We start from the raw sequence: 133,346 nt of genomic DNA, 5'->3' as shown, positions 1-133,346 counted from the left end.
CCAGGTCTTCTATGTGTGGAAGACAGTTCCCAAAACCAGCCTTTCCCAATAAGAAATCTCCAGACACCCAGCCCTCATTTACTCATGTCCTGTTTACATCCACGCAGCATCCTCTCCCATGATGCGCACCATGCCAGAGGTGACTGTGGATGGCCAGCGCTCATTGTGCAGCTTTCCAGATGCAATCACAGCAACACCTGCTGTGGGTAGCATTAATCTTTCCCCATCTGTACTGCTGCTGTTTCCTCTGACCTACCTTAAATGTATACTTGCCGTTACATAGCGATGCCACACGGATGGCTCACAGTTGCCTGGAAATTATCTGGCCTGTTTTTGCTTTCCTCCTCTTTTATTAGTTTGAGTTGATGGTTTGCAGCAGAAATCCCTGTTGTTTGTTACAAGAGGTAAATTTCAGCCCGCCTCCAACAGGTTTTCTCTATTGCTGGCTTAATGCTAAGCTTTGTGACTTAGCACAAACTATTATGTATGCCCCATCCTCATTCTCTCTTCTTTAATATTTACCCTGTACTGTGCTATATGAAAACTAAAATGTTAATATTTTTTCATGTTATTCCATTTTGAATGTATCTTAATTATTCTCCAAAATCTGCTGAAGAACAGACTGCAGAGGGCAGAGGAACAAATCTCCTCAAGCTCTGCTGACTTTTGCTTGGAATATACTTTTTATAATTCCTCAGCCATCCAAGGCTAAATCCAGTCTGAGAAACTACTATAAAAAGTTCCCACTGGATTACACTTGCCAGTTCTTCCAGTATTCACTATTCTAACTAGTTCCTTGCCTGGAGCGCATTAAAATCTTTGAGGTTTGGGGTTGCTTTTTTTCAGTTTTTGTTGGTTTTATTTGTTTGCTTGTTTGTTTATTTGCTTGCTATTTGGAGAAAATAAAATCCAGCAATTTACCTTTTCCATATATTTAACACACATCTACATTGTGAGTTTTCTCAGTGCGGAAGAAGAAACTTATTATGTATCTTGACTCCTTTGGAAAACTCAGCTTGGCTGGGTTTGAGGGTTTCTGAATTTATCCCTACATTTTTCAAACTCCAAGCCACTCCATGACCTCAGTGTGTTTGCTGTATGGGAACTGGAAGGGCTTGAAGGAAGACAAGCCACTTAATTATGGGGTTGCCTTCCTGATATAGTTGCCCACACAGGATGAAGCTATAATGGAAGACCAGAAAATCTGCTTGAAAAGAGGTCAAAGCAGTTAGGAGCCCTAAGGCTTCTATATTTTCTGGGCAAACAAACCATGTGACGTAGAGTCCCATGCAGCTATGTCAGATCAATCAAGCACTTTAAATAATGTAATGCCAGAAGTGAGAGACCCGAGGGGGAACCACCCAGGGGTTCCAAGAGCACTGTGCTCCCCATCTGTGACCAAACCGGACTGATACCCAACTGCTGAGCAGCTGACTGAAACAGCAGGGTGGAAAAAGGCCACAAGAACAGAGATATAAACACAGCTGGGGATGTAGGCAAACTGCAGGTTAATCAAGGTCAAGGCCAGATGACTCCACCGTAGTCATAAACCATTAAATGAAGCAGCCTGATGGAGAAGCAGACCTCAGGTTCACTGGAAAAAGCCCCTGAACTCAGCCTCAAAGAGATCATGCTGTGAGCAGCTCTAAAGCAGCCAATGACCTTTGGCAATGGGAGCAAGGAATGGGAAAGGCAATCTCCAGAAGAAGCAGCCAGTCATGATAACTGTTGACAGGCTGCAGTCCTGCGAGCACTAGACCAGCGTAGCATGAAAACTGCAGTGCAGCCAGATGTATGAGGAAATGGGCGCTCTCTCTCCAGTAGGGTAGAATGGATGAGATCTGAACTCCACACTTTCTGTGGAAAGCAATAATTAGCAGTGTGTGTGTTGTTCCTTTTCCAGTTCTCAGATCGCCAACCAAAATGTGGCATCAGCTAAGGAAAATCCCATCCCTTTCCATAGGGTTGTGTCTTCATATGCACGGAAGACAAAGGGCTCCCTAAGATAAGAGTGCTTCTGAAGAGCTTAAATTCCAAAAAAAAGCGCAGAGGATCTGTCAGTGTCACCAAATGAAAGCAATTTTGCACTTAAAATACAAAAACATACCCAAATTGAGCAGCACTGATGACACGGCTCTGTGCCCATGCAGAGATGTGATGCCAACTGGCAGAGGGCTTCTAGATGCTGCCATCTCACCCAGCAGCTGCAGAGACACAGCTTTGCTTTGGAAGCACAAACACAAGCTCGGGAGCCAGTCAAGCTCACTGCTCCCATCTTGATAAGCATACCTGTTGCTTTGTGACTGTGGGCAACAACTTAGTGCATTAACTTTCTCAGTTGCATTTCAGATATAGCTTGGTTAGAAATTTGAAATTAGAAATTTCTGTGCTAACACAGAAAATCCATAGGACATTAAGAAAAAGGAAATCATGTGGGTCAGTTCCTCGGCACTGATTTGACTACAGTGTAACTAACCAAAAAAACAAAAAAAAAGTTAGTGAATGGAAATATAACATGAATTAACCACCCACAGCATCATCATACTTGAACTTACAGAGAAACAATGCTAGAAAGATAAAGGACAAGAAAAGAGGTAGCAGTTTGATGTTGTTATAAAAGCATTTGGAGCGGGCATAGTTGCAACTTTATTTATTTATTTATGCTCCCTATTTAAACACAAAAATAGACAAGGGGCATCACAGCATTTATGAAGGGTGAAAATGGTGCCTTTGTTGCTGTGGAAACTCTTGGCCCAGAGTTCTGGAGTATGAAGTGGAGCCGTTCTCAGGGAAGGAAATCTGAGGAAAATCTTTGAGGGAGAAAAAATGCTATTTTCAGCCCCCAGAATGGGGCTGCACTTAATTAATCACAGTTTCTAGCTCCCTTGTCCAGTTGGTCTCTGACTCACCATGAAACCATCCGAGCAATGATGTTCACATACCTTGACTTGGCTGCATAGGCATTAAGCATCCGAGTCATCTGGTCTTACTTTATTTCTGAGGGCAGTAAATGCTTTGCACAGAGGTTCTGAAAGAAGCTCAGCTTCACGTGCAATCATATAAATAATTATGTTTTCAGCATAGAGCAGCATTTGGAAATTTCCTCTGTGATTCTGTGAGCAGATTTTCAAATAAGCAGTACAGCTCAGCCCGGGGACACAAGTGAGCCTTAATATCCCTTAATAGCTCAAAAACAAAGAAAGGAAAGGCCTCTCATAGAACAGTTCAGTATGGATAAGATTTTTCCCTATCTTAACAGGTGCATAGGAAAAAATCCTTTGAAACACATCAAAACTACACAAATGATTGATTTAATGCAGTGTTTCCAGAGGGATAAGAGTGACAGGAGCGTGTTAGGAATCGTTGTAGGGGGTAACTGTCTTCACTATGAATTCGTGACATAGCATTCCCTTTGCAGAATGGAAACTGCCATCATATATCAGTCTTTATTTAAGCATTCTTGGAATTAACACTTGGTATTCTCGAATTTTGTACATCTGAAGGATTTCCCATCTCTAACGAAAAAGCTCTGTGAGTATTCTTTTTCTTACACGGTTAAGCTCGTGAGCACGCCACCATAATATGCAAAGTCATTTGCCTACTAAAATCAATTACAGATCGTTAGAGTGAGTAACTATGTAGAAGACAGAATTTGTCTATTTTTTTTTTCCTGGTGTTTTGCAAAATATCTACAACAGGCAACAAAATCCCCTACAATAGTATTTTCTGAAAATTGCACTGTAGGTGGTGTCATGTTGATTTTGTCATAAAAGACAACATGCTGGAAATGACTGGTGCTTAGATATGTCAAATATAAACTGAAGAAATAACTTGAAAACATGAGGAAGCATTTGTGCTTTTCTCCCTCTGGACCTCTTTTTAAACTGAAGTCCAAATTAGCTCTCTGCACTGGTCTTGAAATGCTTACTTGCCAATTTAACCCAGCTTTGTTGGAAAGCTCCTCGGAATCATTTTTGAGGGACTGTTTGCATCTAAAAGAGCTGTACCAGACAACACACTTGTATTTGTTCCATTGACTTTGATTATCACTGTGTTACACAGTAGAGTGCATTTCTTTTTAATAGCTAGCTATTTGCCACACTTTCTCATGCAAACATTCATGTTTTCTGTGCTTAAGTCAAGCCCTTTGTAAAACATCTCTGTTCTTCGATGCATAGGCACCGAAATGCCTGTGCAATTGCTAAGTTTGTTTATCTGCTTAATGTGCTACTGGGAGATCATTTTCTGAGTCACCATAGGACTGTTTGCCCTTCAGATCCTCAGTGTAGCTTCAAGAATCATAGAACCAATAAGGTTGGAAAAGACCACTGAGATCATCTAGTTCAACTATCAACCTGTCACCCACGTCCACCAAAGCACGACCCTACAGATATGGTTCAATATAATAGAGACTGATAGGAAGGATACTGGTATAAAATAATCTTGGGTGTGAAAACATTTTACATGAAAACAGTTTTACATATGAGTCTAGAAAATGACCATATTCCACGTGGAATTGAAACATACTGTGAGGTATGGCATTCACTTGAATATCGCTGATCTCTGAACAGACAGAAGTTTAACATAGTGCATGAATGCAAGATTTGTCTTCCTGGTGTATTGTTTGGCATTTACCTGTAAGCAATAGGGATATCAAGAGCTGCAGGAGCAGTGCAAAGCCCATATGAGCAGGCTATGAACAGCACAAAAAACCCAGGGAAGTACAAGCACTGCAACTGAGATGTAGATGCAGCAGAAGTGCAACCAGAATAACCAGGTGTGTTACTTCTCAAGTGAGGTTAATTTGCTGACAGGTAACATACTTGTTGCTAGTTTTTAAGAGATCACAAATCCTATCCCTTATCAGGCGAGTCTCTGTGAAACCCACAGAATGAAATCCTTGCTGTCAACAAATTCTACAACATACCCTTGAGGGTTTCCATTATGCTTGGTGAGGACTAACCTTTCACCAAAGAGGCTCAAGCCAAAACCTCCATCAGAGCCACCGAGAAACACGGTGATTACCATGTGCAGCATCACGGCGAGATGGCCATGGCACAGCACTGTGGTTTAACAGAGCCCCCAGAACTCTACAACACTTCCTTATCCCCACACTTCTCTTTCCCCTTTCTCTATCAGCTTTAAAGGCTGTGCCTGCACTGTTCGAGCCTCTATCTAGCCTGGCTAGCACCAGAAGCAGCGCAGCCAGCAGGAGGTGATCCATCCCTCTGTACTCAGCCCTGGTGAGGTCGCCCCTCAGTGCTGCATTCAGTGCTGGGCCCTACTATAAGAAGGACGCAGAGGACTGGAGCCTGTCCAGAGAAGGGCAGCGGAGTTGGGAGGGGTATGGAGCACAAGTCTTATGGGGAACGGCTGAGGAGCTGAGGTGGTTCAGTCTGGAGCAGTTCGGGAGCAGAAGAGGCTCAGGGGAACTTTGCTCATGTGGTTTGCCTTTGCTCAAGCTGCTTCGCACCCGCTGTGTCAGCTAGGCAGCCTTTCCCACGGGACGCCTCTTTTCGTCCTTTTCCATGCTTTTCTGGGCACATCGTGACCACAGCACCGGCCCCTCACCAGCCGCCCCTCCCGCTCACACCCCCAGAGGACACAGCTCCGCCCGGAGGGCGGCGAGCCCCGCCCCGGTCTGCCCGTCAGCTCGCGGGCGGGCGGCGAGGCGCTGGGGCGCGGCTGCCGAGGCGAAGGGAGGCGAGAGGAGCTTGGGGTCGGCTAGCCGCTCCTCCTCTTCCTGCATCCGCCGCCATGGCGCCGCACCGCGCCGCCTGCTTGCTGCCGCTTCTGATTGCGGTGGCGAGCGCGGGGCTGGGCGGCTATTTCGGCACCAAGTCCCGCTACGAGGAGGTGAACCCGCACCTGGCGGAGGACCCGCTGTCGCTCGGGCCCCACGCCGCCGCCGCCCGGCTGCCCGCCGCCTGCGCCCCGCTGCAGCTCCGCGCCGTGCTCCGCCACGGCACCCGCTACCCCACGGCCGGGCAGATTCGCCGCCTGGCCGAGCTGCACGGCCGCCTCCGCCGCGCCGCCGCCCCGTCCTGCCCCGCCGCCGCCGCGCTGGCCGCCTGGCCGATGTGGTACGAGGAGAGCCTCGACGGGCGGCTGGCGCCGCGGGGCCGCCGCGACATGGAGCACCTGGCGCGCCGCCTGGCTGCCCGCTTCCCTGCGCTCTTCGCCGCCCGCCGCCGCCTGGCGCTGGCCAGCAGCTCCAAGCACCGCTGCCTGCAGAGTGGCGCGGCCTTCCGGCGCGGCCTCGGGCCCTCGCTCAGCCTCGGCGCCGACGGTGAGCGCGGGATGCGGCGGCTGCCCTCGTCCCGGTGTGCCCAGCCGGCCCTCCAGCGCCGAGCCGTTCCCGGGGCTGCCCCGCGAGCGGCCCTCGTCCGGCCCGTCCCGTCCTCCTCCGCCTCCCGCAGGGAACGAGTCCCGCGCTGAGCGCTGCTTTCCCTTTCAGAGACGGAGATCGAAGTGAACGACGCCCTGATGAGGTTTTTTGATCACTGCGACAAGTTCGTGGCTTTGGTGGAGGACAATGACACGGCCATGTACCAAGTGAACGCCTTCAAGGAGGGCCCGGAGATGAGGAAGGTGTTGGAGAAAGTGGCGAGTGCCCTGTGTCTGCCGGCCGGAGAGCTGAACGCAGGTATGGGAGCCGCCTCGGGTGCGCTGTGCTCGGTCTGCAGTTATGCAGAGTTCTTGTTTAAAATGCAAGCTAAACCAGATGCAGCCATGCAGCTTTCGGTGTGTGGGGCTGCAATAGTGTGTGCTTGTTAGCCAACAGAAAGAAAATGCCTTTGGAGGTATCTTTCTTAGAGATGAGTGGAAGGTAGCAGCTTTGCCTTTGTTTTGGGGGCTCAACTTTACCTTTGCTTTGAGTTATGAGTGTGCTACCATTTAATTCTTTTGTGAAATGTTGCCATTCAGGCACAGAGATAGTTGGGAAAGATGGATGTGTCTGTGTTTTATCTTTGCTGGTCCAGAAGGAGCACATTTCCTGTGCTCTGGAAGCCCCCAGCCGTAGGCACTGCTGTCGTTTCCAGCATTCCCCCAAAGATGCAGTCCTAAAACCACGTCACACTGCAGCTTAAACCCAGCCAGCAGCATGCAGGTTGAGCGTGGCAGCCAGAGGCTGCTCCACAGTGAGCAGGCACACCTCCACCTGCCCCTCTTCTGCCTTCTGTGGTAGTAAGGATATCCTAGCAGTGGGCACCTATCATATGTGCATTGGCGTTCAGTGTGGAATGTGTTATTTCTCCATCATACCAACTGTAATGTGAAGAGCCTACAGTCTGAAATTTGCATTCTGCACAATAACTCTATTGGAAACTTTGTTGCTTGGCATTTGGACTGGTGATTGTTCTCAACACTGAATTGTAGTTACTTGTTTTAGGGGAAAGTTGGGAGAAAGTTGCTAGTCCTGTGGTGGTGATTTTGTCTTTCACTGGTTTCTTGGATTTATTGCAGATCTTGTTCAAGTGGCTTTCCTCACTTGCTCATATGAGTTGGCTATAAAAAATGTGACGTCCCCGTGGTGTTCGCTTTTCAGTGAAGAGGATGCTAAGGTAGGTGCTAAATGCAGAGGGCAGAGAGGTTTGCGAAGCCTTCAGAAGATGCTTCAGTGTTTGGATGTTGTTCTGTGGGCAGTCAGAAGTTGTAAGTTCTGTCCCCCTTGTTCTTCAACCTTCATGAGGTTCAATGCTTCATTAGTGCTGCATTGGTCTCCAAAGAGCTGTGGGTTAATCAAACGGTAGGACTGAAATACCATCTGCATTCAGAAACTTAAATACTGGCAGAGCCTTAATTTGTCCTGATTAAAATAATCTTTTCCTATTGCGCGCTTAATTCATGAAATGCTTTTTCTTACTGTAACACCTGAAATGCTCTGGACAACTTTGTTTTGTGTACATTATTTTTATATGATAAAATGTCTTGACTCTAGAAGACAGCTAATAAGGTCTTCTAGGTCCTCTGTGACTTCTTTTTTGAAGCCCATCAGATCTCTAAATCTAATTCCTGTTAATAAATCTAGTAGAACCTGGATAAATATGCCTTGCTTTGGATTCCCCTTTATTCAAAAAGCACCTGATTACCCTTTGGAGAGATTTGGGGATTAAGGGTGATGTCATTTACTTTGCACTGCAAAATATGTTCAGCAGGGCCCCTGCAGAGGCTCCTAAAGGAAGCTGAGCAGACCTGTCTAAGACAGGAAGCCCCTACACAGGGACATGGTTGGCCAAAGGGTGGACAGTGATGTCAGGAAGAAGTGGTCTCCTCTCAAAGAGGAGGAGGGTCAGCAGGAATTTGTGCAGTTCCCTTCTAGTAACTTAGTGAGGGGGGGAAAGCTCGTTCATTAAGTGGTTATTAGACACGTGAAGAATATGGGGTGTTTGAGCAGCTCTGCTCGATCTCAAAGGAAGACCTACAAGTGAGTTGCCCAGCAGTGCAGCAGCAATTGGTGTTCAGTGTGAAATTACACGCATGGAGTAAGAAATTAAAGCTCCATTAATGAGGTGGTGGGCTTTTTTTTTTCCTCCTCACTGTATGCAATAATAAAAACTTGTAAACTGTGTAACTTTAGGTACTGGAGTACCTGAATGACCTGAAGCAATATTGGAAGAGAGGATATGGTTATGACATCAATAGTCGCTCCAGCTGCATTTTATTCCAGGATATCTTCCAGCAGTTGGACAAAGCAGTGGATGAGAGCAGAAGGTAAATTTAAAAAAAAAAAAAAAAAAGTTTTTGTGTTGACTGCAAGCCTTTCTGTGGTTAATCCTGAGTTGGATTTAATATGAACAAGAGTTAAACACTTCAGACACAAGAATGCTGGAAGAGTTTGGTTAGGAGAATTCGTAACAGAATAAAACCCTTAATAGAGCATTGTTATCATAGACTGTTAATAGGTTTTTTGTTTTGTTTTTTTCCCATTGATGCTCTTGTGCTCAGTGGATTTATTTCCATCGTTTAACTTATTGATCTGCACAGGCCTCCAAGGGACAGCCAGTTACTGTGTCTGATAGTGGTAGTTTTTTTCCTGCTAAACAATGAACTTTTTGTTTAAAATGTCTTTGTTAAAAAGCATTTGTGGTGAAAGTGTGGGTTTAAAAAAAGCAGCATGATATATTGTGCTTTCTGGTTACTTGAACACTTCAGCATGAAAGTCTTGTTTTCTTTCCTGACGTGTTTGATATCTCTTGTGCTATTAAAGCTTTCTGTTCAGGCTGAAGGTGCTGAAATGCAATTACAAAAGAGCAATTATTCCAAGTGAACCCAAACACTCAGTAACCCTAGATGAGAACTGTCTGCTGCAAAATCCACCAAGCCTGAACTGCAACAGCAAACCAGCCTTGTCATGCCTGCTTCTTTATAACTGCAGAAAGGCGAACTTAGGCAGTATGCTCAGTGTCCTGTACAGGCATTTGAGCCCTGAAGTTGTTGTAAAAGCCTTGGTTTGTTGTACGAACATGAGAGCACCATGACTAATTTAGCCACCAGCCCAGGAGCTCTCTTGGATATTTAGCTTCACATCCTTACTCATCTGCAGCAAAACTGCCCATTGGGAACAATGCTGTAGGTGTAGGAAGTTGTTAGGCCCCACAAGTATCTGTTAACAGACTCAAAGACAGCACAAGCAAGAATCTTCAGAGGAGGCTGGTCTGGTGAAGTGGTTTGTGTTCAGCTAGTTCCATGGTTTGACAAGTCATTTTGTGTCAGAGAACGAAGAACAGCAGTGGTACTGCTTCCAAGAACTCTTACAGCCCTCAAAATTGCCTTTAATGCGCCCTTGGAGGTTTAAAGTTATAGACAAGATGCCTGTGTTATTGTGTGTATTGTTTACTCCTATCAGCTGGTTTCGGTCAGTAGCAATGATCTGTTGTAGCGTAGAGAGAACAGCATAGAAAACAAAGGCTTTAGTTACAGGTTTGAGTGTTTATGTCACAAAATTACCTGTATTTGCTTTCAAGTGCCAGTAATAAAATTTTTGAGAGCTGCGTTAGGCTTAGAAACAGTGCATATGAGTATAATTTTAAACCTATATTAATGTTGTTCAAACAGAGGAATTTCAAATTCATAACTTAGTGATCAACCATGTGAATCAATACCTGAGCAGGTAAGTGTACAAATGTTTACAAAAGTACACAAAATCAAGGAGGTGATATCAAGATTGAATAAGGATTGTACCTTTAAATTGATTATTGGAATCAGTGTACGAGTAGCTTGAGGTGAGCAAATTCAGCTTTGATGTTGATACAGAAAGAGTAGTTGTATGTGGTGGATGTACTTGCATTCCTAGCATCCTTGGGCCTTTAGTTCTAAATTTAGGGTACTGAAGTAGGTCAAAAATATGTAAATTATTTTGTATTTCAGGAACAAAAGCTTAAGTCACTGATACTTGAAGCTATATCTATGTGTTTTTTTACTTGATAATGTGTAAGAAAGCACTTTATTTTCCCCAGTCATTTGACAGATTGAAAGTAGAGGTAGCCTTGCAGTTTTGGATTAGAGGAAAAAAGAAATTGTGAAGTCTTCCTCCTTGGAGATCTTCAAAAGCTGCCTTGACACTGCCCTGGGATACGGCCTCCAGAGATCCCTTGCCACCTCAACCATTCTGTAACGCCAATAATTTCTTAGCAGAGAGGACTGTGAAGAAGTTGTTCATTTAGATTTTTGCCTGTTGAAGATCTAAGTTAAACATCAACAGTGATAGAACTGACTGTTAAGTCAATTGTACCAGAATTCTCGAATTGTTAGTTGGCATTTTTGTTGTGCTTCAACACACAAAACTGCTGGGTGCAGAGATGCTCTGCGTTAAGCCCTCTTCATTTTGCTATGAACAGGCTAGAACTTGTCAGTTGTAAGCATGAAACCAACATAGCACTGAGGACTAATTGTGAAGGAAGAGTGGGCAGAAGAAGGTGGCTGTTGATACCCACCTCTCTGCAGCCAGCCTGGACACTGTGCTGTCAAATCATTCTGGTTTTTGGAAATCTAAGGCTGTCAGAGCTGCTGATCCCTCTCATTTTGAGGGTGGTGGAGTCAAAGCTGTGGTTATGCTAGATTGCCCTTTAAATAAACCTCTCCTGTATCCTTTCTTCAGCCTACTGGGAAGCTAAGTAAAAAATGCATGAGACCACAGGTCATTAACATCCAACTGTGAACAGATTGACAAGCACACTGCTGTGAAGTCTTCTGTATATGCTGTGTCTGCCTCTATGAAGACAGAAAATAAAAACAGTGAGGAGATGAAGAGCAGGTTAAAAGTGAGCAGACAAGCAGAGCAAAACCCCTGTGCCCTTCTGAAACATAAAAAATAACTTCTTAATGTAGCTTGCCTCATATAAGGAGAATGATCTGTTCTATTTGCTTTTAGTGTATTTATTCTATGACCAGTGAAGGCCTTTGAAATCCTTTAGTGCTACTTAGTAGCTTTAATTCTTAACTGTGTATCAACTCTGTAATAAATAGACAAAATTCACATCTGCACTTCTAGTTTATTGACAGCTTATTCAGCAGCCCCCAAATTTCTTGGGAAGAGCGGGTGTGGGAGGCAGAGTAGTGAAGGATTGAGATAATCTTATCCTGTTTTAGAGCTTAGGCCGTGGAATCAGAATCACAGAATATCCCAGGTTTGGAGGGATCTATAAGGATCATCGAGTTCAATTGTAATACTTAAAACATGTCATTTAGCGATGAGTTGTTGAGGAGAAGCAGTGAAGGCCAGCAGATGGATGTCCATCAGGATGGTCCTTATAAGAACGGTCACTTCCAGTCCCTTCTTGTATGAAAAGAAACACCTAAAAACTTGTCACTAGAACCCATCTAGAAGAGTCCTGAGCTTTTGATTATAAACTGTAAAATCAATTGTAATCAGACATAATCACAAGTGAGACAATTCTAGGGATGCCTGGAAGGAAATAACCCACGGGCCAAAATGCAGGTGTACAACTGTTTTGTTTGTTTTTTTTTTAATCTAAACTGAGGTGCTGAGAGGCACCCTATCCTATATCACCCTGTTGCTCACCATAGGTGGTATTGCAATCCCTTGTGAATCAAGCATGTGGCTCCATGACACTGGCACCAATAAGCCTGGACCTCCGAACGACAGAGCACAACTGATGGAATCACTGAGGTCGGAAGACACCTCTAAGACCACTGAGCCCAACCAGCTAATCCTTGAGCTCCCTTGGCTGCCCTTGGAGCTGCTACACCCTCATCTCTGTTTGTTACCGTAAACAGAGAGTCATGACTGTCATGATTATGTGGGAGGAAGCTTGCCTCCTCCTCCCAGCCAGGACAGCCCTCTCAGAGCATGGAAGAGAGGAACATTTTCAGTCGATCCAATATATGCTGGCACTCTGCAAATAGCTAACTGAACAACTAGCCAGCCTACTGCAAGTGCCATTCCTAGGGACTGCTGATCTCCCAGGGATAACTTCAGGAAAGTTGTTTTATTTGGGAAAGTTGTTCCATGGCATATGCTGCAGGACATGTAGCTGAGAGGGAGAGTCCTTCCTAAGTACAGGAGAGCATCTCCCATTCTATGGAAGAAAGGGAGAATTGTGCAGGAGATAACCGACTGGAAAACACAAACTTACATCCTAACCCAGGGGATCATCTCTAGTAGTCCAATTTCTGATAGACAAATGTAAATACAAATTTATGTCTGCTAAAGGCCAAGAAAATGTATCAAGCAAAATTTACCCAAAGCACGTTGTCTGAAGAATGATGGGATGTATTCAGTGAAACCTATGTTAAGAAATTGACAGAAGTTTAAAATAATAGCAAATTACTTCAAAATTTTCAGTGATTTCTGGAATATATTATAAAAGCAAGAATACTTGCACAGATCTGTGATATTTAAAGATAGTGTAAAAATTTAATTGGGACGAATCACTTTCAGCTCATTGTGTTGTTGTTACTCTGGATGGAGGCAGTGAGTTTGTGCACATGTGTGAAGAATGGCAACCCTGGCAAAAATGGAGATCTGGCAAAATTCAAAGCTGGGTGAGCAGTCTGCTTACCCTGTGTCTTCCAAAGTGGGGGCTGAAGACATCTCAAGCTTATTGCCTTCTGCAAAAGGAGCATGTAACCCCATCCCACGACGTCAGGTGGCAGTATTAAAGCACTGAAGGCTTAAGTACAGCCTCTGTTAGGCAACCTGGTGCGCTTAAAAATAGGTGGAAATCTGCCACCACCAGCGTTGGAGAGGGAGACTTATTTGGGGAGCTGTAGCGGTTTGAGAGTGCAACTGAGAACAAGAGATCATATGAAAGGAAAACATGCACATGTTTTAACCGTAGAAAATATTTGGTTGTGTATGCGTGTGTTGTTATTACTATATGGTGTTATAAGTATAACTTTAATGGTATACTACAACTTTGGGGCAACAGATTAAGTACATCTGCAGCTGTTCATTGCTCAGACAATGAGCCGCTGTGGTGGCAAAATGTTGTCTTATTTAGCTGTGTGTAACACTGATATATCTCTGATTTATTCCAATACTACAGGAAGAATGATTTTATTTCTAGAATCTTTCAGTTGCTCCAAGTTCTTTTTTGTTTGTTTGTTTGTTTTTTTAAGGAAAGTTTAGTTTGGGCTATCCAGTAGCAGCAGTTAGAGCATTTCTGCTCAAGCAAGGAGTTGTGGTGTCTGGATTTGTGTTTCTGTTCTAGGCTTGTTGGTAGAGAGTGGCGCTAACAGCTCTACATTTTATAGCATATTTCAAATATTTGTATGTAGCATTTTGTCTCGTTTTCATTCCTTGTTACAGCTCAACTAAAATGAGAGCTTTTACTTGTAACCCTGTTCCTTCCATGAAGATTTATTGACCCAGCAATCTGATTGCTCATCAGATTTCTGGTTATTTGCCTAATTAGTTGCCTTATTAAAGCTCACTCTTCTTTCTTCTGGGAAAACTATCTTGTGGTGATTAGCCGGCCCTTAAGCAAATGATGAAAGTTATTCAAATTCTCCAGATTTTAACTATAAGACCATTAGAGAGTTGGTATTGGAGTTACAACTTCAATGTCTTGGACATGAATGTTTAGTATCTCAATTCTTCTGCACCTTCAGTAGCAATAAAACACTAATGTCCAGTAAAGGTTAACTTCTTTTCCTTGGGACCTTACCACTGTCAAATAGGTTCTTCCAAGACCACATTCCTCTATGCCTTCTTGCCTCTCTTTAAGGCAATACAGTGATAACATGTCTAGGGAGAGTTTGAGTGCCACAACTCTCCCATAAAAAGTTTCTTATTTAGAAGAAAAAAAACAAAACAAAATGATAGGAGTGGAGTAAAGTTAAACCAGGTGAATTGTGCTAAAATGGCGTATTTGGGATGTTATCCGAGTCCATAAAGAGCTTTGTTTTTGTGAAAAGGAAAGGATTAAATTCTTCTCACATCTGTTATGGATAGCAAACAATCAGACCATGCAACAATATGGCAGAGAAGCCAACGTGGTAATACTCTTCCCTGAACTGTTGGTTTCTTTTTCTATACTGGAACTGTGAGTTTTTGGATTGATGTGTTTTCAATTCAGTATGAGTTGTGTATGTTGTACACAGTTAGTGAGTGAAACCTACTACAATTTATTTTCCTTCTAACATATTGCTAAATAACCAAAGATGAATCTGCCTTTCTGAATTGCACAAGCAACTTCTGAATCCATTGGCCAAGCTTTGTGATAGGCTAAAAGTATGGGAGAGAGGGCCTGCAAATCTTGGAACCACCAACAGGAGCTGTGAGTGTCAATGAGAGATCCCTGTGTTTTGATGGTTTATGCAATATGAAGCTGCTAATCTTTCAGAAATGCACCAACCATAACAGCTCCATAACTGAGTAAAGGTGAGTTTAAAAAAAAGAAACAAAAAAAAAAAACCCGAAGAAATGATTGTGGCACCCTTCAAAGATATCAACTATTCTAAAAACTAAAGCTATTTTACCCTTTTCCTTCTAGCTTCAGATGCTTATCAAACCTACCTTTCTTGTTCCTGAGAACATAATATATCTGTCTGTACTGTCCAGATGGATTGCTAGAAGGCTCTTGCATGGCTGGTGGTTCAAAATTCTAACCTAAGTGCATATACAAAGAACAGAATATTTAATGATTTCCTCCAGTACAGAGATTTTAAGTTGTTTTTTTTATTAAATAAAAATAAAGAAGACATATTTGAACTTTGGGATTGATCTTCGTAACTGTACAAGTCTGAGCCATAATGTAAACAGATTAGTTTGTCAATTTATTGATAGCTTTTATTGTTCTCTGTAAATTCCCTCCCTCTCTGCAGGCCCATTCCTGACACAATTGATAACCTTATGTAATCATTTAGCAGTAAATAATGTTGCTTCATAAGAGACTGCTTCGGGGGTGTCCTCTTTGTATGGGACTCTTTTGGGGCAGTCTAGGAGAGCTTGTGATGAGCTTCAGGACTAATTTCATCTGCTAATTACATGGTGAATAGTAACATGCCAAAGAGTTGCTTGATCCATTCAGAGAGAATAGTGCTAGGTGAAATTTCTTTAATAAGGTGTTTGTTTCACACAACAGCATATCAGCTCTACAGGTGAGCAGACTGTATTGCTTACAGTGAGACACCTGAAAAATATTCAAGCCTTGTTTTGATTTCAGAAAACGAGAGGAATTGGTTACTTCCACTAATACAGTAAACAGCTCAAACAGTTTGGCCCTGGCACTTTGTACTGTATGGTACGTTTGAGTTTGATAGCTTCATCATTCAAAGATGGGGCTGAAGGGGTGTTTTTGGAGAAACCAGGTAGAGACAGGATTCTCTAGGGGTGCTTGCAGTGTGTACAGCAGCATCCCTGTGCCTGTGTTTCTGAAATGTGTGTGTGGTCACTGACTTTTCTCTGACAGGATGGGGGGCCTTCTCTGGGAAAGCGTGGCTGTTCCTGGACCTAGGCATTTAAAGTATTGTTTATGACTTTGAAACTTCCCAGAATGTACTTAACTTCAGATTAATTGCCTAATATTTCCTTTCTCAGAATTTCTCTGAAAAGATATCTCAGCATTTTTATAGGGTCATAGCCTTTTATTGAAGGAATTCAAAAACAAGGAGAAAAGCTAACCAGCGCTTGGCAGCTAATATACAAATATTTAGTATCAGTATGCTGCTGCTGCCATGGTGCAATTGATCTCAGAGTTCCTGAGGAACGTAAGAGATAGGTTCATTAGGAAAGGGGCATTTGAAACTACAAAATCTCTGAAGTTAACTTCTATAAGACTAGATATTAGGTATTGCTAATACCTAACTAGGTATTGCTGTTTAATTTGAATTTTAGATGAGTGCTCTTTCTCAGCTTTTCAAGCTCGCTTTTTCCTTGAAGGACCTCATGGATACCCTTGCTAGACCGGAAGGAAGTGTCCATCTCAACAGTGTTTGTGGTGGCCCGTTGTGTTGGTACTGCTTCTGAGAATGAACCAGCACAGCAGTCTGTTCTGCTGTTACAAGTGAAACTTTCACACGCAAGGACTTGATATCATTTCAGAGAATTTTCTTCTTTTCCTACCTGTTAACAGCACTCAGAACAACACCTCTAAGGTTTCTGCTGCCTCTCAGGTCCACTGCTACCCCTGCATTCCCTGCTTTCTGCTGTTCTCTTGCAAATCAAGGGTTCTTCTGTTTGTTTTTATTTTCTTTTTCTTTTTTCTTCCTGAAATAAATCACAGAGGGATATGGGATTGATGGAGAATTCATTCTTTAGCTGAAAATAGAGGGGTTTGAGTCCTTTGTCCTTTTGTTTTTTTGTGTGTGTCAGTCTGGGATAAGATGTGGTCTAAGCCTTCTTGTTAACAGTTGTTAAAACTTCTCTTCTGAAGTTATTGAGGGAATTTTTACATAACATTTGAAGGTCAGCCAGTTAAATGCTGCTGCAGGAAATGTTTCTTCTTATCCCACTATCTCTTGGGTTTGGGGTTATCACTAGCCAAAAGTCACATTAGTGCTTAGGAAATGAACTTTTTTTGAAAGTAAGGTTACTTCTTCCATATCCAAGATGGTACATCAGTAGACCGAGTGGAGTAGGAGCAAGCGACTGTTGAAGATGGGTGTGCTGATGCAGAAGAATCAGTGTTAAACCCATATCTGCAAAGATCAAGGAGAACTGAAAATTGTTTGCATGATAAATCCTGTGCTTCTATACAGGCCTTTTTGGGGGGTAGATTGTGCTCATGAACATTCTTCATTTTCAGCTATGGTCAGATGTACTTCCAAGGTTACAGCGAGGGCAGTGCAGAAGCTAATGTCCTCACGTCTCGTGAATGAGCTCAGCTGCTCTTTCTGCCCAGTGAGAGCTGCTTCTGCTCCATTGGAGGCACTTCGTAAAATCACGATAGCAATCATCAGTAATAACTTGCAGGCAAACTCTAGTATTTTATGGCAAGGTTTTATTTACATACAATTTCTTCAACTTGCTTAGAAGTTGGAAATTAGACGGTTTCTTTGCTTTCTCAAGTCATTTATTAATGTAAGAGGAAGGGGGAAACTTGGATTATCACTAGCTTTAGTACGATATTGAGAACTTTGTCTGGTGCTGATAGGCAGTGCTGAGTCATTATTTGATCCCAAAGAAGATTGAGTGTTGCTGTCTCGACCCTTCAGAGTTTGATTAGCTTGTGCTACTGTTCAGTGCTCCGCTGATTGCACTGTGTACTTCTGTTTTGTCTTTATCAGAAACATCTGGACAGTAATAACCTTTGCACATGCTGCAAATGGGCAATTCTTATTGATTTCACTGTAATTAAAAGTACTACTTTACCATTGCTCTTTTAACCTTACTGTTGATTTTTATTGTCCTTAGATAATAAGACGCTCAGTGTGAACCATAGTCATGACCATGTTGGTTAAACAGGAAGTGCTTGAGTAGTCCTAGACAAGAAATCAAACATCTGGTGCTGCTGAGAGTCCAGGAAGATTTTCAATTATACAGTCATAAAGAGGCTGTTAAGAAGGTGGGGTTGTATCATACAGTGAAACAGTTTTAATCCTTATTAAAATAATATGCCGGCTCTGCTGTGAATGACAGAGGTTTGTTTTGTCTCCCAAGTGGTTTGACCTGTCAGCATGAGGATTTCAGGAGACAAAATACCAAGTGTAGTTAGAGTGAGAGCAACCTCCTTGTTTGTTCCATGTTTGTCTTCACGAGGTTTTTGATTGTTCTGTAACACTTCTTTTGGTGTGTATATGCGCTATAACTTTATTCCTGTTTTTGCTGTTTTGATTTAAAAAACAAGTTAGCCATGTTTTTGTCGTTCACTTCCATCCTAGAATTCCTGCTGGCATCAGCTGATGAGCAAGGCCAAACCTTCTATAAAGCCACAATGTTAAATACATTTCTATCTTAGCATCACTTAGGAGAGCAGAGAGAGGAAAAGAGGATAGGGGGTGGTGGTGAAATCCAGTGCAAGTGAATAATGCTTTTTGGAGACTCTGGCAGCATATTGTTGGCTTCCTTGCATAGTAAAATAAAAGACACAAATTTCCAAGCTTAGAAACAAGCAGGTATAAATGAGCATGCTGCTGGAGTAGAATGAAAATGTTTTGGGTTGCTACAGCTGGGTACTTCTCACCCAGCTTAAAGGACTTGAGTGAAATGTCTGAAGTGACAACCAGTGAGTGGTGACTTCAAACATAAAGTTCCTATGGACTGGCAAGTGTGATGATTTAAAAGAACAGAAATAAATGAAAAAGCATCTCCAGGAGAGAATAAAAAATGCAGGCCAGGTCAGCGGAAATAATGATTGAGACTAGCATTGCTGAGCATCTTGGTGAGTGTGATATACCAGAAGAGTGTCAACTTGGTTCTTTTGCATTTTTTGAACTCTCGGGAGAAAATCAACAGGCATGCAAATGTGGTGAGCTGGGAGATACAGTCTAGATTTTCGTCATGGTTTTTTCCAATAAGTCTTCAACAGGTTTCCTTACCAAAGAAAAGGAGCTGTCTGGAGGGGAAGATCCCTTTCTTGGGTAAAAAATGAACGAAAATGCAAGAAAGGGGGATGGTAGGGATAGATGTGTGATTTTACTAGCACAGGCAGGTCACAGGTGGAGATGGGTCTGTTTGGATGTAGGCATGTTGTAAATGGCTGGGGAAAAAATGGGAAGCTAAGAAGTGCTGCAGATGCAGTACATTTCTTCAAGAGAAATTGTTCCAACCAGGAAGGATTGTGGAAGGAGCTTTGTGGGCTTTGAAATGTGCAGATCTGACCTAGTCATTTGAGCTGGAAATTGCAGGTCAAAGGAAATGTCCTTCTGTCTTCTCTAGGCAAGCATTTTTATTGCTGTTCCTATTTGTTGTCTGACAAGATGGGTGTAATGCACCCTAAAACCTAGCGAGCTGTGTGGAGGAGGGCTGTAAGTGGGCTGGTCAGTTGAGCAAGAGGGGAATGGGAAGGAAAGGGGTTGAAGGATCTAAAAGCTTTACAAGTTTAAAATCAGGCAAAAAGGCCATGAATAAAATGGAGAGAAATGCAGGCAGAATCTCGGGTTTTAGAGGAGCTGGCAGCAGTCTGCAGTGAGTGGACCTCTTGGAGCAGAAAAGGTGCGTGTGGGTTGGAGGAAACACACAGATCCTTTCTGTGGCTGTACCACTTCACTGGAGCAGGAAACAGGCAGGTTTCTGATTTTTCTTTTTTATATGACGTGTCTGAGGGACTAGTGTGTGTAACTGTATGTACGTGTCCAGGGAGGATAGGCAGAAGGCTGAGCGGTGCTGTACAAGGCACGTTTCACACTGCACAAAGACTGGTTGTAGCAGGTAGGCGAAACAGAGGCTGTCATGCCAAGTTGGTCAGAGTTTGTGTTTGCAAGCAAATCCCCCAGTTAACCATTTTTCAGTTGCTTCAGAGCAGAGGAAACACCTCCTTTCCAGGCCAATCAAGATGTGCCCCATCTGTGGGTGGACTTCGGTGGTGGAGGGCAAGCAGGAGCGTGGCCAGATGTCACCCTTTGTCTGACTGTGTGTGACCCGAGCTTCTGAACACCCCTTGGAGGTGGTTCCAGAAAGCAAGGGGCAGCCATTCCTTGGGCTGCTGCTTCGGAACTGCTGTGAGCCACTGCCTTTTGTCCTTGGGCTGAACCCCATCTGACAGGCCAGGTTAGGCTGTTAGGCTTTGATCTCTGACTGCTTCTGCTGGCTGTGTGTGGAGGGAGTGTGATCTTCTTGGCGAACAGGCGGTTGCAGGATCAGCAGTAGCAGCACTCTTGCTGGGTAATAGGCACTGATAAATGGTGGAGAAGGAAAAGCAGGTTGTGCGTTAAATCAGTAATCTGTTTGCCATGTGGGCAATCAGGTGGTTGTGGTTAGGTCAGAGGGAAGTGGGGTTTTGCTATGGTTAATGTGTGGATAAGTCTGTGGTTAGGTGTAGTTTTCATATTGAAACCAAATTGTCACTTGTCCTTTATTACAGCAGTCGGGCAAAGCTTCTACTCCCAAGCCTAGCAAAAGTAATATGAAAACGTTCCAGGTCTAAAGTGACGACAGTCTATGAGCGAGCTTCTCTTCACCACATCAAGGATTAATTTATAAAAAAGCTTATTAAAAAGACATTTAAAAATTTAGATTTTTTTTTTAAGTATTCAGAATTGTTAGATTGTGTTTTAGTAGTAACTTGTCTTTGTGGATGTGCTCTCTCCATGGTTCATTGTGTTCTATTATTTGGTTACTTCGGTGCTGTTAGGGAACAACAACTACCAACAATAACTGAAATTATTCTTAACCACACCATGATACCCTGGGAAAAACTGCTAGATGTTGGAAACAGGTTTGTGCTACAGCAGATCTGTGAAGCCTGTAGTGCTTATGGAGTTACAATAGAATAAAATCTCAGGGACGTTTTACAAATGGTCTGTGATGGGAGAGTGGTTACACCTGTTCACAATGGATTAAGGCCAGGCTGGACGTGGCTCTGGGCAGCCTAGTCTGATGGTTGGCAACCCTGCACATAGCAGGGGGGCTGAAACTAGATGAGCATTGTGGTCCTTTTCAACCCAGACCATTCTATGATTCAGTGATCTGTGCTGAGGGAATTCTGAGTTGCTGGGATGTCCTGGGGCCTCCACATGCTGACAGCTGAGGGCTTGATTTGGTTTGTCCATTAACATAGCCTTGCAGATTTGCTGCTCCTGTCTAAAATCCTTAATGGGAGGAGGCAGTGCTGTTTACAAACCTTGGACTGGATGATCTTGTAGGTCTTCTCCAAACTTGGTGATCCTGTGATTAACTGTAGCATGCTCACAGGATCTGTCCATAGCTGGGAAGAGCGCAAGCAGCTGCATTTACACAGGAAGACTGAGAGCTGCTCCAAGTGTATGAATATACACCTTAAGACAGGGTTTTGCTTGTATTTCACTGATTTATGTTACACTCTAGCTCTAGCCTAATTACGTTCGCTACAAATTCTTACATTCTTCCTAAGAGCCAATAGCTTCAGGTGGGACAAAGCATAGGTTGGAAAACTCAGGTGCTGATTTTCTTTTTTTCTTTTAAATAAAACCCTGTATGTACTGAAATCCCGAAACAGGCTGTTATCACAAATTGAAGTACAACAAGTTCAAAGTCTACTGCTTTAAGCCTTCACTGCTGACAGCTGTGGTGCTGGTATGTTTGCTGTGCAGTACAGGCTGTTGCTGATCCTTTCCTTTTTCTCTTTAGTTCAAAACCCATTTCTTCACCTTTGATTGTACAAGTTGGACATGCAGAAACACTTCAGCCACTTCTTGCTCTTATGGGCTTCTTCAAAGATGCTGAGCCTCTCCGGGCAAACAATTACATGCGCCAGGCACATCGGAAATTCCGCAGTGGCCGGATCGTGCCTTATGCAGCCAACCTGGTGTTTGTGCTCTACCACTGTGACCAAGCAAAGACCTCCAAGGAGGAGTACCAAGTGCAGCTGTTGCTGAATGAAAAGCTAATGCTCTTTCATCATTCAAATGAAACCATCTCTACATACGCAGACCTCAAGAGCTATTACAAGGACATCCTTCAGAACTGTCACTTTGAAGAAGAGTGTGAATTGCCCAAGTTCAATGGTACTGTTACTGATGAACTTTGAGGGAATTAAATGGAGTGGCTGACTTGGAAACCGATCTCAGTTTTCTTCAACAGACGTTGTGAACAAGCACTTTGGATGAAATGCTGCTGTGTCGACTCTCTAAGCCCGCACATTTGATGGCCGTTATTTACCTGGGTTGTCTCGGTCAGCTTAGTGCACTGTTTATTTATTACGTAAGATGAATGACAAAACCAAATTCTGTAACAGGATGTCCCTGAGTATTGGTAACAAATGTGGTGGAAGACAAAGTGTGCCTGTATATTTATGTGTACAGACAAGTAATTTCCTAGGTCATTCCTCTTATGAATGTGCTGTTGATAGAATTTAGAGCTGGGATAACTGTTTATTTTGTCAGAGCTGAAGGTGCTTGAACTAATTCAGTATTGCTTCGTGCTGCCTTTTTGCTAGCTCTTGTTTTCCTATGGCAGGCATGAAATAATTTAAACTTGTGAGCTTTTTTAACTCCTTTTCCTGAGCCCCTAGCAGGGAAAGAATATATGCTACTTCTCTATAGTTGCCCAGCTTTTGCCTGGACAGCACCACATGAGCATCTCACTCTGGCACTGACAGGAGGAGGAGTTGCTATGTGCACTGTCCACCTGTAAAGGGACAAGGATTTATGTTTCTTAAGTTCTCATCGACTCATCCAGCACTGCAAGTTAGCCATCATGGTAAGTATATTCTCCTGAAAGAGAAGGGAGGAAGAATGAGGGAGTGGGAGATATTCCAGAGCTCTTGAAAGGAAAAGTGGCCATGCAGCAGTTGTTCTCTAAGCAGTCTTGTGTTTCCTTTCACTTGCCACCATCAATTTCTCGTGTTAATGTTGGGGCTGGGGCATTCAGGTGAGGCTCTGCAAGCAATTTGAACATCTTGGTCCTCCTCAAATGCTGAAAGTTTTCTTAGAACTTCTGGAGGTCTCCAGTGCATCCTGCTGCTTGGAACAGGATAGGTGCTTACCCTAAGTCTGGGCAGGCTTCAGACTGTGAGAAGTATCTGGCTGGGACTTGACTTCTGCAAGAACCGAGTATCACTTAGGCCTTATCCACTCAATACACCAGCTTGTTCTTGAAATTGAGCTGATTTTAAAGAAATTAACTGCATAAAGGTAGTGGTCATCTCATCAGTGTATCTGCACTTAAAGCAGATTTACTTGCTGCTGAGAAAGTATTTCAGAGTTCAGCAGTAAAACAGAAAAAAAAAGAAATCAAGATAATTGTCCAGAAATGTCCAAAATACAGCAAGTCAAATAAAAGTCCCTTCATTGCCTGGAAGGGAATGGCTGGTCCCAAAGCAAACATAGGTGTGGTTTTATGGTGCTGGTAGCTCCTGACATGTGTGTGCCCTGTAACAAGTGCCCCAGAGCTCAGCCCATAAAGTGAGGGGTATTTTGCTGTGTTGACAGGGGAGAGGGTGAAGGGGTGGTATAACCTGTTACCACAGAAGTGCCATAGGCACTATAAACATTTATACCTTCATTTACTTAGGTAGCCTCATCAACAAAACTGAAAACTTAACTGATGGAGGGAAAGGAAAGAAAAAGGAAGAGAAACCTGAACTAGTTTAAAGTTTAGAAGTTTAAGTATTGGCAAACTTGGTTCATCTTTTTTTCTAGAGGACTTGGACTTCTGTCACCTTTTTTTTTTTTTTTTCAAATGCACCTTAAATAAAACACTTCTGAGTTTATATATCTGTAAGTTAAGGAGCAACTGAAAAGCTTCTTTTTAGGATATCATTTTATGAGTGAAATCACCATGAGGATTTTTCCTGTCTGTTTTTGTTGTTGTAATCTAAGTATTCTTCATGGAGTAGGACGTAGGTTCTGTTTCCGTAGTGCACTGACTTCCATGGAGGCAGTGATTCTGGTCAGCAGAAGTACTGATTAAAGCTAGTGAATATTTTAGTACTGATGTCCCGGTAGAACTCTTACATGTTTTAGCTCTGCAGGTCTGTTTCTGAAACAGAGGAGGTGGCTAGGGAGGACAGCTGCACTGAAACACCTATAGGAATATAGGTCAGGATGGTTGCCAACTCCAGCATATGACTTTTAATGCTATTTTATATCAGCTTTGTCTCCTTTTTAGCATGATACTGCTTTGAGACTGAGTCAGTTGAGTGTAGTTACTGTGACAGGTGCCTGTTATGAATTTTATTGTGAGGCAGTGTTTGAGGCAAAGCTATGAAGAAAGAAACTTCTGTGTAAAGGTGGTGAAATATGGTAAATAGCAGACGTAAGGAGAAAATTCACCTTTGAACTTTTTATTTTCTGGTTGAGTCATCTTATGATAATTCACGATGTGAACAGAAGAAATGCTAGCTTTACTGCTGGAGATAAGTGGAAGGTTTCCATTTGTCTATTCTGTTACCCACTGTGTTTGTTAAAGATACTGTGTTCTTTGCAGAGGAAGAATGCATTGCCCTGTTTTTTCTTAGATCGTGAACCAGATAAGGTGGAAGAACCAAACAATTATTTTTGTGGTGAGGCATCGTTTGTTTCTGTGTTAAAGATGGTAGCTTGATAGAACAATTCTGTGCAACTCTTCAGAGACTGTTTCTGTTTTGCCTTGGCTTAGGGGTCCGTTTGTATCTCCAGTGCAGTGGGTTTATCTACAGCGGATATCACCAGTTAACCGAGAGGGAAAATGTGCAATTTGTGATCTGTATGCAAAGGCTGCCCCCACTCACTCAGCTGGCATAATTAGAGACTGAGCACGGAAATCTTGCACAACTGCTGCAGCAGCTGTGTTGGGATGTTTATGAGTGCATGTGACTAATTCTGACTGCTAGGGATATGACTTCATATGACTCTGTTATTTAAAAAGAACAGAAAACACACATCCTCAAGCAACCAAAAATAAATTTGTACATAGACTAAAAAGGAAACCAAACAGGATCGATTATTTCCATGAAATTGGGCACCTGCTCAGTGAGGCAATGCAAACAGGCTGCCACCTCTCATGGCACTGCAAATTGGCCCATCCCAGAAAAGCCCTGCAAGGAAAATGATGCCTTCGCCTTCTGCATGCAACTCCAGGCAGAACCCCTCACCTCAGGCCTCCAGTGACAACTCCGTGTGTAACTTCACCCAAACTGGAACCTTTCATTGATGGAAGACACAGACTGTGTTCTTGGATGTTGGCATTAAACACACTTGAAATATATTTAATTTTGGATGTCTAAAGCTTTACTAATGTTTCTGGAAAGCTTATTTTTTCCTTCTAGTAAGTATTGCTGCTGTAATTCTGGCTGGCATGGAGCTCTCTGATGCTGCATGTAACATGACTTTGTGATACTGTGGGACTGACTGGATGAATTTGGATAACTAGTTTTGGATTTTCAGTGCTGTGAAATAAAACTGCGCACTTCACCTGTTTTATGAGCAACAATAACGCAGTATGTAGCATCATGCCTGTATTCTGCTTCAAACACATTTGACAGACTGCTGTTCCTGCAGTGTGTCTCTGGTGTTTCGAGTCTTCACGCTGCTGCATGCTTAATATTAAAGTACATTAATTGACATTTTACTTTCTCATTTTGACTTGAGTTGAAAACTTACTCTTCTTTCCAGGAGCACGGATTTGAAACAGATGATAGCCTCCTGGCAAGCTTTTCACAGGTATTACCAGGTGCCTGGAGGTGTCCTGCATTCTGAAGTGAGCAATGCACATCCTTCTCTGTGGTCCAGGATCTGATGCAGTGCTATTTTCTTAAACATTATCACCCTCTCATGTGAAATCAAAGTTCATTTCATAAAGAAGAATTAGAAGCAAACCTCATGCAATACATTCTGACCTGTCCTTTTATAGATACTTACAGTAGACCCTCATGAGTGAGTATCTGTTAGTTTGTTAATTCTCTACATAAAAGCTTTGCCTGCAGCACTTTCCTGACTGTGCTATGAATGAACTCATATCTTTGATCAAAGGCTCTTTCCTCATTTCTCCAAAGTCTGTTATAATGAATTAGAAAACAATTGATGCTGCTTTGTTTAAAATACCTGTACAGGAATAGGAAAAAAGGTAAAATTATTTTAACCAAGCAGGACTTGCTTCTTTGGAATGGAAAAGAAGAGCAGCCCTGCCATACACACACTTCTTAAAAATTAGTTTAAATGCAAGTATTATCATTAAACAGTTACTTTTATTATATGCATGAATTTGCAAAGGGAGGTTAATTTAATCAACTTGATTTGTAGTTGCTGGTGTAACAGAAATAATAGTTTCTCTTCTTGCTTTCTTGGACATGAAATTACAGGCAATGCCTCCTGATGCTCAGTCACAGACCATGCTGACCTTACTGGGCTGCAATGTTGTCCTCTATCCTCAGTGAAGGTTAATCAGTTATGGTCAAAAAAAAAAAAAAAAAAAAAAAAGAAGGAACTCTGTACAAGTGCAAACAGTATGTACTGGTAAGACCACTGTAGTGCAGCACCAGCAATTGGCCAGGAGCAGGCAAGCCAGCAAGAGCTCCTAACTTGGTGATTTCTGGGGATTTTTTTTTTCCCCCAGCCTTTCCTTCTCTTGTGAATTTATTGACCTGATGCCAGAGCTTCATCACCCCCGTTTCCATGTGCTGATGAGGTCGTGCTTTGTTTATATGCATGGTGTGGAAGTGGGTTTTGTTGTTGCTGAAAGTCCTGGCTGGTTTCTGTGCTGCTTTGGTGGGTGGGAAGTGGAACTCTTTCATCCTGCAGCAAAGCAGAAAGGGAGATGTAAGAGTAAGGAGAGCAGATCTATGACTAGCTTTTTGTATAGCTCTAAGTGAATTTCTCCTCTACAAGGCTCTCCTGTTGCTTTCCAACCCCAAAGCCTTAAACTGGCTTGTAATGGGACATGGCGGATGCTGTGGCTTTGTGACTCTCCTATCTTTTTGTTTGAACCTGCCACCCGTTAGACTGGAAATTCAGCCACGTCTGCAGCAGCCTAGATTTAAATACGTAACAGCTTTCTGACATACTCAATTAACAGAGTTAATTAACAAAGTTGAAAAAGTTGATTGTCAGAAATTATGCAAATGTCTATGTTTGGCATGTGTTCTTGCAGTTCTTGAATCATTTTGTGTGATACGGATCTTGTTCCAGTGTTGTCCTAAATACCAACAGTTCCTCAGAGTCCCTGGAGCATCCGTATTGGGAAAGAAGTGAAAACATTTCATCTCCTTGCATCCAGCTGTGCTACTTATGTCTTCTCCTTTCTCCCTGATTGGAGGCACCTCTTGTTTATTTGTTCCTTGTACTGGAGTCATTATGTTCTTTTTGTTGTTGTCATTGCTATTTGGACTTTTGGCTTGGTTTTATCTTGTGCCTGTATATAGATATACACGCGCACGCAGGTATGTAGGTCACTCTGAAAGTAATGCTTCCTATTTATTTCCATGGAAAGTACAACAGATACAAAGAGCACAATAATACTACTTGATAGATCAAATTCTTAGCTACAAAACATGCATTTTTCAACATAATCACTACCATCAGCTCTATATTTTCATCAGCAGCCTGCATGCTGTGCTCATAAAAATCTACATCAGCAGAGGTGACGTGCTGTTTCACAGTGTTTCACACCTACTGGCTCTCTATGCTCACATCCACTGGTTGGTTTCTGTAAATATTCAGCAAGCATTGATAAATGTGAATGGGTGCCACGTCTTTCACGTGGAAGAATTCAGTGACACACCTTTGCTTCACATGCACTCCCATGTCAGACACCATTCTGTCAGATTACCCCATCTGTCCCATGGCAACAGCATGGAATGGGATATTGGTGGGAAGGTTCAGTCCCTACTGCTGTACCACCAACATCCACCTCTGACACCGGGGGCCAACAGAACAACACAACTCCATTACACACAGAATCACAGAATCACCCGGGTTGGAAGGGACCCCAAGGATCATGTAGTCCCAACCCCCCTGTCTAGCAGGGTCACCAAACATACACATTCAGATCAGGTTGCCCAGGACCCCGTCCAACCTGGCCTTGAACACGTCCAAGGACGGGGCATCCACAACCTCCCTGGGCAGCCCGTTCCAGGGCCTAACCACTCTCCTAGTAAAGAACTTCCCCCTAACATCCAACCTAAATCTTCCCTCCTTCAACTTGGATCCATTTCCCCTAGTCCTGCTGTTGTCAGCCCTTTTGAAGAGTTTACTCCCCTCCTGGGTGTAGGTTCCCTTCAGGTATTGATAGGCTGCAATGAGGTCACCCCGCAGCCTTCTCTTCTCCAGGCTGAACAAGCCCAACTCCCTCAGCCTGTCCTCATAGGGGAGGTGCTCCAGCCCCCTGATCATCTTAGTCGCCCTCCTCTGGACCCTTTCCAAAATCTCAATGTCTTTCTTGTACTGAGGGCTCCACACCTGGACACAGTACTCCAGATGGGGCCTCACAAGAGCCGAGTAGAGAGGGACAATCACCTCCCTGTCCCTGCTGGCCACCCCTCTCCTGATGGAGCCCAGGATTCCATTTGCCTTTTGAGCTGCCAGAGCGCACTGCTGGCTCATATTCAGTCTCTCGTCCATCAGGACCTCCAGGTCCTTCTCTGCCGAGCTGCTCTCAAGGACCACTCCTCCCAGCCTGTACAGGTGCCTGGGGTTCTTCTGGCCCAAATGCAAAACCCTGCACTTTGCCGTGTTGAACCTCATCAGGTTCACCCGAGCCCAGCCCTCCAGCCTGTCGAGGTCCCTCTGAATGGCATCCCTTCCTTCCACCGTATCAACCGCACCACTCAGCTTGGTGTCGTCAGCAAACTTGCTGAGGGTGCTCTCAATTCCCTCATCGATGTCATTAATAAAGATGTTAAAGAGCACCGGTCCCAAGACAGACCCTTGGGGGACACCACTTGTTACCGGCCTCCACCTGGACATAGAGCCATTGACCACCACCCTCTGTCTGTGGCCTTTCAACCAATTGCTTATCCATCGGGTCGTCCACCCATCAAATCCACTTCCCTCCAATTTGGAGATGAGGATGTGGTGGGGGACCATGTCAAAGGCCTTGCTCAGGTCCAGGTAAATGACACTGGTCGCCTTCCCTTCGTCCACCAATGCCGTCACTCCATCATAGAAGGCCACAAGATTAGTTAGGCATGACCTTCCTTTGGTGAAGCCGTGCTGGCTGTCTCGGATCACATGCTCATTCTTTATGTGACCGAGCATGTTGTCCAGGAGGATCTGTTCCATGATCTTCCCAGGCACGGAGGTGAGACTCACTGGCCTGTAGTTCCCCGGGTCCTCCCTGCTCCCCTTCTTGTATATGGGAGTGACGTGACCCTTCCTCCAGTATTACTATTTACTAATTACTAATTACTAATTACAGTATTACTCAGTATTACTTTCTGAGTAACCTTCATATTTACTGAACTGGATTTGCTGCCTGTATTTAAGGGCTTCAGGAGGGGCAAAATGCTGTTTTCTCCTTAGTTTTCTACTCCCAAGAGCATCTCATTTGTTTTCTGCTGTCCTTTATGGGTAGTGAGTGAGGTCGTAGTGTCTGTGTGTCCTTCCTGTGACCTCTATCTCACTCCTGGGATGTGGTGATCAGCTCAGGTTGTTTTTGGTTTGGTTTTTTTTGCCAGTTTCCTCTACCTGCCATGCTGCAGTTTGCTGTTCCCAGGAACAACCCAAATCTCCTAAGTTTAAACGCTTGCTGTGTCTTTTAAAGCACTTTTGCAGTCCCTTCTCTTCTGGGATGACTCTGGATCCTCAGCACATATTGTCACGTTTTCCCTTTTCCAGGCTGTTGACAGGCACAGTCCTGCAGGACTCATTTCACAAAGTGGCTGCTTCGGCCTCCTGTTTTCTTCTCCTTAGCCTGTCATTCAGCCTTGCCAGGACCTTCTATCTCATCAGTGTGTGCTCAGTTTTCCTAGCAGGTGTTGGTAAAACTGCTGAAACTGTTTGGAACTTGCTGAAAGTCTCCAGTATCAGTACCAACTGGATCTCCACGCTTTCCCATGTCTCTTAACTTTCCCAATCTCTAACTTTAAATGAACGGCACAAGCTTCTCTCAGGCTAGCCTGATGGAAAAAAAGCATGTTCCTCCTGACTCACCTGAGAAATTGCTTTGATGCTGAGTGTCTGAGCAGCTGTTCTATTCCCCCTGCTGCTGGGCTGATATCCCCAGCTTCTTCTGGGAAGATTGAGTCCCCTGATGACCATTCACTAGTGACTGAATCCAAATGGCAAACAGCCCATCTTTTCATGAGTTTAATGACAGCCTAAGGGGACAGCTGCCCTTGGCTTTAACCAACAGGAAAAGCAGAGCTTAAGTGATTTTTTTTCTACCTTCCGAAGTGTCGGAAGTATTTCCTTTTGAGTTAGTCTTAACAGCATTAGAAAATATTAGCAATCAATGTTCTGTGGTTGGTTTTCAAGGAAACAGTATCCTCTGCATAATATATTCCTTCCTCTTGTTAGAGGCATTTTAATGTTATCTCTTTGGTTATGTAAACATGTGTAAAAATAGGAAAAGTTTTGTATTCTAACACTGGTGGAGTTACATTATCAGAGAATCAAAGAATAGCACGGGTTGGAAGGGACCCTAAAGACCATCCAGCCCCAGTTCCCTGCCATGGGCTGGTTGCCCCCATCAGATCAAGCTGCCTAGGGCCCCATCCAGCCTGGTGCTGAAAGCCTCCAAAGATAGGGCACCCACAGCTTCTCTGGGAGCTCTGCCAGGGCTTCACCACCCTGAGCAAAGAATTTGTTTTCCAACATCTAATCTCAATTTCCCCTTTTTTAATTTAAAGCCATTCTCCTTTGTCCTATCATTATTAGATTGTGTAAGAAATCTCCCCCCTCCTGCTTGTAAGCTCCCTTCAAGTACTGGAAGTTACATTAACTTGTATTTTTGCTCTAGAAAGGGACTGAGCAGCACCGGCCTCAGATCTAACTCTGGTAGGACTCCTTCCACTTTGAGGGTGAACTATCCTCTATGTCTGGTTTCCCAGCAAGTACTGTATCAGTGCTTCCTTTGCCTTGATGTAGGCATCACTGCCCACGTTGTCTAGGGGATCGCAAGGCTTTTCTAGCTGGTTGTGCACCTGTGGTTTCATCCCCTCTCTAGAACAAAACTGGCTCATTTGCACTGCAGTTTGCCTTGGGCAGTCCTTGCAAGCTGTTATTCCTCTTAGTGTTGGCTCCTCCATGCCTACAAAGAGTTTAATCAAATGTTCAGCATTTTTTGCTGGCAATTTAAATCCAAGCAGCCATACCTGTAATCCCTGTCTCCTCTAGTGCTAGAAGTCTCTGGCCAATGCACAGGTAACTGGTTGGCTCTCTAACCAGTCAGCTGCACTCTGTTACTTTCCTGCTTTTAATTAGGTGTGTTTCATTTCATGCATGTGAAGCATTACTGTTCAGCTTTTGGAAACACGTAGTGGCTCTTTGACAGGTGAACAGTGTGCTGTTCTCAGCACATGGATCCCATGGTCCTCCTAACACTGCAGAGGAGAAAATAGCAAGGGTCTTCCACAGCCCCTGCTTTCCTGAATGTCTTTCACAATTTTGTCCACCTATTGATTTTCAAAACATTTCCAAGTTGCTGCTTCCTTGTATATCTGCCAAGAGATTTGTTAATCTTTTTCTCCTGATTTACAGCCTATGTACGTCCTCCAACATTGTCACCTACCTGCCTGGTACTTTTGCAGGCAGCACTTGCATCTCATTTCAGCCCTTGCTTTGCCAGATCTGATGAGCTGATCTCTCTTAATCTCTCCCCTTGGCTTTCCTCCTCACCTGAAACATTTTTTCTGTGTACTGGCTCTGGTTTCACTTCAGTTCCTTTGAACACAAATGATCACAGTTGTGCTCTGTTTTCCAGACAGGATCCAACTCCATGTGATTGCCTTTTGTTTCCCTCCTGGAGAGGTTAATCATTGTGCAAGTGAGGTTTTTATACTTACTGGTGTGGCTGAGGACTGTTTTCTGTGGCACTGCAGAGGTCATGTGCTTTTGCTGCTGGAGAATTCTCACCAGGTGTTGTAGATCACTTTTTGTGTGTGGGTTTGTGCATAACAGATCTGTGTATAATATTTAGAGCATTGTCAGTTACACACATGGGAATGTTCCGAGTTGCCAGCACGCTCCCTGCTTTGATGATCCAGTGCTGCTGCATAAACTAGTGCCTGGGGCCATGTGCCTCCAGCCCTCTCAAACATGAAGCATATGCAGTCCTGCCAAGGCTTGGCTTTGTGGTAATGCCTTTGGGGTTCAGATTTCTTTTACATAACCCAGAATTACAGGGTTCTTCTCCATCCCTTGGAGGCCTTGGTGTGGTGCAGAGAAGCAAGTCTTTCCTCTGGAGCCAGTGGAAATCCATCAGCCTGAAAGCTCTCCAGGGATTTTTCAGTGCCTGAAGAGTTAATGCTAGAAGGTGCTCCCTTTCGCTCTGCACAGTTCTTCTGGAGCTGAGCTAGGGGAGATGCTCACGTGTCACCTTGCAGTAGATGTCCACTTCTCCCTTCCTCCGTCTCCAGGTAGCCTTTGTGCTTTCTGCTTGTGAAACATGCCCATGCCAAGGCAGTGATCCCTTTCAGTGTGCCCGTGTACCCTGTGTCCCTGGTCAGTCAAAGAAGAAGTGGTAAAACAAATTAATTCTTCATAACTTCAAGTCCTTTTTCCCTGGTTGTTGGTTATTTTTCCTTGAGGTGTTGCATCTGCTGATTTCAAACCAGCCCTTGGCGTGGGACTTGAGGAAGAAGTAAAACCCAAATCTGAAGGTGGTTCTTTGAGCTGCAGGCATCCAAAAACAAAGCTAACTGCAGAGGTCCATGTGACCTACTTCATAAGTTCTCCTGGGTAGCCTTCAGATCAGGAAGCTAGACAGGAGACAGCTTTCATGCTAAATGAGAAATTGCTTCCATCCTATATGTCAGTAGGTTCTTTTTAACTGCATCACTTTGCTGTAGCACGAATATCACTGCAGTTTTAGCGCATTTTGAGAAACCCAACTCTTCCCTGACAGTGTTGACAGACCCCAGCTAACTCACCATGGCAGTCCAGCAGCTGTGCACGATGTTGGACCTGGCCATGAGGAGAAAAAGAAGGTTCTCTTTCTAGGCTGGAAAACGTACAGGTAGGTAGCTAGTTGCACAGAATTGCTTCAGAAAGGCTGAGGAGAAGGTGACCGTTGTGTAGGTGGAGAACAGATGTGTTTGCCCACTGCAGTCTGAATTGTTTCCTCTTGCCTTGGATGTCTACTTATGTGCCTGCTAAAACCCAAAGGGAAAGCCGAAGTCTTTCAACAAAGCAGAGCAAACAGAACTCTCTTCTCTCTCCATCTCCCTGTTTTATAGTGACAACAGGGACAGAGTGGCTGCTGCATGACACTGCAAGGTTCAGCAGGGTGAGGTGCTCTGCTGAAGCCAGGATATACAGTCTAAGAGCAAGAAAGGTGCTGTTTAGCCAAGTCTCTGGGTCTCTCTTCAGCAGGCAGAATATGCCTCATCATTTCTGCTTAGTGCCTTGGTGGCTGTTTTTTTTTCTTTTTTTTTTTCCCCAATGATTTTCTGAAGGTGAACTGAGAGTAAGGGAGAGTGGATTGCTGGAGCACCCCTTCATGAGATGTACGCTCAATCCAGTGCCATCCTGGACAAGGTGTACAAACTCCACCACCCCTGGATGCTCTTTTTAGGGAAGTGAGCTGATGTGAACCACTCAACTGCTGTCTCAACCCACTTCTGGCTGAATGCCCGTGAGTGTATTGGCAACGGTGTGTTTGAGACATACCTGCAGCCTGTTATGAAATGTCCTCATCTGTTGGGCAAAACCACTACAAAACAAAGCATTCAGTGTGCTTTTTCTGCCAGGAGACAGCTGCTAGGAACGACACAGTTGTCTGATCAGCTCTGTTGGGTTGCTGAAGATGTGTTGCTCTCATTGCTCTTTTCCTGCTTCCCTTTTGTTCCATGGATTCAACTGATGTTTAAGGTTCATGGGAACAGATATCACTCCCTGTTCCTTTGGCTAGGGACTCCCAGAGAGCAATTGGCAAGGTGGGCTTGGGTGTCTTCTTGGTGACTTGAAATGGAAAGAAACAGTTAAGAAAGACCTTCTTTTCTAGTATTTCCTTCTATGCAATATACATTTTCAAAGACACTGCTGAGGTTTAAAAATGCTTGGATAAAGCACCCAAAGTCTTTCACAACTAGAAAATAATAGTAAATAAATAGTAAATAAAACAGTAAATAATGCCAACCTAATTTTGTGAAGCTTATCTTTTGTTATTAATAATGGCTTTTCTAGGAGAGTGGTAAAAAAGACTTCTCAAAGTAATTCTAGAAATTACAAACTTGAAATAAAGTTTGCCAAACACAAAGTCTCTTAAGGAATAAATTAAGGGTTTTCCTTCAGGTGGTTTTCTACAAGAAAGTCATTTATCTTCTTCATTGGTGGCTACGTCTGTCTTGGCTGGAAGATGCTGCCTGGCAACACGTGATCTACAGTGGAAAAACCACAACTAAAATAATGAGTTAAAAAAAAAGAATGGTGGAGGTCCTAAAGCATCTGCCCTCACACAAAGGGAAAGACAGACAAAACTGGGTGAATGACAAAGCCAAAGACCATGGTATTGTGTATAAATTCACTGTGTATTTAGGAAAAAATTCTTGGAACTCGTGTTCATAACTGCCTGGAGTTTGAAGAAGAAGGAAAGGGACAGGTAGAAGCTGCTCTTCTGCAATACTCCTTCCTTTGCAAGAGGATTAGGATGAACTTAGACCTCAAAACGTTGTGATAGGAGTTGACTGCTACCTGCCTGTGCTTGTCTAACACTAGCTGCCCCTAGAAAAGTTGTGTTTCCTTGGCTTTTCCTTAATCTCTGACTCTTCTGTTGTGATTGCTTTGTTGACAGTTTTATCCACAAAGATACCAGGCTGCCTATTTTATGCATTTTTCTGCTGCTTTTGTAAGAAGACACCCGTGGCTTTAAATCTCCTCACCTGAGCCCCTAGAATGCAGCAGTCTGTAGGGAAAAGGAGTCTGAAAATGAACCATTGGTGTCATTTCAGGAACTGAACTCTTTATTCCAGCATTGTAAAGGTGAAAATGTAGGAGCCAAAGTCTATGAAAGGGACAAGAAATCACACAGGGCAAAGGTGATATATCTATAGCAGAAAATTACACTCAATAAATAAATATCTTTACTGCAATACGGCGTCACAAAATGATAAGAACCTTTGCCTTTTGCTTCAGAAAGTCCATTTACTTTGTAAAATCAATTGTTACTAAATGATAATTCAAGGTGAGTGCAAAGAAACCTGACTTTTATGGGCAGAACAATCTGCAGTGTCAAAGCCTTGCCTTAGCTGAATTCCTCCACAATGAGATCTACAACTGTGGAAAATCAGTCAGACTGAAATTGCTGGCTATTTCTGCTGCTGTTTTGCTGATAAATACCCCTTCCCTTGTGTCATACACCTAGGGTGTGATGAACACCATCTCCTCTGCTGTGCAAGTTGTCTTTTCTCAGATGTCTCCATGCTAGCTCACCAGGCAAAGCTACACACAAAGCCTGGTGCCCACACTGGGACGTGGAGGTGCTCCAGTTGTGATTTGGAGCCTCACACCTGCCCTGCCTGATGATGCTTTGGGTTTCTAACCTGAGTTAAACTGTCAGCTCTTTGGAATAAAATCCTCCTCCTGAACTACCTCTTGGTTGCTATTGCAGCCATGCTATATAAATGCAAGGAGAACCTGCAGTCTGCCTGCAAAACACAGCTGACAATTGCTCTACACAGCAGGCAGAGAAATCTCAAAAGCTGTGTTGGTTTTTGAAGGCAGACAAGGAAAAAAAAAAAAAAAGAAAAATAAAAACAAAGAGTCTGATGAGAAAAATGAAGGACTCTTGTTACAACAGTTCAGAGGTGTGGGTATTGAGTGGTGCTAGAAGGGTGAGAGTAACATTGGTACCTGCTCAAGAATAGGACAAAAGAACTTGCTGTGTAATTACAGAATGTGTACTGCCACCCATTCCCTAACGATTGTGGGACTTGCTGCACATGGACTTGCTGTGTGGGGCCATCATCTCAACAGCCAGGCTAGCTGGGATCCTTCAGAGCTGTCAGCTGTAGACCAGAGGGTGTGTAGGAAAATCATGATGATGAACATTAGCAGTTGCATCACCAAGGAGCAGTGACTGAAAAACGTCCTGGAAATCACAGATCTGAGTTGTTTGGCTTGAGTTCTGAGGGGTGGGTGGAGAGCAGGCAGTGTGTGCCAGTTGGTCAGAGCTGCATGATGGTGGCTGTGAAGCCTCCTCCATTCGAGGAGGATGTGGGTGTAAAGATGGCAGCAAATTAAAACACTCTCTCCTCACCCTTGTTCTGTGATGTGCTCCTGTACAGAAGGATGAAAACAAGTTGGTGAACTTAATCTGAACTTTAATATATCTTCTGCCTGGGTGACAGGAGAATGTTGATGCCCTTTCTTCCAAAGTAAGAGAGGTGCTTTTTTGTTTTCCTGAGTTTTTGTGTGGCGTTCTAAAGATGCACAAAAGTATGCTAGTACAAATCATGCTTCTGGCTTGGACTCCTTTCTGGCATTGTGAAATCTCTGGCAAACTGGTTCTGAATGTAAGATTTCTGGCTGGCTGTGGCAGTCCCCAGCAGCAGTGGGTGTTGCTGAGACTGGAAGTTTCTGTGGCTGATTTTTCATAACTTCTGGAGCTTTTGTTTTTCTTGAGCAGCTTTCCCAGTGCTGGGGATAATCCTGCATTTTTGAATTACAGAACAAGAGGAAAAATAATGCTTCCTGCTCTTACTAAAAGGCCAACTTGCTCATGCCAGCAGCCAGTGCCAGCCCATGTCTGTGGTCAAGCTTCCACTGTGCTGTGCTTTGCTTTAGTAGTTCATAAAAGTTTCTGATTTAGTGTCTTACAAGCAAAGTTTTAGGGCTGCAGATCCAGACTTGCATTTTATACAGGATTAAAAAACTGTTTATGAAAAGCCATGTGTGAAAGGAGACGTACACAAGCAGGAACTGCTTGTTGGGGCAGTTCAGTATCGGAGCTGATATCTTTGTGGGCATGACAAATTACAGGGATGATGCCAAAGGGCTTACACTTGTTAATCTATGGAACTCTTAATTTTGAAAGGTGCCAATCTTACACTCTGTATTTGCTGAGCAGAATTCATTAACCTCCCAATGACTGAGCAATACCCCATAGCCTCCCCTGGGACTTTGCTGTCTGCATTTATTCTCAGATCAACTGCTGACAAGCCTGAGTCTGCTGTTAGGTGTTTCTGCACTCATTTCCCCTGTGGGCTCCTGCCTTAGAGTTGTCTTTGCACTGTTTGTGTTCTGCACAATCTTTTCCTCACTGTTTGCAGAAGAGCAGCAAACCCTGAACCACTTTGCCCAGGCTGTTCTTGTGCTCTGCCTGGGCCTGGCCATCATACTGGCTCTATACGAGTGCTGCAGCAGCTCTGGACTGGAGAAACGTGGAAGTGCAGGCAGCACAAAGCAGAAAGTACTGAAGCGAATTAAGAGAAGGCATGAAGAAACCATGCTGAACATCTTTGTCTCCATTATCTGTAAAACAGAGCAAGACATTCATGATAAAGCAAGCCAATCAAGCTGAAGCCATCATCTGTGAGTTCCCCAGTTTTAGGAAAGTGAATCAAAGAGAGAAGACATCACGTGGTAGAGTAGTTTGAGAATTGCTCATAGGGCTCACTTAGTCTGGTATGCAGCTTCCATGGCACACAAATTTGAGCTTGGCCATCATTCCTGTCTCCTCCATCCTCTGCTTCTACTTTCTCAAATGTACAGCACGGAGCAGATGGGAGCCACCATGGGAATGGCATGACTGGTAACACTGCAACTGATCTGTGGGCTCCTGAGGCTGCAGTGTTAATGTGGACAATGCTTCTGTTGCTAGATATCAGCACAGCGAGGGGAGTCATGCAACAATTTAAAATATGTGGCCATGCAAAATGAGGGACAGTGACCCACTTTATGTCTTTCAGGTGGGAGAGTGCTGCAGAGGATACTTCTCTACTTCCTGAAGGCTGCAATGCCTTTAGGGAGGATCCAGTCCTATGAGCTGTGTCCTGAGCTTATGTCCTGTTTCCACTACTGCCACCCTGAAGGGGGGTAAGGGCTGTGAGTGGCAAAATATTTGGTTGCTGGTAAACAGTTATGCCAGGCATGTTGAACTGAGTGTTGAGGAGACCAACGGTCATGCTGGGCTTGCAAGCATTCAAGTAAAAGAACAAAAAAACCTTTTTTTACAGATATATTAACAATAAGAGGAGGACTAAGTAGAGTCTCTTTCCTTTACTGGAGGCAGCAGGGAATGTGGCCACTGAGGTAAGGAAAAGCCTGATGCTCTCAATGCCTTCTTTACATCTGTCTTTGAAAGTCAGACCAATTGTCCTCGGGTTACTCAATCTCCCGACCTGGAATTTTGGAATGGGGAACAGCATAAATGACCCACAATAAAGGTGGAAACAAACAGTTAGAGAAGTACTACTCCACCTGGACTGTCACAAGTCCATGGGGCTGGATGGGATCCACCCAAGGATGCTGAGGTGACTGTCAAGCCACTTTCCACCATCTACCAGAGTTTCTGTCAACCAGCAAGGCCCCAGAGGATCGGAGGCTTTCCAACGTGACTCCAATCTACAAGAAGGGTCATGAGGAGGATGTGGGGAACTAAAGGTCTGTCAGCCACACCTCGGTGCTAGGAAAGATTATGGAACAGATCATCTTGAGGGAGATCATGTGGCAGATGCAGGACAGCCAGGGGATCTGGCTCAGCAGCATGGGTTCATGAAACGCAGGTCCTGTTTGACCAACCTCGTCTTTTTCTGTGAGCAAGTAGAGATGGTGGAGTCACCATCTCTGGAGGTGTTCAAGAAACATTTAGTTGTGGTACTAAGGGACATGGTTTTGTAGGGAAATATTGGTGGGAGGTGGACAATTGGACAAGATGATCTTGGAGGTCTATTCCAACGTTTGTGATTCTATGATCCTAAGATTCTAAGTGTGTACTGATGCTTTTAAGCAATTTCTTGGTTTATGCTGCGTGAGATTTTTGGCTGTAAAGGTGTTGTGGTAGGTTTGTGAGCAGGAAGCTCTGTACATCTGTAGCAAACACCTTGCAGGCAGTGGCTCACAGGGCCTGTTTGGTGGAGTTATATATAGATTTTCCTCTCTGTGGGTCCTGTTAGTGAAACAGTAGGTTGCACAATGGGCTCTTAAGAGAGCTGTTTGTCTAGAGATTTATTGCCTCTCTGAGATCAGAGTATCAGGGCATTATAAACTTTCTGAAGAAGTGCTGAATAATCCCTATTCTCTGTGCACAAGGGCAGATATCCAGTGAATAACCTGCATCTGCCCCCTCCCAGTAAGGAGAGGAACAAAAGTCTCCGATCCTGTGAGCAGAATGAGAATGCTTGCAAATTATAACATTCCCTCTAACACTTTAGCATACGTAACAGGGCCCAGAAGTTGCCTAATCATTCACAAGGCTGTTTTTCACTGAGCAGGGAGGATGCTCAAGTGCCCTTTTCTCCATCTGGGGAGATTTTTGACCCTCTGTCTGCCTTGCTCTGGTGCTGCTTCTTTTGTTGACTGTGGTAGGCTGCAGCTCTTGTAGCTCATTAAATAGCTTGAGAGGCTCTTTAATGAAAATTAATTGAGTGCCACTAATTCACGTGTCTCTTGAGAGAATAAACTAGATTCTTCCTTTTATTTTTCCTTAATTTCTGTATCATCTATTATCTCCTCAGAAAGAACACGCAAGTTAAATCTGGAGGCAACAGCTATGCAGTTTTTTAATTATTAGACGTTGAAAGAATTTCATACCCCTCTCTGCATTGTACTCGGGGAAACAGAGGAGGAAAAAATCTTCATCTTTTTTTCATGCAAAATATTTCTTACTTGCTCAGATTCTCGGGAAGGTCATGCAGTCAGTTTAATTCCTAGAAAGGAGGTATCTTTGATGAAATGTGAAATGAAGAGTGATGCAACAAATAGATAACATTGACTTGTTCACTGTCTCACTGATTGATATCTGAGGAAAACATGGAGGTGTTACACTGCACTTAATGCTACTTCTTCCAGTTACGTAGTGGCACAACTTTTTCTGTCTTTTCCCATTTACCTTTCTTCTGTTAATTTTTAATAGGAAAGAACTTCTTTTTTCTTCAAAAAATGTCCTCACTAGAACTAGTCCTGCTGGACTGACCAGAACATCACGAAGTTCAGGCAGAGCCACAAATGCAGAGAAACAACCCCAGGCACCAGGACATGCTGGTGGCAACCTAGCAGGGAAGCAGCTTTGTAGAAAAGGCCCTGGCTGGAGGTAACCAAGCTGAACGTGAGCCTGCAGTGCGTCCTTGCCACAAGGTACCCTGTGCTGCCCCCAGACAAAGCACTGTCAGGAGGCTGAAGGAGCTGATCCTCCCCCTCTGCTCAGCACCGGTGAGACCGCTCCTGGAGTGCTGGCTCCAGTTGCCCTATAAGGAGGGGTGCCTTTAATTTCACAGAGCCCTTCTTATAGTTTCTTTTTCTTACTGTTGTCTGCCAGACCGTTTTAAATGTTTTTTGTTACTGAAGATACACAAAGGAAAGGTGATGTGGTAGGGGTGTAAAAACACATATTTAAAGTTAATCCCACATAAGGGCAATACTGTATATTTTTATCCGACTAAGCAAACAAAAACTCCCTTAAAAATAACCCTTACAGGAAATTAAGACTTGTTATTAGCTCATCGGAGATAATTACACATTCTGCTGTGTTCTTGTAGAGCAGAGCCACAAATACAATGACAGCTGTGGTTAATTTGGAATCACTTGTGTTTTCCCCAAGATTTCACATTTTGCCTGCCAGCTCAACATAGATTTGACCACTTCTGAAGCTCTCATGTTGACAATTTATTCAAATCCACACGTAAAGAAGAGATGAGATGCCTACTCTGGTACTCTGATTCAAAAATGGCATCAAGTCACTTCTGAGCACCAGCTAAACAGACCAAGCAGCTTTAGTCAAGTTTGGCTGCCATTGTGCTTGAGGGAGAGCTTAGCAACACCCATTTGCTGTGCACTCCCAGGCTTTGTCATTTAGCATGTCCTTCTCCTGTGTCCTGGTTGGACAATGGTCGTGGGAGGGTTCTTTCAACCCTGCCTTTGTACCAGGGCATAATTTTCCCATGGATAATGTGTTTGTGCTTGGTTGTCTGCTCTTCCAGCCGTGCTGTATTGTTCTTATGGCAGGAACTTAATCTGCAGCTGGACAACTGGGGAGAAGAAAAAAAAAAAGCAATCTGAGGAAAGGCATGAAATGAGAGAGGCTAAAATATCACCTTGGAATTATTAAATCTAATTAATCCCACGTGTAATGCAATGAGTTTAATTGGAATTACACCGTGGATTAGTGCAGCTATCACACTGTAATAGCTGTGTGGCTTCAGGAGTTGGTTGAACAGGTGTTCCTTGCCTCCTTATATCCTTCCAGCTTCATTCCTTCACCTCCAAGTCATCCCTGCTCCTCCGTCCCCACAATGGGCCTCACTTCTCCTTTTGAGGAACTACGTTTACACCACTATCTTTCCTCTCATCCCTCTTCTGGGGTTTCCCGTTTTCTCGATCCTTCTCCCATATATCTCAGAAGCTTGGCAGATGCTCACTATCTTTTTCCTTTAGGGGCATCTTTCACAGCAACAGCATCTTTAAGGTCCCTTCCAACTCAAGGCATTCCAAGATTCTGCCATCTTAAGCTCTTCTGAGAGAAGGGCAGAGATGAAACAGGAGTATTTTTATGGTGACGGACACACTGGCAGTAGAGGAACAAGTACCAGCAAACGCCCACAGTTCCCATGCTAATCCACATATTGGAACTAGGGAGAGCACTTGTTCCTTTGGAGATGATTAGAAGTTAGTTATCTCCTGCTTAGTGGGGAAACAGCCCTGTTTGCATAATTGTCCTCACAGCTGTGGGCTCGATTAAGAGTAGGGACTGGGGAACAGGAAGAAGGGGTCAGAGAACAAGAGCAATGCTGGATGGGGCTGTGCATCCTCAGGGCACGTGGAAGAATCCAAGCCATCACGTGCAGAATTACACACCCACTGTGAGTGTCTTCCTTTACCACTGGCTTGCAGGTCATCTCAAGGGTGCTGTGTGGTTTCCCTCCACAGGGACCGTGCCTGTCCTCTGGTTTGGCAAAGTCCTGGGCTCTGGGCTTTTTTCAGCAGTGGAAAGTTCCATGGGTTAGTTGTGGATTTTCTGAAAAGCCGTCAGGCATGGCATTCACCCGATGGGTTTTACGTGGCACAGGACTCCTGTGTGTTTCTTCCCAACCTTCGTAGCGTTTGCAGAGTGAACTCCGACTGAAGCGCACGCTGCCGGCCGCTCCGCATCTTCGCAGCGCGGCGGGCCCGGGCCGTGCCCAGCGGGAAGCGGGCGGCCGCGAGGGAACGCCTCAGCGCCGGGCCCCGGAGCCGCTCCTCCTCCGTCCCTCGCCACGTCGGTGGCCGCGGCGGGAGGAGGAGACGGAGGAGGGCGCAGGTCGAGAGGGGCTGGCCCGGGGCAGAGCTACGTGTCGTGGAGCCCTTATAGCCCGCTGTCGCCCGCCGGACCCGGCCCCGCCGTGCCCCGCTGTGCCCCGCGTCGCCCGGCCGGCACCATGTTGAGCAGCCAGCAGACGGTAGGGCCGCGCTTCGCCGCGGGGCCGCTCCCTTGGGGCTACCGGAACCGCTGAGGCGACTGCCCCGGACGGCTTTCGGCGTCCCGCGGAGTCCGGGTTGCGGGGAGGGGGAGAGGGCTTCGTTTCGGCCTGGGGCGCGGCGTTTTCGTGGCCGGCCGGACACGGGCTCCGAGCGGCCCCTCCGTTCGCCCCCGCCCCGGGCAGCGGGGCGACCTTTCCAGCCGGCCGCGGCCGATCTTTGCACCCTGCTGTCACAGGGATGCCGAACGCCTGACGGCCGTGCGCGGGTTGCCCGGGGAGCGCAGAAAGGGGCTCGCCGATCGCAGGGCTTCGCGATGGGTCCCGCCAGCGATGCGGTGCCCGGCCGGGGGCGGCCGCGGCTGGCCGGCGTGGGACGGTGCGTGTCGGTCACACCGTGCCAAGCGGAGGGCTGCGCTTTATCTGAGATTTTGCTGAGAAAAGGGGCGAAGTGCGCGACTGCGGCCGGGCGCCTGGCTGTCGTGGCTCGGGGCCGGAGCGCGGTGCTGAATCCGAGACTGGAAAAGGGAGCGTCACCCACCTGTCTGAGACCCTGCCTGCGTAGTGCTTCTTTTTCTTCTTCCTTAGCCTGCTTCTTTCCGTCCTCCTCTCCTGTTAAAATCCCGGTTGCTACCACTTCTTCGTGGTGTGGGCGATGCGTTCATCTTCCTCCTGCGGGAGGTGAGGCTTTTCAGGTACGCTCCGTGGAGAGAATGGATTCTTCCAGCGTTATTCGCTGTCCGCTGATATGTCAGAAATGGGTTTGGTAGGCGACACTGCTTGGCTGCCCGCTGTGGGAAGGTGCAGTGGTGCAGCTACGAGGTGAGCTGAGGTGATGCAACTGCTCTCCCCGTTTTGCACACTGAGCGCCCGTAAGCCCCCTGCTTAAAACACGTATTCACCCTGCGTGCTGCGTGGAGTTTGAGGTTATTTTCACCTAGCAGCCATTTATTAATGTGAGCTCATGGTAAGATGCAAAGAAGAAAGCTTAGGATTTTTGATCTTTGCATGTGTTACCTTTAAAAATCAGTAAGGCCCCTTGGCTCTGGATAAGACCCAGCACTCGATATGGGGATTCTTTTGCTGCTAACGTGGTGGCACTCCCTTTGCTTCTACCTGTGATACTGTGAGAGGCATGAAGTTCTCCCTGTGTCTGAGTTTACTTCAGTTCCAAGACTTCACTGACAGCAGGCAGTGCTTATTCCTGACCCCTCTCAGAGGTGACTTTTGGAGACAAAGAACAATCTTTAATGGCAACCTTAGCACTCCTTATATAAGCCTCCTGTGTGCCCCTATGGTGAAATCTTACTCTCGGGAGTAAGCGTACCTTAAAGTAATTGCAGTGAGTAACGTGGAGCAGTGGAACAGCCCTTGTTTATTGCACAGTGCAGCATTCATGGCTGAGTAGTTCTTTCAGTCCCGACGAAAGAGCAGCTTGTTCTCCCTACACCTGCGGCACTGCTGGCATTTCCTCTGCTTGGTTCCTCTCTGCACTGAGCGGTGTTCTTACAGCAAGCAGAAGGACACAGGCAGTGCAGTGTGCCCCGAGAGGCAGCCCCAGCCCAGAGGGACCATCCCCTTGCCAGGGCAACCGGCTGCACAGCTCGCTCCTTCAACAAAACACGAGTGTGTGGAAGGTGCAGCTCAAATTCCTCGTGGAATCGAGGTGTTTGGTAAGCATGCAGGAGACCTGTCTGAACCCACATGGGAGCAACACACATGGGATGAGGCAGCACTGGGCAGAGGGCTGGGCAGGGTTCAGCTTTCTCCTCGGATATCCTTACGGATGCTATGGGCAGAATGAGGGCCCCTAGAGAAACCGCCTGCTTTGGGGTAAGTGCTGCAGCCTTGTTTGCAGGCTCTGTGAGGGTGCCTCCAGCAGCTGAGCGATGCGGCACACAGCGTCCTCTGGCTTCGTGGAGGAACCCTTCCAGTAGCCCAGCAGATCCCAAAGTTGTAACTTCTGAAGGTTCAGTTTTGCTTGCACAGGGCTTACGTGTACAAGTTACAGATCCTTATTGAAAGGTAAATTAACATGTAAAAAAGATTGTAAACTTTTCTTCAGTTTACTTAAAAAAAAAAAAACAAAAAACAAAAAACAAAAAACAAAAAAACCTGTGAGAGTAGATGAACAGTGCTGAGGAAATATGAAGAAAGCTTCATTTCTTTGCCTAAAAACTGTTGAAAAAAGTGCGACCACAGGGCAGAGTTCAGATGGACTGTGGTATCACAAGCTGTGCGATAATGTTTGTACAGCTTTATCATTCTGACTGTGAACCAATGTGAAATAAGTAAAAAGAGGTTGTAAAAGTTTGTTTGTCTGCTTATTTTTTACTCCTGTTTTAACTATAAAGAAATTGACTGAGTGATCTTCTGACATCTCTAAGGGTGTTTATATTCAGAGCAGCTCTGCAGAGCTCGTTGAGCAGATGCTGAGGTTGGTGAAGTGGTACAGCTTGGCCTTGGTGCACCTATCAGGACTGGGCTTACAGCTGCAGTGTGCTTTCTGAAACACACTCGTTGCACCGTGGTGGTAAACGGTGACCATTTCCTAATTGCTTAGGTTGTCTGATATTCCTTGTATTATTTTATGCCACTTTTTTGATTTCTTTTGCCTTTGAAGATCAAGGAGATGTCATGAGACTATCACAGTACGCTCTTGTTTCTACTTTTATTGTTTCTTATGGCTCTCTGTTTCTTTTCTAAGTCCTTTGCTGTTAAATGCTCCCTTCTTGGTCTGTTTCTCTCGCCCTGCCGTTTCACTAACTCGTGCTGTTTTGCAGGGCTGCCAACATACCAGCAGCCAGTAGCTGTGAACCACTCTCTGTCCTGTGAAAGCAGCACTGTTCATTTGGGGGAATTTCATTCAAGAAAGGACAGAAAAAGTTGCAGGCTCCCAGATATGAATGGCTCTTTCTTTCCATGGGAGGTTGAGTCACCCAGGGGATGGGGAACAAAGTGATCAGTGTGGTCCAGCCCCAGGAGCTGTGTGCTGGGAAGGGCGGCTGTGCTTTTCTGCAGGGCAAGTGGTCCCTGCCTGAACGGCCCTACAAGCTTCGTCGTTTTCCTTCTCGTAGGGACAAGTGGCTCATTTGTTCTCCTGCTGCCTGACCCCTGATCAATAGCATCCGGCCTCATCTGTTCTTTGGGCAACACCAGTGAAGTCACAGAGAAGCTGCCGGACAGTTACAGCCTGTGCCAAAATCCATCACTCAAGCATAGGTTTTCAGCTGTATGCATCTTGGCCAGCTCCTGCAAGAGATTTCAGGCCATACAGGGAACAATTTTGAAGACCCCAAGCTATCCAGACATGTGCATTGCAGCTGCGAGTTAGATTTAGGTCACAAGGATTTTGTTTTTCCTCAGGATTTTCAGGAGAATATTGGCATACTTGCATTTTTTACTGGGCTGATGTTGATCCTGGAAGGTGTTTTTAAGTAGTCTTTAAAAATGAAAAAACCTTTTCTATCTGAAATCAGGTATTTTAGATAAACTTGCAGCTGTACACGCCCACGAAAGATAAGGGGTTTTAGGGCCTGTGTTAATACTTGTCCAGTGATATCCTCTGCCTTGAACTTGTACTTTGATTGCAGTGCTTGTAGGCTTTTGTACTTAAAGGTCCTTTCAGAGAAATGTCGTGTGATTTGGGTTATTAGTTATTACTTTACTGTTACCATGAGTGTGGTGACTAACAATCTCAGAGTAAGCTCTGAATCACAGCTGTGGGAAGTGAGAAATAGCTCCTTAATGGCCTTGCAGCTTAGTCATTTTTAAGTGAAAATTTACTTGGAGTGTATCGTTAGCAAAAGGAGGGAGGCAAAAAGGAGGGCCAAAGGAACTCTGTTTGGATGTGTGTCGTGAAACAGGATGCTAGAAAGTTAGGGTTTGCCCATCTCTCGTTGCCAGTTGTGCAGCCTCCCATCCTCGTGGCACAGTCCAGTTTTGTTTGCTTATACCTTGGCAGAGCTACAGCTGTGGGTGTCAAGAGTTTTATCTGCTGAACGAGTGCCAAAGCATATTGGCCTGTTTGGAGAGCAGAGCTTGAGAGGGAAGGCAGCATAAGCACTCTCTTTTTCTTAGTCTGGCTTTTCTTTAGACACAGTGCTTTGGAGTTTGTTGAGGTTATTTTGCCACCCGCTTGCTAGATTGCTCACCTATGGAAAATGACCATTTGAACTTGCATTTCCAAGACTTTCTGACTTCGAGGTCTTCACAGAATCTCTGGCAGAACAGCGTTTCCATTTTCCAACTTTCCAATGTAGCGCAAAAACGTGTTTTGGGTGGGAGGTCATTTTTCAGTCCTACCCAGCCCTACTGGTGGGCAGATCATCTGTTTGTGAAGACCCAGGTGGTGGAAAGAGAGACAAACTTGGTTTTAAGAGAGGTGAATGTGGCTTGGGTGGTCAGTATTGCACTCGAGGGAATGGCATGGAGCTGTCAGGGGAGAGGCAGCTGGGGGTGAGGGAACGGCTCTGCAGCAGAGGGTGGTGGGCATGGAATGGGCTGTGCGGGGCAGTGGGTGCAGCCCTGAGTTCCCGAGCTCAGAGTGCACTGGGACACTGCTCTCAGACATAGGGTTTGGATTTGGAGTGGTTCTCTGTGGAGCCAGGGGTGCAACTCAGTGATCCTTGCAGATCCCTCCCAGCTCGAGGTGTTCTGTGGTCACATGCTTCTGTAGCAGTTGTATGGACTGGGTATGCAGACAGGGCAGGAAGCCTTGATTCCAGAATCTCCAAACTGTAGAATACAGTTTTTGAGCCTGGCTCATGCAGCTGGTAGTGTAGGTGGCGTGGTAAACGGCGTCCCAGTGAACGCAAGCTGTCATCTGACTGGCAGCAGTGCGGCGGGGATTTAGAGGTGCTGAGCAGGGAAAAGACTGGTTTGGACACATCTGCAGTCTCCAGCAGCAGCTGGGCGTGGGGCCCATGGGAGAGTTTACAGCTGAGATACATGTCCTGGTGTGTCATCACAGCTCCTCTCTGTGACCTGAGGTACCGGATGGTGCCTTGCAGCCTAACAGTGCTTTGTAGATCTCATAATCCTCAATTCTTTCCTTGAGTTTATCGAATGTTTTTTTTTCAAGCCAAGTGAACTCTTGGCCTGTCTGGATTAAGTTCCATTGAACCGTGTCCTGTGTTGCATTTCTGTCTGAGTGTCCCTAACTATTTGCACTTTGCAAATGTTCAGTTTTGAAATAGAAAACGCCACTCTGAAGTCAAGGACGTGCAGCCTGGGTGACACCAGATTGAGGACTGGGTCCCAAATGAGGTGGGCAGAGATGACACCGAGCCCCAGCACCCCTGACTCATGTCTGGGAATAGAGCCTTTGTGGAGAAAATCATGAGCCTGATGTGTTTTGTGTCATTTTGCACGTCCGGGACTGGTGGTGGGTACTGCTAAAGTGGTGGGAATGCTCAGACCTCTTTCAGATGCAGCCCTGTGCCATTGCTCTGGGGGCAAGTGGCCTTGGTCCCCAGGTTTTATCTTTTCAGCCCACTGCCTCGATATCCTGTAGAGAAATGGTGCAAGAGGATTGGTTCCTTTATGACAATAAGTATTTTAAAGCCTGGTGAAACTTGACATGCCTGCAGATGTTCTGCAGCTCTCTCTGCTTATGAAATAACTAAAGCTTCTCAAACATCACAGGGCTCCTTTCCTGCAGGAATACAGCTGCTGTATGTGGCAGCGTGGCTGAATTCTGATGGGCTCAGTTCAGCCTGTGCTGGTTGGTGCTGGAGGAGATCCTGCTTTCCTCAAGAAAGGTGGTGTTTTTGTCTTACCTGTGTGCTCTTGGCCTTCGGGGTAAAACCCCATTGCAAACTCAGTGAGTAGGGGCACAGAGCTGCAGTTTTGTTTCAGAGCAGTGCCACCAGTTCAGCCTTTAAAGAATGATGTGTCAGACTTATTTCTTGAGCTCTTGAAAGACATGAGCTTGATGAAGGGGCACATTGCTCTGCCCAGTGCAAGCTGGTCACAAGCCTCAGCTCTGAGCAGCAGAGCCATATTTTTGATCTTGCAACTTGTAGCCCAGTAGAGCTCAAGGGATGATTGCCCGATGCTGCATTGTGGGTTATTCTTTGCTTGTAGGAATTATCATTATTTGATGTGGGAATTCTGACTGTCACCTACCATGCGACTGCACAATTCCTTTCTTTGCAGTTTTCTCTACAATTAAATGGACATGCTCACTTCATGCCTGCAGGTGTCCAGCCCCAAAACAACAGTGTGAGCATGACTTATGTTCCCTTGTTTTGCAAGAGGACCGTGTTTTGTGTTGGCTGTGGTCCCATGGGTCTGTCAGATGCCTCAGCATCATCCAGAGCAGCCTCGTAGCACACTTAAGCATCAAAGGAAAGCAGGTCTCCTTCTGCCTTGTAAAATGTAGTATTTGCAACATGCACATGAACCAAACTGCTGAAATGGGTTCATTTAGTGGAGGTAGTTTAGCAGAACACATGTATAAAAAATAGGGAATTCATGGAAGGGTTTTTGCTGTTCAACGTGTTATTTTTGCCAGCAGATGTCAGGCTGCTCTGGCTGTGAAATACTTGCTCGCCATGCAGATTTCCCTTGTAATTTTTGGAAAGAAGTTGGGAATAATTTTTATTTTCTAACATCAGTCCTGGCCTTCCAAATTGGACGTGGAAGTGTGTGAGCACAGAGTGACTCACTAGTTTTAGTGGGTCAAGGAAATTAGATTAGTGACATCATCTGTCCAGAGATATTAGAGACCAAAAATCTGATCTGGGTGGCTTCGGAGAGATAGCTTTAATGCTCAACCCCTGCTTTGAAGTCGTACTGTCATGAAATCAGAGCATGATTGTGAGGTGACAGGCGTTTGAGCTTGTGTATTGAGCCTGATTTTTTGCAAGGTTGTATAACACCTGATTGTGTCCACTTCAAATGCGCAGACATACTAGAAGAGTGTTACAGCAGCATTCAAAATTTGGATATTGCTAAGAGCTCAGAAATTCCTATGTGTAAAAGTCCTGTGTGGAAAGAGTACTTTGCCTAGCCTCACCTTGAAAACTATGTTTGTTAGCAAAGTTTGGCATTGCAAAGTGTCTGTCTGCAAGCTGAAAGCCTGCTTGTTTCAGGTAACTGGAAGCTCTCTGCTGAGCCCCTGGCAGTCTCTGTGCTACGTTCCTGGCAGGAACAAGGTGCTGTCTCAGTGGTGCCAGGACAAGCAAGCAGCAGCAGAAGAGCTTGCCAAGGACCACAAGTGGACTGCTTGGGTCTGTGGGAGTGCTGAAGATCCTGGTCTGGTGGTTGGTGACCCTGCTCTTGGCAGGGGGGTTGAAACAAGATAATCTTTGAGTCCTTTTCAACCCAGGCCATTCTGTGATTCTGTGAAGGAGGAGGGAAACCCAGTTCAGCAGCCAGCCTGGTGTGAGCAAACGCTGGCACCCCCGGCAGGACATCTAGTCACCCAGTGCTGTGTTCCTCAATTAAATCTTATTATTTTGTAATATCTTTGTCACTGCCTGAAGCTAGTGCTCCATCCTCCAAGTCCAGCTGTGGCAGTGGGATCCTGGGACCTGTAGCAGGCAGAAATTTCCAAGGTAATGCTGGCTCTTTGGGGGCTTTTCCTGGGAAAGAATAGAGCTAGTTTTGAAACACTTATCGTCATAGCCCTTTTCAGCAAGTTACACTTGGGAAAAGTCAGTAGGTTTTGGGTTGTGGGAATTAAATCAGGACTTCAGAAACTCCAAAATTTCTCCATCTTCCTTGATTCTGATTGTAAAGGTGAGCCACTGACAAGCAACCCCCCCACACACTTCATGTTCTTCCTCCTTTTGCATATGATAGGTTTTCTTTTCTGTGAAAAGAAATGCGAAATTCAAGTGACTGTCATACACAAGGATTTCCCCCTGTGATGGACTCTTGATGTCAATGCCCCCATTCTCAAGAGCAGCCGTGGCAATTGCCCTGGGAGAAGAAATTTTCTACTTAAGAGACCCAGAAGCACAATTTTCATGCATCAAGTTCAGCTACAAGTTGAAATCATTTTTTTATTAAGATGGCAGGATGTAGGAGAGGGTTTTAAAAGTAAGATCTGTCTCTGTAGGCTTAAGAGTGTTTGATTTCAGATGATGTCCCATGCAGCTGATGGACTGGGGTTGGTGTGAGTCCCACTGTTTCAGACATGGGGATATCTTGCCTCTTTAGCAGCAAAGCTGCTCATAACATAGGAGCAAAATAGGAGGGATCTGCTACCGGCAGGTAGGAGGGGTCTGGAGTTAGAGTCACAGCCTGGCTTGGGATGGAAGGGACCTTGAAGCCCACCCAGTTCCAACCCCTTCCGTGAGCAGGAATGCCACCCACATCTGAAAATGCTGCTGGGTTGCTTTCCCAAGCTCCAGAAGATGCTAGTGCGAACAAAAAAACCTGCTCCAAGATGTGCGTGGTGCAGATTTGCAGCAGCATCTGCTTTAAAGATAATAAGCTCGTGATGTCAGCCAGGTAGGAACGTGTTAGCACAGACATTATCGTAGTCCCTGTCGTGCTGGGTAGATCAACGCCTTGCAGAACCACATTGCAAGGAAATCAGCGTGCTGCCAGAGTTCCTGCTGACACAGGCAGCAAAGGGGTGTAGAAAGGATATTTTGAGTGTGTGGGTTTCATTTCTCTGTGCTGAAATACCTGCCTCTTCTGTTGTCGCTTGCAGATAAATTGCAAAACTGCTGTTCCATATGCTGGAGCATGGAGGGCTGTGCAGTTACTGCTCAGGCATCGTGCTGCACCGAGCGGCTCCTCTGCAGGGCTGAGCCATGGTGTGCTGGCACAGGGGTGCTCACACCATGGTGCCAGACTTCTGCGAGGAGTAAAGCTGCAAAATTTGCCTTTGTGTTTTGTGAGCAGGGGTTGTCTTGCTGGCTGTTACCTTCTACGTGTGCTCATTTAGTCCTGCTTCAGGAGTCCAAACTGCTGGGGACAGGCATAAATTAAACCATAATGGTGATGTCTCAGCTTGCAAGCTCCAAATGTCCAAAAAGACAGTCCCCCTGCAAAACAAACTAAAAACTAGCACACACAAAAAAAAAAAAAAAAAAAAAAAACAATCCTGCCTGGTTTGGGGAGTGGAGGCTTTGAAGAATTGGCAGTGTGCTGCAATGCCTATGGAAGGTCTGTGTATTGGTCCTGTGTGCCCGCAAGCAATTGCAAGTGGAAAATTTCACCTCTGGTTTGCAAGCATAAAAAGAGGCCGATTCTGATGGTTTTAGCTGAAGTGGAATATAAATTGGGTGTGAAGTTCTGAGTCTTGCTGATGATATCTCTGTGATCTCAGCTGAGATGCTGGCCTCAGAGAGAGAGAAGAGGGAAGAAGGATGTTACTTCTATTATGGAATGGTTTTCACTTAGATTTTTAAGCTGACAGAGCCCTCTGTTGCCTGCAGAACACCAAGTCTCAAGTGCGTCCTTCTGCCTTTGATAAACTGGGCTAAAATGGTAATGACTCAGAAAGCAGAGGAAAAAAAAGGCTATTCTGCAAACACTTTTAAAAGTGAACTTTTTTGTCTCCTTTTTTTTTTTTTTTTTTTTTTTTGGTATCTTGTCAAAAAACCCATCTCTGACACATAAAACACGCTTACTTCCCTGCTGTGACTTCAGATGGAGAAATATTTACCTAGCATGACACAAACTGGGGGAAAGCCCAGCCCAGCCTTCCCCCCGCCCTGCACCAGAGATTTGAGGGGGATGAACCTGCATCAAGCAGAATGTGGCTTGTGGAGAAAATATTTCTGTGTTTGCTCCTGCTGGGACTTTTCCTTTCCTATAACTGACACCAAAGGCAAATAGTTTTCTCACTGTTTTGCCAGTTTTCTTCCCATTTTACCATGTTGGTTGTAGCATTTTCCTGTGCAACAGTGTTCTCAGCATTTGCTGCAGTGGCTTTTGCTGATGTTCAATGAATGTACGTGTCTCTTCTGTCCTGGCTGAGATTTTCTGGTGTGTGGAGTGCAGCAGGGTAACAAAAGCGTTTTGTTTCACTCTGTTTTTCTTTAGAGATCAACCAATGTGGTTTACCAAGCCCATCACGTCAGCAGGAGTAAACGAGGACAAGTTGTTGGTACCAGGGGTGGATTCCGTGGTTGCACGGTTTGGCTAACAGGTATTTTCATCCACATCGCTGTATGCATGAGAGCTGTGTGGACAGATGAGGAGAATGGCTTGGAGGTGGTGATCTGGGGTCTGCAGGCAACACCAGCACTCCTTGTGAGCTGATGCGAATTTGCAAAGTGATTTTGTACAGAAGCACAGCGCTGGCAAAGTAAAATGATCTCTTCCTGCAGTGGCTGCCCCTAAATAAGGCTTTTATAAATTTTGCAGCTGTTGTTGGGGCTTCCATTTGCTGGCTCCCTTGACTGAACACATGGAAAGCCCTGCACATTGCTCTTGGTGTTCCAAGCTGAGGAACCCTTGGCTCAAACTCACCTGGTCCCTGGCAGCAAAACGCGCTCAAGATCATCCAGAGCAGCATTCAGAGATTTTCATTCTGGGTCGGTGGAAAGTTCATGGGGGTACCTAGGTTTCCTGTGTTTCAGAAACCTTGTGAGTGGCAGAACAAGTTGGTCTTGTTGTCTGAAAAGGAAATACAGACAGTGAATCGTGCTAAAAGTGATTTCTTGCACCTTCTGATGTGTTGCCTTTCTCTTTTGTTTTGAAAAACAAATTCAAGATCTGGGGCCCAGGGAGCATTTGTTTTTCTCTGCTGACATTTGCACAACTCTCTTTTTTGACACTTGTCCAGGTGTTTCTTTGCTTGTTAAGTATTGCTATTCTCTGACTGACAGAAGATGTTGCAAGACATAAATGGAAGAGTTTGTAAAGCCATTCTGATTCAACACATCATTGTGTGCTGAATGCTGGAATAAAGCACATCTCTGTTTTCTTCTCTTTCATCTTGGGAAGAAGGCCTGCATCTGATCTGTTTTAACCCATTTCTGAAGCTGAAACATCCTATCCAAGGCAATTCCCTTCTTTCTAGTATCATTTAAGGACCCTGTATGTGAAAAATGTGAACTTCTTTGACTGATGATTATTCTTTGAAGTATACAGCGGTCTCCTAACTTCCTATCCATTGACTTTTAAGAGACCACGTGGGAGGACACTACATGGACTGCATAGATTAAATGCACAAGTGGACAGAGCTGGGTTGGGATGCATCCACCTCCCTTAGGATCGATGACTTTCTACTGGTGACCCCCCGCCATCCCGTTCCTGAGCCTCACTTTCAAACCGGAACCTCACTTTGCTGTCTCCAACAGGTCTTTCTGGAGCCGGTAAGACAACCATTGGCTTTGCTCTGGAAGAGTACTTGGTCTCTCATGGCATCCCCTGCTATTCCCTGGATGGTGATAACGTTCGGCACGGCTTGAACAAAAACCTGGGCTTCTCAGCCGGGGACCGTGAGGAGAATATTCGCCGCATCGCAGAGGTGGCCAGGCTGTTTGCTGACGCTGGGCTTGTCTGCATAACTAGCTTCATTTCTCCTTTTTCAAAGGTAAACTGTCTGCGTTATATTCTGCTCTTTCCTGAGCTGCTTTGATCTCATGAACACTCCTGGGAAAGATTAGTCCATGTAGAGGACCTTCTGTATGTGCCTTCAGATCTTCTCTCTTCTGTGCAATGCCACAGGTTTACAAAATTAAACATCATCAGTAGAGTTTTCTGGAGTGCCATTTCACAGAATCACAGAATGGCCAGGGTTGGAAGGGACCTCAAGGATCACAAATCTCCAATTCCCCGCCACATGCAGGGCCCTCAACCTCCCCATTTCATACCAGACCAGGCTGCCCAGGGCCCCATCCAACCTGGCCTTGAACACCTCCAGGGGTGGACAGGGCATCCACAGCCTCTCTGGGCAGCTGTTCTAGCACGTCACCACTCTCATAATAGTTTGACAATGTTTTTGCTTTCAGTTCTGCTAGGAATTGGTTAAAGGCTCAATGACATTTGAAATCTCATTGTGTAGCCTCCTACTATTAACTTTGTAAGAGAATAAGCATAAAGTAAATAGCCTGTCATAGTGCTATCAGTATTCTATATGAATAAGTTATTGTATTTTTGTGCTTCCTGAGAATACCAAATGTCTGACAGTATCAAGCCAACACAAACAGTTGCTTTTTTAACACAGAGCAGATAATTATTCTCATCCCAATTTTGGCTGTCCTACTTAATGAAGTGGTCTTCCAAACTAGCTTTAAAGAAAAGAGGGTAACGGGAATAAAAGCCGTTATTAAAATTGGTTTAAATTAAATAAATCTATACCAGAAAGTGATTTACCTCTCTCAAATTTCAGGAAACGTCAGAGAGTAGGAGGGTGCTTATTGCAATGCACATGTATCATTTTCCTACCTTTCTTCTCACAGGATCGTCAAAATGCACGGAAAATTCATGAGGCTGCTGGGTTGCCTTTCTTTGAAATCTTTGTTGATGCTCCTTTAAATATTTGTGAAAGCAGAGATGTGAAGGGCTTGTACAAAAAGGCAAGAGCCGGAGAGATCAAAGGTATGGAAGAATGAGGTCTTAATTGGCCTTTTGCTTTCCAAAGCTTCAGATAGCTGATCTTTGCAGCTCTGCACGTAGAAAATCTCAAGGTGTGTTAATAAAGGCTCTTTGTGGCACAAAGGGTATCCTGTTTCCCGAATCTTACTGTCACAAGTGTACTTGTAGTACTGAGTATGGCTGAATGCTCGTTGGTTGTTTGTGTAGTGTGGACTCTAGGGGGTGGAGTATTACATTAAATGTGTTTGGTTTGTGTTTAATTGTCAATAGGATTCACAGGGATTGACTCAGACTACGAGAAGCCCGAATCTCCTGAACTGGTGCTGAAGACGAACATTGCATCAGTGTCTGAATGCATCCAGCAGGTTGTGGAGCTCCTGCAAACACAAGTAAGTCACTTATTTTTACCACCACCACCACTGTCAGCTTGTAAATCTGACTTCATATTCTGGGTTCTTAGTGTGCGTTTAGAACCAGCATTACCATTGCTCTCTCTCTCTTTCAGAACATTGTGCCCTGTGCATCAATTAAGGATGTTTTTGAGCTGTTTGTACCCAAAAATAAACTTGATGCTGCCCGAGCTGAAGCAAATGCACTGCCATCCGTGGAGATCACAAAGGTATCGTCTCGCCTGAATGCTACGCTGTAACTCATCCTTGTACTGTTTGAAGGGCAGAAGCTTTGTTCAGTGCCTTGTTTGTAGAATCGTGGAATGGTTAGGGTTGGAAAGGACCTTAAATGTCATCTAGATCCAACTGCTGCCATGAGCAAGGACACCTCCCACTGGATCAGGCTGCTCAGGGCCCCTTCCAGCCTGGCCTTGAGCACCTCTGTGGATAAGGCGTCCACAGCTTCTCCGCGCATCACCACCTGTCCCGGTGTCTCACCACTGTCTGAATACAGAATTTCCTCCTAACATCTGATCTAAACCATCACACCGACACGCAGCACCACTTTTTCCCCTGTAGGAACATCCTTTATTTAATGCAGTGAGACTGCTTTCGCAGCAGAAGGGAGGGTAAAGCAGCATGACTTGGTGACAGAGAGCCATCTGGGTTTGTTTTGTAGCTGGATCTGCAGTGGGTGCAAGTGCTGAGTGAAGGCTGGGCCACGCCACTGAAGGGCTTCATGCGCGAGGCAGAGTACCTGCAGGTCATCCATTTCGGCACGCTGCTGAACGGTATGGGCTGCCTTCGTGCTCACTCTGTGTGTATGTAACGTACATATGTGTGACTCACACCATGCTCAGTTCTCCTGGGGTAGAGCAAGATGCAAACCTCAAACCAGGGGAGGCTGTTAGGCTGAATTTCAAGCGGGAGCAGCGGGCAGCTGCTCCTTGGAAACAAGGAGAGAGTCTGATTTTGCTTTTCTATTTCTTATTTTCATATTTCTCTATTACCTTACCCTAAAATAAATCGGATTTAGCTGTTAATTAGCTTTAATTAGCTGGGAGCCTTTTTGTCTCTGGAAGAGGCAAATATATTCAGACAGTGCCAGCCAATTCCTGAGCCTGGTGTGGTAGATTTTTGTGTCCCAGATCTCAGACAGAGATGCAATTGCCATGCACACATTGGGTTTTAGACCTAGCAGAGGTCTCCAGCCTTAGGGGTTCGGGATCTCGGTGCAGGACGCCCTGCAGGGAGTCTTGCCCTCCTCCTCAAGGACCCTGATACTGCCATAGCCATGCAGGGCAGCAGCTTGGTGCTGGGTTAAGCAAAGGCACTGCTTAGCTCAGGACAGTCCGCACTTGACAGAGCAGGATCTGCAGGTGGGCAGCTGGAGCATGTCACATGTTTTTGTAGCTTTTTTCACACTTTGAGGAGTAAATCTACACTGAAGTTTTTGTTGAGTTGCTTTGATTCTGCAGACTATAACAGGTGCCTGTGAGTGTTAATTACCTTAATTATGTTTGTGTTCTCCCAGGAAAGAATTTCTCTGTAACTGGTATGTATGTAACTATCCTTAGGTTATATGGAAATCACTACAATTAGAGTTTCTGCTATTACTTTTTACTATTTAAATTATTAAGACTGGACACAAGCACATCTTGTTTATGATTCAGCTGTTTATCCTGCATCCTACTGACCAGTCCTCACAAAAATCCTAGTCATTTTGTAATTATTCACCTCCACTGGAGTGATTTTTATTAGCATCTTGCATTTGGAAGTGGAGCATAGAGATCCTCAGCTTCAGCATCCTTTGTGGGTTTCATAATCCAGCTTTTTCCACGCTGACTTTATTGACTGATCACTGGTTAGTTACACATAAAACAGATATAATGATTATATTTAATCAATATTTTAATATTAACATGTTTGTAAAGATTATTCAAATAACTTCATATATTTAATTGGTTGATTGGTCCATATGTGACAGTAGTTACGGGTACCCAATTACTCATCAAGGTGCTTGAAAATTGCTGCCTGTCAAATGAATAATGTCTGGTCATGAATTAAAGCAAATGGAAGCATTTAAAAAAGATTAAACAAAATAGTCAAAATCTTCCAGTCTCAGGTGTCCAACATGATTTCTGTCAGATCCAAGCAAAGTGAATCAGTGATTTATGATCTGTTTGTTCTTGTTCATGAATAGCAACCCATGGAAAAACTTACAATCTCAGTGTGCTAATGCTGGCATGCCCAAGTAGAAGAGGTCTGAGTGGAGGTTGTTGTCCTGAAAGAGGATACCTGGGCTGTAGCCAGGGCCGCGATCACCAAGGACATTGAAACTCTGCAGAGACATTAGAACAACTAACTGGAAAAGAACGAATCTTTCTGGGAGAGAAAAAGAACAGTGAGATACTCCAGGTGTCCTTAGGACATCTCTGACAGTGAGATAAGGAGCTTTCTTTGCCCACTAATGTTAGCATTTGTTTACAGCGCAAAACAAAATTTGGGCAGTGAATAAATTCATGTCACTGATGGCGAGTCACTGAGATATAGGTAGAAAAACTCAGCCTTCCTCTTCAACAAGAGAATTTGTGCCTCGAATCATAGAATCAGAAGGTTGGAAAGGACCTAAAAGATCATCTAGTCCAACCATTACCATTGCTACCACAAGCCACTAAACTATGAGTGTCTCAGTGCACTCCAGCCTCTCCCACCAACCCTCTGCAGTCCATCCCAGTGCCAAAGAATGCCGCTTTAGGTCTTTGGAGGACACTGACATCCACCCTTCTCTTTGCAGATGGTGTCGTCAACCTGAGCATCCCCATCGTGCTGCCAGTGTCAGCACAGGACAAGCAGCGGCTGGAGGGCTGCGGGGCGCTGGCGCTCAGCTACGCGGGGCGCAGGGTGGCCATCCTCAGGGACCCCGAGTATTTCGAGCACAGGAAGGAGGAGCGCTGCGCCCGCATCTGGGGCACCACCTGTGCCAAGCACCCACACGTCAAGGTGGGTCAGCGTCATCCCTCCTGCTGATGGAAACCCAGGCAGGGTCAGAGCTATGCACAAGAGAGCCAAATCTTTCCAGGGTTTCCACATTGTTAGCTCTCCAGGAGGAGTGTTACTTCTCAAGCATGCAGGAAGACTGAATGTTTAGGCTTACATGCTGCTTAACAAGAGCATCAGTGAGGTAATAAGCGATTCAGAGGGAGTGCAATCATGCTGCTAAGGAGTTGCTATTTTCATTTCCTCACCTTTACCTGTATACCAACATCCGAATGTTCTTAGCACAGCCAGCAGCTCAAAGACTTCCTGAACCTGGGTGTGTAACAATTTCCTAGAATCATAGAATCAGGAAGGAGGAAGGTGGGAAAAGACCACTAAGATCATTTAGTCCACCAACAGCCCATCACCACCACCCACACCACACTTGTGCAGTCAACAAATATACAATTAGCAGAGTGGTATCTACAGGTCTTATAACTAAAAGGATTATCAAGGGGGGAAAAGGATAATTGAAAATAAATGAAAATGCTCACCTGTGTCCTAGGCTCACAAAAAAACTCCGAAGGGAGCAATCTCCAGAAGGATCCTTCCTCAATGGCAGTCAGCCCTTAAATGGGGCCTAGGAGAGGTGCAGCCAGGCTCCAACCCTTCTGGTCACACAGCTGAATTGCCTTCACCTGTGCTCCGTGGCTGACTCAGTGCTTGCCTCAGGTGGTCAATGAGAGGTTCAGGCCATGATTCAAAGTTCCCATACACCACTAAACAAGCCATGTCACTCAGTATGGCATCTACTTTTGCCTTGAGAGCCTCTAGAGATGGATGCTGTCAAACGCTCACACTGCAGACCCCTGGCTGTGCTCCTTTTAGCTACAGGCTGCTCCTCAATTTGCCTGTCTGTACTGGCAGTCAGCAAAGGAGTTGTTCCTTATAGTTCATGAGTTCATCTTTCCCACTGTCATGTAGCGAGGGACTGTTCTGGGTTATGCCGTGTGACCTGAACTTCAAAGGCCAAAGCAATGCTAATTCTTTTCCTCTAACTTAAAATACCTCCATTAATTATTTAACAGCAGTTGCTCTCTTGAAACAGGCATCTTTTTATCTTAGTTGTGAAAGTTTAATTATGCCATTGACGATGAGAAGAACAGCTTTGACAGTACATTAAGGCAAATTTGAGGATTTCACACAAAGCCTTGTGCAATCCTAAGTGGGTCAGTGCAGGGTAATGAGGTCAGGAGCTTCATTATTGCAGCTGAGGGAGATTTCCTTAAGATCGTGGGGCTGCACACTCCCGAAGCAGTGCCCCAGATGGGAAATAGCATTTCCAGCACTGGATAGAATGGAGGGTGGATGATACAGTGGTGTTACCATTACCAGAGTGCTGCTCGCAGAGGGAAGGCTTTGCAGGAGCAAAAGTTGAGGTGGAAGAAGGGCTGTGCCATAACTTCTTGGCCCTGGGCTGCAGAGGTGAGCACAGCGCACAGCTGGGTGTGGTGGTGCAGCCACTGGTGCCTTGCTAATTTTCGTGGTAGTTTTGACCTACAGTACACAGAGAAAGGAGGATCGCTCCACAGGCAAAACTGTGCCTAACGAGTTTCAGAGGAGACTGGGAAATGAGAGGGGGCTTTTTGCCATCCTGAGAATACGCATGTAATTCACAGATGGTGATGGAGAGTGGAGACTGGCTGGTGGGGGGAGACCTCGTTGTGCTGGAAAAGATCTGTTGGAATGATGGCCTGGACCAATACCGCCTGACACCACTGGAACTCAAGCAGAAGTTCAGGGAAATGAATGCTGGTGAGTGCCTTGGGTTAGCACCAGTGACAGCATTGCCTTGCCCCCCCCATAGAGCACAGATATTTTGTGGCCTGTAGCTGTGTCATTTCAGACTGGAATATTTCAGGGAAGTGTTTCTAAGGGGGTTCAGCCTAAGGGGGCAGGCTGAGAGGTAGGAAGTATTGTACAGCCTAAGGATCTATCGCTTCCTTGTGAATTCCTGTTTCTGAGCACCAGAGGTGTCTGTGTGAACAGCCCTGGCTAAAGAGTGCTTCTGCAAAGTGCAGTTGTACATGGAGCAGCCAAATCTGGGAGCTCCATTCTGTAGCTCTGGCACTGTAATTAGAGCCATAAATCTTCTGTCATGTCTGACAGCTCAGGCTCTTTCTCATCTATGCCACCCCAGAAATGGCCTTTGTAGTGTTCCTGCAGGATCAACACATTAGGGCTAATTAGGTTTCATGTGCTGAATATGATGTTAACTCTTTCTACCCTCTCTTGCCACAGCAGTGGCATCCGAGCAGCAGATGCTAGCCCCCTAGATGCTTATTTCAGAGGGGAAGAGAGTATTGGCCTTTGTGAAGGTGACATTGTGAGGTTATGGAGGTGATAGATTTCTTAAAGAGCCAGGAAACTCCTCAGGGATGTGGATTTCTATCCAGTGCTAACCAGAAACAAGGCAGAATTGCTGATCGGACTAAAATCGGCCCCAAAGGAAGGATGTGCAATGAAAATAAATTGACAGAGCAATCCAGAGATGCTGTACATGTGTATTTAAGGTCTGTTTCATGTGAAGATAGGACAGCAGATCTGTGCCTGTCTCCTGATGGTGTCATATTGTACAGAGCATTTAAACAAGGCAAGCAGAGGGAAGCTCAGCACAGGCCCACAACCCTCTCACTTTTCTGTTTCAGATGCTGTCTTTGCATTCCAGCTGCGCAACCCTGTGCACAACGGGCATGCCCTGCTCATGCAGGACACGCGGCGCCAGCTCCTGCAGAGGGGCTACAAAAACCCTGTGCTTCTCCTGCACCCCCTGGGTGGGTGGACCAAGGATGACGATGTTCCGCTGGAGTGGCGGATGAAGCAGCATGCGGCGGTGCTTGAGGAGCACGTCCTGGACCCCAAATCCACTGTTGTTGCCATCTTCCCCTCTCCCATGCTCTATGCCGGCCCCACAGAGGTAAGGTGGATGCTGGATGCTTGTTGATAGGCCCTGTCTTTGTGCATTCAAATAGCAAATAGCTTCCTCTGTTCACTGTCGCACTGGAACAAAATTGTTTCCAGTCCTGGCATTTCCCACTGACATATGTGTCCGCAGAAAAGCTGAGATGTTGCCCCAGGTCCACGCAGTGAGAGATAAATCTGTGTGTGCTGACATGAGAAGTGGTGTGGCTGCTCACATCTCCACCGTCCTTCCCTGCTGTATGCGAGGTCTGGCTGGCCAGGAGCTCCTTGCAGTCAGGGCTGCTGGGCTCAGCATCCCCGTCTCTCCTTCCCAGGTGCAGTGGCACTGCCGGGCTCGCATGATTGCTGGCACCAATTTCTACATTGTGGGGCGCGATCCTGCAGGCATGCCTCACCCTGAGACCAAGAAGGACCTGTATGAGCCCACGCAGGGAGGGAAGGTGCTCAGCATGGCGCCGGGCCTGACGTCAGTGGAGATCATCCCGTTCCGTGTAGCGGCTTACAACAAAGTGAAGCGAGCTATGGATTTTTATGAACCAGAAAGGTAACGTGAGCACCGCAGTCTTCTTTTCTTTAACCTACATAGCTGCTGGGGAGGCATTTCACCACAACTGCATCTCATTTGGAGAAAGCATCTCCCTCAGGAGACGGTGCTGCTGCTGATAGGAACCTCAGCATGGGATGTTGCTGGCGGGGAGGTGGCACCGGGGCTTGCAGCTGCATTCCTGGTAGGGCTGAACAGCTGCACTGGGACGGCTTGGACCACTTGGCTGACCTCACCCTTCTCTGTTTTGCTTTAGGCACAGTGACTTTGACTTCATCTCAGGAACACGCATGAGAAAGCTCGCTCGCGAAGGGGAAAACCCACCGGATGGCTTCATGGCCCCCAAAGCTTGGAAAGTGCTAACTGAGTACTACCAATCGCTGGAAAAAAAGAATTAACACTACTTCTCCTCCTAGAAATACTTGTATTAAGAGTGAGCGATGATTGATTCCCTATGATAGAGATCAGCTACATGGCATTTTCACTGTTCTGACTGGTGGGACTTTTCCTGTCTGGATCAGAGTAGTTTTTAATAATCAGAAATACTTTGAACCAAGTCCTCCTCCCCTCAGAGCTAGAGGAGGAGGACAGCCAGCCCTTTGCTTCCAGCCTGGTGCAGCTCCAAGGTGCCTGGTGCAGTGTTGAATGGGGCCAGCTGGCTCATTTGGTGCTGCCTGGGCAAATCTGTGCACCTGCATGGAATAGAAGCAATGAAGTGTCCTTCCTTTACCCCTTGCCCAGCGCTGCCCCAAAAGAGGGACCAAGGAGTGGTTGCTGCTGGCCCTCAGTGCTTGGATCCAGTTGCTGCTCTCAAGGTCGCGCCTTAGACATTTGCTAACAGTGAGACTTTTTAGTGCCTTTTTATGAACAGCCTCATTGCCGAGTCAGTGCCTCACTGGTCTTCTCTTCCTCCTGCTTGCCCCCTCTGGTAAAAAAAAAAACCTGGCTGTGATCCTGGTGCTCTAAGCTCGCTTCCCATGGGGACGCTGGGATTCCCTGTGCTCATGGCCCAGTGGGCACCATGGCGGCCGTGTGGAGCATCATGCAGCCTGGGAGATCACTGAGAAGATGCTGATCATACAGGACAGTGCGAAGGGCTGAACTGGGGCTGCCTTTGCCTGATGGAGAGCTCTTGCAGCACTATTCTGGTTTTCCCCACCACGGACTTTGCCATCGCACCTCATGCCTTCCCTCTGATTTGTGCTGCCATGGTGTTGGGAAGGGTGAACAGCGCCTTCCCTGACAGCTGCACTCAGAGGGGAGGTTTTAGGGGACAGCAGAGGGAAGGCAGCCATGCACGCATTACCACCAGCTTTTGTGGCCTTTGCACACATCCTCTTCAGTCAGTTCCCCAGGGCTGCTCAGCGCAGGTTTCACAGGAACTGTTCTGCACGTGCCGCCTTTTAATTACAGATGGGTCCAGGCTCAGCAAGAACAACCCTGGTTCTGTGGGGGACTGCACATCAAGCAACGCCGCAAGCTCAGAGCTGTTCTGCTGTGGCCGTGGTGCAGTACCAAGATTACACATGCAATTGGGAATATTTTTGTACGAAGCGTCTTATTTTTCATTTGTCACCTGATGTTGGTTTTCTTTTTGTAATCTTTTTATATATTCAAAGAGAAGAACAAAAAGCTGTGTTATACCTCAACGTTGTGCTGCAGCCACCCCGGCAGTAGCCAAGAGCATACCAGCACCAGAGCCTTCCACATGCAGTCCCTCTGGCAGGGACCTGGAAGATAAAAGCAAGACACCAATTTTTAATTGCAATATTGGCTATTTTGAAGCAGCAGTTAGCTGTTGCCTCTCATCCCAAAAGAATCAAGCAGTGCAAGACAATGTACTTAATCCAGATGGCCACAGCAAAACGCAATTGTTGAATTGTTCTTTCAAAATAGCATAGTATACAGATTACCTCTGATTAAAATAATGTGGACTAGTTTTTTTGTGTGTATTTATTAAAGACATGAGACTGGAATTTGTACCTCAACTGATGCATCTCCTGATTTAATATATTCTGACCCTGATACTCTGAGACACTCACTTTTAGTACAAATAAATATTTATACATGTAAACTAATGCTGACATTGTGATTGTTGCCTTATTTTGAGTCAGGCGAGGCTCATTCAGCAGCACTGAGCGCTGTGCTGCCTGCCGCTCCCAGACCCCAAGCACCCCTCAAGATGAGTTTCCCACACACCAGAGGAGGTTTCCCATGTCCAAACCTCGCTCAAATAAGGCTGTAAAGAAGCAGCACTTGCAGAATTCAGAGACACACTCATAAACATTATGTTCTTGCATAAATCCTGCAGTATCCCCAGGCTCCCTGGCAAGCTCCTGGGAAGGGCCTCTAAGGTGCAGAGTTGTCCTTGGAGGAGTGAGAACAGCTCAGCTGCAGGAACTATCCCTTGGGCAACTGCAGATCACCCCACGTGCCACCTCTCCCCCCCCCCCCCCCCCCCCTTCTCTTAGGCCTGGTGAAGGCAAGATGAGGAGCATGCCAACAGCCCCTTTGCTGGGGCCACATGGACAGGACCGCAGCATTCAGCTGGGGCCCAGGGTGCTCCTGCAGGCATCCCTGTGTGCAGGTTTGATGTTTAACCTCACAATCAGTCTGATTATAAACCAGGATTAAACCGCTTCCCCCAAAGTAACACACACTGTGAAGAAGGATGGATGCAGCTGAACGGACTGAGCAGCTCGAGCTCTGCTTCTGGTGCAGGCATAATCCCAGCCTCCAGAGAAACCGCCACAATTGATTACAAAGGTCAGATTTTGCAGCTCACCCCCCTGCAGCGTGGAGGGTGGCTCCCTGTCCTCCAGGGGCTTCCAGGTGCTCGAGCTGCTTTTTCAGCCTACAAGCTGAACTCACACTGTCAGCAGTGCCTGACACCAGATAACACCTCACCCCGGCTCTCTGCATTGCAGATTGTTCCATTTTCCACTGTCACCTGCTTTCACCGCTTACTTCTCCACAGCCAGCAGAGCTGTGACAGTGCACTGACCCTTGGGTCGGACAGCTGTGATGATGTGTCTGTGTCAAGTCAGTGCACAATTCACAATTATTACGAAAAATTAAACTACTGAAAACCTGCTGACAGTAACTTTACCACTTACATTTTAACCCTTTGCCTTTATCATTATCACAGTGTTACATGAATTTACCAAACTGTTACCAACAGGTACAGCAGAACATCGCTAAATCATATTTATAAACCTGAAGTTGCCTCCTCATTGCCTTCAGTTTTGCACAGCAGAGCAGGTGACATAGCAAAGCACCATAGAACACCTCCACTCGCCCTGGCACAATGGGGCAGTGCAGCAGTGCCTCCTCCAGAGATGAAACAGCAGTAGGCCCCCACTGTGACACGTAACACAGCAGAAAGCACAGCCTCAAGAAACTCAAAAAGGTGGGGCTTAAGGAAAAAGGAGTTAAGTAGACTTCACCCTTAATTAAATCACATTGGAGAGGAAAAATAAGAACAGCATTAAAATGTCTCCAGAAGCAGAATTCATACAAAAGAAAAAGCATTCAAACATTTTTACAGTAGTTACTATCTTTACTCAATGGCACCAGATTTCAAGTGGTGATGTGAAAAAAAAAAAAAGTATCAGTAACATTTTCAATTTTCCCTCAAAGTTATTCTAGAAGCAGAATTTCTACTTGCTGCTCAAAGGAAGAAGTGTGAACTGAGTATCGATGAATCTATACATCTTCTGATTTGGTTTCATTCAGGAAGTAGAAAAGATTTCCCATACTCAAGTTATCTACATATTATGCCTACATATAAAAACAACGCGTGGATATATACACGTAATGCATACACACACCTGTATGTACGCACACAGCCGGCAGCAGGCAGCCGCTGCCCTCACACCACACCAGAACCTGCTTTAAGGCTTCGCAGTGCATCCATAAGGGACAAGACACAGGCAGCTGCTCTTGGTCTGAGCTGTAATTGTTCCACTTCGTGATCTACTGTTACATTTCTAGTTGTGCATGACAAAAATTTCAATAACTTAGCATTTGCTGTATAAAAACAATTCCAGAAACAGAACTCCCTCGTTCAAGGAGTGTCCCCACTCCCAGCCCCTTCCATTGCTTTTGCTAACTGATTACAGAATATAAATCACATCAGAAACAGCAAGCGCACTCCTTAGCCTTAATCTATAATGACATGCATCAGGTCATCGTGAAGCGTGGCCTTCTTTGATTTCCTCATCTTCTCAATTGCCCTGAGGAGATCCTGCTGCTGCACAGGCCGAATTTCATCTTCATCACGGCTTCAGGATAGAGAAAGAAAATAAAACCAAGAGAGTCATTTGGGTGATGCATGGCACCAATTCAAACAAAGAGAAGTAATCTCTGAGAACAGCAGCTCTGACTCTGACCCAGCACTACCCTTAGAATGTGCTTCTGTCTGTGCATGCTGTCTACCTGCAAGCATGGAGATAAACAGAGGAACATAACAGAGTACAGTTCCGTGAGCACAAGAGCATTGTGACACCAGCATTTCAAACTGGTGGCACACACAGTGCAGAAGTGTTACTCTTGCTGGTTTTTGCCAGCTCAAGCTCAACGCCTTGGAACAAACTTCTATTTTGATGGCCAAAAAGAATAAGATAACTTATTTAGTTTTTTTGGTCGTATGGTGGCAGATTTGTCAAGAAGGAGAGGACCTCCTGTTTTCTGTCAATCAGGGAGAGGTTTGACAAAATTGCTATAATTTGCCACTTATATCAGAAAACAAAACCTAATAACTGCCCGATATGTAGCACCAAGAGCCTTCCCACTTGCTGCTTCGCTACTGTAACAGAATAAAGGCACGTACTTCTCTTCTTCGCAGGCAGAATTAACATATTCCCTGACGCAGAGGAGCGCAGCATCCCGGCACATTTCTTTCAGATCGCTTCCTGAGAATCCATCAGTCTCTTTGGCAACCTGGAGGAGATCTACATGTCTGTCCACCTGTCCAGAAACAAGAGAAAAGACCATGGAGATCCTGAAAACTTCACTTTGTTCTACAAGTACAATAAATGGTTACCTCCAAGTATTTTTACCTGCCCTAAAGCGGGGGTTTTTCCATCTTGCCTTTTTGAGAACTAAAAAGAAAATTATTTGATAAAGTCTGAACTTTCCCAGGTAACCAATTTCATTAAATGAAAGTGATGTTTCATCTGATAAATCTCTTAAGCATGAACAAGCAACCACATGTGAATCATCACACTGCTACCACCTGTTACTGACAAGGTTCCTGAGCAGTTTTGGAAGCCTGATGGCTGGAAAACAGGATCATAGAAATAACAACTTGGTTTCCCCAACACCCTCACAAGTTCCTTGCAACTCAAAATGAACGCCACCCAATGGATCCCCCTTCTTAGCCACAGCCTTTTATAGTTTGTTTTTAACATTATTCAAGAGACAACATTTTATTTGCGTAAGCACTTGCTTTGACCAGTAATACAGCAAGGCAGGAAAAAGTTTACCTTTTGCTGTTGCCAGCTCTCAATGCAGAGTAAGAACTTCCAAAGCTGTTGGTCGAGTTAATGAACAACTAATCCTATTTTACACAACCATGAAAGAGGGAACTTAGAGGCAAAAGAACATCTCTAATCCCATGCACTGGATCAGACTGGACTCATTCTGGTCAAGACCTCATATTTATTCACCCAGTTTACAGCTCCTTCCAGCAGATTTTCCACTCAAGACACATTTTCCTTTCAAGAAGCTGGAGTGATGGAGTGATGGAGTGGACAAAGGCAATTGATGCCATCTGCCTGGACTTCTGCAAGGCCTTTGACACGGTCCCCCACCACATCCTTACCTCTAAATTGGAGAAGTACGGTTTTGAAGGGTGGACTACTCTGTGGACAAGGAATTGGTTGGAAGGTTGCAGCCAGAGGGCTGTGTTCAATGGTTCTATGCCCAGGTGAAGGCTGATAATAAGCAGTGATCCTCAGGGGTCTGTCTTGGGACCAGTATTCTTTAACATCTTTACCAGTGACATAGATTATGGGATTGAGTGAACCCTCAGCAAGTTTGCTGATAACATCGAGCTGAAGGGTGCTGTTGATACAGCAGGAGTGAATGCCATCCAGAGGGACTCCGATCAACTTGAAAGGTGGACCCTTGATAAACTAATGAGGTTCAACAAAGCAAAGTGCAACGTTTTGCACTTGGTTTTAAGGGAATCCCAGATATGTACAGAGACTGGGAAAAGAACTACAGGTACATAGTGATAGGATGAGGGGATTTTAAAGAAAAAGAGATTCACATTAGATGTCAGGGGGAAGTTCTTTACTATGAGAGTGGTGAGGTGATGGAACAGCTGCCCAGAGAGGCTGTGGGTGCCCTGTACCTGGAGGTGTTTAAGGCCGGGTTGGATGGGGCCCTAGGCAGCCTGATCCAGTACTTGATCTGGTGTCTATGGCAGGGAGGTTGGAATTGGATGACCTCTGAGGTCCCTCCTAACCCAAGCCATTCTATGATTCTAAGGTGTTAAGGCCAAAGCAGTCTAACCAAAAGACTGAGATTAAGGAGTGATTTCCAAGAGGGAGATAATTTCACAGAACTGGCTGGATGGTAGTAAAAGCAAAGCCTAGCTGTCTCTCAGTGCTCTGCTTTAAGCATGGCCCTACACACAAATATAGAAGCCCACAGGGCTCAGCTGGAGGAGCCACTCAGTTTGGCCATCAACAACTGGATGCAGCAGTGTAGCTGGCTAAGAAGAACCTGGAAACGGGGATGCTGTGCTGCAGGTACTGACAAGGATATCCCTTCAAGTCAGGAAGATGAAACAGTACTTTGAGACAGGAAGGGAAAATAGCTAGCATGCTTACAGCTGCCATGTGAAGGGCTGTCCAAAACTTGTTCCCTGGATGGAAAGAAGCTAGGCTTGAGAGATCCTCCTCCTCCTCCAATGGAATAACCAGTGCAGGCTGATTTCTACCCCTGCCCCAGCAAGCATCATTTGCATAGCTGGGATTCCCTACCAAGTGCTTGATACACCTTACGCTCTTTCAAGGCCACATTCAGAAGCTATTTGAGGTTCCCCTTCAATGCCATAAGAGCAAGATGCTTGAACTCACAGGCCGAGCATCCCAGGCAAAGGATCTGCACGAGTCTGATTGCATGCAAAGGCTGCCTGCAGTTACTGGGGAAGCCTGCTTGAAGGTCTGTTACTCGGCACATCTTCCTAACAACTCCTGAAAGGAGTAATGATTTGGAACCACAGTTTGCAAGAGGTTTAATTTGTTTGATGTTTGCTGCAAATAGGTCAGATTTTCCTCCACAATTCCCTTGGCTTTTAGCATCAGTTCAGTTTTTGCATTTATTGTCAACTGCCTTCCAGTCCAACACAAATGATCCCAAATGACCACCTGAAAAACAGCCCCTTCAATATCTGCCATTCATGATGACGAGCTGCAACTTTGAAGCCTCTTAAAAATATCATTTGTTATTAAAACCAACTGATTTTCTTTTAAAATATGCATGAACAGACCCCTTGCAACATTAACTTGATGAGAATTAATGCTGCAGCCTAAATTCTGTAAGATTCCTAGATGCACTCACTGCTACTTTTCTTTTCATGTGCAACCCAGACGTGACAAGAATAATATATTCAATATATACAATATAATTTCTAAAAACACCCATAGTAGTTTTCCCAAAAGGAAGTATGAACTACGAATCAAAGTGGAAAAGCAGCATTGTCAGAAAAAGTCATTCCTCCATTCTGAATGTGAGCCAACAAACACTGAGTTGAAGAAAATCAGAATGTCTTCTTCCTGAGTGAATGGTGCTTCACAATGTTTCTTTCACTGATCAAAGCTATTTCCAATCATGGTTCACCTTTAGCTGCATTGTTAGTGAGATGAACACATCTTGTTTTAAGAAAAGAAAATGGGGACAGAAAAGTTATTTTCTTCACTGGCTCACACTTAAACCAAGAGGGAAGTCTACTGCTTCAAACTGACGCCACACTTAAGAGAACAAAAGATTCCTAAGTTATAGGCAGGAACACTCAGGTAGATCTCTACCTTATCTCAAGAAAATCAATTACAAAGTATTTGCAACAACTCCAGAGCATGTGCTCATGACAACAGTTTTATAGTAAATTAACCATGAAGAGGAGTCTACTTACATTTTCATTTTTCAGAATTAGTTTCAAGATTGCTTCTCTTTGCTTCAGAGCCTTAAACAAAAGAGATTAAAGTTATTGGAAAACAAAAATAAACATAAACAACACCCACATCAATCTTGCACTAAGTGGGCTTTTGGGTCTATTTCAGTGACAAAATCTGATCCCTCAAATGGGAGACACGAAAAACACAGGAAGGAAACCTATCTGACAGCAATTAGGGAAACCACTCAGCAAAATCTAGAGCACTCTGACTCCAGGAGCACACGCAGTTGAACACTTGAGCATACACATTTACACTAACTGTAGGGAAAGAGAAATGCACTACTGTGTTTAGTCTTACTTTGTCCTAAGTACAATCACCTGTCCCCAGGGATTTCCTATCACCTTTAACAGAAGGCCAGTTCCAATAAGGTAGGTCTGGGAATAGGACTGTTTCAGTCTCTCAGTTTCTGCACAAAATGATAATTAAGCATATTACCATACTTAGAAAGGAATGCTGACAACCACAACTGAGCCTTTTACAACAACAAGGCATTTTCGTACTGATATCATAAAGTGCTCAAGGCTACTGAAATACCTTGGAAGGGATGGCAATAGCAAAACATATAGAGAGGGTAACATTGTGACTGCTGGCCTAGCTGACACAGACCTTAACTTACTGCCCACTTGGAGTAAATTGTGGAGAATAAAAGCTAAAAGTTTCCCCACATTGCTTGCTGTGCTCAAATATGGAAAGGCTTAATCAGAATGTAGGTTTTGATACCCTCTTCTCTCCTTCAAGTCTACGTATCACATATCCAGAAACTGATGTACCCCAGGTCTGGTTGTCACTCTGTCCCATAAAGCAGTGCACGCAGATTATTTCGTGCCTTTTGTGGTTGTTTACAAGTTAGAACTAAGACCTCCCCAAAAGGCAGCCTGTGAAGTAAGCTGCCTCTCACCTCAGCACCATTGCCTTTGAAGTTCTTTGTTTAATAAGTTGTTTTCTAAGATGCTGCTCCTGGTGCAGACCTTCTGGCTCATGTCCTACCTGCAGCTGCCTGATAATCCCTCACCGAATTCAGTAACTGTGTTACCTTGCACTGTAGAGAAGACAGCTTATCAGAAAGAAGGCAAAACCTCAACAGCAAAGCTGCACTGGAAAACAGCATGGTATACTAGCATGAAGAGTGCCCAGTGCCAACTGCTGTGAGCAGAGATGGGATGTGCTCAGGTCTTATGCCAAGGACTTCCTTAAGCTTCATAAAAATGCAGAAAATTAGTTTATTTTGTATTTATTTATCCCACAGCAAGGAAAGAGTGACTGAGTACAGCATCTAGATGAAAAAATGGGCTGGAAGCTCTCAAGGACAGACAGATGGAGTTCTTTCAGGTAAAAGAACCAAGGAACTAGGTTTTTCTGGCAAACTCCACCCTAAAAGCAGAGTTCTATAAGCTTCTAAAAACACTAAAAGCGGACCAGAACAGTACTCCATCTCTATCTCCTTGAAAAAAATCAGCCAGATACGTGTCTTTTGGGGCTGATAGAGCACTTGCCTGTTGCTAGCCCCCAGGCATTGATCCAGCAAAGCTGGCAGGACTTACGGGTTGATTGATATGAAAGCGGGTCGGCATCCTTCTCATGATTGCAGAGTCAAGGTCCTGAGGACGGTTGGTGGCTCCCATCACGATGACCTGCATACACAAAACAACAGCGTAGCCTCATACCCAATTTTAAAAACATTTCCATACCGCAATTTCAGAACAAAAAATGTGACTCTTCCACTCTTTATCAAGAACATCAACATTTAAATAAACTACATGAGGCTTCTTGGTACTGATTTTTATGTCAGTCTGACACCCCTTGATCCCGAATTGAAAGTTCAAACACCGAGCAGTAACTCAGAGCTTTCGACTATAGGCAAAGGTCTGGAAGGGACTTGAAAGAAGATACGTTGATCAGGTATGAAAAATCTTTTCATTCTTGTGCAGTGTTTAAAAAAAAAAAAAAAAAAGAGACAATTAGTTCTCTAGGAAAGACTAAATGGGCAGTTTTTACAAAGCGCTAATGTTGTTTCCTTTTTACATTTAGAAAGCATTAAAAATCAAGCAGAACCCATATGCCTTCAGTATACCTGTGGTATACATATAGCACACTGAAGGAGCAGTGCAGTAGATGTGTATAAGCCAAGTTCCACAAAAGGAGAGCATTACCTCATTTGACTGGATTTCAGCTGTTAGCTTAAGGACAAATTTACTTCCCATTGACATCAATCTTGTATTCTCATTTGTTATTTTAAGTTATGTACATCGTAAACACCCAGTCACAACAGTGAAAAATGTCAAGAAAGTAAATTTCCCATCAATAGAGCTTCCTGACACCCTCCTGCTCCTTTGTCTGGGGTCACTGTTCCGCAACGAGCCCTGGCACCTCCTGCTTGCATCCTCTGCATCGGAACCACCCTGCCACCTAGAGGCTTAAGTATGCGGTGGCAAACTGCTTCACAGAAAAAGCCCAAGGCTCACTTTTAGGTGGGGCTCAGGCAGTCTCAATCACAGGTCTGTCTAGAAATGGTTGTGCATGTAAATTCCATGGTCTTGCTTGTGTGCCCAATGCTTGCTGATGCAAGAGGCATCGCTGCATCCCTGCTGTGCTTCCCGAGGGTCTGTCAGGGCCCAGCATTACACTCGAGGTGGTTTTCCCTCTGCATCAGGGCTAGGAGCTTTCCCAGAACTGGCTTTGTCAAACACAGGCCCCTCCAAGAATGAATGCAGCAGCCAGGGCTTACAGCTTTGAGCAGAGCAGCCCCATTTCCCAGGCACTGAGCCTTCAGTCCCTGCCAGACTCATGATGACAGCAGGTTCAAGCCAAAGCTGAAGATACTTTTCAGATGCAATCAGCGAAGGAACAAGTAATGCTCACTATGGTGATTTTACAATTTCCTCCTAACTCTGGCAATTTTTTGTACAGTAATAAAAGCCAAATTTCATCCTTGTTCAAAGGAAATTTGTTTGACGAAAATCAGACAAGCAACCCAAACCTTCCAAGTAAACACTGGTATGGAAAAAAGGAGCCCCATGAGCTGGCTGTCAGAAAAGCCACACATCAGAACCACAACCCAGGAATGTCAAAGGGAGGAGCCTGAAATACTGTACCAAAAGAAAACACTCCCCAGAAACCTGAATCAATCCCAGTGTCACCAATCAATTGTTTGCACTGCATTTTTATCCCTACAGCTCTCTGCCATGCAAAGGCATAGCAAGTAAGGGACAACAATAACTTGCTCAGGCTCAGCATGCTGAGCTTGAGATGGGTAAGGCCACATATTGTCTTACTACACAGAACAACCTCACTTGCTACAGGAAGTTGCCACTAGATTGGAAAGCAGGTAACTAACATTCATGTACTACACAGAACGTGTGCGTGCAAGATCTTAGCTTACACTTAGGTGTTCGTACCACGAGTGATAAGCAAACACTCTGCTTGAAGCCTCTGCAATACCTACATTCATCATCTTTGGACCTGTTTTAAAAATCCACTGAAAAGCAGGCTTCAGTATGCACAACCCAGAGAGCAGGAAGAGCCCATTTCGTAAAGAAAAAACTGATGGAGAGCAGAGAATCAGAATTCTTTCACAGTCAAATACAAATCTAAGAGGCTGAAAATTCAGTATTTAAATAATAACAATCCTTTTCTAAAACCTTAAAATCATTGCTTCAGGTGACACCCCGGCAGCAGGCTCTCTTCTATGTGGCATCCAAGTCATGTTCTTTATAAAGCATCAGCAGGTTTTGTACTTTTTCCCCCTCCTCTGAATCAGAATGTTTTCATAAAGATTATGGGAAGGGGGGAAAGCACAGAAGAACATGGGGTGGAACCATATCTCCATTTAACAGAATTTATTTTGACCACAAAAAATTTAGGGAAGTTGATGTCTCAAAGATTAAGAATTTCAGTTTAATGCTTACTTAGAGCTAGTCTGATGCTCTTCTGGAAAGAAAATAACCTACCTGCAACTGAGGCGAATACTCGCATTTTTCATATCTTTCCTGAAATCGAAAATTCTATTTGCCTGACGAAAGTTTCGTTGGCAACCTGTTTTTCCAAACAGTTCAAAATTCCAAATTTTGGCAGCCTGAGTTTTAAAGCTGCATTATTGAAACTTACAACACTTGTGAAAGTAGCAGCTCTAAATTAAAAACAAAACACATACAAAAACAGTATTCTGAAGAAGAAAAGTAATTCCTTAATATAATTCATCTCATTCCCATAACACATGGGTGTTCACAAACAGGTAGAGAAATTCTTTTTGCAGTTAATACATGCAATCTGTTACCCCTTCCCAAATGATCCAGCACACCACAGCTGGGATGACAGAATCCCACTGCTTTTCTCTCTGCTTACCTGGCAATTGTAATCTGTGTCCAGGCCATCCCACAGACTCATGAACTGAGCTTTCATCATAGCTGTTGCTTCATGGTCAGAGCTCGAACGACTTCGCAAAAAGGAATCTGTATTAAAGGATTCAGTAAAGTAGCAGACTTACAATCCTGCCGTTGAAACTACAGTTTGATTTCTTGTGTGCTGATGGCATACTCTGTCCTATTTCTAAAATAAATGCTGTCAACAAATGAATAATATTTCTTACAATGAAGAATACAGCAGAGGAGTCCTAGCACATTTTTAAGTGTATCTTTTATGTTACATCACCCAAGTATGCAACTACCACATCAGACTGTCCCAGATCTTAGCTCCTGGTTTTCACTTTCCCCAATTCATGGAAATTTAAATTTCCCCTTAATTTCTTATGTAGAGCGTATAACCAAGATGTTATAATCACAATATAATTGTGTATAATCAATAGATATCAAGATGTTATAATTGCAATATAGTCAAGAGAGTAAGGCAAAGCAAACAAGGATCACAAAAAGAGAATAAGTGGAAGAGCTTACCCTTGGGTTGAGCTCACCAGAAGATACCAAAAGAGAGGATCTCCAGAAGAGATCCTCCCCCTCTGGTAGCCAGCTCTTAAATAGGTCCAGGAGGGGTGGAGCCTGGCTCCACCCCTTCCGGCAGCACAGCTGAATTGCCTTCACCTGTGCTCCTCTGGCTGACTCAAGGCTTACCTCAGGTGATCAATCAGAGGTTCAGGCCGTGACTCAACAGTTCCCATACAGTAGAGATGGAATCATTAGGAAACCCCAAAGCACCAGAGAACAGCAAGTTTCAGAACTGGCATGAATCAGGCTATGCACTTTGCTATGCAGAGCTCTGATTTTTTCAGAAGCCACCTAAACAACATCCACCAGGTAGGAAAAGGCACATTTTTCACACTTCCAGGAAGGAAATAAACACATCCGAAGAAAGCAGACCCTTCATAAACATGAACTGGACAAAGCTTTGTCATGCTCTTTCTACAAACTGCACAATTCACTCTGTGAAGTGCCAGTGCTAGGAGAAAGAGCGGTTTCAAAGATGCTCACAGTAACTTAAGCATGATAGTGGCAAGCCCAGCTGCGTGGAACAACTGCACTTTTTCTGCTTTCCTATCTGGCGTTCCCCTCCTATTTCACTAGCCTTATTAAATTACTATTCCCAAGCTTTTCTAATCCCATGTTTTATTGCCCATAAGGCTTCCCTAATTAGCCCAGCAAAAAATAAGCAGCAACTTGTTCTAATTTCCTGCACTAACACAAACAGAAACGCGATTTTTCCTGCATTGCCAGGATTACTTTCCAATACCATATGTGTTGCTAAATCTTGCCTCATTACCATTCTTCCTAAGGAAAGGCTGGCAGTAGATCAATATAACCTTCAACTTGAACCCACAGTTCAACGGCACGCTGCTACTTACAAAGAGCACAGATTTTTACCTATTTCGTCGATAAAAATGATGGACGGTTGGAGCTTGATAGCAAGGGAGAAGACAGCAGCAGCAAGTTTCTGAGACTCTCCATACCACTTGTCAGTCAGCGTTGAAGGCTGGAGGTTAATAAATCGACAACCTGCTTCCTTTGCCGTAGCTTTGGCGATCAAGGTTTTGCCACAACCAGGAGGGCCATAGAGAAGTACTCCTGAAAAAGCCATGGTGCTAATGTTCCCTGCTTGCAATGCAGAAAACACTCTTGGCACAACAGACATGAAAGTGCCTGAAATATTTCATTCAAGTTTTAAGAGAGGAAGCCAAGTTGCACAGTGTTCCATCAAATCAAACACATTTAAGATATCCTCATTGTAAGATTAAAACCAAGAACACACACAAAAATATATTGTGAAATTGAAAGAAGACATTAGTCTGAAAGATGAGTGCTTTATTACTGTGACTGCAAATGTTACATAGACTAGCAAATACATAGACTGCAAATGTTACAAGACTAAAAATCTGCTTCTTACAAGCATTATGGTAGGCCTCATTAGTAGCTTCAAGTTCACTAAGAAAGCTTAGTACAGAGGGGTTAAAAACAAAAAGGAGCCCACAAACATTTTAAACATATCATGCACAAATGAAGTGTGATGCTTCTCATTATTTTTAAACTTGCTGTGTTGAAAGAAATCACAGCAATGTTTTCCTAACACGGTTGTAAAGAAAATAAGAAAAAAAAAATAAAAATCAGTAAAAACAGAGAAATAGTTTGTTTTTTTCTGTTTATACAGTCGATGATCAGAAAAACAACTACTCTGAAAAGATGACTTCCTATTAACACTTGCTGCAAGCCACTAAGAAAACAGGGAGCTTGCCCTATACAGAAAGTATGCTTAAGAAAGATAAATAATTCTCCTCCCACTTATTAGATCATTAGAACAATTTTCCAGACAGTTTCAATTTGTGATTTAAGAGAGCATAGCCTTGAAAAAACTGAACCAGTTACAAAACTTTCATTTTCTTTCTCTTGGTACATAAAATTGAGAAAAGACAGCCACAGATACAGGCAGCAATTGGTTTCCAGAGAATTTTGGGAGGAGTATTAACAATAAAATTTGGCATTTTGTTCAACACTACATGTTCAAATTCTGTGTGTTTTCAAGAAGCATACAGCAAATACAACCAGCTGCATTCTGGCACAGATAGTTCTGATCTACTCAATTGCCTCAATATTGTCCAGCTCAACTCCAGAGAGAATCGAGGGATCTCCAAAATAAAAATGATGTCTTTAATGACTGCAATTTCTAGGATTAGAACAGAGAGCTGTGAACAAGATTAGCTTAACACAGTATTCACATTTGTGACTCGTGTTTTCATGATACTATAAAAAAAAACTAATAAAGCCTACAAAGTTGTACAGCAAAGGACAAAATGAGGTCTAAAAAAGACAAAGCTTCCATAATTTAGATGGTTAAAAATGCAAACTGTATAGATTAATGCATTAAGATGCATCATCAATAACTAAGAAGCAATTATCACTTCATAATTAATAAGAGCCATTCACTAGAATTTACTTTCATGGCAATAGAAGAGGGAAAACCAGAGGGTTTTCCCTGGCATCAGTCCAGCTATACTTTGGATAATTATCAGCCCACTTTCTCCTTCCTTTCTAAGTGATCCTAATGTGGGTTTTTTTTGTAGCTTTTGTTTTTTAATATCAATACAGAAATTCATAACATATCCTTCCTACCTTTTGGTGGCTGTAAGAGCCTGGAGTTCTCAAACAAGTATTTCTTCTTGATGGGCAAGATGACAGTGTCTTTCAAATCTGTAATGACATCATCTAAGCCTGCAATATCATTCCAAGTTACCTGGTGTGGAAAAAGCAGTATTAGAAGTGATTTTAGTTCCCACCAACAAAACATACCCAAAAATTTAAGTAGTGTTGGGCCTTCCAGAAAACAAAAACAAAAAACCAACAAGAGATTAGAAGTTCTATTCCTAATGACGTTACTACAGTTTCAAATCACAGAATCGCCTTCCGTGTATTTCCATAGACATATACATATGCAAAATAACGCCATCCAAAGAAAAAAAATTAACATCTTCCATGTCTGAAGTGCTTTACTAGGAATAAAATGGAAAAGTATTTCTTACATGCATGCTTAGTGGGTCGACGAGATGTGCAGCAATACTCATTTCATATTCAGAAAGCTTGACATTTTTCACTCCAATTTGCTTCATTAGCTTTTCAGCCTAAGGCACAGAACACCAAGAAAATTAGAGAGGGAAGTAGATAACTTAATTCAAAAATTAATTTTTAAAGGACTGCTACTTGGAGTCTGAAAGTTAGAAATACAAGCTTCTCAGTAAATCACATCTGAAAAGTGCCCAAATCCTTTAGAAGAAGAATTCTGCTGTTTCCAAATTACTTGCTGTAACTTCAGTGAAACAATACTACTGCATCTGTGAGGAATCAATGTATTTTCAAGGAAAAGGGGAAAAAAAAAAAAAAAAACAACGATGCACCAAAGCCAGATATTTTTTCTAAGCATTCACTGTTTTCTTTTTCCCACTTTAAAAAGAAGTCATTTGTTGTGGCAACATACTTTCGCAATTCGTTTTCTCTTTATGCTCAAACTTGAGGTTAGATCTGACATGCTTTTGGGATATTGCAAAACTCTTACATAACAGCTGGCACCAGCACAGATTGTGAAAGCTGATTTTTAAAGGGAACCAATTTTTTTTACTGAAGATTTCATTTAAAAAAGGAAAAAAAAAAACCATCAGAATTAGGTTGCTTAAAACCTAATTTGAATTTGAATAGTTTGAATACGTGGAGACAGGCCTAACAAATAAATAAATAGATAGATAGATAAATAAATATTGCAATATTTGCTTCAGTACTTTCCAAAGGAAATGTTAAACATCTGGTACACAAAGGCACCTACACCTTTTCTAAAAGCATTAACACCCACGCGCACCTCATTCCAGTCCATCCTAAGGAACAAGGCTTCCCCTTTTTCCTCCCCTTTCCAGGGCATTTTGACTGCAACCAGGGGAAGAGACAAGCTACAGTTGTGCTTGAAAAAGCACTTGGACAGCAGCATTCCTCTTTGCTATGAGCTACTCCAGCCCTGCCTCTGCCATCAAGTTGCCAAAAAACAGTAGAGAATTAAGTTATTTCTGGTCAAGGATTTTAACAAGCAACCGAAAGCATTATTTAATGTGCTGCTGCTTAGCAAAGCTGCCAGAAACAGAAGAGACACTGGGACCACACACTAGCAAATAGTTAGAGACCACCACACCATCACACCACACAGTTCTTTCACCACTATGAGCTAGATTTTAACCTGTTACAACAGCTCAGACCCTGTACTAAAATACACTTCCTGTTTTTCTATTATTCCACTCCCACAAGCTCTCTTTAATTACTTCATTGGCTATTCCTAGCCCAGTTTTCAGATTTCTCTGCCTGAACAGTAATGAATGAAACAGTGTTCTGCAAAAATACTTGTGAATAAAACCCTACCTGTTTCTGAGCTTCTACTTTTTGCTTTCTGGTGGGGTCGATGGCATCAACCATCCACTTAATGGTGAAGTATGTTACAGCACCAAATATCGTCAAACGGAATATCAATCCGACCACTTCATTCCGGCTCAGGGGGCGTGAAAACGTTTCAGCGTGGACCATCCTGCCTCTCAATGCTAAATGCAAAGGAAAGAGAGAGGAAAAGAAGTTAAAGCTAAGAAAACACCTACTTTACATTTAAACATCTTTTTGTTTCCATGCAGATATCGAGCCCAAAGTTCATGGAGTTACCAGGAAGTAACTTGACAGCAGCACAAAAAAGGTAACGGAGAAGCAGAGACACGCGGGGCTGTAGGCAGTGACAGCATGGTTTCACTTCCACTTTCGGTAAGAAGAGAACAAAGGGCAACAATGAGCTGGGGCCTAGCTGGACTGATGGGAAGCAAAATGGTCCCAGCTTCAGTCTTAAGACATCTGTCTTCCTTTTGGCCGTGTAATACCTCCAAAGACTGACTACCTCGGTGCAAGATGCACATTCCCTTTAAGACTGAGACGTTACGTCTTGTCGAGCTAAGAATGCTATGTCACGGAGATGTAGTGGTTACCTCACTTACACGGACAGCTGTGTTTCCTAAGAGGAAGCCGCAGGGAAAGTCGCTCAAATGCCACGCTCCAGAGAGATCCGCAGCTTGCATTAATATCCCTTGGCAAGGGAACAGGCTGGACTGGCACACAGCTCCCAGGGGAAGGGCCGGCTACTGCCGGAGTTGAAGCCAGAAAGTGCAGCACCTTCAAGCGAGGGCAACAGAGAGGGAAAATTCTCCTTCAAACACAGAAAAAAAAAAAAAAAACAAAAAACCCCAAACCCTAAAAATCGGGCCCCCTCCGTCCTCCATCTACTTTCCACCCAGCCGTGGGTTTCCTGCCCCGAAGCTCGCTGCAAGGGCAGCACCACCTCCAGCCGCCCCGGCTGACCTCCGGGCACGGCTCACTCCGCACACCCCGTCCATCCGCGCCGGGCTGACGGCCCGCTCTCACACAGGGACGCACGCGGCACCGCGCCCGGATTCCCCGCAGCCCGGCTCCTCCCGCCCCGAGGACGCCCCCAGGCAGCGCGCTGGGCCCGGCCTTCAGGGCCGCGCCGCCCGCCCTGCCTTCCCGCAGCGCCGAGCGTACCGAGTACCGACGGTGCGGCCGCGCTCCGGCCGCTCGCTCACCCGGCCCGGGGCCGTTCCGAGCGACGCGCAGCCGCAGCACGCTGGGAGCGGCTCGGAAGGAGGCGGCGGTGCGGCCCGGCTCGGCGCGGAGAGAGCCCACTTCCCGCTCCGGCCGGCTGCCGCCGCCGCGCACCAAGGTTCCGGCCGGCCCGGCTTCTCCTCGCGGGGCGGGCCTCGTCCTGCCCGCTAGGACTGCCGGGCGTGCGGGGTGCCGCGCGCGGATGGCGATACGTAGCGGTACCGGCGGAGGAGGGCGGCTGTGCTCTGCGGGGCTGAGGTTGAGCTGCACCGCGGCCGTACGTTGGAGAAACTCGCCGTTCTTCCTGCACTTCCCGGCGCCCAGACTCTCAGCTTTTTACGGCTGTTCATCACTTCTATCGCTATTTATTAGTCTGTGCAACTCTCCGGCGTTCTGCGCTGCAGGACCTGGCAGGTAGCATGTCACCGAGGCCGTCTGTGGCCGTGGTGTGCTGAAGTGCAACCAGTGACACACACACATAAATCTCCACAAATGGATGCATTCATATTAAAGAGTAAGAAATGGCCAAAAGATATTTAACCAAGAACACATGTTTAACGAGTGGTTCAGCTTCCAGACTGTTCTCAGTCACTCTGTGGCCAGAGCAGTCCCTGTGGAACTCCTAACATTTCCACAGCAAAGAGATGTCTTTGTAAATTGGAAGGGCTGTTTGGAGGGGACCTTGAAAGGTCCCACATCAGGGTGCAGTTGGGGAGCACAGAGCACAACTGCAGCTGTGCTTTCTCTCAGGTGGTACACAGGCCCAGCGACCCAAAGGTCGCCATAGCTGGCTGATTGTGGGTGCTACAGGGATTCAACAGGACTAAAATGATCTACATTTAAGAATTAACCAGTACTTTTAATAAGAGATAACAAGAAAGCACTCCCACTTTCAACTTGCACTGTATTGAAATAATAAGTTAGAATAATACGTATTATCAGGAAAATGTCCATATAAAGGCCAAAACAATTGATCTTTCTAATGAATATGATCACTTGGATGTTTTATCAACTCGCCTTTTGTTGTCTTCAACCCTTCTGCTCTTGCAGCAATGCCTTCTACTCCTGGCTTTTTCTGAGATAGAGCCTGATGACTTTTATTCTTACCTGTGGTTCATATATTGTTCAAGGGCTCACTAACAAAACTGCACCAGCTCACTTGGGAACCTGCTTGGGTTTTCAAGAGCTGTTAGCATTTCATACAATCTTATCTTCACTACAGGGCATTTTTAATCATCATCCCTTGTACAAAAATGCAGGAGTTCCTTCACCTACACCCTACAAACGAGTCTACTGAGCTTTCTCGTGGCCGCAGCAGCTACTCCATTTAACTCCTGTCAGATAAAGAATGTGATAGAAAATTTCCTTCCTGCAGTGCATCTGCTTAGTGCTGATACTTCAGCACACTGCAGTGACCCAGGTGGGACAGACCTGCCCCATAGAAACCATCCATCATCACATCGGTGATGCATGGTGCTTTCATCATTAAATCCACACACACACACACAAAAAAATACTCCAGTTCTCAAAATGATTGGGATTTTACCAGAATACCAGGCCAGCAGTTTTTGCTTGGTTCCAACTTCCTGGGCCTACACTGAAGAAAAAAAAAAAAAGTTTGAAATAACTTTAGCTTCTTCAGGAGTACTGGAGGTTACCTTTTGTTGTCCTATGTGCAGTACATCTCCCAAAAATGGGACCTATGGGGACCTAGCATGGTTTGAAAACTCAGAGGGGTTATGATAAAGGCCACATAGTGGTTGTTTTGCTTTTGACTGCTGAGTGCTTTGCCAAAAAATATTATTTTTGGTGAACTTCAGTGTCCAGTAGCTGCAGGCAATCAGGTCTCCTTCAGTGATGTGAACAGGAGCAAGATGGGAAAGAACTGGTACGCTAAAAGCAAAAGCATCTGTGGTGGCTAGAAGTAGGAAGGGGTTATTGTTGGCTGTGAACAACAAAACATCAAAATGGTGTAGGTATGAAAGGAGATCAGTGGAAAGCAAGGCAAAGTACATGGAAAGACCAAGGTGAGTGATGGGGAAACAAAACAAAACAGAACAGGAGGAAAGGGGATGCTTGGAAACACTCTTGATAACTGCAAAGTTTTTTTCCACAAAAACTCTGCTGGGCTTCAGCAACTTGTGTACCAAAGACTTCAGGCACCACAGATTACATTTGCAGCCAGTTCTTTCAAGAATTTCTCCTCTCTCCCCTTAAACCCATGAAAACTTTTGGCACCTATAGCATTTTGTGCCAAAGTTCTCCAATTTAACTTCATGGATTTGTTAGAGCAGGTCCAGAGGAGCATCAGTGAAGATGTCCAAAGGGCTGGTGCACCTCTCCTTTGAAGACAGGCTGAGAGAGTTAGGGTTGTTCTGCCTGGAGAGGAGAAGGCTTCAGGGAGACCTTCTAGTACCTAAAAAAATGGGCTAGAGGAAAGCTGAGGACAAATTCTTTGTCAGGGGATGTAGGGATAGGACAAGATGGCATGGTTTCGAACTAAGAGGGGAGATTTAGGTAAAACACTGGAAGGAAATTATGTACTCAGTGGTGAGGCCCTGGAACAGACTGCCCAGAGAAGTTGTGGATGCCCCATCCCTGGAGATATTCAAGGTCAGGCTGAATGAGGCCCTGGGCAGCCTGATCTAATTGGAAGCAATGAACCCACAGCAGTGGGGTTGGAACCTGGTAATCTTTAAGGTCCCTTCCAACCCAAGCAATTCCGTATTTCTATGTCATTACACCAATTACCTCTTTGTTGTTCTGAATTTATCACCAGCTAGTTTTGTCTGCAGTCCCTACATTTTATACAGAAGAGACGGCTAAGAAAGGTAGACCCTAACCAACCTCTTTGAAGTCTGGGAAAGGAAAATTATGGTCTCACTGCACACAGTAGCTGGCCCCAAAATAGCTGCCAACATGACAGGGAAAACAAGGCCATAAGAGATCTTGGGAGCAACATTCCTAACAGGGTTTAGAAGGGGTTAATACCAGTGTCCTTGTGTCCGGGGGCAAGATACTGTCAGGAACACCGTGCTCTATTCTGGTAGTGTATATTGAAAAGAAAGAACACAGAAGCAGGAGCAGAAAGTCACTTCTGAGACCAGTCAGATGAAGGCCAGGAGGAACTGTAAACACACAAAGGGTAAAAAGGGTAAATGCTATGGAGTAGGAGCTATTTAAGGCCAACACTGGTGCAAGAACTTGTGGATACAAACCAGTCACAAATATATTTAGCATGAAAATCTGAAGGAGGTTCTGGGAACAGCTTCCCAGTGGGAATAATGGTGGCAAAAGATCTTAACTTGATGCATTTATGACAGAATTATATAATATAGCATTTGCAAAGGCTGAAAGCTACAGCAACCCAGGAAATCCCTCCACCTTATGTTCCAGTTTATTTTGAGCCCTTAAAGGCCAAGCATAACATTTCACCTTTCCATTCCTCCTCTGCTCCAACCAGCTGCAGCTGGACTCTCTTAAAAGCTTTTCTAAGACTGAACAAGACACTGAATTTATCTTACACATTTCAATTGGATATTGCTGTTCCTTAGGGAGATTTTGTAAAGTACTGCCTAGTGTGCATATGTAAAAATTGCTATTTAACATGTATTTTCCAGGATACTATGTTTTATCCCACCTTGCCTAAGTGGTGCTTATCAACAAAATCCCCCCAGTATCCAGCCAATGCATAAGCCAGCATTACTTTGCTCAGACTGCCAGCCATTCCCCAGGTAATGCAATTACTGAGCAGACCATTCTCTGCTGGCGTACCCGTGAGGGCTGCATTCCCCGCGCTGACAGGTCTAGCCAAATAGTTCCTCGGCAGGGTGTCTTTCTCTGAGCCTCAGAAACACTCACGGTAGGTATACGCTAGAGCTGGGATCTGACCCCTAGGCAGACACCTGCCTGACCGAGGCCATCTGCTTTGGCACATCCTGTCATTCCTGAAGGGAAAGGGGCTCACGGGTTCTCCCCTCCCACCAGGCTGCTCCTCGCTGCGATGCGTTTCTTCTATCTGGATAGCAAACGGATCCTTTCCCCACGCAGCAGCGCCGCTCTGTTTCCGCTCAGATTCCGCCAGATATCCCTCACCCCTCTCTCAATAAAGAACTGCCTTCTCGACAGGCTTCCTCCGACGCAACGCTACCGCTGACATCCGGGCTCCGGGGCGGCTGTAGGGGGCAGCAGGCGCCCGCTCAGCGCCCACTCGGCCCAGAACGAGTCGGGGGCCGGCCCAGCTACGCGAGCGCTGCCCGGAGACGGGGAGGGCGCCTCGGAGCCGCTTCTCACCGCCCCGCGGGGAACTACCGAAGACGGCCGGCCGGCCGAGTAGCCAGCCTCAAAAAGGCACCGGGAGGAGGGCTCGGGCCGAGCGGCGCAGCAGGGCAGGCGGGCAGGCAAGCAAGGCAGGGCAAGGCAAAGCACGGCAGGGCAGGGCAGGGCCAGCCCCGACTGAGCGCGAAGCACCCGGCACCGCCGCCCGCCCCTCAGCGCGTCTCGGCGCCCGGGGCGGGCCGGCCACTTCCGCCGCGGGGGAGGGGCCGCCGCGAGCGCAGCGGGCAGCCCACGTGATCGTCGCAGCACCGCCGAGCCGCTCTCCGTCCGTATCCCTCCGCCCGCCCTCCGCCTCGCCGCCACCGAGGGAAGGACGGCGCCAGCGCCCAGGGGGCGGCACGGCGAGGGAGCGGCGTGTCGCGAGGCGGGGGGCGCTCGGGCCGGGCGGCGGGAGGCGGCGGGGCGGCGATGTGGCGGGGACTACTTTTCCGGGGTGGCGGAGGGGGCGGAGCGGCGCGGCCTGCCCTCTCGGAAGCTGCGGCCATGATGGGAGCGTAGCGCTCGCGCGGCGCTGCTGGGCGCGGGGAGCGGGGGTATGAGCCAGGCCGCGCCGCCCGCCCGCACGCCCTGAGGAGCCGCCGCCCCGCCGCCGCCCAGCGCCCGCCCGGTAGCAGCGCGGCCCCACCGCGCGGCTCCGGGCCCGCCGCCGCCGCCGCCCCGGGCGGGGAGCGGGGCGGGGAGCGGGGCCGGGCCGGGGGGGGGCCCGCGCCGCTGTCACCATTGCCGGGGCCCGGAGCGCCGGAGAGCCGCTCTCTCCGCCTCGCTCGCCTCAAAGACGGCGGCGGCGGCGGCTCCCTCAGGGACTCGGCCCGGCTGCGGAGCCCCCCCGTTCGGCCGCCCCGGCAGCGGCAGGAGGAGGAGGAGGAGGCGGAGGAGGAGGAGGCGGAGGAGGAGGGGGGGGCGGCCGCCGGGAGCCGCCGCCGCCGCGGGAGGAGCGGGAGCCGGGCCCGGCCGGGGCTGAGCCCCGGGAGCAGCGGGCCCCACCGCCCGCCGCCCGGCCCCGCGGCCCGCCCCGGAGCGGCCCCCGCCTGCCAGACATGACCGCCATCATCAAAGAGATCGTCAGCAGGAACAAAAGGCGCTACCAAGAGGATGGCTTCGACCTGGACCTGACCTGTATCCTCCCGGCGCCGCCAAGCCCGGCGCAGCGCTGCGCGCCCGGCGATTGCATCAGACCCGCGGCGCGTTACCTAACCGCCGCCGGGCGGCTAACGGAGCGGGCCCGGCACGGAGGGGCACCGCGGCTTTTCCCGTGTGAAGATCGGCGGTGGCGCTGCGTGAGGCGAACGGGAGCGCGGCGTGCCGGGGGGAACGTGGTGCTTAGGATGCGCCGAAGGTCGGTGCGCGGTTCTGGATAACGCGGTTCTGGATAACGAGCCGGAGCGTGGCGAGCCCGGCTGCCGGGCTGCGCCTGTGGCGGCCCGCGGGGTTGCGTGCCGAGTGCCCGTGGGGCTGGTCTGGTCCGTGCTGCGGTGGGAGGGCTTTGAGGTAAGTGCGAACCGGGCTCGAACGTTTCAGCCGTCCTGGGAGATGCCGCGCGCGGGCTGGGGCCGGGCCGCCCTGCACGCAGGCAGGACTTGCGCTCGGTGATGCCTGTGCGCCCTGCCGGCCGGGCGCGTTCTGTGTTGCTGTGGTTCCGGTCTTGTCCTGATGCCTCGGTTCCAGCCTTATTTGCATAGAAAGAGAACTCGCTGCTTTCCTACGGGGTCAGGGCGAAAATTTCGGTGTTGAGAGCTCGCGTTGTAGCAGATGATCCAGAGGCAGCCTGGTTCTGGGCGGGAGCAGTACGGAGCTCGTGATGTTACTTGGGCGCTGGGCCTGAAGTGGTGATGGCCTGAAAGGTGCTTGACTTCAGCAGGGGACACTGAGCTTTCAGTTAAGGAGCCCAAATCCTTCTTTGCTGTGTGGTTTCCATGGTCTATCTGTGGCGTTGATGAAGCCCAGTGTTAGACTGGTGTTTGCGATGTTTGGCTGGGGGTTTTGTTGGCCTGCTGCTGGGCTGACACAGTAGTGTTTGGTGCTCGCTTAAGGGCGGTCTCAGCGAGGTTTGTGATTCTGGGAGTAATGCGTTGGATGGGAACTTTTGGGAAACAAGTAAGTGGTGGCAAAGTGGTGGTGATCTCTTGGCTTTGTCCTTGCAGGTTTGGTGTTTAGGTACCACTGTCCAAATGTGCTGCTGGGAGGTGGGGCTTTTTGACCCAAACACATCTTTTCAATGAGTAGTCTGCTCTAAGTGAGAGAACGAGTGGATTTTAAATCTGGATTTTCTTTCTCAAGGTTGCTTAGGATATGCTGATTTGAGTGTATTGTTTTTTGTTTTTTTTTTTTTCAATTTATTATTATTATTATTAATTACAACTAGGCCACTAAAGACTAGACTTAAATTAGCGTTTTTGAAAGCTGCAGCTGGCTGCAATTCTGTAACAGAGTTCATGGAAAAAAATGTTTATTTTTTTTAAACAGTTATGAAGGTGTCTTTGAAATGAGCTTATATTCAGTCCCCCTTTTTCATAGCTTCACATTTAATGGATAATTAATGAATAAAGACTGCTGCGTGTGCAGTATAATGGCTTTACTTGAAGGCTGACACTGCAGAGGTGAAAGTTGACTATTTTATCTCTGTGCAGGCTTCTTGGAGATGTTCTTTTTGCAGAGTTTTGATGAAATTGTTGGTTGTCATACTTGGAAAGCAACCTGCTTATTACTTCTGTGCTGAGGCAGAGGACTGGGCTGGGAGTTGGTATTGAAGAAAACCTGAAACCTCAGTGAGGTATTGGAAAGGTATGTGGTGTGTGATAGAAGGACTGGCATCTCAAAGGCACTTCTCACTGTGTGGCAGAACTAAAAATGTTGAGGCTTGAAACAAGGGACCACCTGCATTTGGCTGTGCTTCCCAGCCTTCCCATGTCTGTAGGAGCGTCCTGTAGCTAACAGTCATCTTGGGGGAGTTTTTTCCCTAGCCCTAGGACTGAGAGGGGCTGTGTAGTCCTGTGATTTGGGCACTGATCTCTGGATGAGGGGAACTGAGGTGTGAACCCTTTCTGCAAATGCAAATGGTTCAGTGGAAGTTCCAAAACATGCAACAGCTGGGTGCTGCAGCGTGGGCCAAGGGAGATGCAATGTGAAATCCTCCAGTGAGCCAACTAGGGCATGGACTGGAACCCAGGTGAGGTGTCCACTTAGCTGAATGTCTCTTTTTTGCTTTTCTCGTCACATCTCGGCATCCCAGGTGGACAAAGGCCTGCAGTCTTTATATTTCAGACACAGCTGATTCTCCAAGGGGCTGCAGGGACTACCCAAGTGCCAAAACAGGCATTTAGTTGCTGGACTGTTTACATACCTTTTGAGGAGCTGGGCTGGAACATCACTGGTGTTTCTTCTTACGGGCTGCATTACATCCTTATGAAATGAGCACAGATGTCCATCTGCTGGACTTGGGACTTGGGTGCAGGCAGTTCAGTTAGGAGTTGTTTCTGTACTGGTAATACAGGATTTAAGGAAAGGGAAATGATGACTTCTCAAAATCAGTAGCATTGTTTATACCAGATGAAAATAGTCCTACGTTGCTGGTCATGAAATGTGTTTTAAGAACATACTGACACAGCTTTTCATCTGAGCAAGCTTTCTTTTCCCTGAACAGCCTTTTTAGGCACTGCTTTGGAAAAAAATATTTCTGAAATTAGAAGAGGGAATGTTTTTGGTTTTTTTTTTTTTTTTTTTTTTCATACTTCAGTTCTGATTAATTTGAGTTTCTACTCCATTTCTGTAATGCCAAATACCTTTTGTTGCAAATGAGTGAGAAGGAAAGGTTGGATTAATAGCTTTCTTCTAAGATCGCTGCATTTCTTAATGATGCAAGGGCAATTATGTTTTCTGAAGTACTATAATTTTAGGATTTCTGTAGTGATGCAGCTCAGTTGTTGACCATTTTACAGCAAGCAGCGGTGGAGAACACTTGCATGCAAGTCTTCTACATTGCAGTGCTTGCTTTTATCTTATGTGTGTGTGTGTAACCGAGTTTGACAGGAGGCTTAACTACACGAGACCCAAGTGAAAAATCAGTTACTTGTATCTGTTATGGAATTCGGTGAACTTGCTTCAGATTTATAGGCCTTCTGCTATGCATGAACATGGCAGCCTTAGCATAGAACAGTGATTAACTGAGGCGTGTGCATTTCATGACCCACATAGTTGTATGAACTGCAGTAATATTCAGTAAAGATTAGATGTTGGATGCTGTTAATTTCCAAGTATTGCATTTTGTCTTGTGATGAAAGACAGAGTGCTAAGATTGAGAGTGGAAGCTGCTTTATGCTATCAGCAGTCCAAAGGCTTTTTGCATTTTTAATGAAATTTTAGATTATGTGACTTGAGTCAAAATGGCTCAACCTCCCGGAAAAGAAGTGAGTTGGCATGAGGTGCATGCTGAGTTTAAAAATAGAACCGCAGTTGGAAATGCCACTCCTTTAAAATATTGGCTTTCTGTTTAAAACTGAAGTTGGTTAGGTGCTTTGTAACCAGTTGTTTTTGTAGTAAGATTTGGTGAGGGCTTGGAAGAAAGCGAGTGGCAAAGCTTTTACTGGAGGAAAAGTATTTCTTTGTTCAGGAGTAAACTGCGTTACTTAGTAGTGTTAAGAGCTTGACAGACTCATTTTGCTTGTGGAGCCTGGATAGGTTTGGGTTTTAAACAAGGAGATTAGTGTCAGTTTTGCTTTCAGTTCATCTAAAAAGTCTGCCTGAACAGCGAGTAGTAAAATGGGACTAGCTGGAGGCTTCTCAGAACTCGATCCAGTTGTTCTGCTTGTGGGAAGGGTATATTTGATACTGGGAGAATCAGTCTTTCTGTTACGAAGGATTTTTGAGTTGTCCAGACTGAGAAAGCAAGGTGTCAGTAGGTGCAAGTCTTTCCATCCATTTTCTCTTCTGAGGTTAGATTTGCTTCCCAGGTGATCCTATAGTTTTCCCCACAACCTAAGAAAAAACTGTAACAGCTTGCTGTAGTATCTGCATCTTTGTTGATAGCATTGTTTGACAGCTGAAGCCTACGCACAAAAAACCCCATTTCAGCAAGTGCTGGGTTGTGCATCCCTTGCTGCATCGCTGCAGAGAAGCCTCTGCCCAGCTTTTCTGCTGCGATTGCCCAGGACAGGAATTTAAGGTGCTCGGCAAATTTAAAGTTCATCTCATTGTGCTTCTTAAATGTTGTGCAGGCTTCCCAATATACTACTTGGTCTTGCATCATCAGAAACTTTAACGTGGTGCAGCTTTGCTGGAGACTGTTTGCACAAGCTAAATATGAAGTTAAAAAATAACTGCTTGTGCACGTTTTTAAATCAACAAGAGCTGCAAACTAATTCTCTGCTTCACGTAGCTCTGCTGTTGAGGTGATGACTGTGCTTTTCAAGTTGGGGAAAGAAATGAGTATGGATAATGAGAACACATTAAGGGTCACTAAAAAAGAAAATTTGATGAAGGAGGAAAAAAGAGCAAACAGTACCACTGAAATCTGTTTGCAAGCTTCGTGAAGTGTGTATAATTTTCTGAACAACTAAAGGTTTCCCTTAAAACCTTGTTTGGGTCATGCTGAACAAAGTGCAAACCCTACTGGAAATGGATCTGATTTGAGCACTGATTTTTTTATTTTTTATTTTTTTAAGTAGAAATCCAGGTGAGTTTTCATAATCCGCCACCCACTGATGATGAGATGCTGTCACTTTGGGCCCTGGGGAAGTAATTATGTCAGAGCTCAGAGCTTTGGGCAAGGGTGGGTTGGTTGGCATTGCGCTTCTGAAGATCCCCTGTTCAGCTCTTCAGGTAATGGTTTGGGCCCCCATCAGCACTAGATTAGACTTCACTTGTGAAGAAGGTTGAATTCTGAAAATGACTCTTTGGAGAACTTGTGCTAGCCAGGAAGACTCTTCTGTCCTCAAGATATTACACCAATTTCCACTGACTTCTTGAGGTACTTACAGTATATTTAGGGAAGGGATACAGTCCCCAGAGTGGTGCTTGTGCAGGGCTGTGATTGCCATAGTCTGATACATGTGGAAGCATTGGCTCTTGGTGACTGCTAGACTGACAGTGAGCACATTTCTTTGGGACAAAAAAGAGTTTTTCCTGTGCTGTCCAGTGGTACAGTTATTACATCTCTTTTTTTTTTTTCTTGAACTACCAAAAGACTGAGAAATGCAGTGAGTGCTGTGCAGAAAGCCAGTATGTGCTAAATGTTGCATTAAAGCACTGTGAAGAGGAGTATAGAATTTCCTAATTTTCTTCCAAAAGAGAAGTGATTGTATTTTCTGTTTAACTCTTTGCTGGATTACGTGGACGCCTAGATCTTCTGTTGTTGCAGTAGAAGCAGTTGGTTTAACTTGTAATAACCTTACTGAAATTATGTTTTATTAACAAATTATGTGAAAAATCCCCATGCTAAAAAAAAAAAAAAAAAGATGGCTATGCAGAAGCTAGACTAAAGAATTTAGCGGCTGTGAAATTGATATTTTATGTATTAAGTCTGTCTACCAAGTTGCTTCTGCCAATTGTGGATTTGAGCAGCTTCTTGTAGTTTCTTAAAGGAAAAAGTATTTTTAGTGAATTTGTTGTTGCCATGTGAATGCTGCATAAACTGTCAAATTATGTCTATGGTACCATGGCCTAGAATGCTCTGTTAAATCATTTTCCTGGTTAAATACATTTTATGGGACAGCAGTTGTGTTCAAAACCCAAAGAAAAGGGAGAGAATAGAATAGACAGTTGAGTCTTCAGACCCCTTAACTAGGAGGCCCAACTTGCTGTTGTTAGTCATAAGTAACAGCATTTTAAAGCCCTCCTCTTTTCTTATTTGAGCACCCAGCTAGCAATCTGGATCTCAGAGCTATACGTGATTTGTGTCCGTTTGATATGAGTATTGGGTTTTATTTGATGTCAGATGGCTTTTTCAAGGGAGTAAATGGGATGTGGGATGGAGCTGTGTGTGCCTGGTGTTACCTTGTAAGTCCTAGAAGAGTTGTGGGTTCCTGTGATTTGGCACTTCTGACATGGTTTTGGGCATTAGCTGTGCAAGTTGGTGCATCCCTGTGAGCTGCTGGGATGATGCCTTCTGGGTTGTAAGAAGGGAATTTATCTGAAAATTTGGGGATGTGCATACATGGCCCAGCAGAGCATGTTCTCTTGTGAAATCAGGATGCTTTCTGGGCAGTTGACTGTGCTTTGGGTTCAGCTTGCTCTTGGTTTTTAAATAGGTCTTAGTCCAGACGTAAACAAAGCCTTGTTCCAGCTCCCATTTCAGGCTAGCATCCTCCTCTCTCCAGTAGTCTTCTGCCTTGTCATCTTGCCTGTGAAGCAATGAAAAAGGAGTTTTGTAGAGCATAAGTGTAATAATTGTGCAGTTAGGCCCTGGATCGTACTGCATAAATATGAGTTATCTTAATGATTTTTCTGCTGTAGCTGAAGTAGTTGTTCTGTGATTTCAGGGGGTAATTGATTGTGCAGCTAAAAAATGAAACTTGCCTGCTCTGTGTTTGGGATGATGACTGCAGCAAAAGTTGGCATTGTTCTCTGTAAAGATGAAGCCCCAGCTCTGCAGCCCCAACATGCAGCGGTACATAAAAACTGCTCCATATCCAGTTCTTTGCAGCGAAGTGCTTAAGAGATGTCTTCATAAACTTAATTCTGCCTTTGTGGGTATGTGGTATAATAGCTTTTAATCACACAGTTAATTTCTTTTTTAGAGGCCTGTGCTTAATTCCTTGCTTTCGCTGGGTACATATTGGACTAGAATTGAAGTGGTTGCCTATTTTCTCTTCTGTTTTTTTGTTTTTGGTGGTTTTTTTTTTTTTTTTTGGTGAGAGAAGTAACACCCATTTTTTTTACTAACATGAGGAGGAGGCAAACGCTGCATCCTGTTAGAATTTAGTAGTATCTACTTGGAGCTGAATGACAGAGAAATTATTTATTAGGCTGGCCCGAAGCCTTGTCTTCATATTCTCTTGTAGCCACCCCCTGAAGTTAGGCTTAATCCTAATTTTCGCAGCTTAGGTTTTGTAAAGCATTTTAGTGCGACATATTTGTCCTCCAGCTCGAATTCTGTTTTGAATTCCCTTGTCTCTGGAAGTTTTGGATGTCCTTTCAGCCTTGCAAGAAGTTGAGTCTGAGCCATTTTTCACTTCCTGTCAGTAAATATCAAAGTAGTGACTCTCTTTGCTGCATTCCTCTGAATAAAATTCTTGTATTTTTCTGTGGGTGTTTGAGGCTAGGATATGCTTAAGCATGCAGTGGTGCTTCTCCAGAGGACATTGGGCAAAGCATGGCTGTGTTCTGAGAGCATTGCTGGGGACATGCCATGTTCTGCCTTGGTGGAGGTTGTGTTGAATTTGATACGTAGGTAAAACCAGGTAAATCTTAAAGTGCAGTGTGAAAGCTAAGATTCTGTTACAGGTTTCCTTTGCTGAGAAAGTCATGCAGCAGACTTTGTCCTCTGCCACCATCTGCATGGCTTACTTGGTCTGCAATCCCAGGCCATGTTGAAATGGGAGTTGAGCAGGAATTCTTTTTGCTTCTTGTCAGAACAAGTTCTGCAAAGTAAACATCCTTTTTCATGCTTCTCTTACTATTGTTTTTTTTGTTCGTTTGTTTGGTATTTGTGTTGTGAGGTTTATGAGGTTGAGACTGTTTTGGGAAAAAAAAAAAGTGCCTGGTTATTCTGTAAATTCAGTACTTCTTCAGTCATCTTGTTCCTCTTAGCTGTTCAGCAAATGCCCATTGGGGCTGAGAGCTCCAGGTTGGGTTTCGTGCAACTCACACAGCCTGTGAGAAGGTTCTTGCTTTGAGAATGGTTCTGGAAATGTAGCATCATGACCATGTGTGAGTCCAGAAAACCTCATGATGGGTAGAGGTGGTGGTGCAACTGGTGGTAGCATCTTCAAAGCTTTTTATGATTTACTCCTTCCCACTGTCGGAATCCGGGAATGAGGGAGCCACAGTTCTGTTATTTCTTCTGTAGGGCACTACGTTTGAATTACAAGCTGTAAGAGACTATTCTGTTAACTTCTGTGTCTCAAAGCTTGCTGGGGACACAGATGGACTTGTTCAAGTCCAGACAAGTCCCGAGCAAGGACCGTGAAATCCTTTGGGGAAACGCAGATGGACAAGGCCAGGGGCGAGGAGAGCGAGATGAACTGCAGCTAAATAGCTGTGAAGTGCTCCTTTGTGTGGACTTATCTCCGGATGATGGCCATCTCAGGAGGTACTCAATGACTCTTGCTCAAGGCCCATCCTTGTCGAGTAGGCAGGAGAACAAGGAGGATAAAAGAGGAACTGAAAACCATGAGGACAGGTTTCTGACAACAGATTCCTCATGACAAACGGAGGTTTCTGACAACAGATTCCTCATGACGAACGCAGGATTTCTGACAACAGATTCCTCATGAAGAACGGGAGGGTTTTCTGACAAGAGATCCCTCATGAAGAAGAACAGAGAGGAATTCCGGAAGATAGAGGGATTCGTGAAGATTGAGGTGATTCCTGCATACTGTCGAACTCTCCTGAGCCTGCTGCCTGACCGCTGTTGCTGCTTCAAGCATTGGCTCCTCGACTTCTTTGTCTACCTGCCTGCTGTCCAAGGCCGGCCACGCTGCTGCTCCCCATCTTCTGCTGCATTCTGCCCGGGACCTTCAAACACCGTGCAACGGGACCGCTGCTGGATCCTGCTGGTGACTATCCCCGCTTTACGCAACTCCTGCTTCTTTTCCATCTTTTCTATCGCCCTCCTTCCCTTCCCCGTCTCCCTGATTAGGTCTTAGTAATAAAGTGGATGCTACAACATATGAACCGTTGTTTCTTAATCTCACACCGGGTATACAGATATTAAAGAACCTCATCTCCCTCCCATAAATTGGAGCGAGACACAAGCTTGAAGTTTAGAATCACAGAATCACCAAGGTTGGAAAAGACCTAAAAGATCATCCAGTCCAATCGTTCGCCTATTCCCAATAGCTCCCACTAAACCATGTCCCTCAACACAACATCCAGTCTTTCCTTGAACACCCCTAGGGTCGGTGACTCCACCACCCCCCTGGGCAGTCCATTCCACTGCCTGACCACCCTTTCTGAAAAGTAATACTTCCTAATGTCCAGCCTGAAGAGGAACAAAGGGTTGTCATTGAAATATTGAGCATTAATTGGTTAAATGCCTTTCTCCGAAATGATAAAATGTTTCTCTCTGCAACATCTGAGTTGGTCTCTTCTTGTTCTTTAAGGCACAGATGGTAGAATTGGCAAGTGCAGCTGGCTGGCTACAAGGAATCCTCCTTTGCTCTCAAGAACATTCTTCCTGTTCATTTCCTCTCTACTTCCTGATTACCCAGCTTTGGAGAAAAACAGTAAACTTATTTTGTGTTTAGAGCTGGCAGCCTATTTACAATGAGAGTATGCATGTATACAGGCTAAACAGCATGTATGCTGGGAAACTTCTCAATTTGGCTGGGCATATTTTCCTGTGTCCTTTTTTTCTTCATTTGTAGGGATGCTGTCAAGAAACTCTTGCTAATAAAGAGTTTGGCCATTTGTCAGGACACTTAAATCTGTTTGAGGATGGAGTGTGGACACTTCTTGTAACACTCCCTCTGTAGCTTCGGGCTGTCAAGCTGCTGAACAGCTACAGAGCAGTTCAGTTCCTTTAATTTAATTTCTCTGTTGCTACGTGGATGTGTTTAAGCTGGAGTTAAGAGTTGAGGTTAGTACACTAATGTTGCAGAGCTGGTGAAGACAGATGTGCTGCTAGACTACATTGTGTGGCTGCTAAAGGCTGAGTTCCTGAAAATTGCAGAAAAATGGACACAACAAAGCACTTTTGGGAGACTTGAGAGTAACGTTCCTCTGCTCTTCAAGTGTTATCAAATGGAACTTGGCAGTTTTTAGCTCCAAAGCTTGGCTTGAACACTGCGCATTATTCCCAGCTTTCAGGAATCTTCAGCCTAATGACTAGTAGATCCTCCTGCAACCTTTGGTTGCATAGGGCTAATAGTTTTAAAGTTGTCTTTTATTTGGGCTTTGATTTAAAGCCTGTCAGTGTTGGTTTAGAAAGTAAAGTCGTATGTAAATTCTGCACTGCATGCTCGAGCATGCTTACAAAATAGGAAGATTAGGTCGTTAGCTTTCTGGTTTTCTCCTAGAGTAGGGCAAGGACAGGGGATTAAATGCTTACTTTGTTTGAAACAGAACTTCATACATTGCTTAGAAATGCTAATTGATAAAGTTCTGGATGTTAATGGAGAAGATTGATTGTTGCAGGAGGGGCTGTGGCTGTGTATTTTTGCTACTTTTTAATGTCTATTTAAGAACTGGAAAATATTTCATTGTGCTGCTTTTTTTTTGGCCTGCTTCCATAATTAGGAAAAAGACTCAATTTGTGAGAAAAATCACGTTTTTAAATTAATAGACCAACGTGAGTCATTTGCCTATGCATATACATAAAAGTTAAGATTTAAGTGTGTACTGCACATTCTTTAATTTGATCTCTGCAAAATGTGGATACCTGGACAACTATTTTTGAAAACGAGTATAACTACTGATTTGCATAATGACACAGAGGTTTTCTCATGGCACCTGCGGGACTGTCATCTTTAGCACGTGGGAATTATTTCAGGCTTTAAACAGTTTTTTACATTAGAGCAAAAATGTTTTTGAAGTAGTATATGAAATTTTTCCTCTGGTTTGTCTTACACTGAAATGGCGTTGCTTGATGGTGTTGGGCATTTAGCAAACTGCTGGCTACTTCAATTTTATGTCTTGGGTAAAGCTAAGTTTTGTGATTAGTAAGAAGTATAAACTTGAGTAGGGGGCAACGTTCCAGTGTTTTGCTGTTGTTTTGCTTGTGTCGTGTCAGGGCATTCAGTCTGTCTTGGTTGTTGTTTTATTATCTTCTTTTAACTGTGAAATATCAACTTATATGATTCCCAAGTTGAGAAAGAAAGAAGTTCTTTAAAAGGTACTGAGACCATTTTCAGAAATGAGTTCCTTAGGAAAGAGTTGCGCTGTGGCAAAAGGCAGCAGATTTTCTTTCTTTTTTTTTTTTTTTTTTTTTTTTTTTTTCATTAAGCCCACTTTTAAGTTTTCTGGTAGTTCATGTTTAGGTTGACTTTGCTTCTGCATGCAAACTGGAAGCATTGTAAAACTGCCTCAGTAACTGGCTGAGGTTTTAACCATTTCCATTTGTCTCTTTAAAGTGAAGCTGGAATTGATGATGAACTTCTTGTACGTGCTAGATCATCCAGCTTTCTAAAATGATTGCTATCATTATTAATTTCATGGCTTGGAATTCTTGCTTTGAATGGAAGCCTGGCTTCCAAGCTTCCATGAGAAAAGTCATGTTGCTAGAATCTTTTAATTTCATCTTCAGAAATCTGTTAATTTACTCATGTATGGAAAGCAGTGTCCCTCTGCCTTGCACTGTGGTGATGATGGAAGCGATTCCTTGAAGATGATGTTCTGTGTGGTATCATAATTATTTCAGCTCTGCATGCTTTGGGATGGTAAATCAATAGCTGTGTCTGGGGAGGAGCCCAGTATCAGGAAAATAGCATGCTGGTACTGGTGCAGTAGGGATAATCGCCTTCTCAGTGCGGATTTATCAGGAAAGGGTAGAACAACTCAGTTAACATAGCAGTTTTTTAGGACTTGGATCACGAGCACAGGCAGTAAAAGCACTACTGTTCCTTCTTCAGCCTTTCCTTTCAGACAAAGGATGGTTTTTGGCTGTTGGAACCAACAGGAGGTTTTCAGAGCAGTGCTCTTCTTCAGCATGCTTGTCAGAAGCCTGTGTAGACCCCACCAAATGCTCTTACCCAGCAATATGAATAATACACTTGCTAGAGTTGTCACTTTCTTTTGTTTGGTGCAGAAGAATCCTGTGGCTCAATGAATGCTGTGCAGTCGCAATGCTGGCTTGCTGCACCCGCTGTTCTGCACAGCCTGATCCCTCGTAGACAGCAGTGAGTCAGCAGTGGTGTGGGAATTGCATTCTAGCCTGATGTGTGGAGATAATAAGGAAGGTACTTCAGGATGCTTATATTTAGGTGGAAGAAAGGCTTGTGTGCCTGTTCAAAGACAGTCATGCTTGCCTAAAATCAGAACCCCTGCTGAGCTCACTGTTGGATATTTGTTTTTCACTAGTGTTTGTGTTTGTCTTGTCCTGTTCCAAAACCTTACAGCACCCACACTTTTATTGAATTGGTGTCAGTAAACTGATTGGCACTTTTTTCCCCCTTCCTTCCCTTTTCCCGTTTGCTGGCATTTTCTGGAACATCTTTAGCGATACTAGCTCTGGGATTAAATTTTCACCTGTAGTTCTGATACGTGATTAAGCTTGTGTGTCCTCAATTCTTGTTGGTTTGCTGTGATTTAGAAAGGAAGTGCAAATGAGCTGTGCACATGCTGCATGTGTAGCACTGTTGAGGAGCCACCTGAGAGTCCAGGGCCAAGAGGGATTGCAATATCCAAAAGTGTGAGACTGCCCAGTTAATTTAGAACCTTTTATTTCCGTCTGCGTGCATGCTCAAGGCTTTTGGTGTTTGGACACCTGTGTGCCTGTGGAAATGCTGCTAAGATGTTCTGCTCTCTGCCTCCTTTCCATCTTGTACCATCTGGGAATACTGGAATGTGTCTCCTACTTTAGCGTCCCAGAGACAGCAAGAAGAGCAGCTACTGAATTGAATACATGAAGAAGCCGCATGGTGAATCTTGTGGTTGTAAATAGAGATTTGAGCAAGTTATACAGTAATTCTGGCCAGCCCTAACGTCTGTGTCATGGGTGATATTGTAGTTGAAACAGGTTGGTTTTTTTTTTTATGCAGAACTCCAAATGGTTTTCACATGGCGTGTCAAAATGAATTGATTTTAACCCCATTGCAAGCATAAGGGTTTGTCTTCCATGCAGAACTGCTGTGAAAACCAGACTAATATTCTGGGTTATTTTGTTACAGTAATTTATAGGGCCTTTCTGCTCAGAGCAGTGTATAGATGGAGGTGCTTTGAGCAAAAATGGTAGAGCTGCAGCAGATAGATGTGTGCTCTGTGTTCTGCAAGTCAGGAGCAAGGAGGAAGCAATGGGATGTGATAGCTGGATGTCAGGTGATGCACTGGTGTGTGATAGGCATGGAACAGGTGCACATGGCTTACAACTGCTTTCTTAATCTTACAGCAAGTAATAACTGATAAAATAGTAAATGCGTTGTGAGTTGTATCGTGCTTTTGCTACTTGAGCTAAGAGGTGTGGTTTGCTTGCAGAGTAAAATCCATTCAGAGCAAAGTTCAAAGTTGAAGATTGATGTGATATGATAGTATCAGAAATTATCACGGGATCTGAATGCTAAGCAATTTAATTTCTCCAAGATAAGCTTTTTTTGAGGTTTGGGGAAGTGCAGAGTGAATTAGAAACCAGGCATAAATCCCTTTTATGTGTCAGTGTTTGAGGAGGTGGCTACAGATACTTGTTTGGATCCCTCAGAAGCTTTCTTCTTTTCTTTTTTTTTTTTTTTTTTTTTTATTGTTGTCTGCATAACTCATTTAGAGCAGTCTAGGCAGACTGATGCTTATTTATATTTGGATACCACACAGTAAATGCTAGATTCTTTTTTTCTTTTTCGGAGAATACATAACTTCTATGTACCATTATAAAAATTTGCTCTCCAGCTGGCCGGCTGTTGAGCTAACTGCAGAACTCAGTCCATGCTGCTTTACTGCCAAGTACTCAGACTTGTGGGATCTCTGTCAGGGCAGGGTGAGATGGCTTGCAGCATATTTCAGGTTTTTTGTTGTGTGCAGCTAACTGGAATATGAATATCTTGGAAGTGGCTGCAGTGCCTTCATCCTGCTGCCTGCTCTTGGCAGTTTTGTTGTATTGTTGGTGTTTTAACAAGGACAGTCATTCTTGTAGTTTTAGAATAATTTAAGTTGAAGGGCACCTCTGGAAGTCACCTGCTCCAGCTCCCTTGTTTAAAGTGGGGCCAACTGCAAACATATTGTTCTTATTCCTTCTAAAATTAGTCTGAGAAGGAGTATGTTAATGTGGCAGGGTACGGGCTGCTTTTGAGCTGCTGGTTTCATTTCTGTTTTGCTTTTCAGTGAAACTTCTTCACTGCATTAACTTTTCTGATGTTTAAAACTAAGGAGTGTTTTCTTATGTTGTGTTTAAAAAACAACGACAGCATCTGTCATTACACACCAGGATACTAAATGCTGGTCATTTTTTGGCAAACTATTGTGAATTCTTTACACATCTGCTCTGGATGCAAGTTTACTTCTCTTTTTTTTTTTTTTTTTTTTTTTTACTTTTTTTCTCTTAGCAGTGTGGTTTTCTTCTTTTCTGGAGATCTTTATCTCAGGTTGTATTGATTCAGTAGCTCAGAATAAGAAATTAGAAATGATAATAGATATTAGAAATGTTCCATTGCAATGTTTGCATGACTGAAATGTGCTTTTTTTGTGTTGCATGATAGGTGGATTTGGGGATCACTGGGGACTTTACCATGGCACTGACTTGGAGCATTTTGCAATTTAGTCATCCAAGACTGTAAAATAGTTTCCTGATGAATTTGATACACCACTCAAACTGTGGAGAGAGACCATTGTGTGGCGTACATGCAGATTCAGTGAGATGAGGCATGGTGGTGCGGGTAACATGGTTTGGCTTTTGTACTCAGTGTTAACATCACCTATTCAGTAGTACAAATTCGTTAAGTTATCTGTGAATTATAAGCAGACTTCTGTCATATTGGATGTTATATTGTTTATGGAAAAAATTCTGTACTGATTCTTCTTCCCTTGATCTTTTCTTACGGTTTTTTTCCTGAAGGAACCCCCTATTACTGTATATACGATGTTGAATTCTTTGAATATGGAAGTTGCTCTGGGCTGTTTCTCCAGCTGGTGCAGGAGTAAAGAAATATTTCACAATCTCCATTTAATATTGTTATACATGTTTTACATATTTTATAAGTGTTTCCGTAACTCAGATATTCAGATATTTATCCAAACATAATTGCTATGGGTTTTCCTGCAGAGAGGCTTGAAGGAGTATACCGGAACAATATTGATGATGTAGTAAGGTAAGGCTTTATTTTTCTTCTTTAAGTTATTCTCATCTTAAATGGGTGCAGAAAAGGGCACTTATGTTCTGCTTAGGAAAGGATGTATACTACCTGACTGGTAAAAATGACAGTTCTTTCATCTAATAGACATTGCTTTTATTAGTATTTTATTAGTATTTAGTTGGAAACACTGAGAATAGTGTTCTCCAGGCTGCTGTTCTGTGCTGAGACCACATCTGCTTTGTCATGTGAAAAAATGGACTTGGCAAATTGTGTTGCAGTAAAATGAGATTCTTTGCTTTTAGAAAGATGTGCATCTGTGTGGAATTGAGAGTTTCCTCAGATAGCTAATGGCATTTCAGAGCGTTTGCATATAGCCTTTCTCTACTTGATAGATGAAGTTCTTGATAAATTAATTTTGATAGCAGTAAGTAACAAATGGCTCTAGGTAAAGGCTGTGTTTTAACTTCTGAAGAAGAAAAAAGAGGCAAAATTCGTTACTGCTGGTGACACTGATAGCATGGTTTGTGAAAGTTTTGTTTTTAACACAAAAGTTACACATTCTGAACTGCTGGATACAACTGTATGAGATCTTAGCAATTTGGGAGCATCTCTGTAATCTATTTCCTTAAAATCTCGTGTCTCTGCTTGACTTGTTGAGATGCATGAAGTCAGCATTTCCTAATAGGAAGGTTTGTATTAATGCTGATCACAGAACAAATCTGGGATTTACTGATATTTGTTAAGTTATCCATAAACACTGTTGCTCCAAAGGACTAATGGTAATCTTCAAGTGTGATGAGCGAAATTAAGGTATGGAGTGATGCAAATGAGATGTCTGTAGGGAACTGGATGCTGAAGTAGCATTATACTTGGAATATTTTTTTCAAGTGCTTTGTATGTCAAAATTCACTGCTTGAGCTCTGTAGAAATGGGCTTTGAGCCACAAGGGATGTGCTGGTGGGCTTTTCCCGAATAGCTAGCATCCTGACCAATTTGACAGTGATACTGTATGAGGAGCGTGACTGGGCTGCTGGCTGTCTTCTGGGGCTTCCATGTTGGATGGAATTTTATCCTTACGAAAACACTTGTGTGGAAGCTTACCCTTAGTCCTGCAGATGTTATTGGCAGAAGTGGAGCCAGCTCTCCTCTCCCTCCAGCTGCTTCAGACCTGCGGGAACATCTCCTGGAATAAATTGCTGTGTCCAGCATCTTCCTTAATCTCCCAAAGTCTGCCAGCGTGGGCACTGTGAAGGATTTCTGTCGGTGAAATTGGAGTCCCATATTCAGTGCTGCCCAAAGAGCACTCACACATCTGTTCTTACTTAAACGCATCAGTTTAACCACAGAGTTCTAGGCTCTTCCGGAATATTACAAGTGATAACCAGAGCTCATTTTTGCTTGAGCTTTCCAGGATTTTAGCAGTTACCGTTTCTTTCAATTTGAACAGCATGTTCTGTCATGGCTAATTAAATTCCTTCTGGCTGATGTGCAGATACACACTGTTGATGATGTTAAGTGTAAACATTTGTATGTTATTTCTTCTTGAACATTACTGGGTGACACATCATATATAATCATGGCAATTTTGATGAATCATGTTTGCAGTTTGAGTCTCTGAGACTTGAAGGGGAAGTTTTCAATGCAAACTTAGCACAAAAATGAAATGAGTGCAAAGCAAAAAAAAGCGGAAAGCACAAAGTCCACTCTGCATCCATAATGTTACTGGGCACTATGCATTCTGCTTTAATAAGAATCAGCCCTTCACCTACATAATGTATTGATTTGTAGATGGGAATCACCATAGATGGGTGTGTACAGTAATCATTGGGTTGCAGCTCAGATCTAGGCCCCTTGGTTGCACAAGTAGCCTTACTCAGGCTGATGGATTATTTGGAGGGGAGAGGTCTGCAGCATGATGCCTGCCTGCCTTGGGATGGTGCAAGGCCAACTGGACTGGGAGCACATCGCTGCGCATGCTGCTGGTATCCTGTTGATGCTGTGAGCTGAGATCACCATTACCGCGCTGTGTATTAATGCATGCCTTTTTCTTTTTCCCTGTTTAAGGTTTTTGGATTCAAAGCATAAAAACCATTACAAGATATACAATCTGTAAGTATGTTCATAAAGATTTGTTTTCCAAAATGATGAATTCTAAAAATAGCTTGGAAGTGAGAGTGTCTTGCTGCTGTGCTGAAGCAGAGCTAGAGATGTTTTGCACATTTCTTAAAACAATTAAGCCTGATTGAGAGCACTGTTACTTCATTTAGTGAAGCTGAGTGAGGTTAAATGAAATGCTGGTGTGTATTCATATTACTTGAACACTTTTAAATGACTTGGCACCCAGCCCATCTAGAGCTTGTACTGTGTGATTAAAAAGTGAAAAGTAATTCACTGCAGGCTTTCCGTTCGTGTATGTACGTATGTCTGAGTGAAGGAGCTGCCAGATGAATGCTGTCTTGTTTGTGTTGTGTTCCTGAGGGGTACTGAGCTGTGCTGGTACCCAGGTTCTGCATGTATTCCTCTCAGTTCCTGCTCATTATTTTGATTCAACTATTGCACAATAGGAGCACGATGATTGCTTTAGAGGGAAGAATATTTTCCTCAGGAAAGTCAGTTATTCTGAAAGCTGTTCTTGTTACATAACAAATGCTGCTGCTGCTGTTGTTCCCTGATCATTTTATATGCTAATTTAGCCTAATTTTATTTGTATAAGTGATTTTGTAATGTCAGCGGATGTTGAAGAACAGGTCCTGGTTTTCTTACCCAGATATTTTTCCCAAAAATCTGCATTTAGATTTATTGATTCTCTGAACTTTTAGAGCTGCTGCTGCTTCTTTTTTCTAAATAAATCTTTCTAAGTATCTGTAATTTTTCTATCTAATCACAGTTATTTAGAAATATTTATTTAAAAAAGAAAAAACAACAAAAATTCCTAACAGCTCAGGGTAGTTGTATGTAGACTAAGGCAATGCATTCCACTGCAATCTGAAAATCATTAAAATAAGTGTTTAAATGTGTCTCTGTATTAGTTGGAGGATCATTCATGCATCAAGCATGATTTCTGACTTTTGATGTTGGAATGAAACAATACTGGAACCTGAGATGTGGAATAATGTCATTTGAAGTTCTCTGTGAAGTCCAGGGTAGAGTGGGACAGATTTTTGACTAGAATATGCATTAAATTAAATTAATTGGACACCATTCATGCAGTTCAGTGACAAAATTATTTTCTCCGTCATAACTATCCAGAAAGTTTTTGTTAGCTTTTTAATAAATGTCTTAGTGACATTCACAGATGGAAAGGACTGTGCTTCCAGGATACTTGACAGCTTCTGCTGTGAGTTGGTGCAGCTGTTTTGGGAGATAGCTTTCTGAGTATCTTTCTTTGCTGATCTTTGTTGAACATCTGTGTTATGTAAAATGTACCTGCAGTGCTTTTGCTACAGCACCCTATCCTGGGTGTGACTTAATTTCCTCCAGATTCCAAGGGCTGGAGTTCTGTAGGTAAGTTTCTGGGGTCTCCTAGAGGACCAAGGTTTGCTGAACCGCATAGTGCTGAACTTGATGCTTCAGACTGGCTCAAGAGGGGGCAGGTTAAAACAGTAGGTTGTGTTTGGCTTCTAGGCTTGATCAGAGAGTAGGAATTTATTAAAAAATTCTTGGCGAGGATTTCTAGGGGCAAGGATGGTGCTTGAGTTGTTTCCATTTGGCTGTGTGCTGGCAACCTCATTTTACTTCAAAGAGGGAAAAAGGGGACAAAAAACTCCATCCTCTGCATGCTTTGGAGTTAAGCAGTGAGACAAATACTTCTAATATTTACATTGCTGATATTTTCAACGATGTAGAGAGCTTGTTCAGGTGTGTCAAAAGGTTTTGTCTTCAAGTTTTTTTGTATAAAAACTTAACTCTTTTCAATTGCAAGAATCTCCCAGCTTCCATCAATTTCCCTTGCTGCTGAATTCAAAATAATCTCTAATGAAGCTTTCAAAAATAGAAATGTTTCCCATGAGATCAAAATTTTCACAGAGGAAAAAAATCTTTTCCAAATGTATGGATTCTCTTTGTCCTGGAAACACCAATTTCTTGCTTGCAAGAGGAGATTGAAGTTTTTAATGCTGTTTGGAAAACTCACCTTTTAAAATTTCTGTGTCTACAGAGATGGATTTTCTGTGTGCACACAAAATCTGTGCACATTAAGTAAATAAATGCTATTAAGTGAACTGTTGGAATGTTTGGTCATGAAATTAGAAGAAATTAACAGCCTTCAGGTATTTCAGAGAGCAGCATCTCTGTAGATTTGCCCTATCCTTTGTAAATAATACCCTTTTTTTTTTTTTTTTTTTTTTTTCAATAAGGAAGTAGGATTTTAAGGAAGTTACATGGAAGTTACTCAGTGATTTCATGACGTTTGAGATCTCTTGTGGTAGCTGTTTCATGGAGTTGATAATGCTGCGTATATTGAACAGTTTTATTTAAAACTATTCTGAATGGATGCTTAACTGATGTAATTTATTCCTTATGCTCACAGTCTAGCTTTTGACTTCCAGTGAATATTTGAGCAGTTTGTTTCATTTTGTTCCTTGTGTTTTCTCATGTAGGCTTTTAACTTTCTGCTATTCTTTCTTTTATTATTCCTTAACACATTCATTTACTTTTGCTTTTATGCTTTGCATCCTGCCAAATTGTTCTCTTTGCTTCTTCACCTTCTCCATTGTATGTCTTTAATTGAAGCAGACTCTTGAAGGAACAGGGTACATTTTTGTGCTTATTTCTATGTCTCCCTGTACAGGGAGTTAGGCACTGGCATAGGCTGCTGTCTTTTCTGTAATCTGTAGCCCTGTCAGCAGGCTTCAGATGGAGGTCTGACTGTATTACAGGTCTCATCATGGTTAGAAAACAGATGCTTTTAAAATGCTAAGCAATGGAAGCATCTCAAAAACACGTGCCAGTGGGATCTCAGACACGCGTAGCATGTGTTTCGTGTGAGGACAAGGGAGTATGTTTTATAGGGCCGTGCCTGGAGCTCTACATTTCTCCTGTGTTGTGTACAGCTCTCATATGAGGGCATAGAGAGCAACATGGCTATGTTCTGTGCTCAGTTTCTATCCTTGGTATCAACAAAACTCTTTTTTATCCCTTATGTATTCTACTTACTACTCTTTCAAACTTTGCAATTTGAAGGCTTTTTTGTCCATATGTAGATTCTTTTTGTGTTTTGAAGTTTCATCTCATACTATTCCTTTGAACTGGGTGCTTCTTTAAAAGGAAGATTAATGAAGAGCACAGTTAGATGAGATGCTTTGTGTTAACTACTTTGCTTCCTAGCAGGCTCTGCTTCCAGAGTTCAAATACTGACTAACTTGTACCAGTCATTTGCCCAGCAAATGGCTGATGGCTTCTCCAGGCATGCTGACTATATCTTGGGCTTATATCCAGGGTCTGACCTTTCTTCTTGAAGGCTCGGCTACGGATAATAGTTCTTTGAGACACACCTGCCACTCAGTCTGCTTCATGTCACTTCTGACCCAGGGAAAGTGTCAGCAATGTGATCAGAGCTGTAGAAACCACCTGGCTTTTTGCCTAGCGAAGGCTGGACCCAGGAAGGTTCATCAGTGCAGAAAAGGGAAATCACTGTCCCTAGGACACGATGACCCTGGCTGAATGTATGGGCTGGGGGATGAGAGGCTGAAGAGCAGTCTCATGGAAAGGAATCTGGGGGTTCTGGCTGAGGCAAGTTGATCTGAGCCAGCAGTGTGCCCTGGCAGCCATACCCTGGAGTGCATCGGGCCCAGCAGTGCCAGCGGGCAAGGGAAGGGCTTGTCCTGCTTTGCCTTGTGCTGGTGCAGCTGCACCTTGAGCACTGGGTGCAGGTTTGGGCTTCACAATATCAGGTGGATGGACGTAAAACTATTGGAGAGCATCCAGAGGTGGGCTACAGAAGATGGGGAAGGATCTGGGGTGCAGGAGGTGTGAGGAGCATCTGGGGTCCCTTGGTCTGTCTGGCCCAGAGTAGAGGAGCCGAAGGGAGGCCTTGTGGTGGCTGCAGCTCCTCACAGGGAGCACAGGGGCAGCGCTGAGCTCTTCTCTGTGTGACGGCAACTGGCCGAGGGAACAGCATGGAGCTGTCAGGGGAGGGCAGCTGGGGGTGAGGGAAAGGCTCTGTGGCAGAGGGCGGTGGGGTGGAATGGGCTGTGCGGGGCAGTGGGCACAACCCTGAGTGCTGGAGCTCAGGGAGTGCTGGAGTGCTGCTCTCAGACGTAGGGTTTGGATTTGGGTGATGCTGTGGTAGAGCTGAGAGTCTCAATGATCCTTGTGGGTCCCTTCAACTCAGGGTATTCTGTGATGCTGCAATTCGCGAGTGCTATCCCAGCAGATATGTCTCCAACTCTGGTTGTCTGAATTTTGTGGACCAAGCTTGTTTCAGTGCCTGTAAGACTCGGCTAGGTGAAATAGTCATACAGCAAGAGCCTAAAAGTCTGCATTTTCATGTCTGAAAGTACCAAGTAAGCTCTATACAGCTTCAAAGGCTGCACTCGTAATGTATTTACCAAAGGAAAGATAAGGTCATACTGGTCCTGAAGCTGCGGGGGATGTTTGAACCCTATGAAAAATACAGGTTATAATCAGAATGGAAGACCTAGATGTGTTTTCTCTTTTACTGAAATTACTTCCAGTCACTGTTTCAAGCTAGAGTCCTGTTGTTTTGTAGAAGAGTTGTTCTTGCCTTTCCTCCTGAAGTTCATTTTCACTTGCTTTGCATAGGGACACAACGCTTTTCCTGCAGAAAGCGATCTCTAAGGAATATTGCAGAGGGCATGCTGTTCTTACTTTCTTTCCCCTTACCCCCAGTATCAGCTCTAGCTCATTTCTGTTTTGGCTAGTTCCTCTATATCCTTTACATTGGTGATGCTCATCCCCAGACGTGTCATCCTGAACAACTGAGATCATGTGATTTGTTTTGCTGGCAGCTAGCTAGGCTGGATCTCATGCAGCATAGTAAAGCAGATATTAGTGCAAGTCCAAGAAAAAATACCATGTTGGAGAGCTGTACTGCGATCTATTTGGTATAATTGATGTGTATTACTATTTAGTGGTGCTTTCAGATACTATTGGTGGTATCTGATTCTGTAATTGATGGAAGAGTCCTTATGTAGGTTGCTCTAGCTGAGTGTCTTCTGAATGTCCTTGTGACTACCATAAGCCCTAGCTTGTTTGTTGCTGTGAAGGTTTCTTGACGTGTTTTGAGTTCAGAGAAAATTGGATGAAGGTTATAGCCATCCTCTGTTTGCTCATGTGGGAGCTTTAAAGCTGTTGAGTGGGTGGAATAGCTAAACCTACTGCGTTAAAAATAAGCATATCTTGCATTGCTTGCATGAATGTCTCCGTTGAGAGTCACAGTGACTAAATCACTGATGGACCACATTTACTTTAGGGTAAGTTATTGCTTTGCACTAAAATAACTGATTCCTTATTGGCCGACTTGTATATCTGCAATAAAATATTTATTTTTTGTATGTAGTCTCTAGCTATAGTTTTAGATTATAATGATGACGTGTCTACATGATTTTCTGATATGCTAATCTGTATGCTCTGAGGTGTGGCAGCTGCTAGGAGTGCCTTAGAGAATGTCTTGAACTTCTGTCTTATTTTTCTTTTTAGATGTGCTGAAAGACATTATGATACCGCCAAATTTAACTGCAGAGGTATGTATTCACAGTCTAGCGTGTGTTCTTTTCTTTGTATTTCACTTTTTCTGGATGATGGTGTAAAGTAGAGTTGATAGTAATGCATAGTAATATAAAACATTGCTATACATTTAGACCAGTACTAAAAATAGTACTATAGAATGTAGTGTAGGAGATTTGGGGGCAAAGAATCATGTCAAATAGCATTTGAATTGTCGGAGAAACTTGGTGTATTCCTTATGTTTTCAAAAACCAGTGTTCCTAACTAAAACAAGACCTAATGGGGCAATTAGAAATCTACTGTTTGAAAAACTGTTGCAGAATGAGTTGTATAGAGATTTCAATTCTGTCAGCAGACTTACTGTAAAATTTAGCTGTGAAGCTTAAGGAGAACTATTATTTTATGCTGAAGCATCATGTACAGTAAAAATGGAGAACACTACCAACCTATTTTTCAGTGTTCATATGCAACAGCTTTTTGAAGATCTCAAACATACCTTCTGTTTCTTTAATAAAAACAAAATTAAATTTCCAAGATGCCTGTTTGAGGTAAGATGGCTCTTGGACACTTTGCAGAACCTGTGGGGAAGCTTTCAGGAACTCTTTTTGATCAGGCCCTTTGTAGTAAATGGAAACCAATGTTCTTGTCTTGTCAGTATTAATGCCCCAGGTAATAAATAAATGCAGATTTACCTTTGTTCCTTCTGTGGAGAAATATCTCTGTGTGCTGTGGTGAGACTTGTAATTCCTCTTTACGTTGTGCTTCAGAATGGCTGGGTAGGGAAAAGGGTATTTCTGCATATGAAACTGGGGGTGAGTGAGTTTTACTCCAACTGGCTGATACTAGGTCCTTTATTATTGAATTTATACATCCTTCTAGTTGTGAACAGGTTGTTTAGTACATGGCCAGTTGGCTGCTTTAATGTCTGAATATACAGAAGGATTGAAACCTTCATTTTTGAAGTAATCATTGCTCTTACTTTGCTCTAAGTATGTTGAATAGCAATGTTCTGAAACCTTGCTAAGCAAACACAAAGGGGAAAAAAAAGTTGTCTTATGATCTGCTTGAGCACTTCTTTGGGTAAGAGGAGAAAGGATGTAAATGAAAAGGACGTGCTTCTAATATCATGTCTGGTACATGTGCTTGCATTAATTTATGCTTTTACTGTGGAGGTGCTTGGATCCCTTTGCAGTCAATTGTGACCGGCAACGTTTGTGACACCGCTTCTTACAGTTCCTCTGTATAAGACAACACTGTTTTAGGGAGCTTCATATTTTTTATTACTTTTCTTGCCAAATTATTTAACGTAAGTGATCAAATTTGTGACTCGGGGCTTACTTTTAGCAGCAGCAGAAGTATGGTTGTATTTTAAAATCTTTGGGAGTGAAGTAATTTCAAAAGGAAATTCTCATTTCTATACTGAATGTGGAACGCCATAGTAATTTTCAGCTGGAATGTTCTTGCATCAGATGTAGAAACAAATGTTGAAAGCTCTTTGTCCACAGACACTAACTTTCTGTCTAGAGTTCGTGTAGTTTCTGAAGTACTCCAGCACTGGAAGTGGCCTTTGGCTTTGCCATGTTTTTTGGTTTTGTTTTCCCTCCTTATGTGCAATGTCTGGGAGCTTGGAGAGAGGAGTTAGCTGTTCTCCACGCTCTCCTCTTTCCAGTACTAGCAGCCTTCATCCATGGAGCACCTGCACCCTCCTCAAAACAGATCAAGGCAACTTGATGTTTTCTAAGGTTGCTTTCTAAACCATTTCAGTACATCCATTTCAGCACTTTTTCATTCAGCCTTTGTAGAAAATCCTGCAAGGTTTGTCTGTTATTTCAGGTCTCTCAACAAACTGTTACTATTTTTTATTTTTCATGCAGCTCTTCTAGCATTATGTTGTCTCTTCTCTTCAGAGGAACATTATTAGATGTAGTTAAGATAGAGTCAAAGATCTGCAGTATCTCCTGAATGATTTCCTCTTTTAGGAATTTCTTAATATCATTCACTTACATCTGCAGCAGAAAGTAACATCTGAGTAACTTTGCATGCAGAGATCATTTGCAGATTATTTAGATCTTCTGTGTGCAAGAACTTATTAGTAGATGTTCATGTTCATTAAGCTTTTTTAACAGATTATTCACTTTATCAGGCTTTTGTTCTCCTAGGAGAGATTAAGTGGACAGTCTGTACTGCGCAAGACTAAACTGTCTCTCTGAAAGGCTTCAAACTTATGCCATGGTCTGTGGCAAAAGAGTAGCCTTTACAAAACAATTACAAACGCATGCCAAAAAATGGAATGTTTTTTTTTTTTGCACCAGAAAAGGAAATGGTGTTTCTAGCTGAGAATTTTAAAATGAACCAGGCTTGTATTTTTAAGAACCCAAGTCTGTTGATTAAGAATTGGAGTATGCTTTGTGAAGTGTAATCCTCCTGGCCAAACTAGTACAATTCCATGTAATTCTGCCAGCCAGCCTGGCATTGTCTATCATCTGATTTGGCAGGTCATACAGAGGTTTGGTTTTGGGTCCTTTTCCCAGTTGCTTATTTTTGTTCTCTTCTGAGATTTTTTTTTTTTTTCCCCCCCCCCCCCCCCGAATGCTTTCTTGAAATTCTTTCCATGCCTAGCTGGAAAAACTGTGTGAGTGTCTCTGGATATCCAAAAAAAAAAGTTGACAACTGCATTTAATGGGTTGACCTTAAAACACATTGCAGGTTCCTTGTGTGAGATATCTTTTTGATTACCATTTTTAGTATGGAATTTACCATTCTTTTTTTTTTTTTTTTCTAAATCCCTTTGAGCAAATTCTGAGTGTTCGTCCCCAATGTAGACCAAACCATGCTCTGAATCTTAGCTGCAGAATTCCTCATCTGATCAGTGAGTGGGGCTTGGCTGTTGTTTTCTCTCAGCAGGTAGTCTAATTGTTGTCTAATGGGTTTTCACGATGTTTTTTTTTTGTGCCGGTGTACTCTTAAATTCCAGTAAAATGTGAGGTGCAGAGTCTTGTAGCACTAACCTCAGAAGCACTACAGAATAGTCTCTTCATGCAGCAAGATGTTATGTATTCCTAGAGAAATGTATGTGATGCATTTAGTGTGCAATATGTTACTGAATAGCAGCAGAATCAAAGCTATGTGTGTACACAAATCTGTATGCAAGACTGTTTTTCATTCAGAATGTTAATTTTTTTCATGCTTGTCACAAATTTGACCTGTCTAACTGAGCTTTTGGTGATTTCCTTTTTGGATTTTGATAAGTTACTCCTTCTCATTGCAGTTGCACAGTACCCTTTTGAAGACCATAACCCACCACAGTTAGAGCTTATCAAACCTTTTTGTGAAGATCTTGACCAATGGCTAAGTGAAGATGACAATCATGTTGCAGCAATCCACTGTAAAGCTGGAAAGGGACGAACTGGTGTAATGATATGTGCATATTTGTTGCATCGAGGCAAGTTTTTAAAGGCTCAAGAAGCCCTAGATTTCTATGGGGAAGTAAGGACCAGAGACAAGAAGGTGAGTTATTTTGTTCTTTTTTGCTGTGTGCATCTTTAGGCTTTTCCTGAATAGTCAAATCCTTTGAGAAATGTTCTCTGTCAATTGTGATATCTCATTTGGTTTAGCTGTAATATTACTGGGTCAGTGCTGTCCTTTTCAATGAAGAAGATTTCTTAAGTAGCAGAAGCAATTAATCACAACACTAAAATGGTCTGTTTTTTCCATCTCCTGTTGAAGGTGATCTGGACAGTTTATTTTAAATACCCTTTTAAATAGCATTCTGCTCTGTGTTGCATCAAATAGGTGGTTGATGAGTGAACTTTCTCATTCAGCATTTTCAGACCAAATAAGAGGATTATTCTAGCTTGTTTTGTCTGAATAGATGAGCTGTTCAGATCCTCAGGTTCTCTCAACTTCTGTGATGTTTTGAGATGCATAGTCATTAAAGTGCTTTTTACAGCTGAATGTCCCTACTGGAAGAGCATATCCATGGCTGAATAGCCCTTGTAATTAGAAGGGAGGCTAGGCATTGGCCACCTCAGTCTTCTTCATGATGTTTAATTTCTTGTGTTTGTGGGGTGTGAGAGAATCTCAGAGAAATTATGTTTGTGGCTGCAAGAGCTTTGTTATGACCTTGTCAGTGCTGCACAGGCTGACTTAGCGGTACTTGTGGATTGGACCTTTTTGGCATGGTTATGTATCATTAATGAAAACTTACACTTTTTTTTTTTTTTGTGAAATCTTCCCCAACTATGGTAAGATGTGCCTTGCAGGGTAGTTGCAGCAAGTCTCTCTGCTCATCTTCCTTGTTTCCTTGTACGTGTTGGTAAGAGCAGCCCTGGGGAATCATCTCTGAGCCAGTTTTAGCCTATTCAAGAACAGAGCTCTCTGTGTTCCTGCAATGTTTGCATTAGGTATTCATTTCACAGCGTGTGGGCCTTTTAACAAGTTGAGTTTCATGTTTGAAGGCACTTGAGAGTGAAAGTATTGTATAAGGAATTTCAGGATTTGGATGCTGATTCATTAGAAGGAGCAAGTGAATAGTTAGTTGGCTGTTTTTATGAGATGGAGCTGGTATTCCAGCTTAGAATATGGTTGTGATGTCATACTTGAAAGGAGATAGTGTTAAGATTTCCCATCAAAACCTGTAGGTTTTGATAGGAGTGAGTGATAGTGAACAGGAGTGAGCTGTGTGATGAATGAATAGTGTAGGCTGCTCCTAATGGTTATCTGGAGATAAAATAACGTGGAAATCACTCAGCTCAAAATGCAACAAATACATGGTGAAGCATGCTGTACCTCAATTTACCTTTCTGTAAAGAGTGTAATATTTCTGTACATTGGTGTCTTGAGGATAAGGAGTTATGTTCATTAGCATGTTTGAGGTAGCAGAAGGTTTATTAAACAGGAATTGTGAGAGCCTTGTTTAGCTTTGCTGTAAACATTATCAGCGTTATCAGTAACAAGCAACTTTGTTTTGGTTTTGATGTCTCTTCTGGAAGAGCTGTTTTTTTTTTTGTTGTTTTTTTTTTTTTCCCAGCTCTTGAGCCTGGTTAACTTCGTTTGGCAAATGAGCAGTATGTGATTCACATGACTGTAAAAGTTGTGCTTATAAACAGGTATTCCAGTGTAGATTCTGGGAGCTTTTTCTTCCCTTTTGGGCCATGTTTTGGTATTGCACGCAAAGTGCTGCTCTCTGATTTGATGCTTTGCCACACCTCTATAAGCTGACTTTCTGAACTCAAAGTAGTTGGGCCATCATAAGAGCTGCTTGTGCCCAGGTGCAAGAAAATTTTCTTATTTTTGCTGGGCCAAAACATGATGAAAGAAAATTGGCTTTAATCAGGTATTAGGTATTCTTTATTTAAAAGCAAGCAAAAGTGCACAGCTTTCGTATAGCAACTGAGAAGATCACAGCTCCAATCACTGTTACCATTGATATGCATGGCAGATTGATTCTTGAGAAGGTTTGTAACCTATGCTGGCAGGAAGTGCTACTAATTACAAGAGGAAGTATGACTAATTAGTCAAGAGAACAACCATGAGTACTTCTGTAGCAAGCTTTTCCCTGGTGTCTGGTGGGAGAAACAGCTCCGCCAGAAGCCTTTGTGACATCTAACAGGGGATGTGGAACAAATGGACAATTCCTAGATAGTAGGTAGTCTGCTAATGCAGCGTCATCCTGGGAAGGGTAGTGGATGTTGCAGAACTGAGCCTCAAAAGCTGTCTCCAAATGGAAAATGATTTTTTTCCTCTAAGCTGCCTCTTTCAACTTCTGCAGCTCCTCAGGGAAGGGTTTCTTTTTCAGAAAGAGGGAATGGGAAAGATTAAAAACACTGTCTAAAAGATTGTTATCTATCAGTCCCCACCACTGTAGCAGAATGGCACTAATTTTCATTTCTCCTTTGAACGGTATGAAGACACGATTTTTCTGAAACTTGATTAAGAGTTGCGGTTGTCCTTCCTGTTTCCAGAACTGGGGAAGAAGTAAGTCCCCAAATAGGTCTTCTAAAACAGCTGCTACTGCATCCGCACTTTGAACTGGTTGGCTTATTCCCTAAGGCGTACACCAAAATTCTGCTGTAATGATGAAGGCTGACAGTTTGCCTTCCTACAGCTGGATGAGGTTTTTGTTTCTTCCCACTTCTGTGGAGGCCTCTGTGGTGAAGTGTAGTCCCTAGAGAAGGGACTGGCTACTCCATGAGTAGTTATCAGGTAGGAAGAACTTAGTCAAGTGCTGAAGCTGGAGATGATCCATTCAAGAGTGTTCTTTGACCTCCACGTTGTTGCATTTTAGGAATGGCTCCCAGTAGTGACTGTAGCGGCAGTTACAGCTAACTGAACAGGAAACAGAAACCAATTATTTTCTGCAAGGAAGTCTCAGAATGACTCTTTCAGTGGGGTAGATAACCAGCGTCAGATGTGTCGGAGCTGGTCTGTTACAGTGGCTGTTTGTTGAGCAGACCCAGGTGACAACCTCTGCTAAACCCAATGCCATTTGGTCACAATGAGGCTCCAGATTTAGCAGGGAGAACTACTTCCAGAAGTGCTTGTTCTTCATACTATTGCCCTTGCTATAATAAGAGGAGCACCAGAAGCAGCAGCTGGCAATTTTTGTGATGTCCACACAGCAGTGTATTGTGAAACTCTGGCACAGGGACTAGAGGAACTCATTGCATACCCATTCAGAAGATGTCAGTGAGTGCAGATGTGAAATATAAGCTTCTCAAGAGAAAGTACTTAAACTGCTTCCCTGCACTCTTGCTTTGAGACTCGGGCATGAGGCTCAGATTCCAATAAAGAAAACTTTGAAGCTCCCTTAAGACGTGAATCTGTTAACTACTACCAAGATGACATCTAAACCACAAATACTGTCCACATATAAGGCTACTTAAGAATATCATTGTACAAGTGATACTGGGAGAAGTGTTTTGCTTAATTTTAATTTTTAACTAGCTGGGATGGTAAGGAGACACTACTCAACATTTTCTAAATAAAGGCGGAAAGATACCTGAGTATTCCAGCAATCCTTCACTTCTGTCTGTCACAAGGGAATGCAGGTATTATAACTAAATGCTTGTGGAGGTAACACAAGGATATTGTCTAGGCTTTAAACTTCTGTTATCCTCAGATTATTGCAATTTCACATTTAGCTTTAGTATGAAAGTATACTCAATTACGCTGCTGCAAATATGTAGTGTGGGTTGATATAAAACATACAACCTATTTTGTAAGGAATTAAATTTATCTTTTATCACTTTCTCTTGAAAGTATCAGCTATAAGAGCTCTAAAACTAATTGTTGAAGCTTAAAATAATTACAAAATTGATAATAAACATATTCTTTGGTTATATGTTCTCAAAGCAAGCGTTTACTTCAGAGCTGTAATTCAGTTGAAGTCCTTCATTCAACAGTAGGGCCATCAGGCTCATATTAATGAAACTTTCCACTCTGGATTTTTGTGAAGACATTTCAGGAACACGTTTTGTAATAGCAGGTAGTGTCAGTACAGTGATATCAGTAAACAACAGTAGACTCATTTGACTTGCATTTCTGTAGAAATTCCAGTGTCAGTGCTTAAAAATTACAGGGGCATCCTGCTCAAAGTGCTGCTGGAAGTCTGACACCCCTATCTCTGAGGTCTTTCTCTTTGCGATACAGAGAAGCCTGCATTCTTTGCTTCACTGTTTGAGCTGGATGTAGGAAATACCCACAGAAGTGCCTGGAGAACCAGGGTCCCACATACTCCCTGCACGGCAGTTAACGCGTGTGACATCTTAAGCGCTGCAGGACAGGTGGAAGGGGTGCTGCACAGAGCGCTGGGGTACTTTAGATGCCTTTTCGTTCTTGATTTATTCACCTTTAGTTGAATTCTCAGATATTGGGGAGGAGTCCCATTAGTGACTGCTGGGAAATGCTCTGGGTGCTTTTGACGTCTGTTTCCTTTTGTTTAGGGAGTCACAATTCCCAGTCAGAGACGCTACGTGTACTACTATAGCTACCTGTTAAAGAATCACCTTGATTACAGACCAGTGGCACTGCTGTTTCACAAGATGATGTTTGAAACAATTCCCATGTTCAGTGGCGGAACTTGCAGTAAGTACTCAGCACTCCCTTGTTCTTCATTAGCTCTGGCTTGGAGCTGGTTGTGTGAATTCCCAGGTGACTGGATAGTATTGTTGTTTTACTATAATCTTAGATTGTACTAAATGGAAACATTTGGATATTTGCTCTTCACCTTCTTAAAAAGCTGTTTTTAAAAATACAGCAACTTTTGGGAAATGGGAATTGCAAAATAATGTTTGTTTCAAATGTGGCAAGGTTATTTTTCCCCTGGTGGTTTGAGACAGTATGTACGCAGTGAGTTTTTTTTATCTATGGAATAATTCTCTTCTTTAGACAAAGGCTTATAAAGTATTATGTGTCCCAGTGACCAAGTAGTGTGATATGCTGGTGTGCAGTGTGTCAGTAAGGAACAGCAGATTCCTTGGAAATTCCTAGTGTGACTGCATATTCTCTTCTGCCTTTCTGTGGGCTGTGTTACAGAGCAGGAACTGCCTGGTTCTGCATGTTCTTTCTTTTTGTTGCAGTGGAAATTATTTTTCTAATGGCTTTGCTGTGATGATTACTGCAATGTGTAATTAGTTCCAGTGCCTACTGTGGTTTTGAGTAAAGTTGCAGTATTGATGTTGTAAGATGGTACCTGAACACAGTGCACAAAAGAAACAACATAGCAGCTTGTCAGGCCAGCTGTATTTTTCAGAAGGAAGATGCAGAGGGAAGCCTCTGCCAGAAAACCTTTCTCTGAGTTAGAGGTGTGGAGGTTGTATGTTCTGCAGTTCAGTGTTGTGGATAAACTTGTGAAATCAAGCTACATGAAGTATGGATTATTGCATTATTAACTGTTTTGCCCTTACCAGACTTCAGCATGTTACTTTTCCAGGAGGTTGTTGGGATAAACAAGTCGTTGCTAAGCACATGGGAAAACAGAGTACCTACCAATTTCAGCATCTTTGAGGAGTGCTGCCATTTATGTTTCTGTGCAGTTTTTCATTGATTTGTTTTTACAGAAATGAAAGCGATGTGTTGCTCTTCATCCGTGTAACTCTGGTATTAATTTTAGCGACAAATGGTATTTTTTTGATCTTTATCTTTGTCATCTTCCATCTGTTGTAAAGTCACAGAGCAGAGTTGTGTCTGTCAGGCAGAAAAGAAAGGATACCAGGTTTCATATTGCTCAGGATTTGAGAGAGTTAAGTATGATGTTAAAGACAGGCTGCTCAACAAGATAGTGTGGGTGATCTCAGTTGAGATTCCCACAGCTCCTCAGTGGCAGATACGGTTTACCATGTGTTGTCTAGAGAGCAGTCTACACCTGAAATTAACAGAGAAACCAGGAGAAACAATTAAATGCAGAAAATACTAGAAGAGTCAATGCAAGATTTATTGGAATAAATTTCATTTAATATTTCTGGCTTTCGTGCTTGCTTCGCTTGGCAGTTTCAAAGTTACATCTGCTCAGGCTGCAGCAAAACCTCACAACTTCAGCTGTTACTTTAGTTTAGAAAACTACACTGTGGCTGGCACTCGTGGTGGTTTACAGGACAGACTTTACGGGCTTTGTCTGCATAGCCTGCTGTCAATGCAGATTGATTTATGTCTTACTGTTAAATTTTATCCTTGTTCTTGTTTGTCTAACAGCTCTGATTGTGTAAGAGAGAAATCAGTTTATTCTGACATTAGTGCCTGCTATGCAGCGTGGAGAAAAGACAGAAGAGAACTTTCATCTAACACAGAGATGAGAGGAAATGTGTGAGGAAAAATCAAGAATTTACTATATATAGTTGTTTTGTACTCCATTATAAAGATCATGCAGCTTTCTAGGAATCCTTTAGTTGCGTGAACAAATTGCTACAAAATACAGAAATCTGTGAGGTTATTTCAAATTATGTCCCATGAAGCTTTTTTCTTTGCCTTGCAGTGCTTGGTTCATGATACATACTGAACTTTCAAAATGCTATAGGCTATGGTTGTGATTCTGATTGCATTTTTTTGACACTTAAAGGACATTTCTTGCAAAGTGACACTCTGTTTTTACCGTGCAGATCCTCAATTTGTGGTGTACCAGTTAAAGGTAAAGATATTCACCTCCCCTTCAGGACCCTCAAGACGTGAAGACAAGTATATGTACTTTGAATTCCCTCAACCTTTGCCGGTATGCGGTGATATCAAAGTGGAGTTCTTCCACAAACAGAACAAGATGTTGAAAAAGGTTGGTTTTCTTGCCTTTTTGGAAAACGTTATCAACTCAGCCTTGATGCAGGACTGGGACACTGGTAATTTTTCAGTGATGTGCCATCACAGTGTTTAATTCTTTCACGTCTAGTTTTCCCAAGTAGAGAGTCTTTCACAAAATGAAGGCTGGATGTTTTGAATCAATGAGATTAAGTACAAAGGTTGGATATAAATTATGTTGGATACGTATTGGAGTAGTTTGGGTAGTAGTGAAGGATCTAATTGAGGAAGAAGCATTCACAGTCTAAAAATAAACCTGCATACTGAGCAAGTTAACTCCAGCTGTTTTCTTCACTAAATTTTCTTGAGGTTTTAGCAGGCATGAATGATCTTGTGTGTGTGCTATTGGCTGATTTCTATCCATCTGTCAAATCTGGTTGAAATTCCAAGGTAATTTAGTTCCTGTGCACTGTCTGAAAATCTCTGCAATCTATTCAGCCGTTACTTCAGTTTGTATTGCAGTGTCATCTGCATTACCTTGTCTTTAGGCATATAGAGAATTCATTCCAAACTGAGGATTTTATCAGTATCTCGCTTGTAGGGGAAAAAATTAATCTGGAACTTAATTTGACACCAATCAATGAGTTATTAAAGATGAATGTTTAATTTATGTTTGTGCTTATAGAGGTAGTTTGTATCTACTAAAGTGAAGCATGAGGATGAAAACCCTGTTGTTTTAAAGGTTACCTTTGTACTTACTGTTTAAAATTCCAGTCTTAATGAATAACTGTTTACTGTTTAATGGAATAAAGCTTAAGAACATTCTTTGAGCAAATACTGCAGACAAACCATAATAATGAGAATACTAGAGTGAACTGGGAGATGAATGTAAGTTGTAAGATGCTAGTTATTAGCTGTGCATACGATACACATGCATGCTTTTTTGTTTATGGACCTCGTTCAAGTTACTGTTATCTAGTTTAGTGGTAAATTTTCAGTAGCTGGAAATGTCCTGTTCTGTTGTCTGGCATGTGCTAGTGCATGCAAAAGTTTAAGCTGATGCTTAATGAGAATGCTTTCTTCTGCTTGTTTAATTAAACATAGTTTGTATTGCCTAGTTGCCCTGATTGAGAACTGTAAAACATTTGGCAAACAGAAATGACTGGTTTTTAGGCATTAAAATTATCAATATTTAAAACTTCAGTACACAAGAGCCAATTTTAAGGGCGTTATAGGAGCAGCCAGGTAAGTTCTGTGTGTATGCGTGAGGGATGCAGGGAGAAGATGGGGAAAAAAAACCCTAAACATCTGAGACAGGGTTTTGTTTTAACCAGGCCTTGTTCTGTCTAACTTGGGAATTGGGTTTCTTTACTGTTTTGGGTAACAGATAGATTGTGAACATGCTTCCTAGGAGGCATTGTGCTGTTCTTCTCGCCAAGCAAGTTCTCATAACATCTGTACGTGGCTCTGATGAAAGATCTTGGGTCTCTTGTGCCCAGATTGAGCTTTCCTATTTATTTTACCTCTAGAGAGGGCACTGAGATCCAGTGGTAGCATGAACTAGATGTCATTGTTGTCACATATGATTTCTATAGTATAAATTCAGGCTAGAAATGTTTGTTTTGGATTGTCTGCGGAAATGTAGCAAGCATGTTGCTGTGCTGTAGTTTCATTTCAGTGTCATGTCAGCTGCAGTTAAGTTCATAGGAGTCTTGTAGTTTGAGTAACTAGTTCTTTGTTTTTTTCCACATAACATCCCCTAACTATTCTAGTTCTGTGGATCACAAGATCAAGATAGAGAAGAGCAACTTCATACTGCTTTTTATTTTTTTAACACTAGGGTTGAGAAGCGAGGAGTTGGTGAAAGCTGTTCTTTCTACAAACAGTTTCTGCAAACTTACCTGAGAGGATGAAACCTCTTTCCAGACGGAGTTCTTTTGTAAAGAAACGACCTTGATAATCTGCTTCAAAAATCTATTGAATCTAATGCTTAAATACCCTCAACATAAAAATCGAAGCCAAAAGAAAATTGTATGCTGTTACATAGCTCTGGTAATACCACCTCTATTAGTTCTAACATAAATGCAAACACAAATTGGAGGCATATGTGAGGTGTGAACATCCTAGTCTGATTTATGAAGCCACTGCTGAGCGATTCTTAAGAATTAGTGAAATATTCCATCTCCGATGTTTGCCTTGGCACCCAGGATGGTCCTTCCACGAGGTCTCTGTAAAGTTACATAAAGTGTCTGAGATGAGAGTAGGCAAAGGTGAATGGATATTGGTGGCAGAAAACCTGTCCTGGAAGAACTCTGAACACGCTTCTGTGCACAAATGTTGCACATCCATGAAGTCCCCTTTGTTTTGCACTTAGTGGAGCCTGTTTTTTTTTCCAGATAATTTGACTCTATAGTTTTTACTCAAAACCCAAGAAGTGAAGGTCTTCCAGTGCAGGAACTTTGCAAATTGTAGAGCTTGCCATGTCTCTGCAGTGATCACCTGGGCTATAAGGTGTGACAGTGTCATCCTTCAGAGATTCTAGCTTACTTAGGTGTGTGTTTCTGGAAGCTGGAATGACAGATCTGTTGCCTAGCACTGATTCCTCTTCTCCCAAGGTTTTCTGTTAGCGGATTTATACGTAGCTGCCAAACAAGTTTTTTGTGCATGTTTGAAGACATCACATCACCTCTGAGCATTTTAACTTTCCCTAACAATCCTAATCAACAAACTAATGGCATAATTTGAACAGTAGATGTTGGTCCATCCTGAGGCTTGGGTTGGAGAAAGACTATATCTCATCTCTGGAAATGAAAGAATATTCTCTGCACTCCTTCTGAGTTTGTCTTGGTGTTCAATACCACTGGTCTCAGCTTGAGCATTCTGGATAAGCCTACGTGCACCTGCTTTCAGAGTTCATAGTCCTAACAGCAGTATTATCTGCAAGGTGCTCTACTGTGGAAAGTCCTCAACTTCGATAAAGCTCTTTGATAAAATTGTTAGTATGATATGAAACAAGCTTTAGTGACCAAGTGATTTTGAGCGTGCATGCTAGGTTCTTGATGTAAAATTTAAATCTGTTGTGCCCTTTTATTTTAATGGCAAAACTTAATTTAAGCCAATTCAACTAACCTCTGCCAAAGGGTCATTCAGTGCTTCTGAGAAGGTGCTGGTAAGACTGCTTTGGAAGAGTTGCCATGTTTCAAATTTTTTTTTTTTTTTTGCTATGTGTGCCACCTAGCACCAGCTAGGGATTCCAAAACTTTGGATTCTTTCTTGTCTAATTAAGATGCTTTCTATATTCTTAGCCGTTTTTTGTGGCATGTAGTTACTTCCTTTCCTTCTGTATGCTTGCTCATATGAGAGCGAAATGGTACATTGTTTTAGTACAGTTCATATATAAGAATTTGTGACCAGTGGAAGTCAACATTTTGGAGTTCTTTGAGCAATTTGTTTTGTTTCCCTCTTCTGACCTATAGCTTGCTCTTTTACCATCTCCAGTTGTAGTCTGTAGTCTCTCTAGGTTTGCTTCTGTGTTCCTATTAGAAACAGTTTTCTTATTGATGTTGACATGATAATATTAAAGGGTTTCAAAGTATCCATATGTCACTTGATTAAATGAGAACCTGTTTAAAAATAACGCAAGGGATTTGGTAGTCTTCCTGCCTGCAGAGCCTGGAGGTAAAGGAGACCTTTTAGGAGCACTCCTCATACTGATGAAACAGTGGTCAATGTAAGTCACTGCTGGTTGATACCCAGAATCTAGCGTAGGTGGTGCTGGCAGCATTGTTTTGAGCTGTTGTCTGTGCCACTGTGTTTGAGTTTGTAGAGATGAAAAGTTCTGCTGCATGGTTAAAGAACACTTTGGGTCTTGGCTTTTTATCAAACATTGAAAAACAAACTCTTCAAATGTCAGAAGACTTCAACTGCAAACCTGAAAATGGTACAAGTTGCATCAGTCATGGTTATGAGAAGGCTATGATACTGGCCTGGAACAGCTTGGAACGTGTTCTCTGTCTTTTGATTGCTGGATAGCATCTGTAATAACTCTTAGCTATTACTGCAAAGTGATTAAGTGCCCTTAGGTCCCTCTGCAAATTGAAACTCTGGGGGATATGGGAACTCCTTGCTGATGGCTTAAATGATATTAGGTTTGGATGTCAGTCTGCAGTTAGAGACAGATATCAGCTGTAGAGTGAGGTGTGTTTTCCTGTCATCCTGAGAACTGAACAGTTACTCGTGATGCTGATATACTCTGAATAATTCAGCTTTTGTCTCAAATGTCAGGTGCTGCACTGTAGATTTTATGATTCTGACTTGCTTATGGCAAGAAATGTCTGATTTTTTTTTTTAAGTGGATTCCTGTGATGTAATTGGAAGTGAAGCAACGTACATTTAAAAAACAAAACAAAACAAAAAAACTGAAAAACCCTACCTAATATTTTTCAGAAGCCTGTTCATTACATAACTTTTCTTGCTCTGATACTCAAATTTGATAAATAAAGCCCAAGTTCTGGTCATGCTTTAATTTTTTACGTTCTCTCTGTCTTTGGCCCATACTATTCTCTTTTTTCATTGCCTCCTGTGGAATATCTTTGAGTCTGCTGCTTGAACCTGACTCAGTCCTCACTTGGAGTAATGGGCCTTGTTTCTCATTGAGAGCAGTGACAAAATTATCAGCCCCAAAAGGTGATACCCAGAAACGTGACCAAGTCTTCCCTTAGTTTGAGTGGGTCTGCCATGTTTCAGTACCCATCAACTTAGTTTATTAAACTAACTTAATTAATGTAGCAGGAAGGGAGAGAAAATAACTTCATGCTTTAAAGAAACTGCAGGGAGATAAGATAAATGACCTGCTCAGACAGGCAATAATGTTTAGTTTCAGCCTCTGAAGACCTCTTCAAATTTATCCCAAGGAAGCAAATGAAGAGATGCCTGCTGAGAATTTTGTCATTTGTCTTGTCCGAGTCTCATGATTGCTTGTTCAGGCTGGCTCTGATGTGCCAAATAAATCCTTCCTGGTTTTGCTCCACCTAATCAAGTTTTAAACTTCAGAAGTCCATGCCTTCTGCCTCTGCCAGTGTTTGTTTGCATTCAGTGACCTTGTTTGCTTTGGCACTGTTTTCCTCCAAAGCTGCTTCAGCACTATTGATATAAGCCATTTTCCAGTTCTTTCCATTCAGTTGCTGCAATTTGTGTTTGTTAGCTTAGTCCTTTCCTTTTCTGACCTCTTTGGAACCATGGTGTGGCTCTGAGGACCAGCACCAAAGTATGTGACTGCTTTTACAGTGTGATTCTGAAGAGTGATGTCAGTGGTACTGTCGTACCTACAAGAAGTGGGTTCTCCCTTCACTTGACCTTTACACCAGCAGTGCGCCTGCAGGTGATATTTCCACTTGCTTACAGAGTTGTAATACCCTTGCTCTCTCCCACTGTTTATCACAGCATCTGGACTCCAAACCTTCCTGTTCTGAAGCTGAAGGGCTGATGCCGTTGGTTGTTTCTGGTTTGACCTGAACTGGTTAGTCTTTTGATTTGATCAGGAGTGATCATTTCCTTGGTGGATTTTTTTTCTTTTGGGCGCTCCATCTTCATGGTGGAGGAGCATGGACCAAGTTATCCTGAAGAATTCTTCATGAGGATCTTACCTGCTGCCATATGAGGTTCCATGAGGAATATGGAAAAGTAAAGCCTTCTTTTCCAGGACATTCATCCTTTACTTCCACATTCTGAGGTGGACATTTAAGACTTTGAGGTAGCATTAGTGAAGAAGAGGATGCTAAATATCTGAATAGGCTGGGCCTTGCACTGATGGCTGAGTGGAATGGATTAGCTCCAACGCGATATCATGAGATAACTTGAAGGGGTTTGGTAGCAGTGACAAGGATCTGCCAGTCTCCCAAGGCAACTGTAATTATAGCATGTTAGTGTGGTAGATTAGATGCTGGTGGGGCATGTGTTGAAGTGGATAATTGTTTAAGCGCCGGAAGTGTTTCTGGCTGAAATGTTGCACTTTTGCCTTTCCCCTTGCATTTCCTTAATAGTTGTGATGTCTCAGGTCCTTATAGGAAATGCACACAAGCTGGAAACTTTTTCTGTGTGCCTTACCTAAAACACTGAAAGTGGGGCTAATGAGCTTTGGATAGGGAAGGCAGATGCTGCTTGTTTCATATACTTTTGAATTCTCAGTGTTTTTGTACTTACGTTATATTAATTTATATTAATACTTTTAATATGAAAATTTATATTAATACTTACGGTATACTAATTTGTAGACAAGAGTATTAGCTAAGCAGTCAAATCTTCTCTGCTCCAGTACCAATGCCCAGAAAACAATGATGACTTCCTGGTGCCAAGTTGCCTTCAATAGGGAGGCATGCTCATGTAGTGTGCAGTAGAACCACCAACTTTTAACAGAAATGCAAGAACTTTAGCTCTTGTGGGAAGACTGGGCCTTTGCATTTTGGATCTTTTGCCTTAAAGCTGGAAGTAGAGTGAAATAACAGTTTCCTTTTTACAAAGGAAGTAGACACAGCTTAGAGTTTCCTATAAATGAGTGCTTAGTGTGCTAGTCAAGACCAGCTTATTAATGGTAGCTAATCTTCGAAATGTCTACTCTTGACTGGTGAAGGCGTAGCAAATGGTGGAGAAGTAGTACAGGGACATTCAGTGTATCTTATCGAGCTGTTTAGCTGAAACTGTGGAGGTGAATTTTCTCAGCGTATCTTTTTCAGAGAGTGCCTATCCCAGAGCAAAACATAGCTGCTGGTCATAAAATAGAGTCATAGAATCCTTAGAGCTGGAAGGAACATCTGAACGCCATCTATTGCAACTCCCTGCAATGAACAGGGCTACACAGCTAGATCAGGTTGCCCAGGGTGTTATCTAGCCTGGCCTTGAAGGTCTCCAGGGACAGGACATCAGCCACATGGTTAGCCAGGTGTTACAGTGCCTCACCAATCTCACTGTGAAAGATTTTTTTTTTCTTTATCACTTTGCTAAATTTTCTCTCTCTGAGCTTGTAACCATTTCCCCTTGTTCTGTCATGCAGACCCTACTAAAAAGTCTTTCCCCTTCTTTGCTGTGGCTCTCCTTAAGTCATCTCACAGCCTTCTCTTCTCCAGACTGCACAGCCCCAGCTCTCTCAGCCTGTCCTAACAGGGGAGGTGTTCCATCCCTTGGATCATTTTTGTGGCCCTCTCTGGATGCTTTGGATGGACTCCAGCAGGTCCATGTCTCTCCTGCACTGAGGACTCCACATCTGCATGCAGTGCTCTAGGTTAGGCCACACCAGCACAAAGCAGATGAGCAGGATCACCTCCCTCGTCCTGCTTGTCACACTTCTTTGGATGCAGCTCAGGATACGATTGGCTTTCTGAACTGTGAGGGCACAGTGCTGCCTCATGTCCAGCTTGCCATCCATCAGCACCATCAGGTCTTTTTCGGCAGGGCTGTGCTCAATCCTTTAATCCCCAGCTTGTATTGGTAGTGAGGATTGCCTTTACCCAGGTGCAGACCTTGCATTAGCCCTGTGGAGAAGGAGGACTTGGTGGTCCTTGTGAGCAAGGTGCTGGACATGAGCCAGCAGTGTGCACCCGCAGCCCGGAAGGCCAACTGCATCCTGGGCTGCAGTAGAAGAGGGGTGGCCAGCAGGGAGCGGGAGGTGATCGTACCCCTCTATTCAGCTCATATGAGGTCCCATCTGCAGTGCTGTGTCCAGGCTTGGGACCCTCAGCACAGGAACGACGTGGCGCTCTTGGAGCAGGTGATCGGAGGGCTGGAGCACCTCCCCTGAAGAAAGGTTGGGGAAACTGGGCTTGTTAAGCTTGGAGAAGAAAAGGCTCTGGGGAGATCTCATTGTGGCCTTCCAGTACTTGAAGGGAGCGTGTAAACATGAGGGGGAATGGCTGTTTACGAGGGTGAATAATAATAGGACAAAGGAGAATGGCTTTAAACTGAGACGGGGGAGGTTTAGTTTGGATATTAGGAGGAAGTTTTTCACTCTGATGGTGGTGATGCACTGGAACAGGTTGCCCAAGGAGGTTGTGGATGCCTCATCCCTGGAGGCATTCAAGGCCAGGCTGGATGTGGCTCTGGGCAGCCTGGTCTGGTGGCTGGTGACCTTGCACATAGCAGGGGGTTGGAACCAGATGGTCGTTGTGGTCCTTTTCAACCCAGGCCATTCTGTGATGATTCTATGATTTGGATTTGTTGCGCCTTATGAGGTTCACCTGGGCCCACTGCTCAGCCTGTCTAGGTCCTGCTGGCTGGCATCCCATCCCTCTGGTGTGTCGCCGCACCCCCAACTTGGTATCATTGGCAAACTTGCTGAGGGTGCACTTAACTCCACTGTTGAAGTTATTGATGAAGATATTAAAGAGTGTCGGTCCCACAGCACGTATGGAGATGGACACTTGTATCACCTCTTCGATCCTAGTGACAGACATAATATACTGGCTGATATCACCTAGTTCTTTCAAAATTACATTTTACTTTGTCTCTTTGTGTCTGGATGCCTGCTGTGGTGTTACAGTGGATAATCTAAAGGACCAGATAGCTGGTGATGGGCATCTGTCAAGTTCTGCTTAAGAGCAATATACGTAAACAATCTTCTAAGCTGCCCTTTTGTGTAGGATGGCAATCACTTTCAGAGTGCGACTTCTCTTAGTAATGGTCAGCAAGCATGTACCTGCTAAGAACTGTCTCCGTGAAGCTGTAGTGAATCCACTGTGATGGGCACTCTTTTGTAGGGTGCGTTTGCTCTGTCACAACTATTTCTGTATATAAATAAAAACGTTCTGTTACACAGGAGGCTGTAGAGGATGATGTTCTATGTTGATAAATGTTAGTCACCTATAATGCTTTGCACAGGTTGTTAGATGTGACTAACCCTTGGTAGGAAAATGTCTTTATGCCTTGTGGTTGCAGGCTTACCACTTGTCTAACTTGTCATCTACTTTTTTCATAGATAATTGATTTTATAACTACTTTTTAATAAGAAGCAACTTCTGAAAGCAAAATTGGATAAAATTTATTTTGATTGATGCAGTGTTGTGTATTGCCTGGGCGAATTGGTGGAAATGTCTTTGCATGCAACATAACTGATGATGTACTGTTGTCCGAACTAGTTTCGTTTGGTATTGTTGATTTGGTTTTGATCAGTTGGTATTAGTCAATTTTATAAGCTGCTAGATAATATTAAAGCAAGATTGTTCTTTGTGTTTTTCCTCCCTAGGACAAAATGTTTCACTTTTGGGTAAATACATTCTTCATAGGACTGGATGAAAATTCAGACAAAGTAGAAAATGGAAGTCTAGTTGCAGATCAGGAACTTGATGGTATTTTCAGTACAGAGCGCTCAGATAATGACAAGGAATATTTAATCCTTACATTAACAAAAAATGATCTGGACAAAGCAAATAAAGACAAAGCCAACAGATATTTTTCTCCAAACTTCAAGGTCAGTATACATTTCATGTAAACAAAGCTGAAAAGCTGCATGAAGTTATCTGATTTGTTTGTCTTGCTTTACAGAGGAACTGTTTGAAACTGTGCAGAAATCTAACTCACGTATGTGTTTCCTACCACTTAGCCAAAGGTTTTAACTTCCTAAGTGTATTGACTTTTCCAGGAAAGCCAGTAAATGGTGTGAGAGTTTTTCTGTGTAAAACTGGTGAGAGACTGGGAGAGAAAAGCTTCTTTTTTTTTTTTTCTTTTTTTTTTTTTTTTGAGGTATTTATCAAAGCCATTAGAGATGGTTAGTAAGAATTCCAGAGAATCTAACAGCAGTTTTTTCTGGTACCTGCTGCATTACTGTTAGTGCTGAGCTTTATGCATAATTTCTGAGTTGATTTGCAGAGGTACACACTTCATGGGAACAGCTTATAACCTGAGTTTTGGCTCTGAGGAGAGTGAGCCATTGCCAGCACTGTTCTCAAAATGGAAAGGATGTTTTTGAGCGCACTGATAAAATGTCAGAAGTCCACAACTGTACGTATCTGAATGTAGCAGCTACAGTTACCTGATTGTTGCATGGATCAGACCTTAATGCACAAACACGAATCACTGGTTATGGTACTGAAAAAGCACTTTGTTCATTTCTGCAATGTTATTACAATCTCTGTGTTGTCAGAGATGTAGAGGTAGGATGGTTGGAAAGCTGACATGGCTGCAGTGTTATGTCCAGCTGCTGTAGCTCCAGAACAGAAACGGCTGGTGCAGGTGCCCAGAACTTCAGCAGAGCTTGCTGGTGGATCTCTCTTCTCTCAGGAGTAGTACTGAGAGTTTGGCTACTCTAAGAGCTCTTTCTTTTCTTTCCAGACTAGGGAGGGGAGCAGTTGTGTCACTCAAGATAGTGAAAGGAGCTGTGCTGTTGCAGATAGCAGTTGTTACCTGTGCTGTGCTGAAGTTCAGGTTACCTTTTTAAATTGTTTTTTTTTCCTTCCCCAGGTGAAGCTATTTTTCACAAAAACGGTAGAAGAGCCATCAAATCCAGAGGCTAGCAGTTCAACTTCTGTAACACCAGATGTTAGTGACAATGAACCTGATCATTACAGATACTCTGACACCACTGACTCTGATCCAGAGAATGAACCTTTTGATGAAGATCAGCATACGCAGATTACAAAAGTCTGAATATTTTTTTTTTATCGGAGATAAAAAAAAAAAACAAAACACGAAGAATGACAAACTTGAATAAACTGAAAAAAGGACCTTTTTAAATGGCAATAGGACATAGTGTCAGATTACCAATTATAGGAACAATTCTTTCCTGACCAATCTTGTTTTGCCCTATAAATCTACAGGTTTGACACTTGTCCAGTTGAATAAAAATGGTTACGTAGCTCTGATATGTATATACCTTTTTGTGTCAAAAGGACATTAAAACTTCAATTAGGAACTATAAATATGGCACTTTCCCATTTTATTCCAGTTTTATAAAAGTGGAGACAGACTTAATGTGTATACGTAGGAATTTTTCCTTTTGTGTTCTGTCACCAAACAAAGTTTTGAAAAAATGCAAATATACAGGTTCACATCCTGCCCCTTTTTTTTTTTTTTTTTTTTTTTTTTTTGCACTTATGTGGCAACAGAAAAGTCTGCAGTTGGCTAAGAGATGTCTCTAGAAGGTTTTACTACATTCTAATGCATGTATTTTGGATGGGGGATGGAAAGTAATGCTCAGAAAGGAATATAGTCTGCTGGAGCTTGGCCTGTGTACCATATCCGGCTACTTACTTGCACCTTTCTTTAGCATGCTGCCGTAATTCATCCTGGACAATTGAAGAGTCGCCGCTGTCACTGCTTGTTGTTTGTGCATTTTATTTTTTTAAGTGTAATGGTGCTAGAAAAGGCAGCTAGAGGGAGTGGTTCTGTATAGGGGTACAGGAATGAACCTTCGCAACATCCTAAAGACCTGCAAAATGAAGGGAGAAAAATTATTGGGGTCACAGAAAGGAAACACAGCAACAATGACTTAACCATACAAATGTGGAGGCTATCATCTTAAAATACGGGCTTGAAACAAATTGTTGTAAAAATTGTCGGTGATTCATTAATTGTTTTACTGAATTGTAACGGCTGCTCCATCTCCTGTGTAATCAAGACCAGTGCTAAAAGTCAGTTGCTATTAGTGCATACGTCAGGCAACATCTTAACATTTCTTATTAGGTCTTCAATCATATTCCTGCTGAGAATACTTCATGTGCTGCCTTGCAAGCTTTTTTTTCCTCATTAATATGAAAATATTTTGTAGCGGTGCACAGGAAATTTCAATTGGAGATTCTCGAGGTTAGTGTTTATTTTGAAGATTTATGATGCATTTATTCAGTCAAACCTCTGTCAGCCATTCTGCCCCTTTGACCTTACACATTGTATTACAATGAGTTTTGCAGTTTTGCACACTTTTCTAAAAATGTCATTAACTGTTAGGGAATTTTACTTGAATACTCAGTACCTACAATATTTTAAAAAGAGACACTGCAGAGGAGACAGTGTTGAATTCTCAACGCTGTGGCTGTATGAAGATGTGTACTTTTCACAAGCAGAACTTGTCCCAACTGTATTGCTTGCTATTTAAAAAAAAGCAACACACCAACAAAAACCACAAATCAAAACAAACTAGATTTCTCATCTGGCAATGTTGTTTGTTCATAGGGCTTGAGATTCACTTTCAGCATATAATTGCTATGCCCAGACTGCAGATGACTTGACAGTACAACTACTGTTGTATGGACACGTGAAGAAGCTGACAAAGATGTTCACTCTGAAGTGCACCAAGGATTGCTGTCCCCAGATTTACACTTGTTCAATTAAAACTTCTCTTACTCAATTAACTTAATAGGGCTGACATTGAAGTTCATTAGCTGTGTTCTCGCCTAGATAACAGCAGTGTATGGAATCCATGAGGGCCCTGTACGACAGCATTAATGGTAAGAATTGAAGGAGACGAGGCAGGACTCACTCTTGGCGAAGGAAGGTATCACGTGCTTTTTTGGGATCCGTTGGTCAACTTTGCTCATTGTATTCACGATTCTAACAGAGCTGGTAAATGTTTTCTGACATAGAGATCTGATCAAGCTGTAGTGTCTCAGTGGAGCAGGAGGCTGGTTCCAGTGCTCGCTGTTCCCAGTGGTGTTGACAAGCAGGAAGTGGTTACCTGGGGACATGACGTTAACTCTTACCCTTTAAATCATGTTTCACCCTGTCTGATTTTAACAGTTGGTAAAAAGATTGTGTTGGCTAATAAACAAACCTGTTCGTGCTTTCAAAGTACTGAGATATCGACACCGTTCTGTGTCCTGCTTTGAAGTTTGTGATAACAAAATGCATTGGTGTGCTTCCAGTGCGTAATGCCGAGGGCTGGATTGGAAGAGACGTGATGGGCTTTTGCACTGTTATTTTTCCTTTGGAATGTGAAAGGTTGGAATGAGGGTTTTGATTTTGAATGTTTCGATGTTTCTGAGAAGCCTTGCTTACATTTTATGGTGTAGTCATTGGAAATGGAAAAAATGGCATTATATATATATTATATATATAAATATATATTATACGTACTCTCCTATAGTTTATTTCAGTTACCACCCCCATAGAAGTTGACAAGAATTACTACGACTGAAAGGTTTTTGAGTCCTTATTAAAACTTTATTTATGACAGTATTCATAATTAGCTTGAAACGCATTCTGTAGGTAATCTCTCCTTGAGTTTCTGGACTGTATGCTTAAACTTCTGGATGTGCAGCAGCTTACATGTCTGAAACTACTTGAAGGCATCACTTCTGTAAGAGCTTACTGTTAGGCCCTAAGCATCCTTGGTCATTGGTAGCCCCACTCAAAATATTTGCCACAGCTCTTAAGGGCAGCTGTACAAATAGCATCTGGATTTGAGGCACGTGTTGGGAACTGGAGTTCGCATACAGCATCAGATGTTTTGGCTTGGAAAGCAAAACTAAAATCGGATGCTAGCGTGCAAGTTCCATGTTTAGTCATAGCAAACGTGTGCAATATGCTAATGATGCCTGTGGTTGCCACGAAGTGCCTCGTTTACCTTTACGATTCCATTAAGAAGCGTCATGCATGCAGATGGATGGGGTGGAACTGTGCACTAAAAGGGGCTCCGACTGCAGCGTTTGGCAGAGCTGCCTTTCTCTGCCAGTTCTAATTTTCAGTCTGTTTTCATATAGCATATATATATATAGATACTAAAAGAAAAAAAAAATCAGTCTGTTAAGCAGCCTTACTCTGATTCAGCCTCTTCAAATACTATTGTGCTGTGCAACAGTGGCTCTGTGTGTAATGCTATGCACTGAGAATACACAAAACAAAGTATGACATGTACAGGATAATGCCTCATACAAATCAGATGTCCGTTTGTTATTGTGTTTAACAACCCTTTATCTCTTAGTGTTAAAACTCCACTTAAAACTGATTAAAGTCTCATTCTTGTCACTGTGTGGGTGTTTTATTGAAGTATTCTGAGTACAGAATGGTCAGGTAATGTTCTGCTGGTGAGCAAATGATTTTCAGCATGTTTCTTAGAGCTACGGGTGCTTCTGGAAGGAGCTCTGTGTGTATGAGGGTTTTGAGGTAGCTTGGAACCCTTTTCTACTCAGCACCTTTGAAGGAGGA

General features: G+C 43.8%; 4 protein-coding genes across 8 annotated transcripts; 3 read left to right on the top strand and 1 right to left on the bottom strand.

Annotated features, from left to right (window-relative positions):
- The first annotated feature begins 5,664 nt into the window (after nt 1-5,664).
- On the top strand, nt 5,665-25,589 carry MINPP1 (multiple inositol-polyphosphate phosphatase 1). The gene is made up of 5 exons (XM_048944585.1): nt 5,665-6,289; nt 6,458-6,646; nt 7,468-7,565; nt 8,582-8,715; nt 21,674-25,589. The coding sequence occupies exons 1-5, from the start codon at nt 5,758-5,760 to the stop codon at nt 22,071-22,073; spliced, it is 1,353 nt and encodes a 450-aa protein (XP_048800542.1). The 5' UTR covers nt 5,665-5,757; the 3' UTR covers nt 22,074-25,589.
- Nucleotides 25,590-42,448: 16,859 nt separating this feature from the next.
- On the top strand, nt 42,449-64,210 carry PAPSS2 (3'-phosphoadenosine 5'-phosphosulfate synthase 2). 3 transcript variants are annotated; one of them, XM_048944583.1, is made up of 13 exons: nt 42,449-42,710; nt 52,737-52,842; nt 53,999-54,234; nt 55,103-55,241; nt 55,509-55,627; nt 55,744-55,857; nt 56,307-56,418; nt 57,162-57,182; nt 58,425-58,630; nt 60,286-60,421; nt 61,315-61,583; nt 61,903-62,132; nt 62,389-64,210. In XM_048944583.1, the coding sequence occupies exons 1-13, from the start codon at nt 42,690-42,692 to the stop codon at nt 62,528-62,530; spliced, it is 1,851 nt and encodes a 616-aa protein (XP_048800540.1). In that variant the 5' UTR covers nt 42,449-42,689; the 3' UTR covers nt 62,531-64,210. The 3 variants fall into 3 exon arrangements, with proteins under 3 accessions (XP_048800540.1, XP_048800538.1, XP_048800539.1); XM_048944581.1 differs by lacking the exon at nt 42,449-42,710 and adding an exon at nt 42,761-43,423; XM_048944582.1 differs by lacking the exons at nt 42,449-42,710; nt 57,162-57,182 and adding an exon at nt 42,762-43,423.
- Nucleotides 64,211-65,226: 1,016 nt separating this feature from the next.
- ATAD1 (ATPase family AAA domain containing 1) lies at nt 65,227-81,043 on the bottom strand. 3 transcript variants are annotated; one of them, XM_048943838.1, is made up of 11 exons: nt 80,827-81,043; nt 80,256-80,439; nt 79,651-79,826; nt 78,276-78,374; nt 77,869-77,989; nt 76,129-76,329; nt 74,660-74,766; nt 71,860-71,949; nt 70,276-70,326; nt 66,964-67,100; nt 65,227-66,415 (listed from the first exon to the last, which is right to left on the bottom strand). In XM_048943838.1, the coding sequence occupies exons 3-11, from the start codon at nt 79,810-79,812 to the stop codon at nt 66,295-66,297; spliced, it is 1,089 nt and encodes a 362-aa protein (XP_048799795.1). In that variant the 5' UTR covers nt 79,813-79,826; nt 80,256-80,439; nt 80,827-81,043; the 3' UTR covers nt 65,227-66,294. The 3 variants fall into 3 exon arrangements, with proteins under 3 accessions (XP_048799795.1, XP_048799794.1, XP_048799796.1); XM_048943837.1 differs by having other exon boundaries at nt 80,265-80,439; nt 80,827-81,042; XM_048943839.1 differs by having other exon boundaries at nt 80,265-80,439; nt 80,868-81,042.
- Nucleotides 81,044-86,180: 5,137 nt separating this feature from the next.
- PTEN (phosphatase and tensin homolog) lies at nt 86,181-129,893 on the top strand. The gene is made up of 9 exons (XM_048943836.1): nt 86,181-86,340; nt 101,243-101,327; nt 103,377-103,421; nt 108,972-109,015; nt 112,267-112,505; nt 116,942-117,083; nt 119,093-119,259; nt 128,455-128,679; nt 129,669-129,893. Exons 1-9 carry the CDS (start codon nt 86,262-86,264, stop codon nt 129,852-129,854), a joined length of 1,212 nt encoding a protein of 403 aa, XP_048799793.1. The 5' UTR covers nt 86,181-86,261; the 3' UTR covers nt 129,855-129,893.
- The last annotated feature ends 3,453 nt before the right edge of the window (nt 129,894-133,346 follow it).

Source organism: Lagopus muta, chromosome 5, assembly GCF_023343835.1.
Source record: "Lagopus muta isolate bLagMut1 chromosome 5, bLagMut1 primary, whole genome shotgun sequence".
NCBI classification, from domain to species: Eukaryota; Metazoa; Chordata; class Aves; order Galliformes; family Phasianidae; genus Lagopus; species Lagopus muta.
This window is presented reverse-complemented; position numbering and strand designations above follow the sequence as displayed.

Excerpts from the sequence above, each read along its gene's own strand:
- MINPP1 (XM_048944585.1), top strand. The coding sequence starts at position 5,758 with ATGGCGCCGCACCGCGCCGCCTGCTTGCTGCCGCTTCTGATTGCGGTG. Across the intron at positions 6,647-7,467 it reads GGCCGGAGAGCTGAACGCAG|ATCTTGTTCAAGTGGCTTTC; the intron begins GTATGGGAGCCG and ends GATTTATTGCAG. Across the intron at positions 8,716-21,673 it reads GCAGTGGATGAGAGCAGAAG|TTCAAAACCCATTTCTTCAC; the intron begins GTAAATTTAAAA and ends TTTTCTCTTTAG.
- PAPSS2 (XM_048944581.1), top strand. The coding sequence starts at position 43,046 with ATGGGTCCCGCCAGCGATGCGGTGCCCGGCCGGGGGCGGCCGCGGCTG. Across the intron at positions 60,422-61,314 it reads GTTCAGGGAAATGAATGCTG|ATGCTGTCTTTGCATTCCAG; the intron begins GTGAGTGCCTTG and ends TTTCTGTTTCAG. Across the intron at positions 62,133-62,388 it reads GATTTTTATGAACCAGAAAG|GCACAGTGACTTTGACTTCA; the intron begins GTAACGTGAGCA and ends GTTTTGCTTTAG.
- ATAD1 (XM_048943838.1), bottom strand. The coding sequence starts at position 79,812 with ATGGTCCACGCTGAAACGTTTTCACGCCCCCTGAGCCGGAATGAAGTG. Across the intron at positions 77,990-78,275 it reads TCGACCCACTAAGCATGCAT|GTAACTTGGAATGATATTGC; the intron begins GTAAGAAATACT and ends TTTCCACACCAG. Across the intron at positions 71,950-74,659 it reads ACACAGATTACAATTGCCAG|GTCATCGTGATGGGAGCCAC; the intron begins GTAAGCAGAGAG and ends TTGTGTATGCAG.
- PTEN (XM_048943836.1), top strand. The coding sequence starts at position 86,262 with ATGACCGCCATCATCAAAGAGATCGTCAGCAGGAACAAAAGGCGCTAC. Across the intron at positions 101,328-103,376 it reads AATATTGATGATGTAGTAAG|GTTTTTGGATTCAAAGCATA; the intron begins GTAAGGCTTTAT and ends TCCCTGTTTAAG. Across the intron at positions 119,260-128,454 it reads AGAACAAGATGTTGAAAAAG|GACAAAATGTTTCACTTTTG; the intron begins GTTGGTTTTCTT and ends TTTCCTCCCTAG.